At 38.4% G+C, this 128,889-nt stretch overlaps 6 protein-coding genes, 1 long non-coding RNA gene and 4 pseudogenes across 16 annotated transcripts; 7 read left to right on the forward strand and 4 right to left on the reverse strand.

Annotated features, from left to right (window-relative positions):
• Positions 1-27,092: 27,092 nt before the first annotated feature.
• On the reverse strand, positions 27,093-27,670 carry LOC148916762 (uncharacterized). The gene is made up of 3 exons (XR_016127243.1): positions 27,559-27,670; positions 27,298-27,382; positions 27,093-27,186 (listed from the first exon to the last, which is right to left on the reverse strand). It is a non-coding gene; the product is annotated as an uncharacterized LOC148916762 (long non-coding RNA).
• A 4,601-nt stretch (positions 27,671-32,271) lies between these two features.
• Positions 32,272-34,729, forward strand: LOC148916763 (rust resistance kinase Lr10-like; annotated as a pseudogene). The gene is made up of 3 exons (XR_016127237.1): positions 32,272-33,021; positions 33,303-33,329; positions 33,444-34,729. The product of XR_016127237.1 is annotated as a rust resistance kinase Lr10-like (transcript).
• A 1,678-nt stretch (positions 34,730-36,407) lies between these two features.
• Positions 36,408-38,826, forward strand: LOC148916764 (LEAF RUST 10 DISEASE-RESISTANCE LOCUS RECEPTOR-LIKE PROTEIN KINASE-like 2.1). The gene is made up of 4 exons (XM_089053004.1): positions 36,408-37,257; positions 37,387-37,407; positions 37,502-37,528; positions 37,712-38,826. The coding sequence occupies exons 1-4, from the start codon at positions 36,465-36,467 to the stop codon at positions 38,686-38,688; spliced, it is 1,818 nt and encodes a 605-aa protein (XP_088909130.1). The 5' UTR covers positions 36,408-36,464; the 3' UTR covers positions 38,689-38,826.
• A 14,278-nt stretch (positions 38,827-53,104) lies between these two features.
• Positions 53,105-60,583, forward strand: LOC148916765 (rust resistance kinase Lr10-like; annotated as a pseudogene). Its single transcript, XR_016127238.1, has 4 exons — positions 53,105-53,696; positions 58,762-58,794; positions 58,902-58,928; positions 59,210-60,583. The product of XR_016127238.1 is annotated as a rust resistance kinase Lr10-like (transcript).
• LOC148916766 (rust resistance kinase Lr10-like) lies at positions 60,508-63,275 on the reverse strand. 3 transcript variants are annotated; one of them, XM_089052998.1, is made up of 5 exons: positions 62,955-63,091; positions 62,296-62,482; positions 62,115-62,147; positions 61,970-61,996; positions 60,508-61,811 (listed from the first exon to the last, which is right to left on the reverse strand). In XM_089052998.1, the coding sequence occupies exons 2-5, from the start codon at positions 62,468-62,470 to the stop codon at positions 60,649-60,651; spliced, it is 1,398 nt and encodes a 465-aa protein (XP_088909124.1). In that variant the 5' UTR covers positions 62,471-62,482; positions 62,955-63,091; the 3' UTR covers positions 60,508-60,648. The 3 variants fall into 3 exon arrangements, with proteins under 3 accessions (XP_088909124.1, XP_088909123.1, XP_088909125.1); XM_089052997.1 differs by having other exon boundaries at positions 62,296-63,273; XM_089052999.1 differs by lacking the exons at positions 61,970-61,996; positions 62,115-62,147 and adding an exon at positions 62,038-62,039 and having other exon boundaries at positions 60,508-61,831; positions 62,267-63,275.
• A 2,887-nt stretch (positions 63,276-66,162) lies between these two features.
• Positions 66,163-67,230, reverse strand: LOC148916767 (uncharacterized). The gene is made up of 2 exons (XM_089052280.1): positions 67,105-67,230; positions 66,163-66,843 (listed from the first exon to the last, which is right to left on the reverse strand). Exons 1-2 carry the CDS (start codon positions 67,228-67,230, stop codon positions 66,163-66,165), a joined length of 807 nt encoding a protein of 268 aa, XP_088908406.1.
• A 694-nt stretch (positions 67,231-67,924) lies between these two features.
• On the forward strand, positions 67,925-69,583 carry LOC148916768 (rust resistance kinase Lr10-like; annotated as a pseudogene). The gene is made up of 2 exons (XR_016127240.1): positions 67,925-68,159; positions 68,279-69,583. The product of XR_016127240.1 is annotated as a rust resistance kinase Lr10-like (transcript).
• A 2,771-nt stretch (positions 69,584-72,354) lies between these two features.
• Positions 72,355-74,996, forward strand: LOC148916769 (LEAF RUST 10 DISEASE-RESISTANCE LOCUS RECEPTOR-LIKE PROTEIN KINASE-like 2.4). The gene is made up of 4 exons (XM_089053001.1): positions 72,355-73,196; positions 73,326-73,346; positions 73,439-73,465; positions 73,680-74,996. The coding sequence occupies exons 1-4, from the start codon at positions 72,407-72,409 to the stop codon at positions 74,834-74,836; spliced, it is 1,995 nt and encodes a 664-aa protein (XP_088909127.1). The 5' UTR covers positions 72,355-72,406; the 3' UTR covers positions 74,837-74,996.
• Positions 74,997-85,683: 10,687 nt separating this feature from the next.
• LOC107881966 (nucleoside diphosphate kinase 1-like) lies at positions 85,684-107,802 on the forward strand. 4 transcript variants are annotated; one of them, XM_089052068.1, is made up of 9 exons: positions 85,684-86,086; positions 86,457-86,565; positions 87,080-87,128; positions 105,285-105,472; positions 105,558-105,590; positions 105,999-106,327; positions 106,412-106,590; positions 106,703-106,985; positions 107,480-107,802. In XM_089052068.1, the coding sequence occupies exons 2-6, from the start codon at positions 86,515-86,517 to the stop codon at positions 106,029-106,031; spliced, it is 354 nt and encodes a 117-aa protein (XP_088908194.1). In that variant the 5' UTR covers positions 85,684-86,086; positions 86,457-86,514; the 3' UTR covers positions 106,032-106,327; positions 106,412-106,590; positions 106,703-106,985; positions 107,480-107,802. The 4 variants fall into 4 exon arrangements, with proteins under 4 accessions (XP_088908194.1, XP_088908193.1, XP_088908195.1 ...); XM_089052067.1 differs by having other exon boundaries at positions 86,476-86,565; XM_089052069.1 differs by having other exon boundaries at positions 86,476-86,565; positions 106,446-106,590.
• Positions 107,803-112,641: 4,839 nt separating this feature from the next.
• On the forward strand, positions 112,642-115,480 carry LOC103330751 (rust resistance kinase Lr10-like). Its single transcript, XM_008233354.3, has 4 exons — positions 112,642-113,589; positions 113,712-113,732; positions 113,860-113,886; positions 114,133-115,480. Exons 1-4 carry the CDS (start codon positions 113,289-113,291, stop codon positions 115,290-115,292), a joined length of 1,509 nt encoding a protein of 502 aa, XP_008231576.3. The 5' UTR covers positions 112,642-113,288; the 3' UTR covers positions 115,293-115,480.
• A 356-nt stretch (positions 115,481-115,836) lies between these two features.
• Positions 115,837-121,224, reverse strand: LOC103330752 (uncharacterized; annotated as a pseudogene). Its single transcript, XR_016126901.1, has 6 exons — positions 120,748-121,224; positions 119,266-119,338; positions 119,071-119,164; positions 117,348-117,470; positions 117,195-117,252; positions 115,837-116,853 (listed from the first exon to the last, which is right to left on the reverse strand). The product of XR_016126901.1 is annotated as an uncharacterized LOC103330752 (transcript).
• Between the last annotated feature and the right edge of the window lie 7,665 nt (positions 121,225-128,889).

Here is a 128,889-nt window from a genome sequence, read left to right on the forward strand (position 1 = left end):
ATGAGAGTCACGGACGATGGCACCAGCTCCCCTAGCTCCCGTCTCCATGTCAGTGGCCCCATCCACGTTCAACTTGAAACAATTACCGTAGGAGGCCTCCATTTAATATCACGAACCGGCGAGGATAAACTCCTATGATTGGCAGCAGAATATCGTTTAAATTCAGCATCATAGTCCTTCGCTCGTTGTATTACAACTAAGAAAATAACATAATTAAATTACTTTCTCAGCCAAGAAGCGTATAGACTTTGGGTTGACGCGTGGATATCTTGCTTAATCTAAGCCCACGGTGCAGCAATATGTCTCTTGACTTGTCCCCTCCAAGATACGACAACCCAAGTGAAACGTTGAAAGACTCACACATATTTGCACAAAAGGATGAGTCTACACCACAAAAGTACCTTTCTTTGATAAGAGATTTTGTGAATAAGTATTACTGCTCACACATAATAATTCATGTGTTGAAATGCGGAGAAATTTTGGTATGTTTTGGGTACGTGGTTGGTATACCATCAAATACACATAGGACATTGTAAATATTTTATTTTATTTATCCTGTGTATTGGACAATATTTTCACATGTTTCATATATATTGGATGGTACACCAACCACGTGGCGTACCCGGAACATGCAAGAATTACTACTTTATTAGCTAGACCATTACCGCGTTGTGTTAATCCAAACTTTCTTGAGTGTATTATGAATATATTGATATTGATTGATATTGATACTGATATTGATAATATCAATATTGAAGTGGACATTATTATTGTCCATAAAAAATAGGTAGATTATTATAAAAAAGATAATAGGTAAAAAACTGTCAATATCAATATTGACAGTTTAATATTGATATTGATATATTGATATCAATATTAATAAACTCTTCATCAATATTGATATTGATATCAATATTAAGCTTAGTGAATTTACCTAAGTTTTGTTAAAAAGATCTTTTTAACATCTTTTTTTTCCTTTTGGGTAAAAAATAGGTAAATTAATATTGATATCAACTCAGTTTATTAAGCTTTAGGTAAATCGACTCCATATTAATAATCTACCTCAGATTATTAAAAGATTATTGTAAATGCATGAGTTGGTAAGACCTCTTATTTATAGGCTTACAGTGATAAGAAGACATTAACAACTCTTAAATTACAAGCCCATAATTATGGTATTCAATATTAATAAACTCTTCATCAATATTGATATTGATATTATATTCAATATATTAATATTTATATCAATATTAATAAACTCTTCATCAAAATTGATATTGATATCCATATTAAGCTTAGTGAATTTACCTAAGTTTTGTTAAAAGATCTTTTTAACATCTTTTTTTTTCCTTTTTGGTAAAAAAATAGGTAAACTAATATTGATATCAACTCAGTTTATTAAGCTTTAGGTAAATCGACTCCATATTAATAATCTACCTCAGATTATTAAAAGATTGTTGTAAATGCATGAGTTGGTGGATGACCACCATACCTATTAGCATTCACCCTTTCTAATTTTATGTAACATATACACTAAATACCATAATTATGGGCTTGTAATTTAAGAGTTGTTAATGTCTTATTATCACTGTAAGCTTATAAATAAGAGGTCTTACCAAGATGAGATAGACAAGTTGATTGAACAATTTCTATTGTCTTTCTTTACTCTTCATTTCTCTCTACAAATTCTCTTAGTTATATAACACGTTATCAGCACGAACCTCTAACTATTTGAGGTTTTGTTTTTCTATCTTAGAAATAGAATAGCTTCCTGAAATTACCTGTAGGATGACTAAAAATTCCTAGACAGGGGTGAATAGGCCAATTTAAAATTATAATAACTTCGGTAGTAGGATTGATATGGCTTATCAATCTTGGAACATGCTGAACATAAAATAAAGGAACATACAGAAAATTATTTTACGTGGTAAAACCACACCTTTGGGAAAATCTACGGGACTCCTCACTCCAACATAAATCCACTATAGAACTATGATTACAAGAAGTACTCATACACTTATTCTAGACACATTCTAGATAATGTTTACCGACTTCTTCGTAACTCAACTTCTTTCACGGGATGATCTTCGACACTCCTTATGTGGAACGCAATACTTATCATGATTGCTTCAAGCTCGCAGGAGGAAAACCGCCACCACGGTCTTGGTGCCATCAACCGTATGAGTCACCAAACAATGCAAATGAACGCAATATGAATGATTAAAGTGTTTGATAAATCACCAAGTAAACATGGAATACTTGATGATTTATCTCAAATATATGCACAATAGCTTAGTAGGAATTTTAGATTCTCAGATAAAAAATGGTAGTTATGAACTCATATTGCTAATGTCTAGGAGTATCTTTCAGTTCCTTGAGTGTGACGCAACACAAGCAACAAAGGTTTCAAACGAAAACCTTGAATAACAAGAAATCCGGATTCCACCAGTAAATTGAGAGTAATTCTCTTGGGATAATTTTATTCAAATCTGAGTTACCAAAAAACGTTCACCAAACCTGTCTAAATACATAACTCTCAACCCTTGAGCTGCTAGGGGAGTTATTACATTAAAACTGAAAAGTAGAATTTATTCCGGAAATTAACTACGAAACTTTGAATGCAGTTTTGGAATGCCAAACGACCTCAAGATGCCAAAATCCATCATACTTCATAGCAAAGCGGTGAGTTTGACTTGTGGCATCGTTTCCTTTCCGAAATGGTATTTTGCGTCTTAATCGGAGCTCGGACGACAAATCTGCAAATTCCCGCCACGTCCCTTTTCTAGCTCAACCGCGATAAAATCCGCCATTTGTTCTACATCAGAGTGGCTCCTTTTCTTCTTGGGATGCAACCATAAGTGATCGAATATACTTCTTTTCTTTCTTGAGTGTTTCCCACTTACACAATTTGGAGCCACACACTTGGTAGGCTCCTTTTAGTAGTGCGTGAAGATGATAAAGAAAAAATTGTTATGCATTTTTCTTCTTTTCATAGTTGGGTAGGATAGGAAGGAGACTGTTCATCTTTTTCTTGTTCAGAGAGAAGGATAGGAATAGGTCAGTATAGTGAGAGCAGGTGATCAGGTGATCGAGGATAATGGATACAATTGGTAATTCGTACTTATTAGTAAAGGCACCGCCGCCATGTCATGGGTTTTGAAACCAAATTGCATTCTAAAAGACGTTTGAGAAAAATCATATTTTAAAAGAAGAGTTGATAAATTTTCTTTAATTGAATCATAATTGAAGACAATTATGAGAAAGGAAATTTGCCCAAATTCAATGCAATCAACTACCACTTAATATAGAGAAATTGAGTGGGGAAATAAGTTGTGAACAATGAAATATTATGTATATAATGTGTACATTAATGAGATGAATGAATTGAAAAGGAAAGAGCATAAACTCTGATGTGGAAGTAGGAGAGGCAATTTTGGAACTGCCTTGGGCTTTTTTCTTCTTCAAACCGATAATTAGTAAATTGTCAGAATCTCACACATTTTCTTCTCTGTTTTATGTTTATCATCGGCAAGACAAACACTTTCATAAGAGATTTCTATACCATTTGAAATGGCAAAACTATGAGCTTCATCATCTCGATTTCGCTTGATATCTCTAGTCATTTTACGATTATGCACAGAAATTTAAAAACCCCAAGCAATGAGATTGATAGCTGGAAAGGAGAAAAAACATGCATTTATACAATTTTAAATTATAAGCAAATGCACCGTGATATTGACAAAACCACAGAAATGAGAATTTTCAAATGTCATAATATTTGGCAATCAATAAGCTACAACCACCATGCATGCAATCTTTTGAAAATGGATAAACACTAACCTGTAGTCAAAGAAGCTATCAAGCACTTGAAAAAAACAGCCACACAAAAGCAGGATCACAACAGCTATCTAAAATACAAAGACAAAAAACAAAATTAGGCTAATAAGTATAATTCGGTTTTGCTTGTGAGATAAGACAGCTCATTAATGAATCGCTTCAATACTGATTTTGTGATTGAAGAATATCAAGAACCAACAGAAACTATTTGTTACATTTCTTCTTACACAAACAAATGAAAACATGAAAATATTACGATATTTAATTGAAGACTGGTTTCTTTTCAAATTCCTTGAGAGGAGAATCACATGTTAATTGGTTGAAAAGTAACCAACACCATAAAGAAAACTAAATAAACACATCACAACTCATTTCAAAATCCATATGCATGCAAGATACAGAGACCAATACCAAATGTTCCATAAAAACAAATTGATAAAACCAAACATCGACCAAACCCTATATAATTAGTTAAGCCAATGTGGTCAATTTGTTTCTGGAAATTAGTTCAATGGCCCATAATTGTGACTGCGTAACCAACCATTTGCAGAGGAGCAATTTTAAATAAAATTAAGCAACAATCAAAAGAGCGAAAAATAAAGACATTCTAGATTCTAAAAGTGGCTCTCAACAACTTGGTGATCCCCAATTGGAGCATTAGTGCCACATGTGCTACATCTTGATGGTGTTTTGATATATAGCCAACCTTTTTAAAAAAATCTCATCCTCATTGTTAAAAATTGATGATCTTTTCCCACTTTAAAGTTATTTCCACTATGAATAGAAAACATAAAAAACATTTATTAAGAAAAAGTTCTTTCACTAACTCAGTATTGCAATGGAGATGCTACACTCGTCTATTTAAAAACTATTAGATGCTGCATTTGAAATAAAGAGTATACGATTACTGATTATAATGTCATGCTTTTTAATAATGTGTTCTTTAATTTGAATAACTTTGATGCATAATAATCAAGCACCGTGTAGCTGATTTACATAGGTTCTTACTAAAAAGTTAATGTATATATTCACAGGGGATGCTTTGATATCAAACTTGCATACCAAAAATTCATCATTAAAAAATTAAGAAGAACAGTACATATGCCTAAATGATCAACACAAATGGGAAATTGATGCCATTGACTAAAGCAAAATGGAAAACAATTAATTTCAACCAAGAAATTTGTCTTGCTTAAGAGAACCAAAAGTAGGAACCTAAAACCTCTATCCAAACCAGTAAAATAAGCCAACACTTTGAGAGCACTGCATAGTTTACAACATCTAAGTTTTCTTTTTGGTCATTGGTGGAAATTTCACTATTCATTGTATTTAGCTATTTTTGGTTAATAAATATTTTGATGCCATTTAGTGAAGAATTTAGATGTCAGATGCTAAATGTAGATGCACCAAGTATGAAACCGGTGGAAGATTTTGAGTAATCTTACAACTCAACAACATTTTCCTTGGCACTAATGCATTCAATATCGATCTATTATAATTTAACTCAGGCTTTTTCTGGTTTTTGTAATTCTTTTAGGCATCATATTCAAAAATTACAAATTCCAACCAACACATCGATGGCTGGAAAGGAAAAAATAAACATGGATGAGTTAAATTACAATATTTTTATTACATCTATATCCTAATCAAGCAAAATGGACGCACACCAACAGTATTGTAGCTATAGAAATAAAAAATTTCAAAACAAACATATGAAAACGAATTAAATACAATTTCTATAGCCTAATCAAGCAAACCATATAAGCAATAACATCACAATGATAGAAATAACAATTTTCAAAGACACAATATCCAAACACCAATTAGCCACAGTTGATATGCAAGACTTCTTCAAAAGACGAATAGAAAACTGACCTCTGTTCTAGCAGACAATGGGAAGAGCTACCAAACAGTCTAAAAACATTATAAAGACACTGAAAACGCAAAAACTGAAAATTCAGCTTTCTTCTTCTCATAAGGCATATAACCTTTTTTTATGCTTGAAAATTGTTGAAGTCTATTTTTGTACAGTTATGCCATCTTTCTTTAGGACTTGAAGAAAAAATAAGAAGCACACACTTATCCCAACCAATTGTCAATTGACACCATTAGCTAATTCCTAAGCTCTATTCACAAAACTTAAAACAATTAATTGGAAATTTCAGCCTACAATTAAAGTTATTTCCACTATGAATTGAAAACAAAAAAAAAAACATTTATTAAAAAAGTTCTTTCACTAATCATTGCAATACATAACACAACAATTTCTTTTGTTTCTATATAATATCCTAATCTCCTTTCTTTCCATGGAAAATTGGCATTTTTCAGATAAGGAAAAGCCAGAGAACAATTTCATTAACACACACTCAAAAGCATTATCCTGAATCCAAGCTTTCAATTCTATATCAATATCAAATTCCAAAAAGTCCAACTTCTAAAACAAAATACATAAAAACCAACCCATGAATCAAAACAAAGCATAAAAAATAACCCAAAAAAACAGAGAGAATTGCACCAAGATCCATGATCCATCTATTTATACCGTCACTCTATATATTAGCTTGTTTTCATAGCCTTCAACTCATTTAATGAACATCAAACCACTAAAAGAAAGAAAGTCTCTTGACAAAAAATCTCCCAGCCAACAAATTCTTCATATGGAAGAAATACTTGGGAATGGAAGGTATAGTGTTACCACCCTTCTCTTTCTTTTTTTCTTTCTCACTCACACAAACACATATATTCTAGTGTTCCAAACAACCAATGCTCTAATAATAAGAATGAAACAGGGAGCACTTAAGGTCAGTATGAGTGAGACTATAAGTAAAGAAAGAGTCAAGTCGCTAAGAATGATGCAGACTACCACTCTTCAATTTAAAAGAGTTTTAGCTGCAACAAACAACTTCAATGTAGCGAATAAACGGGAGAGGGAGGATTTGGCCCTATTCATAAGGTGACACTTTCTAAATTGCTTGATAAATACTAATGTACAGTTTATCTAATATAAGCTAACTTGGACAAAGCAAGACATAACAGATCTAGGTTCCTTGAAGGAGGCGCAAAATCTTCATTCCTGTATATTGTAGCATGATTTCTGCTTTCTCAGCCTCTCTAATTCTATAAACCAAAACTTCAATATATAACTTTAATTTTCTCTGTAAGCGTTGATCTAGATTTACATTCCTTTTGTCCGACAACTCAATCGAACATCTCAATCAAAAGTCACCTAAACAATTAAAATCACAAAACCACTCTCTCACTCAGATTGAATCATTGCACGCATGTGATCAACATAAGTCACTGCGCAATCCTAATATCTAGGATATTATGTTCATTGTAATTTTAAAAGGACAAAACATACACATTCAAGCAAGAACTCTACAAAGATGCTCTGCAGTCAATCAGCCATATTTTCGAACTTATGTACCAAGTATTGAGTGGCAAAGTAAACCATATGTTTCCTAGACACCATATGCTTGAGAGTCAATCTAGATAAATGGGTTTTAAAACATGAATTATTTCAAGAAGATAAAAGAAACCTTTCTTTCTAGTTGAACATAGGGAATTTAGGATAGAATTTAAGAACTCATGACATATACAGAAAAGCTTTCTGCATCAAGAACTATATTTTTCATATACGAAACCAAAGTTTAAGCCACATAGCTATGTCTCAGAGCATATGGTGAAAAAATTGACGCGAAAGAACTTAGAGAGTACACAAAGAAGGAAGATGGCACTTTATCAGTATGGTTGCTGGTTAATCATTCCCAATTTCTATTTTGTGACGAAACCTCGACAATCTTCACTTCTTTTTCCTTGTGTTTTATCATTAATTTTTTTCTCCATATTTAGGATACAGACAACCAAGTGCAGATAAAAAAAGGAATTTTTTTTTTTAAAGCACGCTTGGTCTTTGCTTTCCAGTGTGTTATCGCAACCAAAACAGAATTGGGAATGATTTCCATTTCTAAGATTTCTCTCGAGAGAGCAAAGTCATTGAATCGAAAATTGATTAAAAAATAATAATAATAACGATGGAAATACTGAGCTAATCTGTGAGATTCAATCCTTCCGATAGAACCCAATATGTTGTGAAATATAAATACCTCAGCCTCTTATATAGCATTAGGATTACCCAAGAACCTGAAATCAAATTAACCAAATAAATGAACCCAAATTAAAAAATAAATCAAAAATACTAAAGATAGAACATGGCTCACACCTACGCTCTACAAAGGACAAAAAATCCCAGCCAACAATCAAATTCATGAAATGAAGACCAAAAGAGTGTTAAAAGTTGACGGATGCATACCAAGACAAAGGATGCAAAAACTCGCAAGCAAGAAAGATGGAAGACGCCCAGTCAAGGTCAGAAACGATGAGAAATCTCCGACCACAAATCTGAGACGAAGACTAAAAAAGGCTGGATTTGCAGCCCACCTCCCAAACGAAAAATCGACGCCCCACGCATGTCAACAATGAAGGAAAATGTTTCGTATAATCTTGAAAATGTTCTCGTATAATCACAAATCAGAAAATAGTGCCTCAAATAATCAAAGACAAATCGTATTCTAATATAATCACTGGGACGGAAATGACCAAGTGCCTCCATATAAAATGAACGACTGACCCAAATTCCATTTCTAATCCTAAACTCGCAAAATCGACACCTAGGCTCGCGGTCGAATGACCAAAATGCCTGCGAAGCAACACAAACTGCCCTATTCGGCTGCGCTTCAGAATCGTAGTTGCTTACGCACTTTCGAAGATCGCCACACGTATTTTTTCTACCACCGTAATCGGTTCAAAAAATCGTGAAACATACTCTGGTTGACTTGAGTATCCGACTCGCTTACAACCGTCAAACATTATACGATCCTCGAATTACCTAAATCAACATACCAAAATTGTTACGATCCAACTGCAAAAACTAGTGAACCTTAAATCACACTGCGAGATCCGCTCGCGCTCAAACGGTATCCGAATCAAGATCCGCAAATCCTACGCCGTGGAGGACTAGAGATCACTTGAACTGACTGTGGTCCCCACCCTGTTGCCCACGCGCGCCGCCACACGCGCTTCAAGAGCGCGCCCTAAAGCGATAACGCCTCGCCGGAAAATCTCAACATCTCGGTTCAAGACTCCTATCCTAGGTAAAACACCCTATTTGGAACCACTTTTGTTCTTGGACCAACTCCAAAAAGTGGCCGGAAATGGCCGGAACAGTGACTCAAAAACCGGCTGAAACCTAGCTCGTAAATCGAGCTATCTACGCTGGAAATTTCTGAAATCCTACCTAACCAGCAGCTAGAGCACGAAAAATAGCTAGAAAACCATACCTCACTCGTCTGAAACGATGGCCGGAGGAGGGAGAACGAGCTCCACGAAATTCCGTCAAAAACTGTCCAAACCACCCTGTTTCGTGGCGGTTTCCGGCTACCACGACGGCAGATCGAGGCTGAGATGGGCTGGGACTGGAAGAGCAAAGTGTGGTGGTTCTAACGTGACCGGTCTTGCCTGAATCGGTGACCGGAGGTGGGAGAAATCGCCCCGGGAAGCTGGCTGGTCGAGCTGCCGAAACCCAGAAATTTCTGGGTTTATATAAACTGAAGTTTGAAATATTTACGGTTATGCCACTGAACTTCTTTTGATCGTAACTCCTTCGTTACAACTCCGATTTGAGCCCGTTACATGTCTACGAACTCGTTTCGTCGCGCTCTACGCAACGGTACAACTAAAATCCCCAAATTCCTTCCCGGTCAAAAAGTCAACTTTTAAACTAATAAAATATTCTAGGGGTATTTTTGTCTTTTTCTCAAATAAATTAATAATTAAATATTAATTTTAGGTTTGGGTTATTACATAAAAGCAGATGTATCAACCCTTTAGCGCCTCTTTCTTCTGTGTTTTCGCAGCTTGGCATAGCTCTTTTTCTTCTCTCATATCGCAGCTTAAAAATGGGGAACTCTAGGTTGCAAGACATTTTGGCACTGAGCAATCCAGTTGGCAACCCATCTATAGTCACAACCCAGATGTCCTAAACTTTTGAACCCTCGTTTGACCGTAGCGAAGCCGGCGGAACGCACCGCCTCCATTGTTGACCTCTAGATCAAGCGATCATATGCTCCACTGAGAAGCTTAAGTGGCTACTCCTACGCAAGGAACGGAGGTGAGTTTAGATATTGGTTTGGTAGTGTATGTGTATTATAAAATCGTGCATCCCCTTTTCACCACAGAAGGGCAGAAGAGCTTAAATTTTCAGTTTCAAGGCGTTATGATATGTTGAAATTCATAGTTTGTGTTATTATCTGCAGTGGGATGTATGTGGTAAACTTGAATTTTGGTTAAAATTGACGGAATGCTTGTATAATGTAGTGCAATGTGTTTGATAATGGGCAAAATAACAGCACACAGAAAAATCATATGTTAACTTTGTCTGGCCTAAAAGTAGGTTTGTTAGGGTAGTTTTAGGCTGAATGTAGATGCTAATGTGGGGAATTTATTGGCATTCTGGGTTTGTTTAGGGTTTAGGTGTATAGTTTGTGTGTTTTGGTATCCAATTTGGTAATTGAGCTTATACCACATAATATGTTCTGTATCACAACCTGAGCCTTTTGTTGAAGTTGTTTACATTTGTTGAAAACCCTTAGAGGTTAGAGGGTTCATATTGCTGCCATGGTATGTTTATGTGAGTTTGTGAATAACTTGGAACCCACAGCTATGTACAAAATCAGAGAAAAGACAGAAATGAATAAAAGTGCCTTGTTGAAGCAGCTAGAATTTGAGTTTGGAAGATTTATAAAATGATACGTGTAGTGGTATGTTTTTATTTGTTTGAATGTATCTTTTTTAGTTTTATTCATTGTTGTAGTAATTATCTATGTTATTTGCAAAATGGATATGTTGGAATATTGGTATGCTACAATGGAAGGGTTAAGAAGGATAACATTGAGAGTTACGAAGGTGGGGAGGCTAAAGGCATAATAGTGTCACGGAATGTAACGCTTTCCGACCTTGTTCAAATGCGTGATTTATAAGATCATGGATGCAGATCCCAATAAATATATTGTCACACTGAAATATTCAGTTCTGTATCCTCATCTGTCTGTAAGCATATAAGGGTTGAAGACAATGATGATGTTCAATATTTTGTAAAGTACAACACAAATGTTATGGCCTCTAAAGTAACCCCTTTAGTAGCAAGCTTGAAAAATATTGAAGGTCATGGTATTGAAGGGTGCAATGGCATTGAAGCGTTGAGAGTAGCAATGCTCTCTGCGACTTTGTTGTGGAACAAAGAAATGTAGTATTGGGACAATGAAATGGCCGGTGGGAATGATTTTAATTGGAGTGATTGGGTTGAAGAAGTGAATTTTGAAAGTGGTGAAAACATAGTTGCTGATTTCAATGAACCTAGCAACGAAGAGGAACCGCAGTCTGCTCGATTCTGCATCCTCATGAGGACAGCAATGTCGAACCGCCCATCTGTGCAGTGTAGACAGTGCAATCCGAACCTCCCGACAATCAAGTTCGACTGAAATGCATACAAGTCGGGGTGATTTGAAGCATGGTCAGAGTTTGGAATATATTCAGTATGGTGGAGGCGTTTCGTGCATAAATTGGGAAGCAAATTTGAAGGTTGGCCGAGTTTATCCAAATAAGATTGCCTTTTAAAACCATCAGTTTAGCAGCTATTAGAGGCCACTTCGATTGAGAACTGTCCAATCTGGGAAGCATTGCGGTTGTGTGTTCACTGTTGCGTGACTTCCTTGCCCTTGGAAAGTTCGGGCATATAAAGTTGGAGTACATGAGTTTAAGGTTGTTAAATACGATCCACTTCATGAATGTGATATAACGTATATAAGTAGTCATCATCCTCAAGCTTGTTGACTGAATCTTGCTGGCATCTGACTGTTAAGTGGAGATTTGAGTGGATTCACAAAGGCATTTATCTGACAAGAATGATATCAAGAAAGATGTGAAACAAAATTTGGTAGTGTGAGCATAAGCTACTCTACAGCGTGGAGAAGCCGAGAGTTAGCTTTCAAAAGAATTAGAGGGTCTGCAGAAGAGTCGTATTCCCTTCTCCCTTCCTATTGTTATGAATTGGAGCGTACAAACCCGGGAACTTTGACATACATTGAGACTGATGCAGTCACGGTGATCACTTCTTATATTTTTTTATGGCAATTGGTGCATGCATACGAGGATTTAAGTCGTCAATGCGGCCCGTGATTGCTGTTGATGCTACTCATTTGAAGTGCAAGTATAGAGTGTTTTGTTTGTTGCGACCGCATTTGATGGAAATCGGAACATATATCCTGTTGCCTTTGGGATTGGAGATTTGGAGACGGATGCAGCTTGGGAGTGGTTTTTGAGAAAACTACATTGTGCAATTGGTGATTGCTCGAATCTCGTTGTCATATCAGATCGCAATGTTAGCATACTGAGAATGGGTTGCGTAGAGTTTTTCCTGGGGCAAGCCATGGTATTTGCTTTTATCACTTGAAAGGCAATATCAAAGCCTCATTTAAGAGTTGAAGCAGGCGGGATCCGATATTGGGGTATTTTGTAAGGGCAGCTAAGTCTTATCGTCTAAGCGGAGTTCAATCGTCACTTTTCCGGATAAACAATGACCGAGTGCGAACTTATTTACTACGTGCAGGCGTCAGTGGTCTCGCCCATTGTGATGGACGGCACTTATATAATGTGATGACAACGAATATTGTGGAGTCTATTAATTCGATTCTTGGTTTGCAAGGATGCTTCCGGTGCTACACTTGATTGACGAAATTACAAATCTACTTGTGCATTGGTTTAGGCAACGTCGAGAGTTAGCAATGAAATCTCATTCTACGCCAGCCCTGATTTAGGAAATTAAGTTAAGGAAGAGGTTAGACGCTGCGTCAAGGATGAATGTGGTCAAAATCAATGACGTCGAGTATAATGTTCTGGATGGTGATTTGAACGGTCTGGTGCACTTGCAAAACCGTAGTTGTACATGCAGGAAGTTTGACTTGGAGCAACTCCCGTGCAAGCACGCTATTGCGGTATGTCGGCACTTGAAATTGAACCCCTACTCCTTTGCCTCTTCTTATTATACACGAGCTACATGGGCAGCTGCATATGCAGAATCTATTTATCCTGTACCACCTGAAGGCACATGGGTTATTCCCCAAAATTTGAAGCAGGTCAAAATCCTCCCTCCTCTTTGTAAGGTTATGCCGGGCCGTCCAAAACGCAAAGAATAGCTTTGAGAGGAAAGGAGTCCCGTCAAAAAAAATGCTCAAGGTGTGGTGTGAAGGGCCACTACCGAAGTACATGCAAACAATCTGTCCCTCTCACCAACAAGCAGCGCGTTGTGTAGATGTTACACTTGTTTAGTTTCTACCTCTGTTTTGGTCTACAATCGTGAAGTTGATGAATAGCTTCGGTGATGCTGCAGGGATGGAAGTCTGTCCACTCATGTGAAGCATATGGAACATGGTAACAAGTCAGCTACCTTGCAATGACAGCCTATTATTAGTAGAAATTGGTGAACATAAGTGCCATCACCACGTGAAACCAGCTGTAAATTAACAATGTTCCACTGGCCAATGTGTGTTTCAGATTAGCATTTCTGTTCGTTTGTTATGTACCTTTCATCTGAAATTTAATTGAATTTGATTTGGTGTTCTCTATTGTGATTGTAGTCAAATTCTCATAAATTGCTTTCCTTTCCTAGACAACGCCATGTATTCCTCGTCAGATATTCACACTATCGTCATGCTGCTGTCCTTTTGTTGCGTCCAAAATGAAAGGGCCTAGAAGGCTAACTACAATTGCATCTCGTACATAAAACTCCTTCAAATGCAAAGCTTATGCAATTACATAAAACTCATCGCCATACGCAGGCAGAATATATTGAGATTTTTTGGGAAAGTATACATGCAACTACACATGGTCAACAGATCGCGATATTATCTATAATATCGCGATCTATTGTGATGTGAACTTTAAATACAAAAGCATTATTCACTTGAAGTCACACACACAGAGGATGAAACCCTTCCCCCCCTCTAGGTTCTGAGCTACTTAACCACAACGCCACTCATCGCTTTTTGATTACTGACTATGGACTCTGGTATTTATAAGTGTTCGAACCTGTTTTGCAAAATGACAATTATTTACTTAGTGTTCTATATTGTTGCTCAATTATTTCATTACTTGATGTCATTCATTACAAACCCTTTTTAATCCATTTCATGTTATTGCTTCTGTAATTCGAAGGTTCATTATTGTTTGGGCCAAAAATTGACACTGACCAGTGAAAATTAGGCCCGAATAAAGCCGCAAAAAATCAAAGAAAGATGGAAGCCCAAAACTGTAAGAGACAGCACCAAAAGGCTCATCAGAGCAAACAAGGCAATAGGAAGAGGGAGTCCAGAAATATGGACAACCAAAAAATCAATCAAAAACAAAAACTCAAAATGATCACTTGATCTCAAAAAACCTTCAAAACACTGAAGCGACCAAAGCTCATTGAGCCACAACGACAACACAAACACAACAACAAAAAAATCATCACCCAATCAAAGAAAGATCCTACACAAGAAAACCGTCAAAGGACAAGTTCAAAATCAACCAACAAGCCCACTTGAATTTCAAGTGAAACCAGCTCTAGATCAGAATCTCCAAAATCCAGATTTAAGAAGCAAGTCATTCAAAACGAGATTTCTCTCGTTACAATTTGGTTCAGCAAAAAACCAAAACAGGCAGGGTTTGAGTCTCCTCCAAATATGGAAAACCTCAACAAAATTCACAGTGCAATCTCTAGCGCACTGATGTCCTCAAGCAACACATTACGCTGCGCAGCATCAGAGAAACCTGAACGCCACTCGACTTCACAAAGCTTAAGGTACATTGAAGCTCTGCGCGAATCAACCTTTGGTATCGATTTATAGTTGAAGCTTAGTAGTCAAGGTTGTCAGCGTTCGATTAAGCGTCTCAGTCAACCCGGACATTTCAGTCCGACCTGTAAGTAACCTTCCATCTCGTGTATGGGTTCCAGATTATATCTTCATCTTTCTAGCATGAGTATTTATTGTTATAGTTTTGTAAAAGCGGTTCCTCTAAAAACTTTTAAATTTCATCAAACATTACGGCCAACAACCTCTTTATCTTGAGATAAATTGTTCAAGTCCTCACGATCAGAGGCAAGAAAAAGAACTTACTTGGGAGATATTCCTCACCCAAATTCACAATGTCGTTTGTTTAAGAAATCAGTAACTTGGGGTGCAAGTTATCCATTCACTAAATCTGCTAGAATTTTATTACTAGCAATGTTATTGCCGCTTTCGCACACCAAAGAAAGCTGACTTGTTGGCCAGTCTATGGTTCTCAATGCGGTGGGAACTTTGCCCTTCCATCATAGGAGTAAACCAAGAACGGGCAAACAATTATGGGAAATGACCCTCACTACCACCCCTTTGTTAATATTAACTAAAAATACCACCCATTCCCAATTTTTGTAAAACTATCACCTATAAATATAACATTATTGGCCACTTATTGCTGATTTATCACAAGTTCATAACTTTGGGTCTCTCTCAGCTCTGTCTCTCTCTCTCTCTCTCTCGCTCTCTCTCTCTCTGTGGCACAGCTCTGTTTCTCTTTGCTATAGGTCTATCCTGCTCTCTCTCTCTTGGCTCTCTCTCTCCTTTAGCACAACTCTACTGTCTTTGTCTTTGCTCTCTTTCTCATACCGCAGCTCTTTCTCTCTCTAGCTTCGTTATGTCTCTTTCTCCCCATATTCGGTCTTGCTCTCTGTTTGGAATCGCGAACCCTCCTTTAGGTATGTCTTCGAATAGCTAGTTTACCAGCTGTAGTAAGGCAAGATAGTGGATTGCCGACCTCGAAAAGGTAGGGTTGATGGTTATTTTCTTTTAATATCAGTGGGATTATGTGAAATGGGTTACATTTTGATTGTTTGGGTCTGTGTGAAATTGGTTTTGGCTTTAATTGCTTTGGGTTAGGTTTTGTTGAATATCCATGCTCATTCATCTGGGTTTGTACCAATTGCACTTAGATTGGTGTGGATATGTGAATCTTGAAACTTGGGATTTTCCATTTGATGTAGTAGATCTGTATAGTGTGATTCTGATGTGTTACACCAGTGTTCCTCTTATTTTCTGTCGTATTCTTTGTTCTATTGCTGTTATATTGCTTTGTTATATTGTATGGTTATTGTGGTTATATTGCTGTTATATTGTATGGTTATTGTGGTTATATTGCTGTTATATTGCATGGTTATTGTGGTTATATTGTGTTAATGAACTGTTGTTTTGTCATGGTCGGACATGGAGACAATTGTTATTCTCGTGTGCTACAATGGAAAATGGGTCACCTCGAAGAAGATGTGCAAATACGAAGGGGGTGACTCAAAAGGCTTAATAGTTCCACGGAGCATCAAGGCATGCATTATATATATAGAGTTCATTTTGAAGGTCCGTAATGTAGGTCATATATCTTTTAAGGGATGTATAATTCATCCTTTTTCCAGGTTGTAATTACTTTTATTTTTTGTATTTTTGTATTTTTTTGGACCAAATAATTTTAAATACATTACATTGACTACGTACTGTAATATGATCATATTGTAACCCTATCACTACTCTATTGCACTCTTATTGACATAATATTGCCATTATACGCATGTTTATTGTATAGTTATTGCTGCTATATCGCCACTCAAGCTGGACACCGATAATTGTATCGCACAAAAACAAAAAGAGGCATCATCATTCCATAAAATCCTATTTCCAAACTTACATAATACAACAACATTCGACCAAAAAAAAACATAATACAACAACAGGCCACCCCATCGTTACATAATACAAAAAGAGGCGACCTCATAGTTCCATTTCCTGCATTGACAAATTGAAGTTGCATACTCTTCAACTGCGGCGACCACGACCCATGAAATTCATGACCCCGCCACTGTCCATGTTGTCCAGATTTCTGCGGATCACTATTTTTGCAAACTTACGAAATAAATGTTCGAATCCGCTTTCCACTTCTTGTTGCTTCAACTTAGCCATTTCTTCTGATTCCTTGAATACCATAATTCTCGGTTTGTATATGTATTTTCAGATTAGGAAGAGATGTATTTTCAGATTTTAGCTAGAGAGAGTGAAGAGAAATGAGGAAGGCATTGTTCTATTGAATTCTTACAATCTGCAAATTACATAGTGTGTCAGAGAGAAAATGTGATTCTCTTCTAACAATTACAAGTGTCACCTATTAGGTGCTTACGTGTCATACCAAATCTAACCTAGAGAATCCACCTAGACTATGATCTAATGGTTCTCATTACATCATTTAAAATAAACGATGTAATGAAAATAGAAAATGACTTACTAAGAAATCAGGTGAGCAGTTATATTTCAATGTAAATCGATGTGACGAGTTATATGTCAGCAAATCAGGAGGATTATATTTCCAACATAAATAAAGGAGCAGGATTATATTTCAACAGAAATAAGCGAGCAGGATTATATTTCAGTAAATCAAAGCGAGTTATATTTCAGCGAATGTATCAGGCGAGCGATTATATGTCAATGCGAAATCAGGCGAGCAGTGATTATATTTCAGCGAAATAAGGCGAAACGAGATTATATTTCAGCAATCAGGCATCGAGTTATATTTCCAGAAATCAGGCGGAACTCGATTATATTTCAGCGAAATCAGGCGAGCGAGTTTATATGTCAACACTAAGAGCATTCAACACAAATCGGGAAAAAGATTATTTCCTAATATCAATATCCCCACTTACATAAAGGGTGAAAATGTAAACTTGTTTTTCGACAACTTATTTCTATAATGAGGTAATTAGTGTTAACTTAGGGTTGTTGATAGAAAAACACAGGGCTCATCATCAATATTAATGATATAATATTCAGCAAAAGCAGAATAATATTACTAATTAAATAAAAGCTCAGTGCATTCGCGTGCGGATTGAGAATGAGGAGGATGTGAAAAAGTCGGAACCGAAACCAAGAATTTGGGTTTGAGGCTGAAAGAGCAGAGAAAGAAGAGAAAGACGTCCATTGAAAACATGAAAAGAGCCAGGATCAGAGATTGTTGAAGGGAGAGCATTTAACGAAGCAACCCTCTCTTTCACCTTCAAGAACCCCCTCAACAAACCCTAACATTGACTGCAAAGAGAGAAAGAGAGAGTGCCATTATATTTTCCCACTTCCTTCTTTTATATTTTCTCTTCACAAAGCTTCCTACAAAATGCCATTAAACTACTTGTCTCTCACTCTGTTTTTCATGTGTCCTTCAAATTACTGGTCATTCACTCCAATTTCTGTCTCACAAGGATTTAAGTCTTTACCTTCCATGATCATTGACAATTAACTAAATATCTACAGACACATCTCCAAACACCAGATAATCATGACAGCTTAAGCTACAATAGGAATGTGCGATGTGACCTAATTGAACAATTCAACAAGAAGACAGCAGGAAACAATTTATTGACTTCAACGTATAATGTCATGGAACATCCTATCAATTAGTGGCAACCACAATCATGACTCCAATATGCCCTCCTTTCAAATGTAAGGAAATTAATGACATTGGCACCATCCCTTCATTTTTTCGTGAACAAAATCAGAGGTTTGTATGTATTGTATGTGTTATCAATATGAAAGATAAATGAATAAATAAACCAACAAAACTGTAAAAAATGTTTCTTACACATGTACAATTAAAAAATTAAAGTTCACCTCATAAGCGAGTTGTCTAACTATCCATAGACAAAAAGACAAGCAAAAGCAAGAGTTAGCTTATAGCAAAATCCATGGCCCCATTTCTCTAAACCACACTGCTGGTGGCATGTTCCCCATCTTCACTCATTTCCGCTTTGTTTTAAGCATACAATGATCAAGCACAAAACAGCAAAATTTTAAAGAACTCATATTACACCACATATGGTTCCTTGCCCTTTGTTTAGACATTGAATATTCATCCCCAAGCTGAAATTCCAAATAATCACAAGAGAATATGAAAAACATAGAGAACTTATCCATATCAATATGCAAGCCCTTAAGTTGTAGCGAGTTGAAGCAAAACCAATTTTAGTGAAACCCTAAACCCTATACCCATTTGAGAAAACCCACTAAACCAATTTCAGAGAAACCCGAAACCTAAACCAATTTCAAACAACCCCGTCAACCAATTTCAAACAAACCCATAAACCTAAGCGTAAAAGAATTCCGATGAAACCTGTTTGCTGTGAATGATGGCGTTGTTCTTCGATGCATGATTTGTTGGGACGGGAAGGCAGAAGTGAGAGTGGACGGCTGCGCGAGAGATGAGAGAGTTAGAGTGAGAGGCGAGAGTTGTGAGCGAGTGACGAGTGAAGATGAAGAGATTGAGCGACGGAGAGCGATGGGCGGGAAGTCAATTTCAGAAAATGTGTTAGGAGAGCAATAAGAGTACAATAATTTTATATTTATAGTTGATAGTTATAAAAAAATTGGGAAGGGATGGCATTTTTAGTTAAAATTATTAAAGGGGTGGCACTGAGGGTCATTTCCCAAATTACTATCCCTTCAAATTGTTTGCTTGTTTACTTAAATGAACACCCTCCTTTTTTATATTTCGTATTTAATTCTTCCTTTCATAACTGTATTTTTGTTCCACGTAAAAATTTGCATGTATGTATACTGTCCATGGTTTGTATGGAATCGATATCTTTCCGATCTTTCCATGGATATTTTAGGTAGCCAGAACCACCAAACTTTCCTCAACCCGCCATCGTTACGACCTTTGCTACAGTACCTCTTTACCATTACGCAATTGGAAAAGCTATATGCTATGATGCCAATCAATAAAGCATCAATACAATCACAATATACCTACCCTACGATCACAATATGACTACAGTAGCAATACAACAACAATAAAACAACAATATAACTACTCTACGATTCCAATATGAGACCATAATATACCAATACACAAACAATATAAGTACTTGACGCTTCCAATATGAGGGCAATAAGCATACAATAAGCACACATACAGGTACACAACACTTTACGTTTATACAAACTTACTAATTTGCCACTCAACCGTGAGAATAAGAGCACGGCGTAAACAAGGCACCACATTCATACAAAAGTCATTTCGTGTCCACAAAATGCTTTGAACCCGTACTTACCCTGACCCAGCTACACAGATCCTACCAAAATCCAAACGGTTACAGGTCCATCATTAGATCCATGTCCTTGTTCTTCTTCCTCGCTGCGTGCACAAGGCTATGATCAGCCATTCCTTGGCCACACTTTTCATTTGCGGACACCAGGCAACATCTATTTGGCTCCAATTATAGTCTGGTGAGATGACGGAAGCATAATCTCGGAACATCTCGAACCCATTGTTAAAAGATTCAACCATTTCATGGTTAAATTCTTCAGATTCGGTGAATTTTTGCACATCTTTCTTTGTTTCTTCCAATTTGACCTTCAACCACTCTAACTTTGCCCTCCGACTTTTGGCTTTCATTGTTTGCTTCACTTCTCTAGCATATGCATTGTTCAGCTTGTTCGTCAAGTTTCCCATCACCTGGCCATGAATATCACATTTCGTTTCCCACCAATCCGTAGCCGCACACAAATATTGGAGGTCCTGCTTCACTTCACAATTTTGTCTAGTGGATCATTGTTGTCAGCCTCACTTCGATGACGTGGGATCGTTATTTGGAGTCAGTGGAGATGGGAAAGGACATGCCATGGCGAGTCTCCTTGCCATGCTCGTTCGGAGGATTACGTCTGACATCTTCAACTATGGATGGGGAAATTGCACACATGCACCGTGCAAAACAGTTAACATTAGGTAAATAACTAGGCAGTTTTTTTTCTTCGTAACCAACAATAGGGTGAGCTTTAGTATAGCTTTGCGCTCTGCTATATATGGAGTACTATGTTTGATATGGAATTCAATGAGTACGTTAAACCCTCTTATATAAAGGAAGTTGTGTGTTTTATATTTATTTCAAATTGGTCATTACAGCTTCAGTCTGCACCCTGTCCTCTTTGTAATTAATGAGAGCATTGTAAGATGCCCATTACAGACCTTACCAAATACGAATAAAGGTATGTCAACGGTGGAATAATCACCCGTACAAATATACACACCTAAACAACTGTGAATACACAATAAACACAACCTTACTAAAAAACTGTATACTATCTGAATATTCAAGGTCTTCACATAGTAATACTACAAATGACGACCAAGTTCCCTAATTATCCAAATAACGAAATATACATAAATGTTTATAAATTAGTCAGTATTCCCTACAAATGACGATACTATATGTTGACCATATGAGAAAATTAAAGAACATGAAAGCAGTCATATACAGTCCCGACCCACATTTCAAGGGGAAGTTAACGTCAAGTGGGCGGAATACACATGAACTTATTTGCAAGTATCAAAATTCACAATTCGGATTTTACCGATATATTTAAAAATGGAACTCATCTACATCCGTTATTTGGAAGATAGCAACAAATAAATTCGAAACACATATACTTTCATGGTCCGTTTTTGTAAACATCTGCATTTGTACTTTGTGAATTGACCGTACTTATGAATTTGGGACATTTTGTACTTTTGGGACATTTGTACCTCATACAGGAGGGAAATTGGTCAAATAGGACATTTCAAGGAATAATTTGCAAATACAACAACGGTCCCATACAACAAACACCAACCAATAACCTAATTACACAAACCCCAAGTGTAACGTGTTGGCCAACAATTGGAGCCAACCACTCCCGCCAAAAATTGGCGCCAACAACTCCCGCCAATATCTCCCTTGATTCTTGTTGTCATTTCTCCTGCTCATTATTACCTCCCACTATTTAATTGTAACAGCTGCATCCACCCAACATTTCCATCACATTTACTCGTCAAAACCCGCCCTGCTTGCGCAACAATTTCAACAATATCACAATGACTTCCAGTTTGGGCAAACTAATGCCTACACCAACCATGATAAATACCCAACACCGATGGACCCGAAACCCACACCAAGCCCAACCCTTGCCATTCTGAAGGAGGGGACAATGACACACTGCCAAATCACCTTGAAGACAGAGGTCAGGGCTGCAGCAATGTCGAACCAATACCATGTTCTGGAAAAATCTCCATGCTGACATAGTGTTAAAAATTAAAGAGGGCCAAGCTAGGTGGGGTATCATAAAAAACTGCACAATTCGGGCGCGTTATGAAGCCCGGATGCATCTCCTACATATAAAGGCTGTCAGAGCTAAAATTGAAAATGCCCCTGCTGCAGTTCTTGTATTCAAGGAATCTGAAATGGTTGAGCTGAAGCAAAAACAACTGCAATCTAGTTTCGAACTATTTAGGAAGTTTGCAAAAATTGTGGATGCAGAAGGAAAGTGGGACATCACTGTGGGAGGGGTCATGAATTTAATGGGTCGCGGTCGCGCATGTGAAGGGTATGCAACTCAAAATGTATCCACAGACGGAAGGTATGACTTGTAATATGACCATGTCAACGGTTTAGGACAAACTTTGTACAGTGGAATGGAAGTATGACTTGGCCTCTTTTTTAATTATGTGCGGCTGAGGTGCCCTGTTTATGTATTTATTTTGTATTAGGTAAGTTTGAGGGGGCCTCTTTTTTTCATATGTATAATGTAATCTTCAGGTGCCATCTTTGTTAACATTGTATTTAGTAAGTTTGTGGTCATCTTTTGTGTTGTTTTGTTTGTTTAATATGTTGTTTTCTATAAGTTCACGGTGGGATGTTATTTTATTTTGTATTCTGCCACTTTGAGGAGGCCTTCGTATTCACTTGTTCTGTTGCCTTCTTTATATTAAGTATGCTGGAAGTTTTAAAACAGCAGTTGATGTCATGTGGATGCATTCATTTCATATCCAAATTATAACGTAATTACCTTCCACATAGTTCAACTTTGTACACTTGTCAAATGACATTGCAAAACCAATACTGAAGACAGTATAAAACAAACAATTTTGAATAGCAGTACCAACCGAAAATAATGCACAGGTTACATTGCAATGCCAATATACGTGCAATAAAGAGCATTAGAAAACCAATAAAGAGCATTACAAACTCAATAAAGAGGCAATAGCAACCAAATAAGTTGCACAATAACACCAATACGTCAGTAAAAAACCAATATACATACGAAGAATTAACATGTACTCTATTTCCAAGTGTATACCATACCGTATGTGGATTCCAAAATAAGGGTTCGAATAACATTCCAATTCGATTAGGCCCTCAGTCAGGGCCGTCCCGACTTTGTGAGGGCCTGTGCGAAACTTAAATTGGGGCCTCACATAATTTAATACGAAAATACTATAAATACAATTTGCCATAACTTAATGTCATAAACAATTTTTTTATAACTACAAGTCACCATCAATAAACATGTAATGACAATCAAAAATCAAATTCATAAAAATTTAAATGTTTCCATTTGATAAAGTTAAATAGTGGTATGTTTGATAAAAAAATAAGCTCCTTGTGCCCCTATAAGATCCCTTTCTACCTCCTCTGAAACAAGTGAGATAGAAACAGTAGTAAACAATTCCAGTCAGAACCCTACCAGTCCTCTGATTCCCAGTCTAGTTCAGCTGGAGTCCAATTTTGTTGGCAAGATAACTGTTGTAATTCAAAATCACTTAGAGTCCTTACTAAGCAAGAAGAGCAAGAAGAGTTATTCATAGAATTAATAAGTAACGTATCAAATCCTGAGCTCAAATCGGAGTACCTAAAGAAACCAAGAAAACGCATTAGCCAAGAAAGTCCTACTCCATCAACTATCCCTAATGAAATAAGTCTAAATACAACAGTAGAAAAGGCTAGGAAGAGAAAAGAAGTCACCCTTCAACACCTACAATCTGAGATAAAAATAGTCAACAGGGAAATCATTGAGTTCAAGCAAATGAGTCATACAGTTGAAACTAAGAATTATGAAATAAAACAGAATTTCATAACTCGTCTAGCAAAGGATGAGTCTGCGTCTAATAGTCAATATGAAAGTCCAACCAATTTTGAAGATGACGCATGAAATTAATGAGAGCAAGCCCTTCAAATTAGTAAAACAAGTGAAGTTTAGAAAGTGGTATTGTACAGTGAAAAGAGTTGTCCACATTTATACGTTTCACAGAGTCGCACTTTTTGATTCAGGAGGCGACCTTAACTGTATTGACGAAGGCCTATTCCCGACAAAGTATTATAAGAAATCCACAGTCTTTAAGTACTGCGTCGGGAAAAGCCTTACAGTTGAATTATGAGATTCCAAAAGCTAAACTTGAAAATAAAATCTGTTTTAATACTGCCTTTGTTTTAGTAAAAAACATCACCGATGAAGTAATATTAGGATTACCCTTTATAGGTTTAGTATATCCGCTCTAGGTTGAACATGATGGTGTTAGTTCTATTTATGTAGGAGAAAGACTCAAATTTGATTTTTTGAACTAAGCTTGAGTTACCTAACTGCAGAATCCTTGGCAATAATATTGTTGCAAAAACAGTTAGTATAATTCAAAACAAAGCTCGATAGTTGAAATCTCTTCCAGATTAAGTTAAGTTTAAAATAAAATAAATTCGAACATTTGAAGAACAAATTGTTTGGGGGTGGTGGAAACCTAATCCGGGCACGGGATATTGGATTGGCACGAGAAGAATTGCGGCTGGGCTAGTGCATATGGGTTGTTCGTGGGGCACGGGCAGAATTGGAAGTTCGTAGGGGCGGCATTGGAAGTTCGAGACGGCGGAATTGGGCGTTAAGTGGCGGGCAGAATGGAAGTTCGTAGCGGGCAGGGTGGAAGTTCGTGGCGGGTAGAATTGGAAGTTCGTGGCCAGGCGGTGGAATTTCGTGGCAGGCGGGTGGAAGTTCGTGGCCGGCGACTGGAAGATTGCGGCGGGTGTGATGGCTGCGGCGGGTGTGATGAATATCGGCCGGGTGTGATGAATAGGCAGCTGGGCACGATTTGGTGCGACCGGAGAAGAAAAATAGGTGAATTTGGGTGAGGAATATCTCCCAAGTAAGTTCTTTTCTTGCCTCAGACTGGTGAGGACTTTAACAATTTATCTCAGTATAAAGAGGTTGTTCTGAGAATGGTTGATGGAATTTAAACTGTTTTTAGGCGAACTGCCTTTTACAAAACTATAACAATAAATACTCATGCTAGAGAGATGAAGATACAGTTGGAACTCCATTTCTGTCGAGATGGAAGGTTACATTACAGGCTGGTCTCTTCGATTTTAGGCTTCCATCTTTCTTTGATTTTTTGGCTTTATTCAGGGCCTAATTTTCACTGGTGTGTCAATTTTAGCCCAAACAGTTGTTTGAAACCAATGTTAGATTTCTTGGTTTTAACATAAGCCACTCCCAAATTCATCAAATTGTGAGTCATCCAATTTGCTGACAAATTCCCTGATCAAATCATTGATCAAATGTCCTGATCAAATCGTATAATGCTTTGTAAATGCCCCAGTGAGGGTTAGGGATATTGTTTCGACTAACTACCCCAAACATTTCTGTCCAGATTGGATGAAAATAATTAATATACGAAAGTAAGTATTACACCGAACCACACAAAACAAAACGGCTACAATGTGGGTGGGGGAAAAGAAATTGATATGGCTGCAACTTCGGCCAAATGAAGGATATTTTGTTATATGCCTGTACAAAACATGTCAAGTACTGAAGGTCAATAACCGCATTGTCAGAAAGGAAACGTGAGTACAGCCCTTCTACTATGGAATACAAGTACTGGCGAATTACGTTACACAAATTAACACCCTGCAACATAGTACAAAATCAGCGCCCTTTGTGGCCATCTGTACACAAAGTCAAAAATGGTGCCATGTAAGGCAAAACATCGCATTCATTTTGGATTGACAAAGCAGCGAAACAGCCTGCAACTTCACGTGACATGCATGTACAGAATCTGTGCTTTGTCAATATGGGTATGAACCTGAAAGGACCACCTGCATAAGAAGGCCAAATGTGCCGAGAGTTAGCATTCATAGAAAGGGAAACTTGAACGTCTTAATAATTGGAGCAATTTTAAGAAGTAATTCTATTGAGATTTCATAAACAACATGATACAAGTTTTGGATGATACACAGTCAGAGTTCAGAACATATGCCATACTTAAATCAGATGCCAGTTGCAAAACATGTACATTACCATCTACGGTGTTGAAATCCCCAATACCCTAAACTTTGATTAACAATAGTCGCCATTCGCATTCATAAAACTTGGAAAATATGCCAACATACTGTAAGTTGTGAAATGAAGACTGAAAGCACAACTCTGTCGTACGACATAATTCAAAGTAGGTAAATAACTAGGCAATTCTGAGGCAGTCCTTAACAGTGAATTCATATGAGTCAGATATGGACTTTACCTCATACATAGGCCTCTCCACGAGAGCCCCGATTGCAAGCTTCAATCGGTAGTAGCCAAACTTGGCTGGGTCAATGGTATTAAAAGAAATGCCAGCACTGAGATACTCAATAAATTTGTGGTCATAATGCCACATGAGTCTGTCCACCCGAGAAGTTAGAAGTGCACATACGACAACATGCACAAAGTGCTTTAAATGAACACACTTACCCATCACTTTGCTTTGAGGAACATCGGAAATTCTGCAAATTGTGAATGGGTTAAACGTTGGCATGTCAATCCCCTTTTTCTTCACCGCTTCAACCTCCGATTTCTCATAAAACCTCATGTCATACAACACCTTTGCAAGCGTCTGGGTAATAGGCTCCATATGTCGGACAAGCATTGTGTTGGAGGTAAAAACGATATCTGAGTCGTAGAGCGGTGGCGATATGTCGACAAAGTCAATTTCTACACCACCCAATGGGACTGTCGAACATTATACGGGAGATAGACCTTGCGGACTTTCGTCCATGCTTGTGCATACCCATGTTGCCATGAACCCCAGACAAAGTGGTGTATATTTCTGAGGTAGTTAGGGGAGGGTCAACATCATTGAAGCAATTTGTTTCCTCGTAACTCGTTTCGCACTTGGCGGTGTAAATGGCTGTAAAAATTGCTGCAAACAAGTGTGAAAGACACGTTACATGAACATGATCCAATGCAGCAAACACAGCCAACAACATTACTCCTACCAATGTAACAAATTGAATGACACATAATATGAATACAATAATACCTGCAGACAAAACTCGGCAGTTGTCCACTCCATTCCAAATACTTGAGGATGAGAGAGTTGTCTTTTGCGTATTAGAAACATGGCCATGTCAAGGTGCTGACATTTCACAACACAACAACGACCTCAATATTAAAAAAATAATGGCCACATACTCAAACTGATCAATTCAGAAATTTTTCGACATAAAGCACGATTCAAAAGTATTACCCTCGAGCTCATCCATGCAGTTTCATCTACAAGTTTGTAAAAAAAATCTGCCCCAACTACAAATGGTTCGAGCTCCAGCTCCGCACTACAAAAAAATAAACTTGCAAAGGTAAATTCAACCATAAAAAAAACTAATGGACACCTTGCATAATATGACAATGACACACACACGAACAATTAGCTACGTAGATATTGTTATTGTACATGACTGCATACATCAAAAAACATGTATATTGGTTTTGCCAAGTTACAATTCCTAACCTGATGTCACTTTTCCAAGCCTTGCAAACTTGTATCATAGCCTTCACATCGTCCATGGCCACGGGTTGTGTTGGATCAAAACGGGCCTCAGGTGTCTGTGCATGAAAACCAGAGTCGGCCTCTTTTTCTGGAGGATCGGTGAATGGACTCAACAATGTTTTCGCGGGCCGCAGTCTGCATCCTTTGCCTTCCGCATCTGGTTTCGAACCGTGGCATTAGCCTCCTTGTCCCCTTCATCACCAACCAGATTTACACTAGTTTCCATGGGAGGCCTCGCCTTCCGTCCCACCCCCTGAATTTCTTTCTTATTCCAATCCTCTAACAAAGTTAACATTGTTTTACAAATAACTCTGTACCCTTCCCTATCTTCCGGACTAGGAATGAGGGGTTCTTCAAGACTAGGAACCTTCACATCTTCCGAAGTAGGAACCTTGTGAGGTTGTTGGTGCACTTGTTTGTTACAAACTGAAGTGTCAATTTCAGCCGACTTCCATCATTGGAAGCCTTCCACAATATCAGCGAGGACTTGGCTTCCCTTTAGCCTTGTATATGCATGGCTACAAAGCTTCCACTCCATCAGCAGGACTTCGCTTCCCTTTCCCTTCCACTCCACCATAGGCTGTTGCTTCCATTTCAGCCCATTCTGTATGCATGGTGGGAAGGCTTCCACTCCATCACCTGCAACTTGTGCGTCCATTTTAGGCCCTGCTGTTGTCGGAGTAGTAAGTTCATTCAAGGGTGACATTTCATTCTGCCCTCCTTCATTCATCTGAGCAGTCCACACTTCCTCATGCCCTTGTCCACCATATAATTTTTTTAACTCCTCCATCTCCAATTTAAAATAATGTTCCACTGAAGCAATTGTTAGGGTCAAATCCCCAATAGCCTTTTTATTTCTGTCACACTCCTTCTCATGCTTCAAACAGTTCTTGTCTACAATAGCTTCCAAGTCACGAACTCTGTTCCTAAGGCCCCGATTTGAACTACGTAGCTTTGCTAACTCATCCTTAGTGCTTTCTAATTGATGCTTCAACCTGCCAAAGTCATTAAAAGACCCTTTGCCCTGCATAAAGTTATAATGCAACAGTTAGAAATCTTACAAAAGCTAAGAAAACTATTTCCACTTCTTTCGTATCGTATTCTCTACATGTTCACAACATTGGAAAAAGGTCATGCTCACCTTAGAAGAGGAGGGAAGGGTAGTTGTTTCCTCAACATCCGCCTCTTTTTCTTCACTAGAAGTGCTGGTTTTGTCTTCGCCCTCATCCCCAAACAATTGAACAATTTCTTCATTGTTCTCATCATCACCCCAACTCCAGTAAGGTTGTTGCTTCTCAATATCAGTCGGCCGGAGAAGTTGCACATCAACCTCGATTTCAAACACATCTAATCAATCAGTGAACTTTTTACTTGTTCCTAATCATAACCTGAGTAATACAAACTGAACTAACCTCAAAGTTTTCATAAACTTGACTCATAACCTCCCGAAAACGGGCCACCGTGTTGCTCCTCCAATGTAATATTCGAGGGATGTGCCTATTGTCTTCATGGACCGTGAAATGCAATGCTTCCAATGCTGGGAAGACTTCAAAAGCCCAAATCTGTTGACAACAATCAAACATCAAAATCTGTACATGTATTTAAATGAACTAAAACATTGTTGGATATGTGTTCACCTGAAGAGCGAAGCCAAACCCCCTTATGATGTACTCTCTGGCTCTACTGCATTCCATTCTTGTCTGCGCTCTCTTCTTCCCACGTTTGTTGGGCTTTTTTCTGTTTTGGGGCACCTTCACTCGTTGGTAATCAGGAGAAACTGCCCTCAAAAGTGAAGCATTTGTCATCGCATATGACACGGCACCCCATGGATACTTGTCAAACTCTTCTAAGTCTTCGGCCAACTTCAAATAGCGCATGTCAATAAGCACATGCTTTTCAGTACCCAATAGCACAAAAATGGCAAAATAGACCATTCCAAGCTTTAACGCATCGTCATCATCTGTGCACTCAATGAAGGCAGTGTGTAGGTCCAAAAGGGTGGGAGGTTTATTGCTACTTGAAGTATTTAGCTTCAAGGCGAGTTTTCATTTGTCGCCTTGGAATGAAAGGGAGCTTTCCGAACCTTAGGCCCGTGATGAGGCAAAAGTGTTGGGCTGTGAATTGTATCAACTTATTACCCACAATGAATTTTATCCGTTCACCTGTGTAACTGTCTTAGGATCAGCTTTCCTCATCAACAGCCCGTGGACAACTTGTGAATTCCACTTCAGGTCCTCTATCAGTAATAGATGACCAAAACAACTCCCCTCGAACCTCTGTAACTGCTGCGTATTGAACTTCGCCTTTATTGTTGTAATGGCGGTCCTTGCGTGTGAAAGGGCAAATGGCTTTCCTTCGTACTTCTCATCCTCAGGAATCATAAGCTTTGCTTTACAAGCCATTCTAGAGTTCCTTGCACAACAACATCATACATATGGATCATTGGTTACCCATATTTCATACGTACATTACTCAAACTAATACTTTCAAGTCATTTAATATATGTATATACATATGACAAAACCAGAATTGTTTTGAAGCCTCTTTTCTACTCTCCAACTCTCTCCACACTCTGCTGTTATCTACATTCCCTTCTACAAAATCTATATTCAATTCCATCCAAAAACCAAATACCACCCAAGTGTGAAAACAAGTTCATGAACCACGGATCCACTTCATACAGGGTTTTGGCGAAATGGCTACAACAATTACTCCAAATGCATCAATGCGTACTAAAATCTACTCATTACCATAGTCATATACATGTCTACTCATGGAACATCAGTATTGGCAGTTATGGACTCTGTGTACAAACTAGACACGTCAAAATGTTACTGCAGCTGCAACTGCTAAACATAGCTGGATGAACATGAAATTTCTAAACAGATACTAAAGCCCAAGAAAATACCATTTTCAGACATATATGACAAGCTGCAAGCAAGGACTAAGAACAAAATTTAGCAGGTTTTATAGCACAGGGAAAAGAAACATCCCACGCCAACTTACATTAGTATTTCAAATTCACATAATTAACCATTAAGACTGGAAGGGTGCAAAACTATGCTACTAGGTGCTGAAACAGCAATGATACCAACAAATTTACTCATGCATTATTACTCAACAGCTAATTTAGGGCCTACTGAGGTAAACCTGTGTTATAATGGAATAGCCATTGCCACCAGAATAAATTCCCACACTAATTATGCATCATCAAATGGAAGTGAAAACACGCATCACAAACGAACCAATCCCAGATGACAAATACCAACTTAAGGCACTTCATCGTCCACAGAGCAAAATCAATACACCAATACAAGTTTCATCCAAGCATGAAATAATTCACAGTTAAAATACATTATTATTGCAATCTCTGTAATTACTAAACTTCACAACATCAGTCACAGGTTACTGAAATTATCCTTCTCAAATGAAAACCATACAAATGCACAAACTAGTCAATAACAAATACATAACCAACCTTAAATCACTCGTTTTGTGCACAGAACCGAATTGGAAATCCGAGCAACACCTACAAAAAATCACGATTTTTGTCTCACGAGTTGAGCGGGAGGAGGAAGTATGTGAACTAAGTGCGGGCAACCGAAACCGAGTTTAGGGTTTTTTGAGGCCCTGAAGGAAGCAGAGGAGAAGAGAAAGACTTCGATTCAAGACATGAAAAGAGAGGGAACTGAGAAATCGTTTAAGGGAGTGTTAGGTCGCCAATCCATGGCCAATAACTCCCCAATAGATATGTTTTTATATGGAGGGCACTTCGGTCATTTCACGTCCCCAAGTGATTATATTAGAATACAATTTGTAGCCTGATTATTTGAGCACACTATTTCTGATTTGTGATTATACCAGCTTATTTCCCAACAATGAATGCAAATCTTCCATAGCTGCCCCCAACCAGCTGGTTCGAAATGGACTGAAAATGGGCGCCTTCTACTGAGGCGAAAGGGGCAAAAGAGCAGAAGAAGATGTTGATTGAGGCAGTTTCGTCAATTCTTTGTTATGAAGAAAAACAAAACAAAAACAATAGCAAAATGAGGGGCATTTCCGTCATTATACTGTGCTTAGGAACAGTGTTTAGTTGGATTGAGCTTTTGTATATATATAATTTCTATGTGTTTAAACTGTGAGAGCAGGTGATCGAAGATAATGGAAGTGTAACATGCTTCTGAAGGTGCAAGAATAATGAAGGTATCCTAAGTCTGAATCAGATGGAGCTACACCACTGTTAATACATGAGTGTGTACACATGCTTTCGTTGGTCCTAATTAATACCAACCATAGTCACTTGGTGTTGCTGTGTTACAATTCCATTCCCTAGTCTTTGTCTCATTACTCCCCACTCTCTACATGTAATTTGCTGGAATTGTTAAGGCCTTTCTGATATCAATTGACTTTCCCCATGTACTAACTCCGATCTTTTAAGCTATGAAGTTTAGGACATACATGTACTAGATGTGCAGAAAACTTAGTAATAAGTGAACACAGTGACTTAAGAGTGGCCATGTATTGTTAACTTCATTTTCCACAGGGTAGAGTTGATTTGTCAACACGGAAATGAGATTTTATTTGTCTTAACTTGTGGAATAATGTTGCCGGTGGAAAAAGAAAAGTCATTATTAGGAGGATAAGGTTTATATCAATTCTGCGGCTTTCAAAAAGATGTATAAAAAAAACTGATTGGGAGTATGATTAGATGTTCAAGGTGCAGAGAAAAGTTGAGTATTTCCTCAGAGATGAAAATTTCTTTCTTCATCCTGTTGTTCATGGTAGGCTTCAAAGTTAATATTGGAGCGTGCCAAAATGAGTGCTCAGAAGAATTACGCTGTGGAGACTCCGGTCCACCTATCAAATTCCCTTTTCGACTCAAAGACGCTCCTGATCACTGTGGCTACCCCGGATTTGATTTATCCTGCAATGGAAGCAACAATACGGTGCTTGAGCTGCCAATTTCAGTGAAGTTCACCGTCACTCATATCAACTACAAATCTCAGGTAATTCAAGTGGCTGATCCAGATGGTTGTGTTCTCAGGCAGCTACACAAACTTAATCTGTCTGCCTCTGCTTTCCAATTCAAAGGGGGTGGGTACCAATATGACTATACTTTATTCAATTGTTCACCAGCAGATAGAGATTTATATTATCAAATTCCCTGCCTTAGTGGGACTAGCCACCAAATGTTGGCTATAGATTCATCTTTGTCCATCGACGAAGTTCCCATTTCGTCTTGTACCAAACTGTATAACCTTCCACCTGTTCCACTTGATATATTATTCGAGTCAGAACATGTTCTTCGTTTGGAATGGTTCAAACCAGAATGTAAACATTGTGAGAGGAAAGGTGGAAAATGTAAATTGAAGAACAACAATGACACTGAATCAGAAACGGAGTGCTTCAAAGTGGGCAAACAAGGTATAGTCTTTCATCCATATCACTATACTAGTCAGGCATCACCCCTTTGCTCCCCATCAAGAATTTATGCAATTAAATATCTTATGTTGCATTAGCTACCATGAATTAGATAGGAAATGCAAAAAAATAAAGAAAGAAGAACGAAATTTCTGGCATATAGACTGTAATGCATCATATAACATAAAGATAACCAAGAATATGATTTTTCTGCAAAATAAAATACAATAATGATTGAACGATTTTGGGGACATGAGAATCTAATGGCATTAAATCTTTTACAGGTGCCTCAACAAAGCTAGTGGTTATAGGTGAGCCATGCATGCCCTTTGTCCTCTGTTTTCTTTTTTTCTTTTTTCTTTTTTTTCCAAAATCTCTTTTTCTCTATAAAGATAGAGGTTCTTGACGGAATATACAATCTGTAGGTGTGATCCTGGGTTCATTTTTATTTGTGGTGGCACTTGTTTCTCTCCATCGGTTGTACACTTTTGACAGAAAACAAACCATGATTGAAGAATTTTTGGAAAATTACAGAGCTCTCAAGCCCACAAGGTACTCTTATGCTGATATAAAGAGGATCACCAATACGTAGAGACAAGCTGGGACAGGGGACCTTTGGAACAGTGTACAAAGGAAAGCTTTCCAATGAGATCTTTGTTGCTGTAAAGATCCTCAACAATTCCAAAGGAAATGGGGAAGAGTTTATCAATGAAGTGGGAACATTGGGTCGAATCCACTACGTCAACGTGGTTCGATTAGTTGGCTATTGTGCTGATGGATTTAGACGAGCTTTGGTTTATGAATTTGCACCAAACGGTTCACTGCAGAATTTTATAACATCAGCAGACAGCAACAACCATTTCCTTGGTTGGGAGAAGCTGCAATATATTGCTCTCAGCGTAGCCAAAGGAATTGAGTACCTTCACAACGGATGTGACCAACGAATCCTTCATTTTGATATCAAACCTCACAATGTTCTTTTGGATGAAAACTTCAATCCAAAAATCTCTGATTTTGGTCTTTCCAAGTTGTGCGCCAACGATCAAAGTGCAGTTTCCTTGACAACTGCTAGGGGCACCATGGGTTACATCGCACCTGAAGTCTTCTCTAGGAACTTCGGTAACGTGTCCTACAAGTCAGATGTGTACAGTTTTGGAATGTTGTTACTTGAAATGGTTGGAGGCAGGAAAAATGTTCAGGTCACAGACGCGAACAGCAGCCAAGTTTATTTCCCTGAATGGATCTATAATCTTCTAGATCAAGGAGAAGACATCCGCATCCACGTTGAGCAAGAGACTGATGCTAAAATCGCAAAGAAACTCGCAATTGTGGGGCTATGGTGCATCCAGTGGTACCCGGTAGATCGTCCTTCCATGAAAGCTGTAGTTCAAATGTTGGAAGGAGAAGACAATGTAAGAATGCCTCCTAATCCTTTCTCATCGACTGCTTCAGCAAGAGACAGTGTTACAATGCCTGCAAAACGCCCCCGCCAAGAGTTACCTGTAATATCCGAATTAGATTGACGAAGTTAGAATGATTAGTCAGAAGTGCAATTGTTTTTGTAACTTGTGATTAATATCAAATAAACTAGGCGTCGGGGAATGAACTGATGAGAAAGTAGTGTTAGATAATGAAAAGTAGTGTAGTCTGTACTGCCTAATTGTTCTTCTTCGTTGGTCATCTATTTTTATTTTTCTTTTATTTTGTCAAATTTTTTACTGAATTGTACAGATTTTGATGACTGAAATCAGGTTTGGCCCACAGGGTGTGCAGGTTGGGCAATGAGGAGTTAAAGTGAGGAGGTTATTTGAGGAGACCGATCCGACCGTCAAAACATTTAAAATATTTAAGTCACATGATTTCTTTACATTTGTTGATGGTGAGATTTGACCTCCTCAAATAACCTCCTCACTTTAAGCCCTCATTATAGCCTTTCCGGTGCAGGTTAAGGCGATGGCACAAGGCCCCAAAAAAATGGGGCCTCTTACACACTTCCAGTCCAATAAGTATATTAACCAAAAAAGCCTTTTTATGTGTGAAACTTAGGGGTGGTTGCGGTTCGGTAACCACAAATTTTTATTCAAACCGCAAACCGACCGACTATTTGCGGTTTGGTGATTTTGAAACCGCAAACCGACCGCGTTTTGCGGTTTAAAACCGCGAGTTCTCAAGCATTCACAAAAATATAAATTCACAACCTAAATAAATAAATACACAACCTCAATTTCTCAAACATATATAAATTCACAATCTCATCAACTTCTCAAGCATTCACAACCTAAGAAAATTAAAGTTACAATTCCAAGCATTCCAATTAAAGTTAAACTTCTCAAGCATTCCAATTCCAAATCCTTTAAAGTTATAAACCAAAAGGAAAATGTAAAACAAAATGAATTAAAGTTACAACAAAAAAGAAAAATTCAATTCAAAGTTAATTAAAGTTACAAACTAAAAGGAAAATGCAATGCACCAATGTTACAAACTAAAGTTACAAACTCAAGTGTTGGTGGTGAGTGGATTTGAAGAACCCCGTTGTGTTGTTTGAGCACCAATGTTATTTACAAATAAAACAACATAGTGTAGTACATTTTATTATAAGAAGAAGCATAAATAACATTAGTATAAATAAACTAATTACTTACAAGTTATCATATGTTCCATTTCCTTGTAAAATTCAACTTCATTATCCGTGTGGCTATACTTTGCGGTTTGCGGTAACCGCAAGTTTTGAAAATCAAATACAGCAGCAACCGCAAAATGCGGTTCGGTTTACCGCGATTATGCGGTTTCATTCTGGTAAATTGTCGGTTGGTTTTTGCGGTTTTTCGGTTTAAAATGTCACCCCTAGTGAAACTAATGTTTTTTGGGCTTTAGTTTGAATCTTTTTTGAATCTTTTTCTTTATCTTTCATACAATGGGCCTTTTTAAAATAAAAAAATAAAAAAAAATACTTAAATTAACCTATTTACCACCTAAGTTTGAATATTTTTATTATAATTTTTGTTCAATATGAGGTAAGTGTTAAACAAAACAAGCCACATTTTTCATTTTTGCCCAAGACCTCTAAAATCAATGGGCCAACCCTGACTGAAAAGCTGTGCATGAAAAATGGAGATTTTAGATATAAGTTTCGAATTTTTCAGATTTTCTTTGAGTGAAAGTTTTTGATAGTTGTAATTGATGGTAGAAAATCGGGAGATTAGGTTTTATTTTTTGAGAAACGTATATTTGCATGCAAATGGGTCAATGTCCTTTAATTCTGTCCCCACATCTGAAAGGCTGTATCCAAACGAAATTGAACCACTACTTCTGCAGTATTCTACAAGTTAGAAAATCAATTCTGCCAACTGGCACGCAATGCTCCTGTGGCAGCTTTTCACAGTATTACTATTATATAAAGTCCACATATCACAAGCAATACTCAACGTTTGGAAGCTCTCTCTCCCATGGCTGCAGGAAGAGTAGCTTCTCCATCACAATTATTCATAGCCCTCCTCTTAGTTCTTAGCTTATGCTGTTTGAGTTGCAATGCTAAGGATGATTATCGTCAACAGTGTGAACCTTCATGGTGCGGCAAACATAACATAAGCGACCCTTTCCGACTAAAACAAGATCCAGAGAAGTGCGGTGACTCAAGGTATGAGCTGTCTTGTGAGAAGAACAACCTTACAGTATTATACTTGTATTCTGGAAAATACTATGTGCAGGCAATCAATTATAATAACTACACCATCCGAGTTGTGGATGCCAATCTTCACAAGGGTAACTGCTCTTCAGTTCCCTATTATTCATTGTCAGCGTCTAACTTCAGTTACGAGGATCCGTATCAGGCTCGTCAATTGAGAGGTAAAAGTTGGGACAAAAGTTCTTTAGAACTGTCAAAGCCTATAATATTTCTGACCTGTGAAACCCCGGTGAATTCGCCTCTCTATGTGGATACTGCTCCTTGTATTGGTGCTGTGAGTAGTTCCAATTCCAATGGGCATTCATATGTTAGTGTTGGACGATTAAATGCGTCAGACTTGATTGAGTTTTGTCGCATAGAGCTTATGTTAATGACATCGTCGCAGCTTACAAAGAACAATTCCTACATAGACATCCACAATGAGATGATCTATGGCTTTGAACTTACATGGATGCGGTGGCGTTACCGTAGAGGTCAAAGCTGGTTTACATGCTACGTCGACAGTGATACCAACAAAGTTAATTGCTCTCATGAATGCTATGCTTTATACTGTGGTAAGTATGTCAAAGATTTCTTCATTTGTTTTCTTCTGGTAACATAACTGTAGGCACATGTTCTGTTTTTTAACATGTCAAGATTCTAAAGTTCAAACTTGATGAAAACTTTTGACTTTGATGATGCAGGCTTCATCGGATATCTATACGGTGAGGACTCTCAATCCTATATTGTTTTCAATTTCTTCCAGTCTAAGCTGCATTTGTTATTATTAATAATTATTATTCGCTCTGTTTCTTGCAGAATTCAGTTACTTCCTTGCGTTGCTTGGTGAGTTTCATCTCAATTTATTTTTTCATCTCAATTATTATCCTCAGCAAATAAAAATTACTCTTTCCAGGAAAGAAAATTCATGCAGTGTTAAACAATTGGTCTCTAGTATTCAATTACATATACATTCTGGTTGTAGCAGCAACACTTATTTCCATGATTCATTTCGACACTTCCTTACAGGACTACCACTTGGAGCTAGGGCTATACTTGGGGCTCCGTGTCTGATTGCGCTTTTAATTTATAAATTCAAGAGGCGGCACTTATCAATGTATGGAAATATTGAAGAATTCTTACAAAGTCACAACAACCTCATGCCAATAAGGTACTCCTACTCAAATATCAGGAAAATGACCAAGGGATTTAAGGACAAATTGGGTGAAGGAGGTTATGGTTCTGTATACAAAGGGAAGCTCCGAAGCGGCCGCCTTGTAGCAATTAAGATGCTGGGTAAGTCCAAAACAAATGGGCAAGATTTTATCAATGAAGTTGCTACAATTGGAAGGATTCATCATGTAAATGTGGTGCAACTAATTGGCTATTGTGTTGAGGGATCGAAGCGTGCTCTTGTATACGAGTTCATGTCAAATGGGTCTCTAGATAAACACATATTTTCTAAAGAAGGACCATCAACCTTAAAGTACAAGAAAGCATTTGAAATTTCACTTGGAGTTGCTCGTGGTATTGACTATCTTCATCAAGGATGTGAGATGCAAATTTTTCATTTTGATATCAAGCCTCACAATATTCTTCTTAATGAGACTTTTGTTCCAAAGGTTTCTGACTTTGGGCTTGCAAGATTATGTCCATTAGATGAGAGCAGTTTAACTTTGACTGCAGCAAGAGGAACCATCGGATACATAGCTCCAGAGTTGTTTTACAAAAATATAGGAGGAGTGTCAAACAAAGCTGACATCTACAGTTTCGGAATGCTGTTGATGGAAATAGCAGGAAAAAGAAAGAATCTAAATGCAGTTGCAGCTCATTCAAGCCAAATATACTTTCCTTCATGGGTTTATGACCAATTCAGTGAAGGAAAGGACATAGAGATAGAAGATGCCACTGAGGAGGAAATGAAAATAACAAAGAAGATGCTTATAGTGGCATTATGGTGTATACAAATGAAAATAACAAAGGAAATGAATATATTTCTGTCATGATTTGTAAACTTGTTTTCAACAGTTTTTGGTCCTTCCTCCTTTAAATTGAAGTGTAACGTGTCCCACTCTTCAGTATGCACTTGCTGTTGATGGAATTTTTATTTTCTGAACGTTTTAATGGATTGTAAACTTCATTTACTACAGGGTAGAGTTGATTTGTCAACTTCATTCATTCAAGGTATTGCCTTTCATGCGTATCACTAAACTAGTCAAGCTTCACCTACCAACAACCAAACATTACATACAGATAATCAACATTCTGAGAAATTTCTGCAAAACAAATATACAATGATTTAATGATTTTGTGGACATGAGAAACTGATGGCATTCAAGTTTCCAGCTTCGACGAAATCCCATTGCTTGATGACCATTGACCGCGGTGTCCTCACGTCTTAGTCATGTACTGTTACTGTTGGGGAAATTACAATTAAGAAAATAACATAATTACATTACTTTCTCAGCCAAGAAGCATATAGACTTTGGGTTGACGCCTGGATATCTTGCTCAATTTAAGGAGATCTAATCCCACAGTGCAGCAATATATCTCAACAACCCGAGTGAAACGTTGAAAGACTCACACGTATTCGCACAAAAGGATGAGTCTACACCACAAAAGTACCTTTCTTTGATAAGATATTTTGTGAATAAGTATTACTGCTCACACATAATAATTCATGTGTTGAAATGCGGAGAAATTTTGGTATGTTTTGGGTACGTCACGTGGTTGGTATCTGTCCAATCACATGGACGTGTGTAAATATTTTATTTTTTATCCTATGTGTATTGGACAATATTTTCACATGTTTTGACAGGACCGCCCAATTTCCCGGAACCGAGGCGAACCTGCGGAGACCAGCGTCACACCACGCCGGGTTCACTCCTTAAAACTATGTCCTCTTTTACAGAGGATTTATGGCACTAGACTTTCTGCCAAAATTTAGTGATCTCATAAATTGAACATTCCCCAAAATTTCCACCTGCATAAAACACATCTTATAACCCAACCAGCAGCACGCACAATATAATCTCATGCAATTTACATAAATGGCCTCTGGCCTTCAAATGATTTTAGCAGAACTACTCACACTGTTTTCAAAATAACTTAATGCATCACACATGCACAAATCCAATTCGAAATCCATCCCTACACACCTTCCCTCACTCAGTCACCGGACAAGCCTCAATTCAACCAAGTTTAGGGACCAACCACGAGGTCCGCATCATACTCGATAAAACCACCTAAGTGGTGTCTAGGTCGTGGCTGCATCTAGGCGCTATCCCAGGCTGCCTACGTACCCTACTAAGGGATCAAGCCACACGTAGCTCTTTCCTATCAATCCTGGCTCCTGATATCAATTAAACCATCACATCCATCTAAATTCATACATTCTCGGGTTTATCCATCACAACACACCCAACATAATCACATAGCTCCCACTCATACGTCGGGACGCACCCGGCCACGTCACGGGTGCATCAACACGCCGGCTAATCCAAAGACGCGCGTGCGACCTCACTGGGCCTGGCTACATTCTCACCAGCCCTCATACCATCATATCTCCCACTCATACGTCCGGGCGCACCCGGCCACGTCACGGGTCTGTCAACACGCCGGCTAATCCAAAGACGCGTGCGACCTCACACTGGGCCTGGCTACATTCTCACCAGCCATCATACCATCATATCTCCCACTCATACGTCGGGACGTACCGGCCATGTACGGGGTCCGTCAACACGCCGGCTAATCCAAAGACGCGCGTGCGACCTCACATTGGGCCTCACAGTCTCACCAGCCATCATACCATCATATCTCCCACTCATACGTCCGGGCCGCGCCACGTCACGGGTCTGGCAACACGCCGGCTAATCCAAAGGCGCGTGCGACCTCACCGGGCTGGCTACATTCTCACGGCACCACTGCCTCGCTACATTCTCACCAGCCATCACATTGTCACTAGGGCCTCAACATAATCACAATATGGGGGGTACGTGGGGTAGTGCGTATAGCACTGTAAACTAACATTCAATCACTTTATATATCATTATACCTCCACACAATTAATTAAATATATATCATACAATAACATCAACCAATAAAACATTCCATAAACTCCCACATTTAAATTCACCATATCCATTTAACTCAACAACGCTCAAGACCTGTCACTAAGGTCATTCTAACCCTCAAGGAAAGGTAAGACTATCTCGGGAGTCTCACGGTCAACCTAGGGTCAAACGGGCCTGCGGGGCCCACAACCTCCAAATTCCGATCCGAAAGTTCCTATAGGTTCTACAAGCTCTAGGACACATGTCCTGCAAGTTTGGTCCAGATCGGACGGTCGGATCGCTCACGATCGCACAATCGGACGATTACTAAAACCCTAACCCGGGTTGGCATTTCGGAGTATCCGGGACTCCGTTTACGATCCGTCGAATCCTACACGATCCTGGTAATACCTAGATCAACATATTATAACTTCAGGACCATCCAACGGTCCAAACCTAGCGAACCGGAAAATACGCAATATGCGATATCCGTTCGGGACTCTAACGGTATCCAAAATGAGATCCGAGCATGCCTACGCGCTCATGACAACCTGAGGATCCCATTGGGACAAAAATGCCCCTCAGCTACAGCTGCCCACGCGCCGCGCAACAGCAGCGCGTGGGTGTCCAAAGCGATACCCATCACCGGAAAACTTCCAAATCGTGAGCCCAGACTCCTACCCTAGGTAATACACCTAATTTGGAGTCACTTTTGTTCTTGGGCTTACCCCAAAATTGATCGGAAGTGGCCGGAATCGCGATCGCAAACCGGCCGAATTTCAATCCGTAGATCGAGCTACTTAGCCTCAAAATTTATGAAATCCTACCCATCCATCAGCTAGATCATGAGGAAAGGATAGATTTCCATACCTTGATCGCCAAAAATGGCGGCCGGACGACGGAGAATGAAGCCGGCGAATTTTCTGTCAAAGGAGCTTTTCTCCTCGTTTTCCGGCGAAACCACGACGGTGGTGACGGACTGGCGGGGTAGGAAGAGGGGCGCCCGGCTCATTTTGGTACCGGCCAAATCAACTTTGGTGGCCGGATGAGCGAACGGCCGCCAAAGCGTTGCGGTGTGGTGACGATCGCGAACCGTGAGGAGAGAGAGAGCGGCGGGAGAGAGAGTGTGAGTGTGAGAGACGGGGCAATTCCGTCTTTTAACCAAAATTCCATTTTCCGAATATTTACGATTAAGCCACCGAGCTTCTTTTGATCATATCTCTCTCGTTACAACTCCGATTCGAGCCCACTACGTGTCTATGAACTCATCTCGCCGTGCTCTACATAGCGGTACATTCGAAATTCCCAAATTCCTTTCAGGTAAGAAAATGACTAAAATACCCCTATCCCACGGGTAATTTCTCAATTCCACTTAAATAACTTAAAACATGGGATAAATTTGGGGTCGGGGTGTTACATACTACCCCCCTTATAAAAATTTCGTCCCCGAAATTTCATACCGACACTCCAAAGGTGTGGGTACTGGGCCCGCATCTACTACTCGGGTTCCCATGCTTCATCCTCCACAACCAGGTTGACAGCCAAGCCATTAGCTCTATCCAAACAAGCAGAGGAAGAGAGTCTCTTTCTTCCACTAGGAATATCCTTTAATAGCTGCTGTAATGCTTAATCTTCCTCTGAAAGCTAAATGCTTCCATTTGTGATTTGATTCTCTTCCAGCTCTCCCATGAAGAGAATCCAATCTCTTTGACTTGTTGATATCTTCCTTCTTTCTTTAGAATCGATAAGCAATATTGCCAACACGATTCTTTGAGAGGGATGTCAGAAAGGATCATTTTTACCGAATTGTAATCATCATCTTCCTCTCTCTACCATGACCCATTTCTGATTCCGATGAAAGATTTCTGCTCAAACGTGCTCACTGCACACAATCGAGAATTAGCAACATGTTCAGGCAATGGAGGATCTCTAGAAGTAGATTGATCAACTCCATGTCCTCCTGCCCATAAGAACTCTACAAACTTCATCCAACACTACTACTTCTCAATTTAATTTGTCACGACCCTCCTTGGTCGGACTCACAACTCCACCATTCCCATGTAACTTGTCCATCAACTACCTCTGACAATTTCGTCTCATCTCAGCGGATTCAATACTTTCGGCTCTTCCGTTTCCTCCCATAGGATATTGAGATACCACAATTTGGATAGACACGTTTCTAGGAACGTGACACCCTTAAGTGTACTCATCAATACCCTAAATCCATCCATGTCAAAGAGTCCTCCACGTCAAAATGATGACGTCCCGTGACGGAACCCATCATGATCCCACAACTTAAGGATGCACACAAGGTCACGGGGTCCACAAGAAATTGAAACCAAAGGCTCGATACCAAGCTAACAGGACCCGAATTTCCGGGCAGATTTAACTCTGCGGAGACCAGTCACACCCACTGGTTCACTCCTTAAAACTATGTCCTCTTTTACAGAGAGGATTTATGGCACTAGACTTTACAAAATTTGCAGAGTCTCCCGCAAATTGAACATTCCCAAAATTTCCACCATAAAACACATCTTATAACCCAACCAAGAGACGCACAATATAATCTCATGCAATTTACATAAATGGCCTCTGGCCTTCAAATGATTTTAGCAGAACTACTCACACTGTTTTCAAAATAACTTAATGCATCACACATGCACAAATCCAATTCGAAATCCATCCCTACACACCTTCCCTCACTCAGTCACCGGACAAGCCTCAATTCAACCAAGTTTAGGGACCAACCACGAGGTCCGCATCATACTCGATAAAACCACCTAAGTGGTGTCTAGGTCGTGGCTGCACCTAGGCGCTATCCCAGGCTGCCTACGTACCCTACTAAGGGATCAAGCCACACGTAGCTCTTTCCTATCAATCCGGCTCCTGATATCAATTAAACCATCACATCCATCTAAATTCATACATTCTCGGGTTTATCCATCACAACACACCCAACATAATCACATAGCTCCCACTCATACGTCGGGCCTTGCACCCGCCACGTCACGGGTCTGTCAACACGCCGGCTAATCCAAAGACGTGCGACCTCTGCGGGCAGCTACATTCTCACCAGCCTCATACCATCATATCTCCTCATACGTCCGGGACGCACCCGCCACGCACGGTCCGCCAACACGCCGGCTAATCCAAAGACGCGTGCGACCTCACACCGGGCTACATTCTCACGCCATCATACCATCATATCTCCCACTCATCGTCGGACGCACCGGCCACGTCACGGGTCACAACACGCCGGCTAATCCAAAGACGCGCGGCGACCTCACACCGGGCCTCGCTACATTCTCACCAGCCCTCATACCATCATATCTCCTCATACGCCGACGCACCCGCCACGCACGGGTCTGTCAACACGCGGCTAATCCAAAGACGCGTGCGACCTACACCGGGCAGGCTACATTCTCACCACCATCATACCATCATATCTCCCACTCATACGTCGGGGCGTACCCGCCACGTGCTCGGTCAACACGCCGGCTAATCCAAAGACGCGCGTCGACCTCACACTGGGCTGGCTACATTCTCACCACCATCATACCATCATATCTCCCACTCATACGTCGGGACGCACCGCCACGTCACGGGTCCGCATCAACACGCCGCTAATCCAAAGGCGCGGCGACCTCACACTGGGCACTCGCTACATTCTCACCGACCATCATACCATCATATCGCCCACTCATACGTCCGACGCACCCGCCACGTCACGGGTCCGCATCAACACGCCGCTAATCCAAAGACGCGTGCGACCTCACACCGGGCCAGCTACATTCTCACCACCCTCATACCATCATATCTCCTCATACGTCCGACGCACCGCCACGTCACGGGTCCGCAACACGCCGGCTAATCCAAAGACGCGCGGCGACCTCACACCGGGCCCGCTACATTCTCACCGACCATCATACCATCATATCTCCCACTCATACGTCGGACGCACCCGCCACGCACGGAGTCTGTCAACACGCCGCTAATCCAAAGACGCGTGCGACCTCACCGGGCCCGCTACATTCTCACCACCCTCATACCATCATATCTCCTCATCGTCGGGACGCACCCGCCACGTGACGGTCTGCAACACGCCGGCTAATCCAAAGACGCGCGGCGACCTACACCGGGCCGGCTACATTCTCACCACCATCATACCATCATATCTCCCACTCATACGCCAGACGCACCGCCACGCACTAGGTCCGCTCAACACGCGGCTAATCCAAAGGCGCGTGCGACCTCACTGGGCCTGGCTACATTCTCACCACCATCATACCATCATATCTCCCACTCATACGTCGGACGCACTGCCACGTCACGGGTCCGTCAACACGCCGGCTAATCCAAAGGCGCGTGCGACCTCACCGGGCCTCGCTACATTCTCACCACCATCATACCATCATATCTCCCACTCATACGTCGGGACGCACCCGCCACGTCTGGGGTCCGCAACACGCCGGCTAATCCAAAGACGCGTGCGACCTCACACTGGGCTGGCTACATTCTCACCAGCCATCATACCATCATATCTCCCACTCATACGTCGGGACGCACCGGCCATGTACGGGTCTCAACACGCCGCTAATCCAAAGACGCGTGCGACCTCACACCGGCTGCTACATTCTCACCACCATCATACCATCATATCTCCCACTCATACGCGGACGCCCGCCACGACGGGTCTGTCAACACGCGGCTAATCCAAAGGCAGCGTGCGACCTCACCTTTGGGCTGCTACATTCTCACCACCTGGCTACATTCTCACCACCATCACATTGTCACTAGGGCCTCAACATAATCACAATATGGGGGTACGTGGGGTAGTGCGTATAGCACTGTAAACTAACATTCAATCACTTTATATATCATTATACCTCCACACAATTAATTAAATATATATCATACAATAACATCAACCAATAAAACATTCCATAAACTCCCACATTTAAATTCACCATATCCATTTAACTCAACAACGCTCAAGACCTGTCACTAAGGTCATTCTAACCCTCAAGGAAAGGTAAGACTATCTCGGAGTCTCACGGTCAACCTAGGGTCAAGCGGGCTGCTGGGCCCACAACCTCCAAATTCGATCCGAAAGTTCCTATAGGTTCTACAAGCTCTAGGACACATGTCCTGCAAGTTTGGTCCAGATCGGACGGTCGGATCGCTCACGATCGCACAATCGGACGGTTACTAAAACCCTAACCCGGGGTTGGCATTTCCGAGTATCAGGGACTCCGATTTACGATCCGTCGAATCCTACGATCCTGGTAATACCTAGATCAACATATTATAACCGGACCATCCAGCGGTCCAAACCTAGCGAACCCGAAAAATACGCGATATGCGATATCATTCGGGACTCTAATATCCAAAATGAGATCCGAGCACGCCTCGCGCTCATGACAACTGAGGATCCCATTGGGACAAAAATGCCCCTCACTACGGTGCCCACGCGCCGCCACACGCGCCGGCGGTGGGTGTCAAAGCGATACCCATCGCGAAACTTCCAAATTGTGAGCCCAGGACTCCTACCCTAGGTAATACACCTAATTTGGAGTCACTTTTGTTCTTGGCTTACCCCAAAAATTGACGGAAGTGGCGGAATCGCGATCGCATAAACCGGCCGAATTTCAATCCGTAGATCGAGCTACTTACCTCAAAATTTATGAAATCCTACCCATCCATCAGCTAGATCATGAGAAAGGATAGATTTCCATACCTTGATCGCCAAAAATGGCGGCGGATGACGGAGAACGCAAGCCGGCGAATTTTCTGTCAAAACCGAGCTTTTCTCCTCGTTTTCCGCGAAACCACGGCGGTGGCGACGGACTGGCCGGGTAGGAAGAGGACGGCGGTCATTTTAGTACGGCCGTCAACTTTGGTGGCCGGATGAGCGAGCGGCCGGCCAAAACGTCGCCGGTGTGGTGACGGTCGCGAACCAGAGGAGAGAGAGAGCGACGCGGGAGAGAGAGTGTGAGTGTGAGAGGCGGGGGCAATTCCGTCTTTTAACCAAAATTCCATTTTCCGAATATTTACGATTATGCCACTGAGCTTCTTTTGATCATATCTCTCTCGTTACAACTCCGATTCGAGCCCACTACGTGTCTATGAACTCATCTCGCCGTGCTCTACGCAACGGTACATTCGGAATTCCCAAATTCCTTTCAGGTAAGAAAATGACTAAAATACCCCTATCCCACGGGTAATTTCTCAATTCCAATTAAATAACTTAAAACATGGGATAAATTTGGGGTCGGGGTGTTACATGTTTCATATATATTGGATGGTACACCAACCACGTGGCGTACCCGGAACATGCCAGAATTACTACTTTATTAGCTAGACCATTACCGCGTTGTGTTAATCCAAACTTTCTTGAGTGTATTATGAATATATTGATATTGATTGATATTGATACTGATATTGATAATATCAATATTGAAGTGGACATTATTATTGTCCATAAAAAATAGGTAGATTATTATAAAAAAGATAATAGGTAAAAAACTGTCAATATCAATATTGACAGTTTAATATTGATATTGATATCTTCATCAATATTGATATTGATATCAATATTAAGCTTAGTGAATTTACCAGAGTTTTGTTAAAAAGATCTTTTTAACATCTTTTTTTTCCTTTTGGGTAAAAAATAGGCAAATTAATATTGATATCAACTCAGTTTATTAAGCTTTAGGTAAATCGACTCCATATTAATAATCTACCTCATATTATTAAAAGATTGTTGTAAATGCATGAGTTGGTAAGACCTCTTATTTATAGGCTTACAGTGATAAGAAGACATTAACAACTCTTAAATTACAAGCCCATAATTATGGTATTCAATATTAATAAACTCTTCATCAATATTGATATTGATATTATATTCAATATATTAATATTTATATCAATATTAATAAACTCTTCATCAATATTGATATTGATATCCATATTAAGCTTAGTGAATTTACCTAAGTTTTGTTAAAAAGATCTTTTTAACATCTTTTTTTTTCCTTTTTGGTAAAAAAATAGGTAAACTAATATTGATATCAACTCAGTTTATTAAGCTTTAGGTAAATCGACTCCATATTAATAATCTACCTCAGATTATTAAAAGATTGTTGTAAATGCATGAGTTGGTGGATGACTACCATACCTATTAGCATTCACCCTTTCTAATTTTATGTAACATATACACTAAATACCATAATTATGGGCTTGTAATTTAAGAGTTGTTAATGTCTTATTATCACTGTAAACCTATAAATAAAGGTCTTACCAAGATGAGATAGACAAGTTGATTGAACAATTTCTATTGTCTTTCTTTACTCTTCATTTCTCTCTACAAATTCTCTTAGTTATATAACACGTTATCAGCACGAACCTCTAACTATTTGAGGTTTTGTTTTTCTATCTTAGAAATAGAATAGCTTCCTGAAATTACCTGTAGGATGACTAAAAATTCCTAGACAGGGGTGAATAGGCCAATTTAAAATTATAATAACTCCGGTAGCAGGATTGATATAGCTTATCAATCTTGGAACATGCTGAACATAAAATAAAGGAACACACAGAAAATTATTTTACGTGGTAAAACCCCACCTCTGGGAAAATCTACGGGACTCCTCAGTCCAACATAAATCCACTATAGAACTATGATTACAAGAAGTACTCATACACTTATTCTAGACACATTCTAGATAATGTTTACCGACTTCTTCGTAACTCAACTTCTTTCATGGGATGATCTTCGACACTCCTTATGTGGAACGCAATACTGATCATGATTGCTTCAAGCTCGCAAGAGGAAAACCGCCACCACGGTCTTGGTGCCATCAACCGTATGAGTCACTAAACAATGCAAATGAACGCAATATGAATGATTAAAGTGTTTGATAAATCACCAAGTAAACATGGAATACTTGATGATTTATCTCAAATATATGCACAATAGCTTAGTAGGAATTTTAGATGCTCAGATAAAAAATGGTAGTTATGAACTCATATTGCTAATGTCTAGGAGTATCTTTCAGTTCCTTGAGTGTGACGCAGCACAAGCAACAAAGGTTTCAAACGAAAACCTTGAGTAACAAGAAATCCGGATTCCACCAGAAATTGAGAGTAATTCTCTTGGGATAATTTTATTCAAATCTGAGTTACCAAAAAACGTTCACCAAACCTGTCTAAATACACAACTCTCAACCCTTGAGCTGCTAGGGGAGTTATTACATTAAAACTGAAAAGTAGAATTTATTCCGGAAATTAACTACGAAACTTTGAATGCAGTTTTGGAATGCCAAACGACCTCAAGATGCCAAAATCCATCATACGTCGCAGAACAGCTGTGAGTTTGACTTGTGGCATCGTTCCCTTTCCGAAATGGTATTTTGCGTCCTAATCGGAGCTCGGACGACAAATCTGTAAATTCCCGCCACGTCCCTTTTCTAGCTCAACCGCGATAAAATCCGCCATTTGTTCTACATCAGAGTGGCTCCTTTTCTTCTTGGGATGCAACCATAAGTGATCGAATATACTTCTTTTCTTTCTTGAGTGTTTCCCACTTACACAATTTGGAGCCACACACTTGGTAGGCTCCTTTTAGTAGTGCGTGAAGATGATAAAGAACAAAAATTGTTATGCATTTTTCTTCTTTTCATAGTTGGGAAGGATAGGAAGGAGACTGTTCATCTTTTTCTTGTTCAGAGAGAAGGATAGGAATAGGTCAGTATAGTGAGAGCAGGTGATCAGGTGATCGAAGATAATGGATACGATTGGTAATTCGTACTTATTTCTATGTGTTTAAACTGTGAGAGCAGGTGATCGAAGATAATGGAAGTGTAACATGCTTCTGAAGGTGCAAGAATAATGAAGGTATCCTAAGTCTGAATCAGATGAAGCTACACCACTGTTAATATATGAGTGTGTATCATATGCCAATCTTCCACAAATTGGGGTGTACACATGCTTTCGTTGTAGTAGTTATCTTGTGTCCTAATTAATACCAACCATAGTCACTTGGTGTTGCTGTGTTACAATTCCATTCCCTAGTCTTTGTCTCATTACTCCCCACTCTCTCTACATGTAATTTGCTGGAATTGTTAAGGCCTTTCTGATATCAATTGACTTTCCCCATGTACTAACTCCGATCTTTTAAGCTTTGAAGTTTAGGACATACATGTACTAGATGTGCAGAAAACTTAGTAATAAGTGAACACAGTGACTTAAGAGTGGCCATTATTTTGTTATAATTCCAGTTCTTAGTCTTGTTTTTTTTTAATAATCCTCAACACTTCCACAAGTAGTGAGACTGAGAATGAGTGTAACTGTCATTTTTTTTACCAAAACTCAAGAATCTGTTTGAAACGTCATCATTTTCATTCTGTTTACTAGCAATCCTACACATGCACAAATATTACCGGAGAAATAAGAGAAGAAAGATGAAAAAGTAGTGAGAGGAAACATTGGTGAATTTATTTTATTTCTATTTTTTGAAAAACTAATTTATAATTACTGTGGTACCCTTAATATATTAGCCTTTTCATTATTTGTGATTGTAAATAGGGACACAATTGGAACATTACTAGTATGGGTCAATTTCATTTAGTAACATTAATTGATTTGATTTGGTATTTGTTACAACACCAAAGCAACCCCAGTTACATTGTTTCCGGTGGAAGCGCTAGAGGTAAAAGGGATTAGAAGGCGTGGTTAAATTCCCCTTTCTTTCAAGGCTTGAAGGACAGCTTTCATGGAAAGACGATCTACTGGGCACCACCAGATGCCCCAAACCGTAACGACAAGAAGTTTCTTAGCAATTTGATCACCATTTCCTTGATCACGAGTGCATTTGTCTTCCCCCTGTTCCTTGATCCATTTTGTGAGGTCAAACATGGATGGTATTCTCCTCTGTGACCTGAACGTTTTTCCTGCCTCCAACCATTTCAAGTAACAGCATTCCAAAACTGTGAATATCTAACTTGTACGATACGTTACCCAAGTTCATGGAGAACAAATTAGGTGGAATGTAAACAATGGTCCCACCCTGGCAGACTAGCAGTTGTCATGGAAACTGCAGTTTGATCCTCAAATCAGAATTTTTTTAAATTTTAATTTGTAGAAGTTGTCTTTCAACAAAACATTATGAGGTTTGATATAAAAAATGAAGGCTTCGTTGGTCACATCCTTGCCTCAATTACTTTGGCTATGATGAGAGTAATATGCTGCAGCTTCTCCCAGCCAAGGAGATTGTTCTTGATGTCTGCTAATGATCATTTACAAAAGCCAACCAGGTCGGTGAACTAAAGCTCTCCTAAATCCATCAGCGCAACCAGATCGGTGCATTGGTTCGTCACAATGTTCCCATTTTATTAATAAACTCTTTTCCAGTTCCTTTGCAATTGTTGAGGATCTTTGTTGCAACAAGAATCGAATTGGAAAGGTTTCCTTTGAACACTGTCCCAAAGGTACCTTGTCCCAACTTGTGTTCTTATTGGTCATAAGAGTACCTTGTGGGCTTGAGAGCTCTGTTATTTTCCAAACATTTGTTCAATTATGGCTCGAGTTTCTGTTCTGTCAGAAGTATATACATGACAGAGTGCAACAAATGCAGGCACAGGTGAAAATAGACCAAGGACTAGAGTTGCTTAAATTTTGCCCCAACTCCCCTGTAACACCAAGTTATTTTTTTTTATTTTTTTTTGTTTTTTGTTTTTTTTTTTTGAGGTACCTGCAAAAGATCTGAACACCAGCACTTTTTCATGTCCACAGTAAATCATTATGTAGTGCTGGGAGAAAGTTCTCATATTTTTGGCTATCTATTCATTTTCCTTTCTTCTTCTTTTCCTTTTCTCGAAAATTCAAAATTTATTATTGCTGAAGTTCAGCTATTGCAGAGAACGTGGTGATGCTTAAATAGTTTGGTACATGATTATTTGAAAACTGTGACAGAAAGTATGTAAAATTGCATGTGGATGAAATACCAAACCTTGTTGTTTGCTCACATAGAAACACTCACCCGTTTCCGATTCAGTTTGATTTTTTTTTCCTTCAACCTACAATTTTAACCTCTCTTTTTATGTCAGTCTTGACCAATCGAAATGAAGAATGCATTCTGGGTTTAATATATCATGTCAAACAGCTGTACTGTCGTATATTTTTGTACAAGGTGCAATGGGAAAACAGTCAGTGGAATGATATGAAGCTTAAGGAAACATTTAATGGTTTGTCCCACTAAGGCAAGGGATTGAATCATGTGGATATCTTCCTGCTAGAAGACACAGGAAGATAAATTAAGTTTCCAAAGATGTCTTCAGAGACAACCATCTACATCATATACTTGAATTACCTCAGATTGTTGATTTTACTGACAAAGAACTTTACTGATCACTGGCAGCTCAAGCACTGCTTGTTCCTTCCATTGCAGGATAAATCAAATCCAGGTAATTCAACAATCTGAGGTAATTCAAGTATATGATGCACCTTCCTTGAGTAGAAAAGGCAATTGGATGAGTGGTCCACAACTTAATTCTGTGCACTCATTTATGCACCTTCCTTGAGCTATTTCTGTCACTTCATATCTCATGTAAGAAAAGGTATGGTCTTGGCTGGCTTTCCACGGAAGAATTTTTGCCACCTTTCCGAAGTACCATTATAAAAACTGAGCCTGCAGTCTCGCCTGCTTCACGTTTCCAAAAGAATTTGACCCAACTGCAGGTGGTACTGCTCTTCCTATAGTAGTTTCCCTTATAATTATTAATATGAACTTATGAAGTTGATGATAATGCTTTTCTGACAAACAAAAAAAGTTTATTCTTGGTCATAATTCTGCTTGTGTAAAACAGAGGCGCACACTTGTTTAATTCCAAGAGTGGCCATAATGTTCTCATGCACATGATGTTGAATCAACTTTACAATGTTGCTTTTCTCTCAAGCCACTGTACTTGTCTGGTAGCCTTTCCGTCTAATTTCAGTCTCTATTGTTCAATGAACTTAACAATGCTGATTTCTTGACCACAATACGCAAAACACACACACGCACACATCCCTTTATAGGTCTGAGGAACCTATACTTGTTTTGAACTCTCTCTCTCTCTTCATTGCTGCAGGAAGAGTACCCTTTCCAGCGCAATTGACAGTTGTTCTAATTCTTGGCCTATACAGTGGAACCTGCTGCGATGCTAAATCTAATCATCATTGTGAACCTTCATCCTGCGGCAACATCTGCAACATAACTTACCCTTTCCGACTAAAAGATGATCCCAAGAGCTGCGGTGACCCAAGGTATAGCCTGTCTTGTGAAAACAACCGTACTGTACTGTACTTATATTCGGGAAAATACTATGTACAGTCAATCAATTACGATAACTACACAATTCGAGTTGTGGATGTTGGTCTTCACAAAGGTAACTGCTCTTCACTCCCTTGTCATTTGATAGCAAAGTATAGCTTTGATAAACAGGATCCATATAGCTTCTATCAACTTAAAGGTAAAATGAAATCAGGGTTCCCTTTTCCCAACCTTAAATTAGAGCACATTGAACTGTCACAGCCTATTATTTTCATGACCTGTAAAACCCCAGTGAGTTCCCCAGATCTTTATGTGGATACTGCTCCTTGCGTTGATGCTAGGAGTAGTTCCAATTCTTCTTTGTCCCATCCCAGTTGGAATTCTTTTGTTAAGGTTGGTCATTTTAATGTCTCGGGATTGAGGGATTCATGCCGCATAGAGCTTATGGTACTTGCGGCACTGTTCTCCCATCCAAAGGACTCGAACATTTCCTACATTGACATCCACAATGAGCTAGTCTATGGGTTTGAACTTTCTTGGTTGCGGACCTATGAGAGAGGTCAAAGATGGGGTTGCCACATCCACAGGGATACCCAAAAAGTTCATTGTGTTTATGAATGCGGTCGTATTGGTTTGGACAGTACAGTCTCCCAGTGTGGTAAGGACATTTATCAGATCAAAGATGTTAGTTTATAAGTGCAGCTGCTGAGATAGTTTATTATTTCCATTTGAAAATGTAGCCGTTGGATAACAGTCCAACTGTGCAGTCAGGATGTAACTGTGCATGCCAGGTGTCTCTATCTCATAGGGTAGTGAATGAATGGCTGATTTGTAAATGATGTAATAGGAATGTTCCGATTCCTAACGGTTTTTGTCAGAAGCAATTTACGTATGATTTGCGTGGGAGCTGAGCTAGTATTCTGCTAGCTCTTCTTCTTCCCTAAGCTCTCTCTCTCTCATTTTCTTCAGATCACATTTTCTCATCTAAGAGTTAAAATACAAGATAATAGTCTCTGTATTCTAACATGGCCTCAGAGCCAGGTTGGATTGTTTAGCTGGGCGTTTTGAATCTGTGAAGAAAGGAAGCTGCGTTTGAAGTGTGTGTGAAGGTCTGCGTCTACCATGGCTGGATCTGGATCTGGAGGCGAGGTGAGAGCGCCAATTTTCAATGGAAATAATTATGAGTTTTGGAGCATAAAGATGAGAACCATCTTCAGGTCTCATGGATTATGGGATCTGGTTGAAAAGGGTTTAGAGTGGTCAGATTCGAAAGGAGTGATGAATCAGTGAAAAGAAGAAGGAAAAGGAAGAATCAAAGGGAGCTGGTGAATCTGTGAGCGAAGATGAAAAGAGATGTTTCAAGTGGTTCAAACAGAGAAGCTGATGAAAGATGCAAAGGCATTGGGGCTGATTCAAGGGGCAGTATCTGATGAGATTTTTCCCCGGATCTCTCATGAAGAAACTTCTAAAGGAGCTTGGGATCTCTTGATGCAGGAATTTCGAGGTGACAAACAGGTAAGAAATGTGAAATTACAGAGTCTGCGTAGGGAGTTTGAGTACACTAGAATGAGAGATGATGAATCCTTGTCTGTCTATATTACCAAACTATTTGATGTGATTAATCAAATGCGTAGCTATGGAGAAATACTGCCTAAAGAAAGAGTAGTACAGAAATTGTTGATTAGCCTACCATCTGCTTATGATTCTATCTGCTCAGTTATTGAACACTCAAGAGACTTGAATGAGATTGAGGTGCAGGAGGTTGTAGCCTCACTAAAGAGTTTGAGTTGAGATTAGATAGACACTCTGAAAACAAAACAGAGAAGGCATTTGCTAGCCTTAGTGTGGATGCTAAATCGGTTAAAACTGGAGATCAGAACAATAAGCAACATAAGAATTGGAAGTCCAAAGGCAAGAAATGGGATAACAAGACAAGTGAAGGCACTAAAACTCCCTGCAAGCACTGTGGTAAGTTACACTTTGGTGAGTGTCGATTCAAGGGCAAACCAAAGTGTTATAACTGTGATAAACTTGGACACATTGCAAAGGATTGCTATAGCAAGAAAACACCACAGCAGGTTAACTATGCTACTCAAGTGGAAGCTGCACCAACTATGTTCTATGCTGGAAGTGCAATTGGTGCTGGTATAACAAGGGATGAAGAAATCTGGTATTTGGACAGTGGGTGTAGTAATCACATGACAGGAAAAGAGGACTTGCTTGGTGGATATTGTGAAAGGTGACTGCAAAGGTTGAAATGGGAACTGGACAGCTTGTAGATGTAACTGGAAAGGGCACTCTTGTGGTTGAAACCAAAGTAGGCAAGAGATATATCAAAGAAATAATGCTGGTACCTGGACTGAAAGAGAACTTACTCAGTGTGGGTCAGATGATAGAGCATGGCTGCTATTTGGTATTTGGAGATCACAAGGTGGAAATCTACAATGACAGCTCTTATTCAAATCTGGTTGCAAAGGTACAAATGAGAGGTAATAGAAGCTTTCCTTGAAACTGCAGGCTGAAATGCACTTAGCTTATAGAGCAAGTGTAGATCATTCCACTGAACTTTGGCATAGAAGATTTGGACATCTCAATATGAGTAGTCTGAAATTGTTGAAAGAAGAAGATATGGTAGTAGGACTACCAGAAATTAAAGGGATTAAAGAGGTGTGTGAGGGGTGTGTTCTAGGCAAGCAGTGTAGAGAAGCATTTCCAAAAGAGGCTACCACTAGAGCACTAACTCCACTAGAACTCATTCACAGTGACATCTGTGGTCCTATGCAGACAGTTACCAAAGCTGGAAATCGGTTCTTTCTCACTTTCATAGACGATTGCACAAGGATGTGTTGGGTTTATTTCTTAAGACACAAGTCTGAAGCTCTAACTGTGTTTAAGAAATTCAAGGCCACTGTGGAATTGCAAAGTGGTTATAAACTGAAAAAGTTGAGAAGTGATAGAGGGGGAGAATACACTTCAGTGGAGTTTGACAGTTTCTGTGAAGATGTAGGAATTGAAAGACAGCTTACAACCCCATACACACCATAGCAAAATGGTGTGGCAGAGAGAAAAAATAGAACTATAGTAGAAATGGCCAAGTGTTTGATGTTGGAGAAGAAAATTCCATTTGATTTTTGGGCTGAGGCAGTCAACATATCTGTATATATTTTGAATAGGTGTCCAACTAAAGCTTTGAGCAAAAAGACACCATTCGAAGCCTATAGTGGAAGGAAGCCAGGGATTAAGCATCTAAAGGTATTTGGCTCACTATGTTATGCTCATGTACCAAAACAACAAAGACAGAAATTAGATCTTGCAAGCAAGAGGTGTATCTTCTTGGGGTATGGCAGCTGTGAGAAAGGTTACAGGCTGTACAACATTGAAACTGAGAAGGTGATTGTTTCAAGAGATGTAATATTTAATGAAAATGTGTGTTGGGATTGGAATGCAAAGAAGGAAACTAGTGTGAACATTCAGCTCACTGGAATCCGAGAAGAAGCACAAGGAGAAGAAGGGAGTTCTTGTGAACTTGAAGAACAATTGGAAGTGAATGAGGTGCCTAGTTTAAACACTGAAAACAGTGATCAAGAAATGGTCATAGGTCTGCAGGATGTTGATCATACTCCTCTCAAATACAAGAGCATTGCAGAAATTTATGAAAAATGCAATATGTGCATTATAGAACCAGAAAGTTTTGAAGAGGCAGCAAAGGATGACTCTTGGAAGAAAGCAATGGAAGATGAAATCACCATGATTGAAAAGAACAATACATGGGAGCTTGTAGCTAGACCATTTGATAAACCAATCATTGGAGTCAAATGGGTCTATAAGACTAAACTAAACCTAGATGGATCTGTGCAGAAGAATAAGGCTCGGCTGGTTGCAAAGGGATATTCTCAAAAGCCTGGAATAGACTTCAATGAGACCTTTGCACCAGTGGCTCGACTTGACACTGTGAGAGCTTTGGTAGCATTGGCTGCACAGAAAAATTGGAAGCTTTTCCAGTTAGATGTGAAATCTGCCTTTCTCAATGGAGTACTAAGTGAAGAGGTGTATGTGGATCAACCATCTGGTTTTGTGATTCAAGGAAGTGAAGATAAGGTGTATAGGCTTAAGAAGGCTTTGTATGGCTTGAAGCAAGCTCCAAGAGCTTGGTATGAAGAGATAAATTCCTATTTTACTAGAGCTGGTTTTCATAGGAGCTTAAGTGAAGCTACCTTATACACTAAAAGGTCTTCAAGTGGTATTCTCATTGTGTCACTCTATGTAGATGACATTATCTATACAGGAAGCTCAAAGGAGATGATGCTTGAATTTAAGGATGAGATGATGAGACAATATGAAATGACAGACCTTGGATTGCTTCATCATTTTCTCGGCCTTGGGGTTTTACAAACAGACACTTGCATTTTCTTGCATCAGAAGAAATATGCAAAGACTTTGCTAGACAAGTTTGGACTCAAGGACTGCAAATCGGTTGCAACACCATTGGCAGTGAATGAAAAGTTGTCTAAAGTGGATGGGAGTGACCTAGCAGATGAGACTTTGTATAGACAAATGGTAGGAAGCTTGCTCTACCTAACTGCAACAAGACCAGACATTATGTTTGCATCTAGTCTTTTGGCCAGATTTATGCACAATCCTACCAAGAAGCACATGGGAACAGCGAAAAGGGTGCTAAGATATATACAAGGTACTATAAGCTATGGCATTGCTTATGAGAAAGGAAAAGGAGCTGTGTTAATTGGCTATTGTGACAGCGATTGGAGTGGTAGTGAAGATGATATGCGAAGCACATCAGGCTATGCATTTAATTTGGGGTCAGGAGTGTTTTCTTGGGCCTCAATTAAGCAGAGCAGTGTGGCTCTCTCCACTGCAGAGGCAGAATACATGAGCGCAGCAGAGGCAACCACTCAAGCTGTTTGGCTCAGATTTGTGCTATCAGATTTTGGTGAAGAGCAGGTAGAACCAACTCAGTTGTTGTGTGACAACACTTCGGCTATTGCTATATCAAAGAATCCTGTTCATCACCACAAAACTAGACACATCAATCGCAGGTTTCATTTCATTCGAGATGCTCTTCACAATGGTGAGATTGATTTGCTTTATTGCAAAACTGAAGAACAGGTTGCTGATATATTCACCAAGCCTCTAGCAAGGGATCGGTATGAGTATCTAAGGAAGGCTTTAGGTGTTATCTCAGCACAACACTTAGAAGGGAGTGTTAGTTTATAAGTGCAGCTGCTGAGATAGTTTATTATTTCCATTTGAAAATGTAGCCATTGGATAACAGTCCAACTGTGCAGTCAGGATGTAACTGTGCATGCCAGGTGTCTCTATCTCATAGGGTAGTGAATGAATGGCTGATTTGTAAATGATGTAATAGGAATGTTCCGATTCCTAACGGTTTTTGTCAGAAGCAATATACGTATGATTTGCGTGGGAGCTGAGCTAGTATTCTGCTAGCTCTTCTTCTTCCCTAAGCTCTCTCTCTCTCATTTTCTTCAGATCACATTTTCTCATCTAAGAGTTAAAATACAAGATAATAGTCTCTGTATTCTAACAAAAGATGGCATACAATTCCCTTTCTTATGTAGCATACATGTGTACACACACACATTGTCATTAGCAGTATTTCCCCACTCCACAATTTTCTTTCAGTTTCCAAAATTGTTAAGATTCTAGAGTTCACAAGTATATATAATCTGTTGCGTTGGATGGTGCAGGCATTACGAATATGATTTATGGCTATCTGTTATGTGAGGACTCTCAATCTTAACATTTTCATTTCATTTCTTTGGTGATTCGTTCCAAATGATTTTGATCAACTGTCAGTCTTAACCATCTCTCTCTCTCTCATTTGCAGTTTTTCTTATCATCATTCAAACCATTGGTGAGAACCTTATCCTTCTTCCTTTTTACCTACATACCTTGATGAACATAGTTTTCATGCAACAGAGTAGCAAAATGACTCATTTCCAGAGATAAATTTCATACAGGGTCCAATGACTAATTGATGTTTATTACTCTTAATTCTAGCCAAAGGGCCGATAGATGTATAAGAAGAATTAATCATTTAAGTTATGTTTAATAAGTATTCAGTAACAGTTACAGTTATAACTCATGCGTCATTACAGCAAACAAATTAATAATCGTTTTTTGTTTTATTTACAGTAATGTTATTTGTAGCAAGAGCTATACTCGGGGCTCCTTGTGTGATTGTTCTTTTAATCTATAAATGGAGAAGGCAGCACTTATCAATGTATGGTCGTATTGAAGAATTCTTGCAAAGTCACAACAACCTCGCGCCAATACGGTACTCCTACTCAGATATCAAGAAAATGACAAAAGGGTTTAAGGACAAATTAGGTGAAGGAGGTTATGGCTCTCTGTATACAGAGGACAGCTTCGTAGCGGCAGCCATGTAGCTGTTAAGATTTTGAGTAAGTCTTAAGGCTAATGGGCAAGATTTCATCAATGAAGTTGCTTCCACTGGAAGGATTCATCATGTAAATGTGGTGAAACTAATTGGTTTTTGCGCCGAGGGGTTAAAACGTTCTCTGGTGTACGATTTCATGTCAAATGGGTCTCTTGATAAACACATCTTCCCTAAAGAAGGGCTCATCTCCTTAAGTTGTAAGAAAACATTTGAAATTGCAGTTGGAGTAGGCCGTGGCATTGACTATCTACATAAAGGATGTGACATGCAAATTTTGCATTTTGATATCAAGCCTCAAAAAATTCTACTTGATGAGAACTTCATTCCAAAGATTTCTGACTTTGGACTTGCAAGATTATGTCCGTTAGATGAGACTAGTTTAACTTTGACTGCAGCAAGAGGAACTATCGGATACATAGCTCCAGAATTGTTTTACAAAAATATTGGAGGAGTGTCGAACAAAGCTGACATCTATAGTTTTGGAATGCTGTTGATGGAAATAGCAGGCAAAAGAAAGAATTTGAATGCAGTTGTAGCCCATTCGAGCCAAGTTTACTTCCCCATCATGGGTTTATGACCAATTCAATAAGGGAAAGGACATAAAAATTGAAGATGCATCAGAGGAGGGGGAGAAGATAATTCAGAAGATGTTTATAGTCGCTCTATGGTGTATACAAATGAAACCTAGTGATCGCCCTAATTCAATGAACGAAGTAGTCGAAATGCTTGAAGGAGAAATTGAATGCCTACAAATGCCTCCACATCCATTTCTATATCCACAAGAGAAGCCTGTGGGGGAAGATGAAGACACTTCAGAAACAACTTGGTCAACACTATCACACAATGACTTTAAAGACTCAATCAGTTTAATCCACAATGCAGCTGGGGTCATGTAAAACAACGTTTTTTCTTTGTTTTATGTATGAACAATCTAAAAAATTACAAAATTTGTCAAGAATGGTTTTTGAAAAAGTATTGTCAGGCGAATAAGAAAAGTATGCTTTCCCTTGGGTTTGATAGTTTTCTGACAGGATAATCTCTCAAGCACCGACTGTATGTTGTTTATTTCTAAATAAGAAAGAACCATTATTGCTCCTGCAGAGTTGAAATGTTCGCCAACAAACCTTTTCTTGTACATAGCTGTACATAGTATAAATACACAGACTAACATGGGCTACATTATTTCATTAACATTTTGAATTAAGCTTGCTGACTCTTCAGCATCATTGTTGGATTGTGTTGATGACCATGTTGTCTCTGAATTGTCTTCATCATCCACCAATGGTTTATCTTGTGGATATAGGAAAGGCTTTGGAGGCATTTGAAGGGATTCAATCTCTCCTTCAAGCATCTCTACTACTTTGCTCATCGAATTAGGACGCTCGCTAGGCTTCATTTGTATACACCATAATGCAACTATAAGCATCTTCTTTGTTATTTTCATTTCTTCCTCAGTGGCATCTTCTATTTCTATGTCCTTTCCTCCACTGAATTGATCATAAACCCATGAAGGAAAGTATATTTGGCTTGAATGAGCTGCAACTGCATTCAGGTTCTTTCTTTTGCCTGCTATTTCCATCAATAGCATTCCGAAACTATAGATGTCAGCTTTGTTTGATACGCCTCCTATGTTTTTGTAAAACAATTCTGGAGCTATGTATCCAATGGTTCCTCTTGCTGCAGTCAAAGTTATACTGCTCTCATCTAATGGACATAATCTTGCAAGCCCAAAGTCAGAAATCTTTGGAACAAAATTCTCATTAAGAAGAATGTTGTGAGGCTTGATATCAAAATGAAAAATTTGCATCTCACATCCTTGATGAAGATAGTCAATACCACGAGCAACTCCAAGTGAAATTTCAAATGATTTCTTGTAATTTAAGGATGAGGGTTCTTCTTTTGAAAATATGTGTTTATCAAGAGACCCATTTGACATGAACTCGTATACAAGAGCACGCTTTGATCCCTCAACACAATAGCCAATTAGTTGCACCACATTTACATGATGAATCCTTCCAATTGTAGCAACTTCATTGATAAAATCCTGCCCATTACCTTTGGACTTACCCAGCATTTTAACTGCTACAAGACGGCCGCTTCGAAGCTTTCCTCTATAGACAGAGCCATAACCTCCTTCACCCAATTTGTGCTTCAATCCTTTGGTCATATTCTTGACATTCGAGTAGGAGTACCTTATTGGCATGAGGTTGTTTTGACTTTGTAAGAATTCTTCTATAGGGCCATACATTGACAAGTGCCGCCTTTTCAACTTATAGATAAGAAGCACAATCACACATGGAATCCCAACTGCAGTTCTTGCTGCAAGCAGCAATATTACTGCAAAACAAAAACAAAAACTATGAAATTTTTTTGGCTACTGTCTCCACCATTTTTAATTAAAACTTGTTTCTATAATCACTTTGTCTCTACACCTAAAGATAACTTACTTGACATGAGACTACATAATAAAAAAGAAAAAGATACATAATACTCACCAATTTCTAGAATGTAAAAGAAAATAACTGCAAGAAACATAGAACAAAAAAATATTGAGTTAAGACACAGCTATTAAATTATTTTTGGACAAGATCACTGAAGAAATGAAAAGAAATGAAATGATAGCAAGTTCTCATTACGTACTACGTAGAAAGCCAAGAATTTTGTCCACGATTCCTGCATTATCCAACAGAACAATAAAATACACTGAATTTTAGAAGCTTGATATGTTTCAAAATAAAGCGGTGTAGAAATCTATTAATGACAATGTGTGTGCTGGTGTGTGTTTGCTGGACATGAGGTAAGTTATCTTTGACATCCATACCGCAACTGCGTTGTGTTGTCAAACCAAAACCGCAATCATAAGCACAATTGGGTTTGTTGGTATCATTGTCGACGTAGCAGGTACTCCCTTTTTGACCTCTATCATAGCTCTGCAACCATGAAAGTTCAAACCCATAGACCAGTTCATTGTGGATGTCTATGTAGGAAAGGTTCATGTCCTTTGTACCCTGCCAGGATGTCCTAACCATAAGCTCAACGCGGCACAACTCCCTCAAATCTGAGGCATTAACATGACCAACTATAACAAAAGAATGCCCTTGGGAACCGGGCAGAGCAGAAGTGGGACTACTAATAGCATCAGTACAAGGAGCAGTCTCCACATACAGAGGTGAGTTCACCGGGGTTTTACAGGTAATGAAAATTATAGGCTTCGACAGTTCAATTTGATGTGAACTTGGAAAAGAGAAGCTCCACGTAATTTCACGCTTATGAAGTTGCCTAACCTTAAAGCTATACGGATCCTGGCGATGGTGGTTATAGCCCGTCAGAGAATCCCGAGGGATTGAGGAGCAGTTACCCTCATCAACATTGGCATCCACAACTCGGATGGTGTAGTTATTATAATTGATTGACTGGACATGGTATTTCCCCGAATACAAGTATAACACTGTTATATTATTCTCACAAGACAGTTCATACCTTTTGTCACCACACTTCTCTGGATCATGTTTCAGTCGAAAAGGGTAGCTTATGTTATGGATTTCGCCACACGAAGAAGGTTCACACCTATGATGATCATCATTCTTGGCACTGAAAGTTCCACAGTACAAGCCAAGAACTGTTACAAGGACTATGAGCCTTGATGGAACTGATACTCTTCCTGCAGCCATTGCAAGATGAGATTAGGAGAAAAAGAGAGTGGGAGGTTTCCAGCACAACTGCAGCTTCCTATGTTACAGACAAGGATACTTTGATTATATTACAGCACTTTGATTATTTTATACTAGCATACTTTGATATTATGATATTTTGGATTCACCGACTTAGCCAAGTGGGTTTGCTCATTCTCCATTATTCTAGATTTTTCTATATTATTCAAGACACAAGTGTGCATTAATTTTAACAGATATAAAGAAATTTTGTGGGCAGGAATTTATTTGTCAACATGGAATTTTTTTAATGTATTGTTACCTTCATTTTCCACAGGGTAGAGTTGATTTGTCAACAAATGAGATTTTATTTGTCTTAACTTGTGGAATAATGTTGCCAGTGGAAAAAAGAGTCATTAGGAGGATAAGGTTTAGACCGATTCTGCTACTTCCAAAAAGATGTACAAAAAAACTGGTCGGTGGAAGTCAACAGTCAAGACCACATGATACCTTATTTTAGATAACATGTTGGGAGTATGATTAGATGTTCAAGGTGCAGAGAAAAGTTGAGTATTTCCTCAGAGATGACAATTTCTTTCTTCATCCTGTTCATGGTAGGCTTCAAAGTTAATATTGGAGCATGCCAAAATGAGTGCTCAGAATTACGCTGTGGAGACTTCGGTCCACCTATCAAATTCCCTTTTCGACTCAAAGACAAGCAGCCTGTGATGTAGAACAGCCCGTAGGTTTAGAGTAAACACTTGAGCAATAGAACAGAGAAGAAATAAGGGATCGAAGAGAAGAATTAGAGATCGAAGAGACGAAGGGAAGGGGAAGGAATCAGAGAGTTCAAAGTAAGGCAATTTATCATTAATCAATTCTCCCTTAAAAGATTACAAACAACTCTATTTATAGAGGCAAAACCCTTTTTAGTCTAGGAAAAGGGAAAGTAAACTTTAAGAAATAGGAAAGCAAATTAACTAATAAGAGATCCTTTAACAAGAAGGAATCTTTAAGAAGAAGGAATCTTTAAGAATTAGGAAAACAAATTAACTAATAAGAGATCCTTTAACAAGAAGGAATCTTAAGAATTAGGAAAACTAAAAATAGGAAAACTAATCCAAGTAGAATTAGGAAAACTAATAATATGCAATCTGCATCATTCTCCCCCACCAAAAAGAACTCGACACCGGCGAGTATACCAAGATGAAGGATGACGACGATGTTTGTAAATATGGATGATGGGAGGACGGGAGGCAGCCAAATCAAGATCATGAAGAGCATCCGATAACTGTGCAGAAGAGTGGAATCCAATCAAGAAATTCAGCTTCTATAATCCAAGTATCCTCAGTAGCAGGCCTTCCAACCCAATGAACCAGAAAACAGGTAGAATCTCTAGGAGACGAGGCCACAACTTCATGATTTGAGACGTCCTCAATCTGATCTGTAGGGGTAGAACTAGGAGAAGGACTACGCGGCACCGGAGGAGGAATGAAATCGGTAATATTATTTACGGTGCGGCCATCAACACACCTTTGCCAGGAACCATCCTTTTTGGGGGTAAGGAGAACTAGAACAACACAAGGGTTTAAACTATGACGAATAAAGCAATTATCCAGCAACACCTGAATTTGTCGATTCAATTCCGCTTACGTGGACGGATTCATACGATAATAGGGAAGATTAGGAATTTGCGAACCAGGAATAAGGTCAATGGCATGTCTGAATCTCTCTCGCCGGAGGTAGTGCATCCGTAAGTCATCGGTATGATATTAGAGAATTTAGGAGGAACTGATGTATGGGTTCGCAAGTGGTGTGGGTTGCTGTCGATTTCGGTTTAAGCAATAGAGCAAAGGACACACCAGTGTCTTGCAGTTCGTGTGCAAAGTTTACAGATGATAAACTACTCAATCGATGCTCCGAAGCCTTCTCTTTAAGTAATAGAGTTGGTTGAACATCCTTAGTTGGTTTGATGGCCGGATTGGAAGGCGTTAGCGTTATGTTCTTTCCCTCATGTTGAAAAGTATATGTGTTCTCTCTACTACAACTTTCACACAGCGGTCGTAAAGCCATGGTCGGCCTAGTAGCACATGTGCAATGGGAGTCTGCTTTGAAATCGTCCGCTGCACTTCGAGTATATGCTTCAACAGAATCACACAAGGGTAGATTGATACAATAGAAACCTCTGGTAAAATGCCCACCCGTAATCCAGCAGATAAAGTACATATAGATTCCTTTTCGGGAGCGATTCATCCTTCCCGAACGCAGCATACAACTCTCCGTTGTACTGCGCTCTCCAAGTGTGCTTGTTCCTCCCTTCTTCCTTACCATGGCAAGTCTTTGTGAAATAACTCCGATGAGAAAAAAAAAGAAGGCGTTAAGAGACCCTCCTGGCCCAACCCTAGACACTCTCATGGGCAGGATATCACAATAAAGTCGCTCGTGACAGGGACCCAATTGAAGAGGAACAAGACATCTTTCAGTAACAGGTAACATGGTGTTATCTACCCAGCCAACATGAAAAGGATGGGGATGTGGCTCGGCCTGAAGGTGAAGGCGGTTGACAGCAGCTTTAGAGATAACATTTAGTGTACTTCCCCCATCAATAACTAGTTGGCATCTATTAGTACCGCAAAGGACATAGGTTTGAAAAATACTTGTGCGTTTCCATGAATCAGGAGGTGGAGGCGTAAATGCTGAATAAATACAACGCATGACACTCACTTGGTGAAACGCCTCCTCACAGCAATTATCAAGTTCTGGATCATAAATAGGTTCCAGGGGCTCCACATACACATCCACACAAGAGTCCTCATTGAGGGAGCCAATGGTTAAAGTTCAGTGCGGACAACGGGAGGCAATGTGACCCTTAGCATGGCAACGATAGCATTCGATGTGAGCAGCCGAGGATGGGGCTGGTCCTTTTTCTGTTGTGGGTATCGTAGGAGCAGGTGGATCGCAACGCCATATGTGGAGCTAGGAGTACTACGATTTGGAGTAGGAGCGGAAGAGAGCCCGGAATTCTTGGTATATCTACGTTATGGGCCCAAAAAGGTTTCAGCTTCCAGTGCATGGCAATATGCATCTTCCAAAATATGTGGACGGAATCGACGGACTTCACGCTTGATATCGTCACGAAGACCATGGATAAAGCGAGACATAGTGATGTCGGGTTCTTCACGAATCCCTGCACGTATCTTGTGTTCAATAAAACGAGCGTGGAATTCAGTAACAGTCAAACTTCCTTGTGAAAGGGTCCATAATTGATCATATAATTGATGGCGATAAAAGGTGGGAAGATATTGTTCGCGAAGCTTTAATTTCATCTCGTCCCATAGAGTCACAGGCGGCTGTCCAAATTGATATAGTTGCTCCTCCACCGAATTCCAATATTGTCTAGCGGCTCCCTGTAGTGTCATCTTACCAATGCGAAGTTTATGAGCGTCCGTCAAGTTGTACCAGGCGAAATAATCTTCCATGGCTTGAACCCAATCAAGAAACATCGTAGGATCCCCACGACCATCAAAAGTAGGAGCGGTTGGCTTGATGTGGCGGATGACATCGTTGTCAAAACGGCGAGGGGGATGAGTGCCTTGATCATGTGGAACTGTAGAAGGGCTCGTTGTGTGTTGGGTATAATGGGGCGGTGGAAGGGACCCAAAAGAAAAAGGGGCCTCCAATTGAGTCTTGGGCTCATCAAGCGAGGGCCCAAGGTGGAGCTATGCGGCATGCCGTATGGCACGGACTTGAGTTTTTGATCCACCGGTGGATTGGGCAAAAGGCCACTTGTCGGTGGTGGCGTAGATGAACTCGAGAGCACCACGGAGGTAGAAGGTTCAGCATGTCCAGCCCGAAAGTGATTGATAAGCAACTGAACGGAGTCTTGGACTTTGGTGATGGCAAGGTCCGTTTGCGCACGATGTGTGTGAGCCTGTACCAATTTGTCTTTGAGGTCCGTGACGATGTGTGTGAGCCTGTACCAACTCGTCTTTGAAGTCAACGCTGAGTTTGGAGAGTTGGGTTTCCATGCCAACGATATCGTCAGAAACTTTGTCTCGGAACGCATGAAACTGTTCAGCAAGGCTGGCCACGGTTTGGGGTGCCATGGTAGAGAGCAAACGCAAACGAAAGTGAGGGAAGGCTCTGATTACCAATTGATGTAGAACAGCCCGTAGGTTTAGAGTAAACACTTGAGCAATAGAACAGAGAAGAAATAAGGGATCGAAGAGAAGAATTAGAGATCGAAGAGACGAAGGGAAGGGGAAGGAATCAGAGAGTTCAAAGTAAGGCAATTTATCATTAATCAATTCTCCCTTAAAAGATTACAAACAACTCTATTTATAGAGGCAAAACCCTTTTTAGTCTAGGAAAAGGGAAAGTAAACTTTAAGAAATAGGAAAGCAAATTAACTAATAAGAGATCCTTTAACAAGAAGGAATCTTTAAGAATTAGGAAAACAAATTAACTAATAAGAGATCCTTTAACAAGAAGGAATCTTAAGAATTAGGAAAACTAAAAATAGGAAAACTAATCCAAGTAGAATTAGGAAAACTAATAATATGCAATTTGCATCAGCCTGATCACTGTGGCTACCCCGGATTTGATTTATCCTGCAATGGAAGCAACAATACGGTGCTTGAGCTGCCAATTTCAGTGAAGTTCACCGTCACTCATATCAACTAGAAATCTCAGGTAATTCAAGTGGTTGATCCAGATGGTTGCGTTCCCAGGCAGCTTCATAAACTTAATCTGTCTGCCTCTGCCTCTGCCTCTGCCTTCCAGATGGTTGCATATGAATTTATGCAATTAAATATCATATGTTGCATTAGCTACCAAGAATTAGATAGGAAATGCCAAAAAAGAAAAAAAGAACAAAATTTCTGGCATATAGACTGTAATGCATCATATAACATAAAGATAACCAAGAATATGCATTTTCTGCAAATATATATAATGATTGAATGATTTTGGGGACATGAGAATCTAATGGCATTAAAATCTTTTACAGGTGCCTCAACAAAGCTAGTGGTTATAGGTAAGCCATGCATGCCCTTTGTCCTTTTCTTTTCTTTTCTTTGTTTTTTTTTTCTTTATTTCCTAAATCCCTTTTTCTGTATAAAGATAGAGGTTCTTGACCGAATATACAATCTGTAGGTGTGATCGTGGGTTCATTTTTATTTGTGGTGGCACTCGTTTCTCTCCATCGGTTGTACACTTTTGACAGAAAACAAACCATGATTGAAGAATTTTTGGAAAATTACAGAGCTCTCAAGCCCACAAGGTACTCTTATGCTGATATAAAGAGGATCTCCAATACGTTTAGAGACAAGCTGGGACAGGGGACCTTTGGAACAGTGTACAAAGGAAAGCTTTCCAATGAGATCTTTGTAGCTGTAAAGATCCTCAACAATTCCAAAGGAAATGGGGAAGAGTTTATCAATGAAGTGGGAACATTGGGTCGAATCCACTACGTCAACGTGGTTCGATTGGTTGGCTATTGTGCTGATGGATTTAGACGAGCTTTGGTTTATGAATTTGCACCAAACGGTTCACTGCAGAATTTTATAACATCAGCAGACAGCAACAACCATTTCCTTGGTTGGGAGAAGCTGCAATATATTGCTCTCAGCGTAGCCAAAGGAATTGAGTACCTTCACAACGGATGTGACCAACGAATCCTTCATTTTGATATCAAACCTCACAATGTTCTTTTGGATGAAAACTTCAATCCAAAAATCTCTGATTTTGGTCTTTCCAAGTTGTGCGCCAACGATCAAAGTGCAGTTTCCTTGACAACTGCTAGGGGCACCATGGGTTACATCGCACCTGAAGTCTTCTCTAGGAACTTCGGTAACGTGTCCTACAAGTCAGATGTGTACAGTTTTGGAATGTTGTTACTTGAAATGGTTGGAGGCAGGAAAAATGTTCAGGTCACAGACGTGAACAGCAGCCAAGTTTATTTCCCCGAATGGATCTATAATCTTCTAGATCAAGGAGAAGACATCCGCATCTACACGTTGAGCAAGAGACTGATGCTAAAATCGCAAAGAAACTCGCAATTGTGGGGCTATGGTGCATCCAGTGGTACCCGGTAGATCGTCCTTCCATGAAAGCTGTAGTTCAAATGTTGGAAGGAGAAGACAATGTAAAAATGCCCCCTAATCCTTTCTCATCGACTGCTTCAACAAGAGACAGGGTTACAATACCTGCAAAACGCCCCCACCAAGAGTTACCTGTAATATCCGAATTAGATTGACGAAGTTAAAATGATTAGTCAGAAGTGCAATTGTTTTTGTAACTTGTGACTAATATCAAATAAACTAGAGCGTCGGGGAATAAACTGATGAGAAAGTAGTGTTAGATAATGAAAAGCATATGGAATTCCCCAAAGATGTATTGGTTGCCATTGAATAATTCGCCTACGAAAAGCAACACAAAAGAAACCTGATTTCCTAGAAACTGTCTTGCATACTTTTATGTATACTCTTATTCAAGTTTCCACCTTCAAGCACAAAAATCTTTTAAATTATAGATATTTAGTTTAGCCCATAAATATGCAACAACAAAAATTACCAAGAGGGTCCGAGCATTAATGACTAGCAAGTCGTTAGTTGCCAATTCAACACCATTTTGTTCAGCGTCTGCTGACCTTATTCTCTCAACTCAACCCACCCCATTCCCGCCATTCCATTTTGTTTGCTGGATTAGATAATGATAATCAAATCATGGATTTCTAAGTAAAGCTTTTTTTTTTTTTTTGTGTGTGGGTTAGGGTTTAGGGTTTAGGAACCCTAATGATAATCAAATCATGAATTTGTTATGTTTACACAACATGTAGGTTCTGAGCATGAGCAGGTTGGGCGGTGCAGCTGCTGTTTCTCCTCTTGTTCCTGATATGTCCTCTGAGGTAAATTAAAATGAAGAAACCCTTTTTATCATAGCAAGGAATGGACCCAAAGAAAAACCCATGTACATTACACATAATGCTTTCCACATAAAGAAAAAAGGGAATGGAAAATTTTCTTGTGGAAAATCTGTTTAGGTGGTGGTGTTGATGATGAAAAAGAAGAACCAATCCACCATTCACATTTCCCTGATTTCACCTACCCAAAGGAAGGAAAGTACCCAGTACTCAGCCGGCCAACTGAAAAACTCAAAGCCCCAACTTTCCATCAGAGAGAGAGAGAGAGAGAGAGAGAGAGAGAGAGAGAGAGAGAGAGAGAGAGAGAGAGAGAGAGAGAGCTCTTTCTTTCTCTTTTGGCTTTGTATTGTATCCTTTCCCTTACACACTAAAGGGGGTGTATTCAATTGAGATTTTAATAGATTATACTTACATGATTTTAATTTAATAGATTTCAACCTGATTTGTAATTACATGATTTTTCTTATGATTTTAATAGATTGTAATTACAAGATTTTACTTATGATTTTAATTCATGTAGGACTTGCTTGTATTCTCCAAAGTAGATTTCACCGAAGTGTGGATTGGTTCGGGTTAGCCATCTTTCATCCATTAGTTAAACGATGCCAAGCCTTTAAAGAAGGAGAAAGTTGAAGTTACACCAATCTTAGCTCAAGTTATCATTACTATCTGTCATGTATGGCTATCTTCAAATCATCCTGTTCTAGAGCTAAAACCATAGCAGTCCCAAACTTCAAACATAACTATCATTAAACTAGAACCATACATCTATTAAGTTTTGGATAGAGAACTTGGTATGGAATTGAGAATTGACATAGGAAACAAGCCACAAGAAAGAAAAATCTTGAATTAATTGAATTTATAAATTTTACAACAGATAAGTTAATTAAATCAATTCAAATAAGAAATTGGACAGCTGAAAACAAGTCAAAATGGTCCAGCTATGACATGATACTAGTATAGAACACTTGTCACTCAAATTAATTCCACAAATTGACTAAAGAAAGACAAATAAATCAAAGGAAATAAATGAGTTGAAAATCTATTGAGAAAAAGCATGCATATTGCACAATATGAACAACTATTGAAAGCAACGTATCTGAAATTATTGTTTAGATGTCTGAAGGTAAGCCATATGAGTCTCCTTTTTTAATGGGCAAAGAGATTATCCATAAGATGAAAGCGAACAAACAGTATAGACATGAAGCCAAAAGAAAGGCGGGAAGCACCTCATGCAACCAAACAGCCAGGAGAAAAAGAAAACAAGATAGACTAGAGAAAGCAAAGAAAACAAAGACAGCTATCTGAATCTATCCACTAAATACAGAAGGATCAAATCTAGTTAAACCAAGCTCTTGTAAAGACATGAGTACCTTGTTTATCTTCATTTGTTCATCTTCTCCAAAAACAAAAAACGTGAGAATCATGCATAGGATAGGAGGGTGGGATTTTTTTTATGGGGTTTGATATTTATATCACCCACTCAAAAGTCTCATACAATATACTATTTAACAAAATACCTCAAAATTGGTAAGTTTTTTAATACCACCGTACTTTTTCTTATCTTTTGAAAGTCCTAATTGAATACCACAAGACTTGGATTGATTATTTAAAAATCTTATTTGAATACCACCAGATTTTTATTGATTACTTAAAAATCCTAATTGGATACCATTGGACTTTTAAGCTTCAAAACAATCTATTAAAATCTCAATTGAATACACTGCTAAAAAAACCCCAAAAATAATAGTTTAACTTTATGTGTGAAACTAATGCCTTTTGGGTTTTATTTAGACCTTTTTTTACTTTTTTTTTCTTTATCTTTCATACAGTGGGCCCTTTTAAAAAAAAAAACATAAACTAACCTATTTACCACCTAAGTTTGAATATTTTTATTATAATTTTTGTTAAATATGAGGTAAGTGTTAAACAAAAAAAGCCACATTTTTCATTTTTGCCCAAGACCTCCAAAATTAATGGGCCAACCCTGACTTAAAAGATGTGTATGACAAATGGAGATTTTAGATATAAGTTTCGAGTTTTTCAGATTTTCTTTGAGTGAAAGTTTTTGATAGTTGTAATTGATGGTAGAAAATAGGGAGATTAGGTTTTATTTTTTGAGAAACGTATAAGTTTTATCTTTTGCATGCAAATGGGTCAATGGCCTTTAATTCTGTCTACACATCCGAAAGGATATATCCAAATGAAATTGAACCACTACTTCTGCAGTATTCTACAAGTTAGAAAATCAATTCTGCCAACTGGCACGCAATGCTCCTGTGGCAGCTTTTCACAGTATTACTATTATATAAAGTCCACATATCACAAGCAATACTCAACGTTTGGAAGCTCTCTCTCCCATGGCTGCAGGAAGAGTAGCTTCTCCATCACAATTATTCATAGCCCTCCTCTTAGTTCTTAGCTTATGCTGTTTGAGTTGCAATGCTAAGGATGATTATCGTCAACAGTGTGAACCTTCATGGTGCGGCAAACATAACATAAGCGACCCTTTCCGACTAAAACAAGATCCAGAGAAGTGCGGTGACTCAAGGTATGAGCTGTCTTGTGAGAAGAACAACCTTACAGTATTATACTTGTATTCTGGAAAATACTATGTGCAGGCAATCAATTATAATAACTACACCATCCGAGTTGTGGATGCCAATCTTCACAAGGGTAACTGCTCTTCAGTTCCCTATTATTCATTGTCAGCGTCTAACTTCAGTTACGAGGATCCGTATCAGGCTCGTCAATTGAGAGGTAAAAGTTGGGACAAAAGTTCTTTAGAACTGTCAAAGCCTATAATATTTCTGACCTGTGAAACCCCGGTGAATTCGCCTCTCTATGTGGATACTGCTCCTTGTATTGGTGCTGTGAGTAGTTCCAATTCCAATGGGCATTCATATGTTAGTGTTGGACGATTAAATGCGTCAGACTTGATTGAGTTTTGTCGCATAGAGCTTATGTTAATGACATCGTCGCAGCTTACAAAGAACAATTCCTACATAGACATCCACAATGAGATGATCTATGGCTTTGAACTTACATGGATACAGAGTTACCGTAGAGGTCAAAGCTGGTTTAGTTGCTACGTCGACAGTGATACCAACAAAGTTAATTGCTCTCATGAATGCTATGATTTATACTGTGGTAAGTATGTCAAAGATTTCTTCATTTGTTTTCTTCTGGTAACATAACTGTAGGCACATGTTCTGTTTTTTAACATGTCAAGATTCTAAAGTTCAAACTTGATGAAAACTTTTGACTTTGATGATGCAGGCTTCATCGAATATCTACTCTGTGAGAACTCTCAATCCTATATTGTTTTCAATTTCTTCCGGTCTAAGCTGCATTTGTTATTATTATTAATTAATTCGCTCTGTTTCTTGCAGATTTTTGTTTCCTCCTTCAGTACCCAGGTGAGTTTCAGCTCAATTTATTTTTTCATCTCAATTATTATCCTCAGCAAAAAGTATGATTATATTGTTTCAAGTGAGAAAATAAAAATTACTCTTTCCAGGAAAGAAAATTCATGCAGTGTTAAACAATTGGTCTCTAGTATTCGATTACATATACATTCTGGTTGTAGCAGCAACACTTATTTCCATGATTCATTTCGACACTTCCTTACAGGACTAGCACTTGGAGCTAGGGCTATACTTGGGGCTCCGTGTCTGATTGCGCTTTTAATTTATAAATTCAAGAGGCGGCACTTATCAATGTATGGAAATATTGAAGAATTCTTACAAAGTCACAACAACCTCATGCCAATAAGGTACTCCTACTCAAATATCAGGAAAATGACCAAGGGATTTAAGGACAAATTGGGTGAAGGAGGTTATGGTTCTGTATACAAAGGGAAGCTCCGAAGCGGCCGCCTTGTAGCAATTAAGATGCTGGGTAAGTCCAAAACAAATGGGCAAGATTTTATCAATGAAGTTGCTACAATTGGAAGGATTCATCATGTAAATGTGGTGCAACTAATTGGCTATTGTGTTGAGGGATCGAAGCGTGCTCTTGTATACGAGTTCATGTCAAATGGGTCTCTAGATAAACACATATTTTCTAAAGAAGGACCATCAACCTTAAATTACAAGAAATCATTTGAAATTTCACTTGGAGTTGCTCGTGGTATTGACTATCTTCATCGAGGATGTGAGATGCAAATTTTTCATTTTGATATCAAGCCTCACAACATTCTTCTTAATGAGACTTTTGTTCCAAAGGTTTCTGACTTTGGCCTCGCAAGATTATGTCCATTAGATGAGAGCAGTTTAACTTTGACTGCAGCGAGAGGAACCATCGGATACATAGCTCCAGAGTTGTTTTACAAAAATATAGGAGGAGTGTCAAACAAAGCTGACATCTACAGTTTCGGAATGCTGTTGATGGAAATAGCAGGAAAAAGAAAGAATCTGAATGCAATTGCAGCTCATTCAAGCCAAATATACTTTCCTTCATGGGTTTATGACCAATTCAATGAAGGAAAGGACATAGAGATAGAAGATGCCACTGAGGAGGAAATGAAAATAACAAAGAAGATGCTTATAGTGGCATTATGGTGTATACAAATGAAGCCTAGCGAGCGTCCTACTTCGATGAGCAAAGTCGTACAGATGCTTGAAGGAGAAACTGAAGCCCTTCAAATGCCCCCAAAGCCTTTCCTGTATCCACAAGACAAACCAGTGGTGGATGATGAAGACAATCCAGAAACAACATGGCCATCGTCAACACAATCTAATGACGACTCTAAAGACTCAATAAGCTTAATTCAAAATGCTGACAATTAGCCTGTGTATATGTATAGTATGCCCGAGGAAAGGCTTCATGGCCAACATTTCAACTCTGCAGGGGCAGTAATGGTTGTTTCGTTTTTGATAGAACGAATCCTTCTTGTAATATATTTCTGTCACGATTTGTAAACTTGTTTTCAACAGTTTTTGGTCCTTCCTCCTTTAAATTGAAGTGTAACGTGTCCCACTCTTCAGTATGCACTTGCTGTTGGTGGAATTTTTATTTTCTGAACGTTTTAATGGATTGTAAACTTCATTTACTACAGGGTAGAGTTGATTTGTCAACTCTAAACTAGTCAAGGTATTGCCTTTCATGCGTATCACTAAACTAGTCAAGCTTCACCTACCAACAACCAAACATTACATATAGATAATCAACATTATGAGAAATTTCTGCAAAACAAATATAATGATTTAATGATTTTGTGGACATGAGAAACTGATGGCATTCAAGTTTCCAGCTTCAACGAAATCCCATTGCTTGATGACCATTGACCGCGGTGTCTCACGTCTTAGTCATGTACTGTTACGTCTTAGTCAACAAACAAAGAAAGTAAAAAGAGGAAGAGATTGGTCAAAGTCTAAGAGAATCTTTGAATAAATATTTTAGTAAACAAACTGACAGTTCACTTGAAATGTAGCAGAAGATTTACCACCAAATGAAAAGGGTTTAGGGTTTAGGGTTGACCAAAAAAAAAAATTGAAAAGGACAGCAGAAAATGAGAATGACACAAATGAATGTGAGAAGGTAAATGATTTGAACATTTATGATCGTAAAGTTTGGGATAATCTTGAAATTGTGTGATCACATATGCCACACGCTCCTCTTCTTGGGCTTCAGGGCACTACGTGTAGAATACCCCTAAGGATTTATTAACTCGAACTGAAAAGGCTACGAAACCAGCTAACCACCCTGCCCCACACCAAAACTCTAACGTTTGACACGAGAATCACTCACGCTGATTAGACAGGGTGGCCTGGTTACTAGGCAAAGCCTCAGGTGACACAATTATTACTTGATAACACATACGAACGTTATTTTATATAGAACAAAAACTAAAACACACGTAGACAAAAAATAATTATTTCAATCTCACTCCCCACAAACCATGTTGGTGTGATGTGCAAATTTCAAAATATAATTCATGAATTAATGTCTAAGCAACAATAAATAGAAAAGACTACTGTGGGATTAATCTTCACCATGTCCACTTGTTCTAATGTTTAAAATAATCTATGGATATTAACTTAAAAACGAAAGTGCAGGACGAAGTAAAGACCCATTTTCCCAGATTTCTTTCAACCACAGAGGTTCTGGGTTTTTCACCGATATGGATTTTTTTTACATCCAAATAATTTTGAAGTTACTCATCCATGAATTTGCATCCAAGTAATTTCGGGGTTTTTCACCTACAAATTTGTGGTGCCTAACATATAAAAGAAAATAGAGATGACAGTATACCTATAACAATTTTTTCTCCTCTTGCACCGCTCTAATTTCTCCAGTTCTTTTTAATCCATCGCCACTTCCTCTTTTCCTTTTCTTTCTGTTATAATTTGTATCGAGGTTACTTCGGTCGCAATCTAGCCATTTATCATATATTAGAGCCAAATTTGAATTGGTTTAGGCTATGCTTACCAAACCCTTCAAAAATAGATAGCTTAGGAAACGATTGGTTTAAAGTCACCTTCTGAAATGAGAAGGACTTAATATATGTTTTGGGAGCATCGCCCTTTAGTCTTATTACTTTTTAATGTTTGGTATATTAACGCTTGTTGCTCTTGGTTAAGTTCTCTCTGCATTCATGAGCTTTGCATATGGGTAAATATCTGTTGAACTTTGTTTTCCTTTGTAATCATTATTGTCGTCTTTGTTCTTTGTGTAATTTTTTTTCTTTATTTGTTTGTGCAGTCTTTGTGAGTATTATTTCATTAATTTTTATGTTGAGTTGAATTCTTTTGTATTGTAGTTATACGTTCTTTTAAATATTTATGTTTTCCCTCATTCAAGGATAGTATTTAATAACCTGGTTATTGGAGGTTCGAACGGTGGAGCGATAATTTGTATTGGGGTTACTTCGGTCGAATGAGCCGTTTATCATATATGCCAGCAAAATGAGTTTACTGCATATTAGATCAACATAGCTACATCTTTATTGAGTCCATATGTATTGACGGTTTTTGGGAGTTCAACTTATTTTGATTCAATGCATGAGGTGGTATACATTGCCCCTTTTGATAGTACACTTTTGGATTGGTTTAAGGATTTGAATAGGTCAGTTACCAACAAACACGGACTTCTATCTGTGGTCAACCTCTCTGTGGGAAGCCCTTAATCAATCCTTCTAATATGCTCCATAGCTATGACAGCATCATATTGCAATTTGTTATTTATGAATGGTTACACTTATATATTGGCGATTTCATAAATAACATATTGCAATATGATGCTGTCATAGCTGTGGAGCATATTAGAAGGATTGATTAAGGACTTCCACGATTGACACAGATAGAAGTCCGTATTTGTTGGTAACTAGCTATTCAAATCCTTAAACCAATCCAAAAGTGTACCATCAAAAGGGGCAGTGTATACCACCTCATGCATTGAATCAAAATAAGGAGAACTCCCAAAAACCGTCAATACATATGGACTCGATAAAGATGCAGTTATGTTGATCTTATATGTAGTAAACTCAATTTGCTGGCATATATGATAAACGGCTCCGTTGCGAGTAACAATACAAATTATCCTCCACCGTTCAGAACCTCCAATAACTAGGTTATTAAATACCATCCTGAATGAGGGAAAACATAAAAAACATAAATATTTAAAAAAACGTATAACTATAATACAAAAGAATTCAACTCAACATAAAAATTAATGGAATAATACTCAAAAAGACTGTACAAACAAATAAAGAAAAAAAAAATTACACAAAGAACAAATACGACAATAATGATTACAAAGGAAAACAAAGTTCAACAGATATTTACCCACAAAGCTCATGAATGCAGAGAGAGAACTTAACCAAGAACAACAAACTTTAAGCGTTAATATACCAAATATAAGAAAAGTAATAAGACTAAAGGGCGATGATCCCAAACATATATTAAGTCATTCTCATCAGAGAAAGTGACTTTAAACCAGTTGTTTCCTAAGCTATCTATTTTGAAGGGTTTGGTAAGCATAGCCTAAACCACTTCAAATTTGGCTCTAATGTTAGTAGCTAATGAAAGGGGCTCTCCAAAGATTGTACCCGCTAGACAAAACTTTGCAAATTGCTCAACTGCTGGATATAGCAAATATAGTCAGCAATGTTTGTCACTAAAAAATGCATGGGCTCTCAATTTAAAAACAAAAAAAAAATATTCTTGAATGAACCAAAAAAGGAAAGAAAAAAGACTAGTGCATTTTCTTGTTGAATTATAACCTTTTTATTGTATGATATAAATGAGAAAGGAACCAAAAAATCATAACCATGATAATTAAGGTGTTAGATGCTACAGTAAGATTCACACAAATCCAAAAATAACTCATATGTAGGGTTCTTCATAATTAAGGTGTAACCCCATTATGTAATCTTTATACATGACTTCAAGGAAAAATGAAGCATAAAGGATCAATAGTGTACCAAAACGAGTAAGAGTAAACAACTAACAGTAAGAATCTAACAAATAAAACCAAAGGCCAGAACAATATACAAGGTAAGTTAACAATCCACAATTTTGGGGAAAAAAATAAATATTTGCAAAGTTGTTGGTGTATAATAAAATTAAAACAAAATGAAACTGAAACACAAACTTAAAAAAACTAGAATTCATTTTGAATTTTCCTAAAGTAATGTCAAATTTAACAAATTCAACCTCCACCCCATTAACGGAACAATGTATAATATGCTAATCCAAGCATTCAATGTGCAACCCATCAATTTATCTTTTGGTACAACATTTAAACTAAATAAGATTTAATAGTATTTTCTTATCAATCAAGTGCATAAATTTAACAATCTAGGACTTTTTCATCATTTTCTCTCCACCACGCCTAAACTAGGAGATGAATAAATCCATTATCAACAGTAGAAAACTGAGTTCCAATGAAACGAAAGAAGGATTATTAAAGCTTAAAAATGAAAACTCATACACATTTCTATGCAAAACCCTAAAACTTACCTCAGAATGGGGTGGTAACCAAGCCTCTTCTCTGCCAAGGGGAGATGGTCGAGAATTTTGAGGTGTTGTGGACTCTACTTAAGGAGGTGATATGTTTATGTACTTCGGTTTTAAAGCGGCTAACAAATCCAAGACCTCTGAACAACATCTAGTTTAATATTTATAACTGGATCAGGAAAGTACGGCCCTAAAAACTTAACTCGCTTTGTATCCTAGGCGTTGATAAGAATAATAATAATAATCCAACGGCTCACAACGAAATGAGAACTGTCTTCTTCTTTTTCTTTTTCTTTTTTCCCAAAACCAGCTCATTAATTTATTAGGCCTGAGACCCGCCCAAATTCCTCGAAACTGAACAAATCGTCTTGTTACCGATATCAACCCGATGCCAGCCCGCTGAATCCACAACCTCCGTTTTACTGCAGACGAAAGTTCCTACGGGTTCCACAAGGTTTAGAATACACATCCCGCAAGGTGGTCAATCGGACGGTCGGATCGCTACAATCTGATGGTTATCATAAAACACAAACTTTAAGTTATTAAATCGGAACATCCGGTCTCTGATTCACAATCCGCGAATTCCTACACGATTCTAGGAGTGCCTAGATCAACATATATAAATTTCGAGACGATCCAACGGTTCCACCCTATCAAACCCGGATAACACACAATATGCGAAATCCGTTCGATAGTCAAACGACATCCAAATTGAAATCCGAGCACACCTATGCCCTCGTGAGAACCAGGAGATTACGTCGGGACACAATGCCCTTTTCCTACAGTGCCCACGCGCTGGCAGCCGCACCGGCAGCGTGTCCAGCAATAACGCTTCGCCGGAAAATCTCAATACTACGGCTCAAGACTCCTACCCTAGGTGTAACACCCTATTTGGAGTCACTTTTGTTCTTGGGCCTACCCCAAAAAGTGACCAGAAGTGGCCGAAATCGGAGGCCGAAACCGGCCAAAACTTCCATAGCTTGAAAACGTTTCAAAACTCAAAAATTAATCCTAAATACCACAACCAGCAACTAGAGCATGTTGAAAGGATAGAAAAGCATACCAAGTTCGAAAGAAATGGTGGCCGGAGGCATCCGAACGAGGTCCGTGAATTTTGGGTTAAAACCGGTCGGTTTTTGGTATTTTCCGGGGAGTACAGGTGGTTCCAGCGGCTGAGGTTGGTCGGGATGGAAAGAGGGCGGTGGCCCGGTTCTTTTGGGACCGGTGCCACCCAAAACGGTGGCCGGATGCGACGGTGGTGGCCCAAAAAGCCACCGGAAGAATAGTAACAGCATGGGGGGCTGTGCGAACCAGCACAGAGAGAGAGAGAGAGAGAGTTTTCTGCCTTTATAAAAACCTCATTTCGAAATAATTACGATTGTGCCACTGAGTTTCTTTTAATCCTAACTTCTTCGTCGGTACAGTTTGCAACTCCAAATCGAGCCTACTGCGTGTTACTCGACTCATCTCAAGTACCCTACGTAAAAATACCACTCACTGCCCCAAACTCTTTCTGGATTAAAAAGTGACCAAAATACCCCAAACCCAATGGTAAATTTGTAAATTCAAATTTAATTAAATTAAATAATTTAAGTAAGGAATTTAATTGGAGTCGGGGTGTTACAAGGCCAACCCAAACTTTTTTCGATAGGACGATTCAGATGGGTGAACTCAAAATTAAGCATACTTTTTAAGTTTTGGTTCTAATTTGTAATCCAACCTGTACATATCGGTTTTATGATTTTTTGAACTCAAGACTTGTTCATTTTTAGGCTAATCTATCTAATCCAACCCACTGTGATCGGATTGAACAATTCAGTCAGGTTGACCCAAAATTATGTCCACCCTTAATAGCAATATAATATCAATGCTCTCGTGCTTGGTTTGATTATATTTAAGGCTTTTTATCACAAAAGGTCACTGAGGTTTGCGAAACTATCAGATTTAATCATTTATGATTTTTTGTGTCATCGTAGTCCTTAAGGTTACATCGTGTGCTCACAAATAGTCATTCTTGTTAAGTTCTGTCTAAAAATATGTTAAATTGATGACGTGACACATATGTGGGTCTCACATGTCTAATGATATGACGCCACATGAATTAAAAACAATTGAAACTTATAAAAAATTTTGAAAAAAAAACTTAAAAGAAAAGAAAATATATTAAAAACCAAAAAACAAAATCACCATCATCTTCTCCATCGCACTAAAAGCCAACCCCACCAGTCTCCCTTCCCCTTTTTCTCCTCGCTCCCACCCACATCTCCTCTCTCTCCCTCTCAGACCTCCAACAGCCGCACCCTATCCTCACACCACTGACCCACCTTCCTCATTTTCTCTCCCTCTTTGTCTCTCTTCACTACTCTCTTTATTTGACAACAACTAACCTAAACTCCACCCTCCCCCGCTCCAACCAAACCCAGACAACCACCAAACCCTGTTTTTTATATATATTTTTAAAATGAAATAGTTCACCATGTTGAATCGGTATCAAACTTTATATTTTAGGTTCAAAACAAAAGGCTGAAACCTTTAGGAGAAATATACACAGAGAAAGAAGGATAGAAAACAGAGGATTTTGAATGTTCAGTATATTTCACTATAAAAAACACAGAGGAATTACATGACTATATTCGTCTTCTCAATCAAAATTCAGATCCTATTTTTTAGGGAGCAAGGACTCATCTCCAGCCATACAGACCATAGGAGGCTACGATCTTTCCACTTGGAGAAAGATCGGATGACACAGTACAATCTAAATGGGATAAGAATAACAGTTGTGTAGGTTTCTAAAACCAAAAATAAAACTAGCTGTTACACATTTAAACTAACGGCTATTTCTAAAAAAGGCAAATTCTTCATCTCTTCAATTTCTTCATTCTCTTCACTTCCAATCTGCAGGATTGTCATCTGCAGGTTGATTTTAGCTAAGTATGCAGGTTAATTCTCAACACCTCTCCCAAAGCCCATCGGCTTAACTCCAAGCTTCAGTCTCAATTGATTAAACCTATCTTTCGACAAAGCCTTTGTAAAAATGTCTGCAAGTTGTTCTTCACTTCTGCAGAATTTCAACTCGATCACACCTTCTTGCAGAGCTTCTCTTATAAAATGATACCTTCGATTTATATGTCTAGTTCTCTGATGAAAAACTGGGTTCTTAGCCATAGATATAGCTGACATATTATCACAGAATAAAGGTGTTGCCTCAGTTTGCATTTCCCCAAAATCATCAAGAACAAACCTCAACCAAATAGACTTTGATGTTGCCTGAGATGCTTGAGACATACTCAGCTTCAGCAGTTGATAGTGCCACTGTGTTTTGTTTCACAGATGCCCAAGAAAATGCTTCATTGCCAAAGCTAAATGCATAACCAAAGGTGCTTCTGCTATCATCTTCACTTCCTACCTAATCTGCATCACAGAATCCAATGAGAATTGCAGACTTGTCCTTCACATACTCAATGCCATAGTTAAGAGTCCCTTGCACATATCTTAGTACCCTTCGTGCAACCCCCAGATGCTTCTTGGTAGGGCTATTCATAAACCTTGATAGGAAACTTGCAGCATACATTAGATCTGGTCTAGTTGCTGTTAAGTAAAATGAACTTCCCACTATTTCCCTATAAAGCCCTTCATCAGCCAATTCACTACCATCCACTTTCTTAAGCTTTTCACCAGTGGGCAAAGGAATTGATGCTGGTTTGCAGTCTTCAAGTCCAAATTTCACAAGCAAAGTGATTTGGCATACTTGCTTTGATGGATGAATACTCCTTGATCCGTTTGTAATATCCCCATGCCCAAAAAAAGGTGTAGAAGTCCAAGATCTGACATTTCATATCTCTGCATCATCTCTCTTTTGAACTCAGTAAGCATTTTCTCACTACTTCCAGTGTAGTAGACAATGTCATCAATGTATATTGAGACAATTATCAACCCTCATTCATTATCAGATCTTGTATACAACGTGGCTTCACCTGTGCTTCTTTTGAACTTGCATAGAATGAGATATGCATCAATCTCACTGTGCCAGGCTCTAGGAGCCTATTTAAGTCCATATAAGGCCTTTATTAACTTGTAAACCTTGTGACTTGCATTCTTTAACACAAAACCTTCAGGCTGTTCAACATACACTTCTTCATCAAGCACACCATTTAGGAATGCTGACTTAACATCCAACTGAAATAACTTCCACCCCATTTGTGCTACAAGAGCAATGAGAGTTTGAATTGTGTCTAACCTTGCCACTGGTGCAAAGGTTTCATTGTAGTCAATCCCAAGTTTCTGTGCATACCATTTTGCTACAAGCCTGGCTTTGTGTTTTTGAACAGTTCCATCTATAACAGATTTATCAACTGACCTCTCAACAAGTTCCCAAGTATTGTTCTTTTCAATCATTTCCAACTCTGCATTCATAGCTTCTTGCCAAGCTATATCACTTGCGGCTTCTTGATAATTCTCTGGTTCTATAATACACATGTGACATCTTGCATATATATCTTCCAGAGTTCTCAACTTCACTGGAGTGGAGCTAGGTGTAGAGATTTGACTGTTATTTCCACTATTATTCTCATATGACTCATCGACAATAGTGTTTGAGTGAGAGCTTCCACCATTATCAAACTGGGTTGCATCAATTTGTTCTTCACCAACTTCAACTTCTGTTCCATTCCCTTCAAGATTGAAAGGTATTAAGATAGACTGTACTTGATTTCTTTCCCAATTCCATGACTTGTTTTCACTAAAAATTACACTCCTTGAGAGTACAATTTTCTTATATTGCAGATCATACACTCTATATCCCTTTTCACAGCTTCCATATCCCATGAAAACTCCCTTTCTGGTTCTGTCATCGAATTTATGCCTCAAGGGTGATGGGACATGAGTATAGCAAATACAACCAAATACTTTCAGATGCTTAATTCCATGCTTCCTACATGTGAAAGCTTCAAAAGGTGTTTTGTTCAACACAGATGTTGTAAAGCATCTATTTTGAAGGTACACAGCTTGTGCTTCTGCTCGCCTAAAAAATCACAGGAATTCCCTTCTCACCATCATAGACCTTGCCATCTCACCAATTGTTCTATTTCTTCTCAACAACTCCATTTTTGAGGAGAGTAGGCAATGGTCAATTGCCTCTCCATTCCCATGCTTGCACAGTAATCCTGAAATTCATGTAAGCTATATTCACCACCTTTATCACTCCTTAGCTTCTTCAAACTGAATCCACTTTGCAGTTCAACAAAGACTTTGAATTTCTTGAACACATTGAAGGTATCAGACTATTTCCGAGGAAGTATACCCAACACATTCTTGAAAAATCATCTATGAATGTGATGAAATATCTATTTCCTCCAATGGACTCATTTTGCATTGGTCCACACAAGTCTGTGTGTACCAATTCAAGTGGATAGTTTGCCCTCCATGCTTTTTCTTTGTCAAATGGCTCTCTATGTTGTTTCCCTGAAACACACCTTCACACTCATCTTCCATTTCTATCAAAACAGGTAATCCAAGTACCATTTCCTTCTGCTACAGCTTCTTCATGCTAACAAAGTTCAAGTGTCCTAGCCTTCTGTGCCAGATCCAAGAATCTTTAATCACTGATGCTTTTCTTGCTGCAAGTGTTATAGATTTTAGTGAAAGAGGAAAACATCGATTTCCTCCCATGACCACTTTTGCTACAACATTGTTGAGGCTACTATCATCAAAGATAATTGCCATGTTACCCCCAAATAGAACATAGTAACCATGCTCCATCATCTGGTCTACACTTAATAAATTCTCATCCAAACCCGGAACAAGCAACACTTCATTTATATATCTTTTCGCACGCTGAGTTTCAACCACTAGAGTGCCTTTTCCAGTTGCTTGTAGAAGATCTCCAGTGCCCATTTTAACTTTACAAGTCACAGGTTCTCTCAATGTTTATCAACATAGACTCTTGAGATGTCATGTGATTGCTGCAGGCACTGTCCACAAACCATACACTTCTATCTTTTATACTTGCAGAGTGACAACAATAGAACATAGTTCATGTGGTTACTTCTTCCTTTGCACAATTGGCTACTTGTTTGTGACTATGACTATCATAGTCCTTTGTAGTATGACCAAACCAATTGCATTTTCCACACCTAGCTTTTCCTTTGTATCTGCACACACCAAAATGATACCTCTGACACACTTGACAATGTGGTTTCACACCACCTTGACTACTACTTCCTTGCTTGTTTTGTGAATTGAATCTATTGTTCCAATTTCCTCCGGCACTATTATTCCACCTTGAGCCATTGTTGTTGTTCAAGTTTCCACTTTGAGACCAATTTGATTCCTTTTTGTCTTGTCCCTGCCACTTTTGATTTGGCCTACTCTGTGAACCTTTATAGGTACCAGTGACTTGGTTATTTCCAACCTTGAGGCTACTAAAAGCTCTCTCAGTTCCTGTCAATTTATCTCTTTCATCATGCAGGTCCTCCCTTTTTATCAGACCTTGACAGATGCAATGACCTCTTCAACTCTAATAACATCAAGATCTCGAGTTTCTTCAATGATAGACACAATGGACTTATATCTCTACTTAGACTCATCTACATAACCACAGATGCCTAAAGGGATTAGTTTTTATTTTATTTTTAAAAGGGACATTTTTTGGTAACATCCCTCCGATGCCTAAAGTCGAGTCAACCCTAATCCAAAATTTTCACGCTCTCCCTTGCAAACTCTCTACCCAAAACTTCATCTCCCTCTCAAACTCTCGCCCCAATTACTTCCAGCTCCCTCTCAATTTTTAACTCCCTCTCAAACTATCACCTTAAAACTTCATCTCCTGAAAGTCTCTCTTTCTTCTCCCTCCTCCATCACTGCCCCATTCTTGCTAAAATTATCAGATGCTCAACCATTACGATTCACAGTGAGAATCATTCTTCCATTTCAACGATTCTCAAGCCAGCTCACACAATTTCTCAAGCCCAGACTCTTAGACGGAAGTTTAAGTCGACGATTGTGTGGTTTTGTCTATCAGTGAAGCATTTCCCTTTCCCCCAAAAGTTAGGGTTTTGATCACACCCCACACCTCCTCTTCTGGTAAGCTTTTCTTCTCTCTTCACAACTAAAATTTAGGTTAAACATTCTTTCTCTCAATACTGGGAAAATCTTCAAAGTTTTTGGAGTTGCAGAGCCGTAACTTTTAGAAATTGTTGTTGTTACATTTTCCTAAGCAAACATCTGCTACTAATATGTCTTTTTGGATTAGAAAGTCAATTGTCTAGAGATCTACAAAGCTGTTAACTTGGGATTAAATGATGCAGCAGTTTTAATAATCAGCACCAGATCAATTTTTTAAATATTTTTTTATAGCTTTTTGTTTTAATATTCCATAGCAATTAGTGTTAGGGAATGCTTTTAGTGGACTGTGTATATAAACCCTCGTTCCCTCACTCTTTCAATCTCATAGCATATCCCCACACTCTCAGAACTAGTACTTCTGCCGTCTTTAATCTTCAACGGAAAACATGGAGCAAACTTTCATCATGATCAAGCCTGATGGGGTTCAAAGGGGCCTGGTAATTTCTTCAAACTCTTCATCTATTGTATTCTTTTGGTACTTCAATTTTATAGCTTTATTTTGGTCTGTTAGTTTTAAAAACTGGGCAAAATCTTGTGTGTGTTTGAGTGGGTTTGCCTAAGTTCTTGTTTTTGTTTATGAATTTCATAGCAAGTATTACTGGTATGGTGTTTGGTTGGTGGGAAAACCTAGGAATTGAAGGGTTTGGTTTTCTTTTGGGTGGACTGGGGAGCAAGCAAATTTTAACAATTCTGAGCTGGGATTTTAGGTTTTTATTTACATGCATCAAGTTTTAATATTTGTAGTATGTAGTGGTTGGATTTTACATGCATAATCTTGCGTTTTAATTATCTGTGGATGTGTGAAGTGGGTGAACAAAAGCCGTCCTTTTTAACTTCGGCCATAGTTTTTTTCTTACACACAATCCAATAAACTATTTTAATCCAATTCGTGTGTATTGTTTAATTATGTGAAAGTCTTCAAATTTTCTGGGAGGTTCATGTTTGCTGCAGGTTGGTGACATCATTAGCAGGTTTGAGAAGAAGGACTTCTATTTGAAAGGTAATTTCCAACCAACGATGTTTGATCTTGTATGATTATGTGCACTTTGATAATTTGTGACAATCCTATTTAACAAGCCTTTCCTGTTTTATAATGATTATCAACTTGACTTACAGACAAAAACTTTCGGACATCAAATTTGATGTGTGGCTTACAGTTTTGCGTGTTAATTATACTACAATAAGTTTTTTGGGATGCTTAGCTAAATTTGGATGTGTAACTTATCAGGAATTTCTTCTCAATCAGTTTTTTTTTCTGGTATCTGTTCAGGTTTGAAGTTCATCAATATGGATCAGTCCTTTTGATGAGAAATATTATGAGGACTGTCAAACAAAGTAGGGCAAATATTCAGTTATGCTAAGATACGCTCATCTTATTATTCTTCTCCAATATAGGTATTTATACAAGTACAAAGATGTGTTAACCCTAAATAAAATAGGAAATATATCTAAATTACAATAGGAAGTAAATCTCTATTACAATAGGACTAAATAATAATTGGTAAGTAACCAAAATTCTAATGAAATAAGGAACCAAAATCCTAACTAAGTACGGACTTGCCAACACTCCCCCTCAAGTTGGGCAAAGATATTTTGCACGTCCAACTTGACAAGCGAGTCACAAAACACCATACTTAAGAAGCATCAATTGTAGAAAAGGTTTTTTTCAACCACGAGTGAAACAGGTGACAAACTAAAGCAAAGTTTGCAGCGGAAACACAAGAGCAAACCCAAAAATAGGCACAACAGTAGATAAGGCGTAATACGTAAAACCCCGTGGAGCATGACAAGAAATAGGCAGTAACACAAACCCCGTGAGCACGGGCAGAGGTAAGGCAGAACACAAAAGCCCTATGAGCACAACAAAGATAAGGCGTAACACGTAAAACCCCGTGTGAGCACGCAAGAGATAAGGCAGAACACAAAAACTCTATGAGCACGACAAAGGACACAACGAAACCCTAAAATATGGAAAGGCACGTCAAGGTAAAATCAAACCCTTAAAAAAAATAAGATAAGGCAAGATAAGGCAAATAAAGGCCAAGCAAAGGCAAGGTGGCAAGGCATGGTAAAGAAAGCCCAGATAGGGCAACAAAACCCTAAAGACAAGGTAAGGTACGACAAAGGCAAAGGCAACCAAACCCTGAAAAATAGGATAAGGCAAGGTAAGGCAAAGCATGGCATGGCAAAGAAAGTTAAGAGCGAAGGCAAGGTCAACGGTCATGATCGCAAAAAACACACCAGCAAAGGCACCAACACAATAGAAGCAACAACAACAATGTCCTTAACAAGAGACAACAAAACTAACAACAAGCAAGAGCAACACAAGGCACTCGCACTAGTAAGAGCAATATAAGGCATCGCACCAGCAAGACAAGGCAGTAAACAATTGTGGTAGCAATAACAATAGAGACAATCTCAATTACTCCCTACAAACAATCAGGTAGAAGAATAACAGAGACAACTTCTTCTTCACTTTCCTCTCCCCTTAAGAAAAGGGGTTGATGAAGCACATATGAGCGTGGTACTTGAGAAACAGGCACGGACAATCAGCCATGATAGATAGGTAGGTGAATTGCAATGGAATAGATGAGCAGTAGTGTTAATCCCCCTCAAATCCGACGATGTATGAGAGTCGAAATTTGGGGAAAGTAACACCCAAATAAATAGAGAGTAAGAAAACACAGATGTTATTGGGCAAGAAGTGAAACACATTATCAAATGGGAAAAATATCGGCAGTAGTAGCTCAGGACAGAGAGAGACAAAGGCCAACTAAGAGAAGGCTCGAGCGTGACGAGGCTCGTAGAGGTTTGAGATGGCTGGGTGAACGGTGACGGCTCAGTGGAGGAGAGATCAGCCATCAATGGCCAAGGGCGTGTTGCCCATATGGTGTACATTTAAAAGAGAGGCTCTGGCCGTGAGCGCAAGAGACTGAAACTAACATGGGCTCAATCTAATTTTAACAGAAAGCAAGCTCATAGAGAGATGAAAAGTAAGAGAAAAAGGTAGCAACAGGCATAGGTGGAGAAAAAGAAAGGTAATGACTCAACATAAACACGGTAAGGATAGAGACAAGGATAAAATTGCAAAAGGTGCAGCCATGGCCAAGACAGAAGAAATATATGTTGATTATTAAGGAAAGGAGAAACGGGGATTTACAGCAAGGTGAAGACCCATGATGGGTTAGGAATGAGGAACACCAACGACTCTCAATTTGTCAGAGGATCTCAAGGATTAGCAACGACTCTCAAGGAGACCGCAAACACAGGTCATAAGAAAACTTAGGCTCTTATACCATGTCAAACAAAGTATGGCAAATATTCAGTTATGCTAAGATACGCTCATCTTATTATTCTTATCCAATATAGGTATTTATCCAAGTACAAAGATGTGTTAACCCCAAATAAGATAGGAAATATATCTAAATTACAATATGAAGTAAATCTCTATTACAATAGGACTAAATAATAAGGGAAATTCTATATGAACCCCACAAATTGCTCTTTACACCCCATAATTTTTTACACCCCACTAAATTTTAATAAAATTTCAAATTACTCATTAAACCCCCTTTTTTTTCTTCCTAAATTGCCCTCATGAACCCCATTCCCTAACCACCCACCGAAAACCCCCTTCCCTTTCAGACAAACCCCATCTGAAATCAAACCCCACCCCATCTGATATCAAGCCACACCCCATCGAAAATTCTCTCCTCTTGCAGACACACCCCATCGAACACCCCATCAGATTTACAACAACCTCCATCGCAAAACCATCGAAAAACCCATCCCTTTGTCATCGCCTCCATCATAGAATCATCGAAGAACCCATCCTTTTGCCATCGCAGAGCCATCTTTGCTCACCACCGAACCCCATTGCACAACCCAGCAAACCCGAACCCATCTCTGTTGCCATCACACCCATCTCCATCTCTGCAAACCCGAAAGCCATTGAAGGTCAATTTTTCACAAATCCTTATTCAAGGTTTGATTTCAAATTTGATTTCTATATTTACATTTTTAAGTGTTGATTAAGCCTACGTTTGATTTCACTTTTGAAAAGCCAAAGTCTGATTTTGATTTTGATTTTGATTTTGATTTCAACGTTGTGGGTAGTTCGAACTCGGTTTTACGACAATTCTAGTTTCGTGGATTACCACCGAATGGTTACATTGCTTCAGTGGTAGTCCACCGAATTTGAACCTGAGTTGTACGAAAATTTATTTTACTTTGGTGGCTTACCACCAAATTGTTACCTTTTTCGTGGTAGTCCACTAACTGCTTTCTATTTTTCAAGGAGTCCCACTGAATTTCTTTCGACGGTAATCTGTGGATATAGAACCATAGCTATAGCAATGGGATTTGGTCATAATGAATGGCGTAGGGTACGCAAGGATTTATTGTAGCAACTACATGATATGTCTTCTATTTTTAAGAAGTGTATTCGGGAACATAAACGGTACAACGAGATTGAGCAAGCGTTAAATTATTTTGGTGATGGATTTGCACCATTCTTTTGTTGGATGACCATGCCTGATATGGGGCATATTATTGCCACATGTTATAATGTGGTTTTAATCCTTCTAAGCATGCGTCAATGCCTTACATTTCTTCCTTTCTCACAACTGCCGAAACCAAGCTACGTGAGATTGCCATTGGTTTTGTTGACGATGATCACTACGTCCAGGTATGAATTTATTTGTTTACGCATTGGTTAATTTTATATGCTATGTGTATATGAATGAATTCTTGTTTTGTAGGTTCATTTGTCTCCAGATAATCCTATTCCACCAGTTTCTAGAATGTGGTATGAACAAAGTGACACATGCAATGTAACACATTTGTACTCGAGGTACCAAGCGCGTGTGCACTCCACAAACCACCTCCAACTTCCAATCATCCCCATCACCAATATTGACACCTTTTAACAAGAATGGGCATCCACATTTCTTGGTACTAGTGTCCCTAGCACATTTTTTCATATCACTATTTGCATCCGACCTTATATCAGTTGTCTCACTAGACTTGCAACACTTATAGTTACCGTTCCTCTCACAAGCAAGTATTGCACGAGGTCTCCTCTTGCCCTCACCTCCATAATCAGACATTTTAATTACAATGACAATATTATTCAATTTTCCTTGTTCACGAGCCCATCGAAGTAATGCATCTCTACCACTGAATATCTACACATAAAACTCATATTATTTAAACATAAAATTTGAAACATTAATGTAACACCCCGACTCCAAATTATTCCCTACATTAATTTAATTAAGTGAATTTACGGAATTGCCCTTAAGGTGAGGGTAATTTGGTCATTTTCTTATCCGGAAGGATTTTTGGGCCACGAGTGGTTTGGTTGCGTAGGTGGTTCTGAGATGAGTCCGTAAACGTGCATGGTAGGCTTGAATTGGGGTTGTAACGAAGATTTGGCGAGCAAATGTAATTCGGTGGCAAAATAGTATTTATTTCAAAGAGGGTTAGAGTGAAAATCAGATTTTTCACTCTTACCCTCTCTCTCTCTCTCTCTCTCTCTCTCTCTATCCCGCGGCAACCCCTCCCCTACCGCTTGTGCAGCCACCGATTTCGGGCACCACAGCCAAGGCACCGACTAACCTGACCGCCTGCCTCGCTGGCCACTCCTCACCGGGCCTCACATGAGCCACCCGCCACCACGGAATCCGTCAAAAAGGAGTCGGTTTTCATAGATTTTCAAACCTTTCGTTCTTTTTCATTTCTCAACCAAATTGGACGTGTAAGGTATGGATTCTCATCCATTTTGAGTTCTAGCTGCCTATGAGTTAGGTATGGAACGATTTGGAAGTTTTGGAGGTTAATTTCGAAACCTAGGTTTGGCCGATTTTCATTATGAAATTTCGGCCACTTGCCTTCCGATTTGGGCTTGGCCGTAGTTGAAAAAGATGCTCCACTCGTCGAGAAGAAGCTAGGGTAGGAAGGGTGAGCGTTGGTGTGGAGATTTTCCGCCCAAAATTACTCGACACCCACGCCGCCGGGCGCGGTGGCGGCGCTGCGGCAAGGGTGATGGAGGTGCTAAATGTCCTGATGAGATCCTTAGGATGTCACGAGCGCGTAAGATTTCGCAGATCTCGATTCCGAGGTCGTTTGACTATCGAATGATTTTCGCGCATATTGTATGTTATCCGGGTTCGATATATTCCGACCGCTGGATCATTTCCAAATTGAAGTATGTTGCTCTAGACCTTCCTAGGATCGTGTAGGAATTCGCGGATTGTGAATCGGAGCCCCGGATGTTCCGATTCAATAACTTAAAGTTTACATTTTACGTTAACTGCTCGATCATGCGATCGTAAGCGATCTAACCGTCCGCTTTCGACCAAACTTGCAGCACGTGTATCCTAGACCTTGTAAAACCTTTAGGAACTCCCGATTGTAAAACGGTGGTCGGGTCCCGTGGGCCCGCTGACCCGATTTGGGAAGTTTGATCGCCCGTGACCCGGTTCTCCGGTCGCTCCATCGCTCGAATGGGGTAGTAGGACTTGAGAACGCCTTTGTCGCACTCCACCAAACCCGTGAACTAGGTTTTTAATTCAAAATTTGCTTTGAAGCACTTGATGTTAATCGCGCGTTCGCTCAAATAGGTATCTCACCACGCATACGCAGCAAAAAGGGACCTTCTCGTGGTCAAGCAACGGGGACTACTTGTGAGTGGACTTTGTTTTTAACTAATATTTGGATATATTATTTATTAAATTATGGAAATTGATATTTTTATGAAGTATTGTTATGTATGGTACCTGGGGTACTTGGGTTGTTAAAATGAGTTTGTGGGAAGGTTTGAGTTTTGAAATATCTGTTTGGAGTGTTTTAAGCACCACCCTATGTACCTCCCCAGATTTGGAACTTGGTTACTGATACTTAAGATATTTGGAATTGTCGGAACCCGAGACATCCTTGATGGGATGTTACTGAGACTCGGATTTGGGGTAGTCTCGCGCTGTAGGACCGGTTTTCAGCGCATAAGCTTTGAGTGTCTCGACTGCACGCGCTCGATCGAGAGTTAGTCCCCAATTGACGGCTCGCTCTCAGTCACATGTTGAATTAAGGAATGGCTCTGCCATGTGTATTAGTCAAACAATCCTCCTGGTTGAATTTTTTCCCTGCACAACTAAATGTTGGTTATGTTTATATATACATTTTATTATTATATTATATATTATTATTATGTATATATGTATATATGATTATTCATTCGTTTGTCTTTCGTAAGGATACTTTTGCCGGACGCACAGTGGGTACGCTTTTAGAGTTTAATCTTTTGGGATTTTTAAGTTTTGAATGGTAGGTTTGTGCAGTGTTGTTCACGGATTTCGGACTTGGTATCCGGTATTATTTTAGTATATGTCTATATACTTGCTTATGATGATTTTAAGATGCATTTGGATTTCTTGCATGATTTACCAACGGTGGGGTTATATTACATTGATTTATTTGAACTTAACTTTATTTTTTGTCCACTCACAATTTTTTCTGTTTTGCCCCCACCAAGAGTGACTAAGGTCCATAATGAGCCGGACGGAAGCCCAAACCTTGCGCCTTTGTAGACTCCTTCATCTTTCTTTTCTAGTGGAACTTTGTTTATGATGTATTTGAATTTCTTAGATATGCTCTGAATCGCCCAACTTAGGGTTTGAATTGTGAGGCCGGAAGCCTTTGTTGTAAATTGTTTAACTGATTTTAAAGCATGCCGCTGGTTGGGTTTATTAACTGTAAATTTTGAGCAGGTTGAAATTTGGTAAATGTTCAATTTACAGGGGAGACTTTGTCAAATTTTTGGTAGAAAGTCTCGGTCTTTAGCAAGTGGGCCTGACATCGGGGTGATGTCGGTAATTAGGAAGAAGGTACCCAGCTTCCGAGGAAATTAGGGCGGTCTCACATTAATGCCACGTTAATGATACTAAAAAGGATTTCAGACAAATAATTACCGAATAAGTTGTGAATTGATCACTATAGTCCATTACACATTCTGTTACCACATTGTTGCCTTCAGTAGGGGCGTCATCTTGTTTTTGTTCCTTCAATGGGAGTAAGATCAAAATAGCTTGGATTAAATTTGTGGTCGGCAATAAGTTACTTAAAAAATAAATAAATTTCAGTTGGATGTTACTAAAACGCAGGTAAAAGTTTGGTAGTAAACCACGAACTACAATCCATCTTACGGTGGATCTCCACCGAATATTGTTGTCGATCGTCAAACCCAACCGAAAACGGTGCAACGCTTCGGTGGCATCCCATCGAATTTACTCGCTGCTTGGTACCGATGTGCTGAACGTAACTCAATGATCGCTATGAAATACTAAATTTGCAAAACGCCAAAAAATAAACTCGTACCTCATTCGAAGCCTCTCTAACTTCAATCTCACCCTTCATGAATAAATACAAGATATTTTTTCACCAATATAAACGTATAAATCTAGGGTTTAGGGTTTAGGAACATGATAGTTTGAGAAAAAAGTCAAACTAGGGTTGCAGGAACATATGTGGGGTGTATTGAGCAATTTTAATTTTAATTTTAAATTTTTTTGGTCCTTAACGGTAATTGTGTACAAGGGTAAAATAGGTTATTCATATTTAAAACTAGTATGGGGTGTAAAGAGCAAATAATGGGGTGCCAATAAAATCACCCAAATAATAATTGGTAAGTAACCAAAATTCTAATGAAATAAGGAACCAAAATCCTAACTAAGTATGGACTCGCCAACAAGGACTTGTCTGCAAAGCCCTTTTCAGTGGATTGGTTAATTATATTATTTCTGATCTTGTTGTTGCTAAGGGTAAGAATGTTATCCTAAGAACAACTCCACCCATTTGCCCTTAGCGATGGCAAGGGGGGAGCTAGGGAAGCCACTATTCACGTGAATAGTGGTTGCCCTTGCAAATAGTATTTTGTGTTTCCACCCATTGTCATGCCTAAGGGCAATTACTATTCATTTTTTTGTTTTATTCACAAATTTTTTTACCTCAATAATTAATTTGGATAATATTTTCGGATAAGATTTCCAGGTTTCTACGTGTCAAGACTATTCATAATTGGATAAAATTTCCGGATCAAATTTCGGATGAAATTCAAAATTCAGATAAATTTGGGTTAAAATTTCGGATGAATTTCAAATTTCATAAGATTTTCATCCAATCAAATCAGAGGCTCAGCTCATACCTCTCACACCACATCTTTCTATATTTTCATTTCTTAGAGTTTAGAATTCATACTCCATTCATTCTCAATGGAAGAATATAGGGGATGCTTGGAGAGGCAAGAGCGAGAAAGAAATGAGAGAAACCGTAGAACCGATGAAATCAATGAGTTGCAAAGACAAGTCGATGAACAAGTTCTCATAGCAGCGGCTTTGCAAGAGGAAGAGAACCAAGGTCGCCGTCATGGTTCACAAGTCGGCCGTCGCCGGAATGCGGACAGACATAGGCATTTTCTGGTAAGAATCTTTGGAAGATTATTTTATCCCAACTGCTTTGTACTCTGATGTTATTTTCGAAGGCGATTTAGAATGCAACCCCATTTGTTCAATAAAGTCATGCATGATATTTGCAATTATGATGCATACTTTGTTCAAAAGTGTGATGCTGCTGGGGTTTTGGGGTGTCTTCCGGAGCAAAAGCTTACAGCTGTTATATGAATGTTGGCGTATGGAGCATCTGCTGATTAGGTGGATGAGATTGCCTGAATGGGGAAGTCCACTACATTGGAGGCTTTGGTAAGATTTTGTGATGCAGTTGAAAATCAGTACATTAGGGACTACCTCGTAGACCTACTCCCAGGGACCTCCAACGGCTTCTACAAAAAGCCAAAGCTTGAGGATTTCCAGGAATGATTAGTAGCATCGACTGCATGCACTGGCAATGGAAGAATTGCCCAACTGCCTTGCAAGGTGATTACGAAAATAGAAAAGGCCAAAAAAGTATCATCCTAAAAGCCAGCCGACACACGGGTTTGGCATGCCTTCTTCGGAGTTACCGGATCCCAAAATGACCTCAACGTGTTGGGTCAATCTCCGGTCTTCAACAATGTTTTGAGAGGCCAAGGCCCCAATATCACCTATCAAGTCAACAATACAGTCTACCAGACGGGGTATTATCTAGCTGACGACATCTACCCAAGATGGACCATATTTGTCAAATCCATTCCGAATCCCCGATCCTAGATGCAAAAATTATTTGCTACCTATCAAGAAAGATACAGGAAAGATGTCGAAAGGTGTTTTGGCATCCTTCAAGCTCGGTGGTTGATTATTCGAGGTGCGGCCGTATGTTTGATGAGGAGATCCTCATAAGCATTATGATGACTTGCATCATCCTCCATAATATGATTGTGGAGGATGAGTACAATTATGATGTTGTAGAGGTCTACGAACCGAATCCAATGAACACGGCCATGACCCGGATTTATGAAAGGCCCATGGGGCCAAATGGAGAACCGTTTGAGCCGGAACCGTTGGTGAGGGACGGTCGTTTCATGACCCGGATGATAGATCGATATACAGAGATGCAATCTTCGTATATTCATGAAGGGCATCAACTTGACTTGATGGAGCATCTATGAGCGGTGAAAGGCAATGAAGATGAATGATGGAGCATAGATGCTTTGGTTATGTTTTATTTAGTTATGGTTTGGTTGTGTTGTTTTTTATTTATTATGGTTTGGTTGTGGTTTTTTATTATTATTGTGCCTTGTTTGTAGTTTTTATTATTATTTTAATTATGTTTTGTTTGATGTATGGAATATGTTGAATAAAAAGGTCTTTTATTGAATGCTTTGTTTATCAAATAAAGAAATCCAACACAAGTCATTAAGAATTACTACTACTAAAATAAAATACATGAAGTACAACAACTTTAATAGAAAACATGAAAAATAAAAATACATAAAAGGTATGCCAACTAATTTAATGATTTTGATCATTTAACCAATCCGTGTTGCTAGGGCCATCATCCCGGAAAAGTCTTCTTCTCATAACATCCCTTCGTTCTAGCTTCCAATATTGTTTTGTTTCAGGGGACATATGGCTTGTATCTATCGCCATGGTTTCCCGATCCGTCTTCTCCATATCTTTTGCTCAAATACTCCTTTTATCGCGGCACACTCACCTTGAATTGCCACCTCCATATCTTGGCGTTCTGCTCCATTTCAATTTTATGGCATTCTGCCTTTGCAATTTCTCCAAAACTTTGAATTATTATTGCTTGAATTACCCGCTTTCTTTGCCTTCTCAGCCTTTCGGCAAATGGGCCTCGGCTCCTTTTCAATGGGTGAGTCTTCACTCATAGGGGAATCGAGAGGTGAATCCGATGTCGTTGAATCACGGAGTGGCGTCTCGTTTAACACAACGGCGGGACCCGTGGGAATAATTATGAAGCGTTTACAATATTTTACCACCTCCCAACATTCATGATGGTTGAAACTTTTTTTGCCACCCCGGTTGCACCAAACCACATCTGTGCTTGAATCATCTATTTAACAAAAAAATGGAAATGCAAGAAATATTTAAAATATATTGGATATGCAAGTAACAAAAATAATAATGGAAATGCAATTAACCTTACAAATAAATTGGAAGTGCAAGAAATATGAAGAAACAATTGGAAATGCAAGAAATATTAACAACATATTGAAAATGCAAGAAATATTAAGAAACAATTGGACATGCAAGAAATATTAACAACATATTGAAAATGCAAGAAATATTAAAAAAAATATTTACAATGCAAGAAATATTAACAAAATATTGAAAATGCAATAAATATTAACAACATATATATATTAGGACATTAAACTTAATAAAACAAAAATTACAAAATACTTACCTCGTTAGTACGATTTTCCCCGCTTCTATAGTTGTTCATTGCTTTTGCCAAGGCATCTCTCCATTTTTCCAACTCTTTATTGAGAATTTTCCACCTACTCGACAATGCCATTTCCATACGAGTCAACCCCGGAATTTTTTTGCAAAATTCGGCATGAATTTTTTTCCACATATGGAAAAATTTCATCCCATTGCCTGTCACGGGACAATGACAAACTTGGAGCCAAGCCTCACACAAAGAAACATCTTCCATGGTGCTCCACGCCCCTTCGGTTTCGATAGAAGAAGCCATAAAAATAAGAAATAAAAATACAAGGTGAAAGAGAGGAAAATGTTGAGTGAAGAGTGAATAAAATGTTGAGTAATAGTAGAAGTAGAATAAAATGTATGAGAATTGGTGTTGAAAGTGAAGCGTATTGATAGGTATTTATAGGAAAAAATTCAGAATTTTTTAGTATTTTTTTATAAAAAATTCGATTTTTTTTCATAATTTTATTGTCGAAAACGCCATCCGTTGGATAAGGATTGAGAAGCAAATCGAGCGGGGCGTGACACGTGGCTTCCAACCGTTGAGCCTGTGTCGCTACGAGGTCACAACCTCGACTTGGACCTCGGGCCGGACCAATTGTGGGACCCACCCACCCCGGCTCGGCTCACCTTGAAACGAATTTTTTTTCCCCACTTTGGCTCACTCTTCTGTCGAGTTGCTCTAAGAGCAACTCCACCCATTTGCCCTTAGCCATGGCAAGAGGGGAGTCAGGGGCAGCCACTATTTACGTGAATAGTAGTTGCCCTTGCAAATAGTATTTTCCGTTTCCACCCGTTGCCATGAAAAAGGGCAATTACTATTCATTTTTTTATTTTTTTCACAACTTTTTTTACCAAAATAATTAATTTGGATAATATTTTCGGATAAGATTTTCGGGTTCCTACATGTCAATACTATTCATATCTCATAATCGGATAAAATTTTCAATTTCAAATTTCAGATAAATTAAATATAAAAAAAAAGGCTGGTATTTATAGAAAAAAAATTCATTAATTTTGGGTATTTTTTAAAAAAATTTCCGAATTTTTCCAAGATATTATTGCAAAAAAATTGGCTGCCTTTGGATTGAGGAAAATCATATTGAGAGCCAGACGACGCCATGTGGCAAATGTAAACAAAAATCAAATCGCTGGGGTATCAGAGCATGACGTTAGCACCATCGCTTTGGACCTGGCCGAAGCCGCCGGGCCAGCCCGAGTTGATGGGTCCCACACCTCCCTGGCCTGGGCTGACCGGAACAACTTTTTTTCCCCAGCCTTGGGCTAGGTCCACCGCTGGACTTGCTCTAACTGGTTGAAAGATTATTGGTGCCACCAACCCAGCAGAATCTGCCCCTGGAACCATCCGTGGTGATTATGCAATTGAGATTGGCAGGTAACCTGATTTAACATGTTTTCCTGTCTCTTTTGCATTTATAACTTTTTTAATTATTATGTTTTAATTTTTTGGTCTGAAAGATGAGTATATAGGTACTGTTGATGGCCATATAGGTAATGTGACCCCAAATTGTTCTCTTGAGAAAATGCTCAGCAGTAACAGCTTATTATGTTAATGGGAAAGCTGTTTCAAATAGATTGTTTGAACCTTTGATTGTTGCTAAAATTGTTGATGGTTCCAATTAGGCAGAAACACAATAGTCCAATCTGTCCAGGAGTTTTATGGTTTGATTGCATCTCCTGTGTTATTCTCATACATTTCAATTTCTAGTGAATTTCTTCTGAGATAGTATTTTGACTGATTTATTCACTGAGGTTTCTGTTTGCTTCTAGAATACAAACTAATCATAAAAAACATGCACTGAGAATGTGAATATATTTGATGCGATGAAATTTGATAAAGTGGTAAACTTCTTTTGTTTTATGCTTGTTATGTTTTGATGGGTTTCCCTCCTTAGTGGAGGAGAGAAAAAGAAGGAAATAAATATTAAAATAAAATGAAAGAAAGAACGGAAAAATTTGAAGAAAATGAATGGAAGAGAAAATGAGAAGAATTCTCTTTCATGCACGGCCACCAATTAGTTAGGAACGTTTGCCTATAAAAGCAATTGCATTCTTTCAGTTATAGGCATCCCTTAGAAAACCAAAACATAGAGAGTTTTGAGAGATAAGAAAACCTCACTTGTGTGAGAGAGAAAATCCTCTTGAGAGAAAACCCAAGAGAGAGTTTAGCCACCGGTGTTTGGTGAGATTATTATTGTATTCCCACTATTTTTTCTTAGTGGAAGATAGAGTGTTAATTTTGCCCATTTTATTTACACAAGGCTGGGAGAAGTCAGATCCTGGGAGTGCCATATTTATTTATTGGCTCTTTGATTTTTGGCCATCTTTCCCAACAAGTGGTATCAGAGCTTCGGCTATAAAAAAAAATTATATTCTTGTGTAATTTAAGATGGAGGAGTCATCGTCATCATCATCAGCAACAATGTTAAAATTGACTGCATCCAATTACTCCATTTGGAAGCCAAGAATGGAGGACATCCTTTACTCAAGGATTTGTATGAGCCCCTTCAATTGCTGGGACAAAAACCAAAAGGGAAGTCAGACGATGCATGGAGCATTCTGAATAGAAAGCTGTCGCACAAATCCGACAATGGGTGGATCAGAAGTGTGTTCCACCATGTGGCACAAGAGACGGATGCATACAAATTATGGACAAAATTGTCGTCCATGTACGAGCGAAAGACTGCTCAAAATAAGGCATCGGTTATCCGACGGTTGGTAAACCTTAAGTACAGAGATGGTCGAAGTGTTACCGAGCATCTCAATGACTTCCAAGGTTTGATCAACCTGTTGACGAATATGAGGATGGTGCTTGATGATGAGTTACAAGCACTAGTGTTACTCAGCTCTTTGCCTGATAGCTGGGATATACTAGTAGTATCCTTAAGCAATTCAGCTCCTCAAGGTGTTCTTACATTGGACATAGTTAAAGATAGCATGTTCAATGAAGAAGCAAGGAGGAAAGAACAAAGTGTTGTAGCCGAGTCAGAAGCCCTCGTCTCAGAGTATCGTGGAAGAACTAACAATAGAAAATTCCACAGGCGAGACAAGTCAAAGGGTAGGTCAAAAGATGGCTCGAGAGGAAGGTCCAAGACAAGAAAGGACCTAGAATGTTACCATTGTGGCGGGATATGCCACATGAAGAGAGAGTGCAGGTTGTTTAAACAAGAGCAAGATAGCGGTAACGAAAAGAGTGATGCCAGGCACACGACCGCAACTACCTCTGGTGGAAATGAGGTAATTATTCTATGTGGTAATGGCTTCGTTAATTTTTCCTCTCAAGATACATGCTAGATAGTGGATTCTGATGCATCATTTCATGTCACCTCAAGGAGGGACTTCTTTACATCTTACACAAATGGAGATTTTGGTAATGTGCGGATGGGAAATGACAAATTGTCCAAGATCGTGGGAAGAGGAGATATTTTCCTTGAAACCAACACAAGTTGTCACTTGGTCCTCAAGGATGTGAGACATGTTCCAGACATGCGTCTCAATCTAATCTCCACTGGATTACTTGACGATGAAGGATACACCAATTTCTTGCTGAAGGGAAATGGAAACTCAGCAAGAATTATCTTGTCCTAGCACGAGGGAAGAAGGAAAACACCCTATACATGACACATGCAAAAGTCAATAACGGGTACGTAAATGCTCTCGCAGAAGACTCGATCGAGCTATGGCATAAACGGCTCGGTCACATGAGCGAGAAAGGGCTACAAATTCTTGCCAAAAGAGAGGCACTGACTGGGATGAAGAAATGCATGCCTCTAAAATCATGCACGCATTGCTTGGCTGGAAAGCAGCATAGAGCTTCGTTTCAACATGGTCATGCACAAATAAAACCCAATGTATTGGATGTTGTGTACTCTGATGTTTGTAGTCCTATGACCACTAGTACTCTTGGTGGTGTAAGATATTTTGTGACCTTCATTGACGATCATTCCAGGAAGGTATGGGCTTACGCACTTAGAACAAAAGATCAAGTGTATGAAGTTTTCAAACAGTTTCATGCTAGCGTTGAACGAGAGACTAGTAGGAGCTTGAAATGTATTCTCACCGATAACGGAGGAGAATATATGGGGGCGTTTAGAAACCACTGTAGAAGTAATGGAATCAGGCATGAACGATCTATTCCGAAGACTCCTCAGCATAATGGCATAGCTGATATAATGAACAGAACAATTGTTGAAAGAATAAGAACAATGTTATCTCATGCCAAGCTACCCAAAAGCTTTTGGCGTGAAGCCCTGATGACTGCAGTTGATCTAATCAACCTTTCTCCTTCAAAGCACCTTTGAATGGTGATGTCCCGAACAAGTTCTGGTCAGGAAAAGATGTTTCCTACAATCATTTGAAAGTTTTTGGTTGTAGAGCTTTTGTTCATATTCCTAAAGACAAGAGATCCAAGCTCGACGCGAAGTTGAAAAAATGTATCTTCGTGGGATATGGGAATGAAGAATTCGGTTATAGGTTATGGGATCTTGTAGCTAGAAAGATTATTAGAAGTAGAGATGTTGTCTTCTTTGAAGATCAGAACATTGAAGATATTCGAAGAGGTGATAAACCTGATAGTCCTAGAGAATATCCAGCTAACTTGGATCCAGTTCCTACTCCATTTGAGCACAATGACGAGCGAGATGAATCCAATGATACTGATGATCTAGCTAGTGATCCTATTATAAATGAACCAATTGATGATGACATGAGTGATGATCATACAACTGATGGTATAGTAGATGATGTAGCTGATGAGGGGCTAGAAGCACAAGCCCATGAAGAGCCAGTGGCCGAATTCCAACCAAGAAGATCGACCAGGGTACGGAGACCTCTGAGTAGGTATTCTCCAGATGATTACATTCTCTTAACAAACGGGGGAGAACTAGAATGCTATGAAGAAGCATTGACTCATGATCAACAAGATGAGTGGTTGAAAGCTATGCATGAAGAGATGCAATCTCTGCATGAGAACCACACATATGATCTGGTGAACCTACCAAAAGATAGAAGAGCACTCAAGAACAAATGGGTGTATCGACTGAAGACGGAAGAAAATAATTCTAAGCCTAGGTTTAAGGCAAGGCTAGTTGTGAAATGTTTCAATCAGAAGAAAGGAATTGACTTTGAAGAGATTTTCTCACCTGTAGTGAAGATGTCATCCATACGGGTTGTACTCGGTTTGGGTGCAAGCCTGAATCTTGAGATTGAACAACTAGATGTGAAGACAGCTTTTCTTCACGGAGATCTTGAAGAAGAAATCTACATGGAGCAGCCAGAAGGATTTAAAGTCAAAGGAAAAGAAGATTTGGTATGTCGGCTGAAGAAGAGCTTATATGGACTCAAGCAGGCGCCTCGACAATGGTACAAGAAGTTTGATTCCTTCATGATTGAACACAGATATCGGAGGACTACTTCAGACCATTGTGTATTTGTGAAAAGATTTGATGATGGTGAATTCATCATACTTCTTCTCTATGTCGATGACATGTTGATCGTAGGACAAAACAGTGACAAGATTAGCAAGCTGAAGAAAGAGTTGAGCAAGTCTTTTGCTATGAAAGACTTAGGACCCGAAAAATGAATCCTCGGTATGAGTATATCCTGTGATAGAAAAAATCGGAAGTTGAGGTTATCACAAGAAAGTTATATCGAGAAGGTACTAAAGCGGTTTAACATGGATAAAGCAAAATCAGTTTCTACTCCATTTCCTAGTCACTTCAAGCTTAGTTCAAAGCAGAGTCCAACATGTGAGAAAGAAAAAGAAAACATGGCTATGGTGCCATATTCCTCAGCTGTTGGTAGTCTGATGTATGCAATGATTTGCACGAGGCCAGACATAACGCACGCAGTTGACATTGTAAGCACAGAGCATTGGAATGCAGTGAAATGGATTCTCAAATATCTCTGGGGTACCTCCAAAATGAGTTTATGCTTTGGAGGTGGAAAACCTGAATTGATTGGCTACAGATGCAGACATGGCAGGAGATCTTGATTCCAGAAAATCTACTTCAGATACCTGATTACATTTTCAGGGGAGCAGGTGGCAATCAAAGTTACAGAAATGTGTTGCTCTATCAACTACAGAGGCAGAGTTTATTGCAGCTACTGAAGCATGCAAAGAAATGCTCTGGATGAAGCGATTCCTACAAGAACTAGGACAAGAGCAGCATAAATACATTTTGTATTGTGATAGTCAGAGTGCGATCCACTTGAGCAAGAATCCGAGTTTTCACTCGAGGTCGAAGCACATTGATGTGCGATATCACTGGATACGTGATGTATTGGAGTCTAAGCAATTACAGCTTGAGAAAATCCATACTGATGACAATAGTTCAGATATGATGACCAAGTCCTTACCTAAGGACAAGTACGAATTTTGCGAGGAGCAACTGCTGGAGCCCTCCACCTAAGTCGGGAGGGGGAGATTGATGGGTTTCCCTCGTTAGTGGAGGAGAGAAAAAGAAGGAAATAAATATTAAAATAAAATGAAAGAAAGGACGGGAAAATTTGAAGAAAATGAATGGAAGAGAAAATGAGAAGAATTCTCTTTCATGCACGGCCACCAATTAGTTAGGAACGTTTGCCTATAAAAGCAATTGCATTCTTTCAGTTATAGGCATCCCTTAGAAAACCAAAACATAGAGAGTTTTGAGAGATAAGAAAACCTCACTTGTGTGAGAGAGAAAATCCTCTTGAGAGAAAACCCAAGAGAGAGTTTAGCCACCGGTGTTTGGTGAGATTATTATTGTATTCCCATTATTTTTTCTTAGTGGAAGATAGAGTGTTAATTTTGCCCATTTTATTTACACAAGGCTGGGAGAAGTCAGATCCTGGGAGTGTCATATTTATTTATTGGCTCTTTGATTTTTCGCCATCTTTCCCAACATGTTTTACATTCTAACTACTATATATGTAATTGTATATATATAATTGTAGAAGAAGAGGGAAACTATACAAAGGAAAAAAAGCCTCTGTATATGTCATGAAGATTTTAACTTGAATTACATTTTGCATGCTTGAATAAAGCTGTGTTTGTCTTTTTTTAGCTGTACTGTTCAGTGCTTATCAATAGTTCTAGGGGTCTTTTGTGTCAATTTGTTCCTGCAATATGTATTTTGTCTCTTGAGGATTGCAAATCAGTTAAACATGGGGTGATGTTAACGGTATTATGGTTTACTTTATAGATCCTCTTTAACTGCTAACTGATGTATTTGACTCAACCTTTGATTTCTTGTTGGTTCTGTTTTTAGAGTCATCTGCACATGTCAAGGAAGACAATTTCAATATTGCTAACAAGTCTAAACTGAAAGGGAGTCGTCCAATTCCTGGGGTTGAACATGCTGCTTTTAAAACATCTAAACTGGGCAAACTCAGGAAGGGAGTTCATCAGTCTAATAGTGGGCTGCAAAAAGGAAAACAGAAGTCATTGTCATCTAAGGTAAGGACAGATAACACTTTTCCTACAAATTCCCATAGTTTTGCTTTACTTGTGTTACCCCATATGGTCTGTCTGGCTATGGCAGGAATTGATGACCATGTACAATGAAAAGATTGAGGTATGGGGTCCTTTAACCCCAACTTTTTCACAGTGTTTTCACTTTACAGATGACTCTGTGGTGGTTTTAAAAAAGTTTGGATGTTTTAAATTATAAGTCTAGAAGGTGGTCCCTTTTTTTCTTTTTCCTTTTTGCTTTTTTTGCTACGAAGAAATAAGGCTTAGCGTACTTACCTTCAGAGGGTAATGGCACATTCTTTTGATCTTTTAAAAAATGTTTTTTGTACAGAGCAGATGGTGAAACATTATTTATATGTTGCTATTTTGGAAGTTCAGCAGTCTTTAGATCGAAATTATTCAAAAGTTTCATGTCATTTCTTATAGTATTCACAAATCACAATTGGTTTTCTTTATCATTTTCATGTGCCTACAGTCACTTTTGACTTTTGGTATTTATAATTGGTTTCAGGCCACAGTTGAGGTGGAAGAAGTCCGCAAGTAAAGGTAAATGATCTTCACATTATACGACGCACACAAAGCAAGGGAAATTGGTGAAGAAGACTCTACGGAATGCATCTGCTACTACTGATCGTAAAAGGGAAGAAAACAATTCAGGTTTATCAACTGTACAAGTTCCATCTGCAAACCCGGCCAACTTACCTACAAAAAACAGGGGTAAATGGGAGATGGACATGCAGAAATCATAAATACAGAAGGATACAAAGTCTCCTGAGAGTATTTTAGATGACCAACTTGATAAACTGGTTCCTTCATTTCGTAACAGAGAACTAAATTAAGGTAAACGTGTCATCATTTATATTGCCATCTGAATTGTTTGAATATTTGATTATGTTTTATATATATGTACATCTACATTTACAGGAAAAGCTTTCTAATTTCTTATCTCGGTATCAAGTGCGGAGATGGTGTGCTTTTGAATGGTTTTACAGTGCAATTGATTACCCATGGTTTGCTAAAAGGGAGTTTGTGGAATACTTGGATCATGTTGGATTGGGTCATGTTCCAAGATTAACTCGTGTTGAATGGGGTGTAATAAGGACGTAGATGTCCCTGATCTGCTTCTTTCACTGGAACTTTTTGTTTGGCCAGTTTTGACTTGCCTTTCAGATTGATAATCTCTGCAAATTTTGTTGTTGGTACTTGTTGATGCAGCTCCCTTGGCAGACCACAGAGATTTTCTGAACAGTTCTTGAAGGAAGAAAAAGAGAAGCTTAATCAGTACCGGGAATCTGTTAGAACGCATTATGCTGAACTTAATGCTGGTACAAGGGACGGACTTCTGACTGACTCAGCTCGGCCTTTATCAATTGGACAGCATGTCATTGCTTTTCATCCCTGGGCAAGAGAGATCCACAATGGAATTGTACTAACCGTCGACCGTAGTAGGTGTTCTGTGCAGTTTGACCAGCTTGAACTAGGGGTTGAATATATCATGGTAATTAGTTTCCTTCACTGAATTTTAAGACATAATTACGTATTTTTGTTAAGGAGAATATTTCATTTTGTTGAAACCTTCATGGGAGGAACTTTCTTTGGTGGCCAATAGAATGCTGGTTTCAAATATCGTTGGATAAGCCTTTAAAGCAGTTACAGAAAGAAAGAAAAAATCTACATATTGTATATATATGCAGGTAGAATATCTGTCAGTTGGCCTAGATTTGAATTATAAATCTGTTCGAGTTCACCCTCTTCATTAAGATGGACTTTTCTGGTACTAGTCCAATTTAGTTGATTACAATTTTTAGAAAGGTCAACTCATTTGAATGTAACTTCTTAGGAAATCAGTTATTGTTATTGTGCGTATGCAATATGGTCGTTATTATTTTGAAATTAATTCTGTGTTTGCTTTTCCATTACTTCTTAAGACTTTGTCTCTATTCCTTTCGTTCTGCAAAGAGACTATTTTTACTTGTTTGTATATTGACACAGGTGTGATGGAGATATCATTGTTCAAAGCACTTGTTAATGACATAGAGCTAGACGAAAGGACACGTACACCCAAATGGAATTGGATGAGGTGCGAGAAGAATTGGCAACTCATGTCCTATAATGGCCTTTTGATTGAACTAAACATTCCTCCTTCATTTTTCATGTCTTTCTAGCTAGTATTTTACGTAAATGTAGGCAAGTATGGATAATTTGTGGTGTCAGGTTGGAAAAATTGTGATTTGGATGTTATAAGTATGGATCTTTCAAGTATTTTGCTTATATATAGAGACAAGTATGGATATATTTAAATTACTATTTATTTATGTTTTTTATGAGCAATGGCAACACAACGTGATTTGGAAATGATGCCTTTTTTTATTATTCTAGGATAGTAACCAAGTAAAGTGTGAAGTGGAACATGCAAAATGCCTACACTTTCCTTACATAAGTGATGCCTATTGTTTATAACAACTTCAATTTTGCAAAAATAACTGAAGTTAAAATATTAAAACAACCACCATACATCTATGATCACTGATGCCTAAAATTAGAAGTAGCATCAGCATTTACATAACAACCAGGGCAATTGGAGGCTTTTCATGTTCGCAAAATAGAAAAAGCGATGACGTATAACATAATTCGCAACAGCACTATTTGTTTCTACGATGTTGTAATTGATAATACGCATCAGTATAGGTGATATCACTGATGCTGTAATATCTCTTTAGCCTCTTCCCTTTTAAAGCCATTGATGTTGTTTTAGGTTTAGACATCAGAAGTCAACGTTTTTTTTGGCACATGGAAATCATTTACGCATTGAATACCACGGTATTTATAGGTAATAGGCAACGAATTTTATCCGTTGCTAAAGGCCTTTTTTGGCATAGTGTTTTGCAGTCTTTTCATTTCTGATGCTAGGGAAGAGCTCATCAGTTAATGCTCCTTGAATAAGACTCAGTGCCTTGGCATTTTTGATTTTGTCTTCTCTGGAGATGGTGGGTGCTTCCAATGGAACTTGCTCAGCCTCACTTCCTTCACCTCCAGAGCCTTCTTCCTCCTCGAGAATCGGCTGAGGTTGTACTCCGACCTCTACTACATCCCATAGATCATGTGCTATGAGGATAGTCTCCATTTTGACAGCCCAAAAATCGTAGTTTGCACCATCAAACTGTGGAGTTCATAAATCTCCACCTGAAGAACCTGATCCCACCATTTTCTAAGTGAGTATTAGTGAACCAACCAATAAATAGAACCACCTTTATCCCTTTTGGGAATTTTTTCAGGAAAGCCCTCTCTCACAGCTTACGCCCCTCTCTGAATCAGACCCAGAGCTCTGATACCATGTTGAATCGGTATCAAACTTTGCATTTTAGGTTGAAAAACAAAAGGCTAAAACCTTTAGGAGAAATATACACAGAGAAAGAAGTATAGAAAACAGAGGATTTTGAATGTTCAGTATATTTCACTATTGAAAACACAGAGGAATTACATGACTATATTCCTTTTCTCAGTCAAAATTCAGATCCTATTTTTTAGATAGCAAGGACTCATCTCCAGCCATAGGAGACTACGATCTTTCCACTTGGAGAAAGATCGGATGACACAGTACAATCTAAATGGGATAAGAATAATAGCTGTGTAGGTTTCTAAAAACAGAAATAAAACTAGCTGTTACACATTTAGGCCTAGTTTGGGATTGCTGTCACTTTTGAAAAAAGTTGCTTCTGCTGTGCTTTGAAAATAATAACTATCATGTTCAGTATATTACTATCATGAGTAGGAGCTACATCTTCAATCTCTGTAGTATCCTCAAAGTGATCTTGGGAAGCCGCTCTTTGTCTCCTCGTTGAGGTCATGGGACGCTGTCTATTAGGTCGAGATGATGAAGGCTCAATAGTACCTCTGCGAGTCCTCTTCATATCTAAAAACAAACAATATTAAGTACACACTCAATAACGTATTCGGTAGATAATCACTAAAAAACATAAACAAATTCGGTGGACTATCACTGAAAAATGAACACATATTCGGTGGAGTACCATTGAAAAACCGAAATACATTCGGTGGGAATCTCCTAGAAAAATAGAAACAAATTTGGTGGACTAACACCGAAACAAGGTAACGATTTCGGTGGTAACCCCCACCGAAAGTAAAATTGATTTTAGTATAGATTAGGTTCAAATTTGGTGGACTACCACTGAAGCAATGTAACCATTTCGGTGGTAATCCACCGAAACTAAAATCCAGTTTCGTAAAACCAGGTTCGAACCATACACCCACAATGTTGAAATCAAAAATTAAAATCAGACTTTGGCTTTTCAAAAGTGAAATCAAACGTAGGCTTAATCAACACTTAGAAACGTAAATATAAAAATCAAAATTGAAATCAAACCTTGGCTCTTCGAAGGATTTGTGAAAACTTGACAGATTGGTGATGGAGGCTTGAGATGGCTGAGGAGATGGTGGTTTGCAACGGGGTGAGGCGTTTGGGGTTGGTTGTGGGGTGTGATGGCTCTGTTTCAGAGATGGGTTCGGGTTTGCAGAGATGGGTTGTGCGATGGCTCTGTTTCAAAGGGGATGGGGTGTGCGATGGAGCTTGTTGTAAATCTAATGGGGTGTGCGATGGGGTATGTCTGCAAGAATAGGGAATTTTCGATGGGGTAGGGCTTGATATCAAATTGTCTGAAAGGGAAGGGGGTTTTCGATGGGTGGTGTATGATATGGGATGGTGTTTACACAGTGAGTTAGGGAATGAGATTCATGAGGGCAATTTAGGAAGGAAAAAAAAGGGTATAATGAGTAATTTGAAATTTTATTAAAATTTAGTGGGGTGTAAAAAATTATGGGGTTTAAATAGCAAATAATGGGGTTCATATAGAATTTCCCTAACTGTTATTCACAATTAATCAAAGTAGGTGGTGTTGGTTTCTCCCAAAGTGGGATTTCATACAATAAATCTCTCAACCGATTTCCATTTCACTAGCTGAAGTCAAATCAATGAGTTCAGCCTCCATACTGTTAACTATGGTTAGTATTGTTCACTATGGTTAGTTTGTTAACTATGATTAGCAAGTCAGTAAGTTTGTTACAAGTCTGGTACTTAGCACGTGTATTTCAGTTAAGCCTCTCTTATATAAGAGTGGGCTATGATTTGTAAAAGCAAGTTCTTTTGTAATCAAAATACAGAAATTCTCAAGTCTTCCTCATTTCTCTTCAAACATCTGAAATTCTTCTTCTCTTTTCTTTCTATTAACATGGTATCAGAGTGTTAATAGAAAGAAAAGAGAAGAAGAATTTCAGATGTTTCAGAGAAGAGAAATGAGGAAGACTTGAGAATTTCTGTATTTTGATTACAAAAGAACTTGCTTTTACAAATCATAGCCCACTCTTATATAAGAGAGGCTTAACTGAAATACACGTGCTAAGTACCAGACTTGTAACAAACTTACTGACTTGCTAATCATAGTTAACAAACTAACCATAGTGAACAATACTAACCATAGTTAACATTTTCCCTACTTAGGTAACTCTCTTAACCTAAGATGAGCACAATGCTGTGAGAAGACAGGACCATGTAGACCCTTTGTAAACACATCAGCAAGTTGTTCATCTGTTGAAACATACTGAACCAGCAAATCCTTCTTCTGCACTCTCTCCCTTACAAAATGGAAATCAATGTCCAAGTGTTTAATTCTGGAGTGGTATACTGGATTTGAACTCAGAGCCAAAGCAGACAGATTATCACAATATGCAATCGAGGATCTGCGCAGATACACTTTAAATCTTTTAAAACTCGAATCCAAGCCAAATCAGCAGTAGTATTGGCTAGAGCTCAGTACTCTGCCTCTGTAGAACTTCTTGAAACAGAGCCTTGTTTCTTTGACTGCCAAGATATAGGATTGCTGCCTAAAAATATCACAAAGCCTGTTGTAGACCTTCGAGTGTTGATGTCACCTGCCCAGTCAGATCACTATATGCAGACAGATGCATATCACCAGCTGTAAAACTCAGGCCATATTCTAGAGTACCTTGTACATATCTGAGAATCCTTTTCACCAAATGCCAATGAAGATCAGTAGGTTGATTCATGTATTGACACACAGAGTTGACAGAGTAAGCAAGATCTGGTCTGGTGAAAGTCAAATATTGGAGAGCCCCTACAATGCTCCTAAACAATGTTGGATCAGTTAACCCTTCACCAGAATCTTTTAACACCTGTGTATGTGGTTTACATGGGGTTGAGCAGGATCGACACGATTGCATTCCAGCTTTGTGGAGCAGCTCTTTAGCATATTTGGACTGATTAACAAAGATATCACCATTGGAGGCATAAGATACTTGTAAGCCGAGAAAGAATTTAAGCTTACCCAAGTCCTTCATTTCAAATACAGAACTTAACTCATCAATCACAAGCTGAACCATCTTCTCATTAGAACCTGTGAGAATAATATCATCAACGTAGAGTAAGAGAATCACAACCTCTGAGTTTGAATGTCTGACAAAAAGACTAGGATCAGACTGAGAAGCTTGAAAACCTATAGCTGGTAAATATCCGGTGAATTTGGCATTCCAAGCCCTTGGAGCTTGCTTCAAACCATACAATGATTTCTTAAGCTTACATACAAAATCAGGATAACGTGGATCTGCAAACCCTTGTGGTTGTTTCATAAACACTTCTTCTTCCAATTCGCCATGTAAAAAGGCGTTTTTAACATCAAGTTGTCTTAACTGCCATTTATTCATTGCAGCTAGACTTAGTATTAACCTGACAGTGGTGTGACGCACTACAGGACTGAAAGTTTCACTAAAATCCAAGCCTTGCTCTTGACTGAATCCCTGAGCTACCAACCGAGCTTTATGCCTAGCTATAGAACCATCAGAATTCCTCTTTATCTTGTAAATCCACTTACTACCAACAATGTTTTTATTTCCAGGATTAGGAACCAAACTCCAAGTACCTTGCATATGCAAGGCATCAATCTCTTCTTGCATGGCTTGTTTCCATTGTGGAGCAAACGAGGCAACCTTATAGCTTGCAGGTTCCTCTAAATCAATACTTAGCAATAACTGTTTATTTCTTTGACTTCCAACAACAGCACAATCACCTAATGTAAGAATCTCTTCTGATGTTTTTCTCTTTGACTGCTTCAACAAGAAACAGCGTTAGAATGCTTGAAATTGAAGAGCAGGAGGGTCAGCAGCGCCCTTTAATTGATATATAGGCTATCCAAATGAAATTGACCCACCATCTCTCTCTCTCTCTCTCTCTCTCTCTCTCTCTCTCTCTCCCCATGGCTACAGGAAGAGTAGCTTCTCCAACACAATTCTTCATAGTCCTTCTCCTAGTTCCTGGCTTATGCTGTGTAGGTTGCAATGCCAGGGATGATCATCATAAACATTGTGAACCTTCGGTGTGTGGCGAAATACGTAACATAAGCTACCCTTTCCGACTAAAACATGATCCAGAGAAGTGCGGTGACTCAAGGTATGAGTTGTCTTGTGAGAACAATCTAACAGTATTATACTTGTATGCTGGAAAATATTATGTACAGGCAATCAATTATAGTAACTACACAATCCGAGTTGTGGATGCCAATCTTCATAAGGATAACTGCTCTTCAATTCCCCATTATTCCTTGTCCATGTATAACTTCAGTGATGGGGATCCGTATCTGGTTTCTCAATTGAGAGGTACATGGAGGGACCTTTTTCATGACAATTTTGAACTGTCAAAGCCTATAATATTTTTGACCTGTGAAACCTGGTGAATTCAACTCTCTATGTGGATACTGCTCCTTGCATTGGTTCTATGAGTAGTTCCAATTCCAATAGGCATTCATATGTTAGTGTTGGACGAATAAAAGCTTCAGATTTTAGGGAGTTTTGTCGCATAGAGCTTATGTTTATGACATCATCACTGCGTACAAACGACATGAACATTTCCTACATAGACATCCACAATGAGATGATCTATGGCTTTGAACTTACATGGGTGCAGAAGAGCTACAGCATTAGGGACCTAAGCCAGTTTACTTGCTACATCGACAGTGATACCAACAAAGTTAATTGCGTTTCTGATTGCTACTGGGGAAACTCGAAATCCAATTGTGGTAAGTATATCAAAGATCTCTTCATTTGTTTTCTGGTGCCATAACTGTAGGCATATTCTGTTTTGAACATGTCAAGATTCTAAAGTTCAAAGTTGATGAAAACTGTGACTTCGGTGATGCAGGCATCATGAAATATCTAATAGGTGAGGACTCTCAATCTTGTATTGCTTTCAATTTCTTCAGTGGTCCTTTCAAAAACGATTCAATCAACTCCCAGTCTAAGCTGTATTTGCTATTATAACTATTAGTTTTCTGTTCTGTTTCTTGCAGTTTTGTCTTCGATCCTTATTTACATTGGTGAGTTTCATCTCAATTTCTTTTGTTCTTTCTTTTGCATACCTAGAAGCATGATTATCCACAGCTAAAAGAATGATTATACTGTTTCATGTGAGAGAATAAAACTTACTCTTTCCAGGAAAGAAAATTCACTCTGTGAAACAGTTGGTCTCTAGTAGCATCTATAGAGCCCAATTTCAATTCCATACATTGTGGTTGTAGCACCAAAAAGTATTTCCATGATTCATTCAGACACTTCCTTTACAGCATCCGCACTTGGAATAAGAGCTATACTTGGGGCTCTGTGTCTCATTGTGCTTTTAATCTACAAATTCAAGAGGAGGCACTTATCAATGTATGGACTCATTGAAGAATTCTTACAAAGTCACAACAACCTCATGCCAATAAGGTACTCCTACTCGGATATCAGGAAAATGACCAAAGGTTTTAAGGAAAAATTGGGTGAAGGAGGTTATGGTTCTGTATACAAAGGGAAGCTCCGAAGCGGTCGCCTTGTAGCAATTAAGATGCTGGGTAAGTCCAACACAAATGGGCAAGATTTTATCAATGAAGTTGCTACCATTGGAAGGATTCATCATGTACATGTGGTGCAACTAATTGGCTATTGTGTTGAGGGATCAAAGCGGGCTCTTGTGTACGAGTTCATGACAAATGGATCTCTTGATAAACACATCTTTCGTAAAGAAGGACCCTCATCCTTAAATTACAAGAAATCATTTGAAATTTCACTTGGAGTTGCTCGCGGTATTGACTATCTTCATCAAGGATGTGAGATGCAAATTTTTCATTTTGACATCAAGCCTCACAACATTCTTCTTAACGAGGATTTTGTTCCAAAGATTTCTGACTTTGGGCTTGCAAGATTATGTCCATTAGATGAGAGCAGTTTAACTTTGACAGCAGCAAGAGGAACCATTGGATACATAGCCCCAGAATTGTTTTACAAAAATATAGGGGGTGTGTCAAGCAAAGCTGACATCTATAGTTTCGGAATGTTGTTGATGGAAATAGCAGGCAAAAGAAAGAATCTGAATGCAGTTGCAGCTCATTCAAGTCAAATATACTTTCCTTCATGGGTTTATGACCAATTCAATGAAGGAAAGGACATAGACATGGAAGATGCCACTGAGGAGGAAATGAAAATAACAAAGAAGATGCTTATAGTGGCGTTGTGGTGTATACAAATGAAGCCTAGCGAGCGTCCTAATTCGATGGGCAAAGTAGTTGAGATGCTTGAAGGAGAAATCGAATCCCTTCAAATGTCTCCAAAGCCTTTCCTCTATCCACAAGACAAACCAGTGGTGAATGATGAAGAGAATTCAGAGACAACATCGTCATCAACACAATCGAACAATGATGCTACAGAGTCAAAAAGCTTAATTCAAATTGCTGACGAAATAATGTAGCCCAAGTTATGTACAAGGGAAGGCATGCTGTCTAACATTTCAACCGTGTAAGGGCAATAATGGTTGTTTCCTTTTTGTGAGGACGAATATCCTTCTTGTAATATTTTCTTTCATGATTTGTTTAGTTGTCAACAGTTTTTGGTTCTTCCTCCTTTAAATTGAAGTGTAATCTGCGGTATGGTGTGGTACTCCTTTATGCCGTTCGTTTTTGACAAAGTTTTGGCTAGAGAGAAGATATTAGTTTCTGATTATTTCTTACACTACCAGTTTTTTTTCCTCTCAAGTATAAAACCAAACAAAAAATGGTTTTAAGGAACTTTGCAGTTGGTTTTTGTCCCATTTGAGAAGGAACCTGTTAGAAACTTCATATGAATTTACCAAGCAATGCTTGAGGCTGCAGAAGTTTTGAGCAAGGAGAATTCCCACTCAATCAGCCACCATTGCAGCCGTTGTCCCATCACCATCCACTTTCATTGAAATTAAGCAAATCATTAGCAACTCACATGCAAACCCATTGTAGGACTCTTTTGGGAGCTAGAGCAAGGGAGCAAAGAGATAGAAATCCAATTTACTGGTCAGAAGATTAATTGAAGACCTAACAGAACTATTACCTTCCACAAGATAACGAGCAACACAGCTACTTATCCTAGAATCTATAACAAAGCATAATAAATTAAAAAGGCCAACCACTCATAGGGCAATCCACCGCTATCCAAGGGTGCCATATTCTTCATACACTTCTAAGAGTCAAACTGCAGAGGCTATCGTCTCTGCCATTGTTAGGAAAAGCTACCTTCTGGAAATGGATGTTAGCAAATGCTATGATACTAACATTTCACAGGAAACGAAATTCCAACTTCATTGGGACAAGTGCATAGGCCAGGCCATGTCATCTCCAATTGGGTCACTATTCCAGCTTTTGTATACTTTTATTTAGTTTTCCTTCAACAGCTTCCAATTGATCTTGATCCCACTAACCTACTTTGGGATGATAAGCCATCAAGAGGAATTTAGCCCTCTTCGTCATAGTCTTCCTCATCCTCATCTATCCTTCCGCTCAAATGTGCAAGTTGAAGAGGGTCAATGGCCATTTTATCCACATCAGAGAGAGACCACCCAGGATATTCTTCATGTTTAATCTCAGAAGTAGGTCCAGCTGACGAGGTCGGGGCTGCTGTTGCTGCAGCTTGGGATGCTGTTGCTGCAGCTTGGGCAGATGTCGATGAAGCTTGGGCAGCTGTCGCTGCTTGGGCGGCTGTCACTGCAGCTTTTGTGTCCTCATTCTCAATTACATCAGCATTCAGATCAAAATTTCGAACTGCAGGATCAGCCTCATCAGGGATAACAGCATTTTCCTTCATTTCTTCCTTTGACTCGAAGCGTCATCCACCACCATTCCGGGGTTTGGATTAGGTTTGGTGGTGTGCTGAAGAGATGTGCAAGGTTCAGATTCAGTCTCATGGTGTAGGGTCTCTCTTTCACTGGCCCGCCCACGTCCACGGCCTCGTCCTCGACCCCGACCTCTTCCTCTGCCGCTACTGCTGCCATGGTTAACCTCAAGCTGCAGAGAAGTAAAAAAAAAGATTTTGACATCAGTGGAACTCTTTGCATTTTGCATTTAGTTATCAGCTAATTCAGCCCAAATACAAACAAAACCAACCGAGAGTCCATATGCAAACTTGTTTACATATATTCAAAAAATATTTCAGACCAACAACTCGGCATCCTAAAAAAGCCAAAAGAAATGTCACTCCGGTTGAGGGTCTTTCAGCAATGAAGTAGAACGAAGAACACAAAAATCAGAGATCTCAATAACTGAGAGTAGACATAACGAGCATGGCAGTTGTTTTTATGTTAAGAACAAAAAGATAACGGTTTATTGTAGGGTGCCATTAGAGTTACCATCTTGCTCCTCTTCAACTCTTCATCACTGTCAATGCATTCATCACCTGGTGGTTTCCTGACAGAATAAATACATCAGTGAATAGATTCAAATAACTGTACAACGTGGATTTATGATAATACGAAATAACAAGAATAGACCATCTAATATACCTTCGTTTTGAAATGGCTCGATCCTCGCCAGCTGCATCAGAATGACCATGACCATAGTCAGGAACCCTGCTGACGATGTCCCTCAGAAAATCAAACACATTATAGCTCTGTACACAATGCTTTCTGCAATCAAGGTAGAGAAATTAGATTTAATAAATTTAATACAAACGAGAAAGATATGTCCTTGTCTGTAGACAGTCGATATTCCAGAAAGATGTGTTCTCACAAAAAGTGAAAAAGAAGAATGATAACAATGAACCAAGAAACTATTAAGTTTTCTCTGTATAAAGACATAATTTAGCACACAGTTGATGTTCTAGAAGTTCACACACATAGCACAAGGCAACTAATAAGTAGGAGCTTCAACATGGCCAGTCCATATCCTTTTATATTTTTTCTCCTTCAAGACCAAAAAGGCTCCGTATGAAATACAACTTCAAAACATTACTTGGTCAATCCACTTTTGCTTACTCATCCAGGCATACTACTTTTGTATTACTATTCACAAATTGGACCAATTAGAATTTGACTCATGTAACAGGGACCCCATGACATTTTATATTCGACTTCGGGACAAACAATTTTTTTGGAAAAAAGTAATGCAGTAACCAACAGATTTGAATGAATATGTTAACTAGAAAGTCTAGTATACTTCCTGTGCTTCAGTCTGTCAAAGAATAATTACTTATCCCAAATAAATTACTTGTATGTGGAAGTTACATTTAAGTCTTGATTCATCTGATAGTATAAGTTTAACATAAATTTGGATGATCAACACCACAAACTAGAGAAAACAGCTCAGCTGGTCAGCATAGACTTATGGCATGTTACTGTCCAACATAATAGGTCCTGGATGCTAATGGGTAGCATGCTAGCTTAGTTGTTAGAGGTTCAAGCCACAGTCATTGGAAGGATATTTGAAAAGGATACAATTCATTCTCTCATAATTTTCATTTAGTTGTGGGGAACAATAAGTGCGTATAATCTATTGCTGATTGATGAACTTTCTTCTTTATTATATTTCATTTTAAAAATACCATAAAAGATGTAACTGACTCTTCCAGAATTACAGAACTTTCTTGTGTAAATCCTGTTCTAATTGGTTGACTGATGAACCATCCAAAATGATTTGGAAAGATAAACTGCCTTGCATTTGCTTAAATAATTGTTTAAGGATTAATAATTGTTCTAATATTCAACACAGGAAACTTAATGTTTGCACATCGCCTTCTTGGCATATTATGAGCAAGGAAACAGTTAAGAATATTGAACATCAATTCCTCTATCATCCAGTTGCACTGATGACATAAGCAAACACAAGGTTAGTTAAGCTTGGTCAATCCCGCTTCTTGTGTTTCTCTACTAATTGAGAATTTTTATGCTTAGAAATAAGTTTTGCAACCTATATTTAGGATATTTCTAGTGAGATAGGGAATGCACTTTTAAACTTCATTTTGGGTATTCTAAAAAATTTTAAAATAAGACCATTTCCCTTTATTTATGCAAATTGGGAAGCAGTTGTTTCTGGATACTTTTGTGCTTTTGCACATGTAAATGTTGTATTAGCTCTAAGCCCATTATCTGGCCAATATACTTAATTACTGTACATTTCATAGACTACTCATTCACCATTGTTGCACTTACTTAAACACAAAGTTGTTCTGTTATTTATCCCTTAAAATAAATAAATGAATGAATGCACAAAATTCAATCTTTCACTTACAGATGCACTGCATTCATGGTTTTAGCTCCTCTTTGGAGGGTTATCTCATAGGTACGATCACAAAGGTCTTGCAAAAATAACTCCAATGCTTTAGCTGCATAATATGCAACAAGAGAAGTATAAGCAACAAAAATAAAAATAAAAGAACCTACCATACTACTATCTTACTAGCGTAAGAAAGTCAGAAGTACTCACAAACTAAAACAGGCACCGCTAATGCTATCTTCCCAACATCCTCATCAGCTTGCATAATCTTTTTAATACGAGCCTGCCAAATTAAAATTTTGTATCAGAATAGGCTATACTAAACGTCTCAGTGGTTAGAAGGGATGAGATACATGTAAAACTTTAAAACTCAGCTACAGTTAAACAACTAAACATCATTTCTTCTAATCAGAAGCACAAGGCAAATATATCTTTGCTTAGTGCTTGAATGGCACAAGGGAGTAACATACTTAAGGACAAGACAAGGAATTCTCTAGAAATCAGTGCATTCATACACAGCCTCTCTTGGGGTAAAGGACAAGTGCTATCAACGAAATCCACTTGGAATCAAAATAGGAAACTCCCACACTTGATGCAAATATGATAACCATAAGACAACCCAGGGGAAAAAAAAGAATATTTTCTACACAACAAACTCAACAAATATGATATAACCATACGCAGAAAGATTTTGTTTTTGAAGATACAAAGTAATTTTGTGATCATAAGGATTATCTATAGGGGAGAGAGGCAGCGTTTGACAACAAAAGAAAATCGTATCCAAATAAGAGAAACTATAAAATACCAAAACAACACACAACAGCACTCCATAAACTACCAAATTGTATGTCGCACATTGTAAATTTCAATCACGAAGTTTATCAATGCATAACTCAAATTTTCAAGAAAAAAGTGTTTCTTGAATTCCTTCTTTCCTATTTTTCTTTTTGAAAGTTTCAAAAAATAAGGTCCACAACTCTCACACACCTAGGTCAACACCTCACAGAGCTATTCTCTGAAATCCAGTGTAGCATATGGATCACTAAGTAGCTGAGGAAGCGCAAACTCAACTTTTTTTCCTTTTTCTTTCAACACAAGTGAGATAAAACTCTCAAATGATTTTACAATCTTAAAAAATAATCCAAGTACTCATGTGAAAATAATATTTAAGATAACCAGATCAGATTTTACCCTAGGGGCTTTACAAGTCATTCACTTATCACTCATCTTGACCAAAATACAAAACCACAACACCATATGAGCAAAGAAGCATGTGTATCCCCATAAAATTCCCATCATTTAAGTACCAACTTATTTACTTTAACACGAGGCAAAATCATCGATAAAGAATAAAATCCCTAAACCAAACCAAATCACCCAAAACAAAACAAAAATCCCAATTCTACCTAAAATCACAATCACAGCAAATAAAAAGAAAATACAGTCTAAAGAAATCCAACCCAGATCAAATATCTCAGAAATCCCCAAAAGATTGAAACTTTAACCTAATAATTCTAATCAACGAAACATGCTTTCTTCCTCTAGCTAAGAAAACGCACGATAAGCAAAAAGAAACAGCTAAAAAGGTTTCTCCTTTTCCCCATTTTCCTAGCAACCAAACAAATTAAAACTCAATCGAAAGAAAACCCCTAAAAAAAAGAGCGAAAAGAGTGAGACAAAGAAGGGACTTACAGCAGGAAAACGGGTATCGAGCTTCTTCCTCATGGCGTCAGATTTGAAACATTAATTAAATCGAAAGGCAAAGACAACAAAGAAACCCGAAAGAGAATCGAATTTTCAGAGCCACAGAATGATTGCTTTCATCATTGTCGTATAAAATCCACCAGACCCATCTCAGATCCGAAACGTTTCTTCTTCTTTTTTTCTTACTTCGAAAAAAAAACGAAAATTAAGAAAGATATATAATAATAAAAATAATTAGCAAACGAATAAAACTGGTTTTTGGGTTCCAACAGAATATCCGTCCGTACGAGTTCGATGAAATAAAAACAAAAGCAAAAGAAGATATGATATATGAAGATCTGATGGACCGACTGTGAAATTGGGTTTTTAGGTAGAAGACCAGCTAATCGAAGCCAAGACATTGCAGCACCGCTTCACAAAATTTAATTCAAAGTCCTCAGTTTTTTCACATGTCACGTTTTCATTGGCCCGTTTATTCAAAGTGCGAGACATTACACTTGCCATACCGAAATCCCAATCTTAACCGTTGGATGGTTGGGATGGCGCCACATATGTCACATATCCTTGCGCAAGCCTCTTCTCTTTTGGAAATTTAGCTTTTCAAGTTTTCATGGATGGAGGATTGTGGAGGCTTCTACTGTGCATCATGTCTAAGGCATTATTAAAAAGTCATCAAAACTAGGGAAATAGTCTAAAATGCATCTCATAATTTTAAAGAACAAATTTTTTTACTACCACCTAGGACTTATTGATAATTGAATTAGTTAATTAATTTTTTTAAAGTAAATTGTGTCTAAAGGTGTCAAAGATTTGTTTTGTGCGGGTCTTTGTTGTCATAAATGAGTTGGCCAAAAGAAGAATTGGAATTACCTACTATAATGAAAAAAAGGGAAAAGTTGGGTTGGGGGGTTCTTCGCCATTGATGTAGATCCAATATGTAAAGATGGAGTTTATATATATATATATATATATATGTACATGACATAGAGTCAATTTCAAAAAGCCTGTTAGGCACGTGGGAGATATTTTGTTTTCTTTCATAAGTTTTGATTATTTAAAACTTGGACGACTTCCCTACATCATTTTTGGTTGGTGTGGAGGGGGGGACCCTATTTCGCTTACAAGGTTTATTGATTGCAGCTTCCTTGTCCTGGAAGACTAGTTCCGTTGAGCTCGACAAACCTTATGAGGTGAATGTGAAGTGTTACCTTGCATTGCATTTTCATCTTTTAACTTTCTTTTCATGTTTCACGCTGATGCTTTAGTATTTCTAGTTTTGCATAATTAGCAAATCATTTCATCTAATCTTATTTAGGCATGTGGGAATTTATAGATGTACCCAGGTTTTGCGCTTGTATTAGGAAGTTAGATTCTTGTGGTTCCTCTTCAGGTGAATTTAAATTGTTGTGCCTTGTTTTAGTAAGAAAGTTGGAGAAGCGTCAGACTGATAAAGCTTTGGTGGTGGTTGTTTGTTGGCTATCTTAACTTAAGAAAGTTGTATGCCAAGACTAACAGATTCCCAGTGCAAGAAATGATTACCTTATCACATAAATTGCAAAGGAGACTCTAGAGTAGAATTCACACGAGAAACTGTTATACATAATATGTTTAAAAAGCGGGAAATAGTTTAAAAGGCAATTGGTTGTGGACAATTATTTTCAAACAATCTGATAGCTACCCGATATTAAGATGAGCAGATAAATGACTCGGAAAGTATAAGCCAACAAACAACCACCACCAAATTGCTCTTCAATATGCAACAAATAAAGGTTGTTCTTCAACCCTAATTGAAGCGCAACAATTATAAACCACAAGAAAACTTCCTAATACAAGCGCAAAACCTCCACATCTATAAATTCCCACATGATGTTGGACTAAACAATAAATGATTATCTCTGTATGCCTAGACTACAAGCATCAGTATGAAAAGAAAGTTAACAAGATGCAAGGTAACACTTCACATTCAACCTCATAAGGTTTGTCGGCTCAAACGAAAGCCATGCAAGTAACGAAATAGGGTTCTCTGTCCATTTAGCATGAAAATGAAAGAAAACAAAATGAATCTGAACAGGCTAATACCATTGACAAGGTTACTCTATATCATGTACATATATATATATATATATATATATAAACTCCATCTTTACATAATGGAACTATTGGATCGACCCTGCATTTCTCTCCTTTTTTCCTCTTATATATTTTTGTTTTGCCTTCTAATTAATTCAATTCTTCTTTTGTAAAAATTCATAATACCTATTGAGGGTTCCAAGTTATTTAAATTTTCATCAAAGTCACAATCTTCTAACAAAAAAAATCTACCTCTGCAAAAAGACCCATAAACCCAAACCCAATTTCTGTAAACACTAAAACCCTAAACCAATTTCTTACAAATCCATACACCATAAACCAAATTCACAAAAACCCCAAATTTCAAAGTTTATGAACAACAAGAATCATACCATGAAGATTAGAAAGCAGAGCAATAAAAATTTTATATTTATAGGTGGTAGTTGTAAAAAAATTAGAAAGGGGTGGTATTTTTAGTTAAAATTATGAAATGGGTGGCATTTTAGGCTATTTCCCTCAAAACTAAGAACATCTCATTAAAGAACAAACTTAGGGATAATTGAATTAGTTAATTAATTTTTTTAAAGTAAATTGTGTTTAAAGGTGTCTCGTGTCTATTGGCCAAATGAAGGGGTTGGGTTGGGCTTGCCCATTTATTAAAATTAATAAGTCTCGTGGCCTTAGCTCATATAGGACTGGGCTCATGTGGACAAAATGTATGGCCCACGCCAAGCTCAACTCAATTTTTATTTCTGATAATTTCATTTCAATCTTTTTCAGACCCAAACAGGCCCTTGTTTTCAGACTGGCTCTATCTTAACCCAAGAAAACGAGAAACTCAAATTGTAAAAGCGGGAAAATAAATTGTTATTTGAAAATAAATCTTGAAGTTTGTTCAAGTATGATAACAAGTTGAAACGAAAGCCAAAGATTTCTCCATTTAGCTGCTTTTAAAGATTTACCTCTAAGCTTATGTTGTTTCAACAAGAATCATACCATGAAGATGGCAGAGCAATAAAAGATAAACGCAAAAGTTGTTAACTGGTTATCTGAACAATAAATTGGTTATTTGAAAAAATCTTGAAGTTTGTTCAAGTGTTTCCAAGATGTTGCGTCTGATTTTGGAGAGAGTCCCTTCTGCTGCTGTAAAGCCTCTATATTTATAGGCAAGAATCCCTAATAATGAAATGTGGAGGAGGATATTTGGATGTTGTCCAAAGTCAGCTATTGATATGCCCTCGTGAGCCGATCCGTAGGTAGGAGGAAAGGATATCTTGGATAAAACTACTGGTCTCAAGGGATGCTCATTTGATTTGTGTCCTTTCGCATCTCATTTGATTTGAAATCCAGTAGGGAAACGGTTCTTTTTGGTTCTCGTGTCCATTATCCAGCCTCTTGCGAGAGAGACAGCGTCAAGTCATTATTAATGGCAATAATCCATTTCTCGACCTTCACGTGGGTCAATGGGTAACGGTTACCTATTTTCTTAACTTTAGTATGGACCAAAGTTAGGAGTTTTTCGTAATATGAGCTTTTAAGAAGGTTTTGCACATTACTGGCCCAACTCCAAAAAAGCCCTTTTTGTTGTTTTTAAAAGAAAGAGGTTGGGCTAGGGTCTAACATAATCTTATTTAAGAAATAAAACCATATTTGGCCCATTTTCCAAATATGGTACAGACACTAACAAGATACATCATTTGTTGCAAAAGAAACCAGTGAAATAGAAAAAACTAGATTGTTTGAGTTTAAAAAATTGAAAACCAAAATTATTATTTAATTTATAAAGAACACATGTAATTTTAAAATGTATTATTAGAGAAAAGAAATATACTTAAATTTAAAATATAATATAATAATGTTATCTAAACCAAATATAATTGAATAAATGGGCTTTAAACAAGTTAGCTCAGTTTGTTAGGCCTTTTTAATCAGGTCAGACTCATGTCATACTGGGTGTTTTTTAATCAAGCCAGACTAGTGTTGTGCCACAGCTTTTTTAAATCAGGCAATACTTATGTCATGCTCGAGTTAGTCCAGTCTATTTGATACCTCTACTCCAATTCTAGGCTTTCTCTCCTCTTTGGCTTGACAATATGACAGCGATGGGCCTTCCATGGATCACTCTCTCCCTTTCAATTCTAATCTCATGACAGAAAGATCAAGAATAGCTCATTCACTCCCAAACTTATGCAGCATGAACGCATAGTGCAACTCTTTCTTAATCAGAAAAATACCTCATAAGAAATATTATTTTATATTTGAAAAAAAAGAAAAACTTATAGAAATTCAAATGTGGGGAGGTACATGGCAGCTTCAATATGGACGCCCTAGATGCATTCTCAACTATCAATTCAAAGGCCTAGATCAAATCAAAAGTCTTTGATTTTATCAACAGTTCAAATCTGATCTAGAATAAGATGAATGGTTCAAATGAAGCAAGCTCACGGAATAATATTATAGAACCTCGTCAAAGACTTCATCAAATGATTGATATTATACCAGCCAATCATGCGATGACACATGACGGTGTGATGTGTTCCAACCAATCAGAAAATGTGACGTGTCAATTCTATTTTAATTTTCCTATTTTTCAACTTCGAAATTTCACCAAAAATACCTCCAAGTTCTGAAAAATACCGCAACACATATCAACATCTACTATTTTTCCCATAAATTCAAACCACAAAATTTCAGAATATTAGTACTTAATTTTTCTTTATAATAATTGAACGGTTTATTTGAGGTAAGTGGAATTTTTCACAATGAAATATTGCTATTATATTTTAGGATAAATTAATTTCGAAGAATTTGAAGTTAGAATTTTGGTGTTTTGACTTCATCAAAAAATAGTGGACGTCGAATACAAGCAAGTGGTATTTTTCGGAACTAGGAGTTATTTTTGGTGAAATTTCGAAATTGGAAAATAGAAAAATTAAAATAGAATTGACACGTGGCATTTTCTGATTGGTTGGAACACACTGCCACGTGTCATCATATGCAAGGGTGGAACCAGAAATTTTTGACGGAGGGGCTAGCTAAAATTGTTAGCTCCAAATATAATGATTTTTTTTTTCTACTTACAATTTCTATTTTTTTTTTCTAAAAATAAAAGTATACAATGAGGGCATATTTGATATACCGTATTAGACTCTGGATATGAGTAAATAATTCATGTCAGTTGTTTGGTGTCAACTTATATTATTTAATTACTTGACTATATTAAACGGATTGGGCTTTTAATACTATCCTTACCTGACTAACTAATACAACTCAGACACACCAGTTTAGATAATACACGCTTAATTATAAGGCTAAGGAAAAAGAAAGCACGCTTTGTACGCTCTTTTCATCGTCTTCTCCTTAGGGTTTTTCTTTGCTATCTTCTCTTCTCCATATATTCATCTCTCCCTCTCTCTCATAGTCTCTCCAATATGCTTCTTCTTTCTTCTTTTGTCTTCATCTTCTCTTTCTTTATATATTAAATTTTTGTGAAAAGGTTATGTGTTTTTCTTCAAAATCCATATTGAGTTTTTCTTCAATATCCATGTCATTGCACTGGTTTGTTTGTTTGTTTGTTTTTTTTTTTGTTTTGGGTCAGAAACTGGGATTTCAATTAAGGGAAAAGGCAGAGACGCCATTCCGAAAAAAAAATATAGCTATAGAGAAGTCCAAACATAATGGGACAACAAAAAGCAAACTAAAACATTAGATCAAAGGTTTGGGAGGAGAGAGAGGTAGGACGCAGCCAAACAGCAACAAATGTGTTAGTTCAAGTAATCTTGTCTTATAGATCTTGGCAAAATAATAATAATAATAATAATAAAGGTCATATGAATCTTTCCAAACAATAAAAAAAAAAAAAAAGTTTGACGGAGCACCAAACACAGTATAACTTAGTCACTATTTATTCAACACCACCAAACATCTTATAATTTTATGATAAACAGTCCTCTCTGCGAACAAAGTAATACTATCCGACAAAAATTAGTCAGTATAGTCCAATGTACCAAACAAGTCCTAAATTATATAAACAACGCTAGTTCGTAACTCCATTGACTAATTTCCAATGACTATATGTTCAACAAAATAATATTTCCCTACTAATACGTTGTAGTTTTTTCCTTCTTCCTTTCTCGTTATTTAAAATTTTAATTTTTTGCAATGACAAACACAAAATGGACAATGGACCTCCCCACATTTTAATCTTGGTCGTCCATCTTGAAGCTACAATGGACCTCCCCACATTTTGTTGAAAACTCATTTTTGATATGAGCCTTTGAATTAATATGATTCAAATTAATCCGAGCCGTTAGGGAATTCTATAAATACCTTCTATTTTTCTTCACACCAAAACTTTCAAACCATTACTCCTTCTCCTCCACCAAAATCAATTCTATTACACTACGAGTTCACATTATGGGGCACTATTCATTACTAAGTTACTACATCACAACCGGGGTACACCTTATCTTATTCGTATTTCACTTATTCTGCCAACTTACCTAATTGGCTAATTTTCTCAGTTAGCCTTATAGCATTACTCTGTTCTCATCTATTCATTATGGGAAGTTACTATTCACATATTGGGACAATTTAAATCGAGCATAATAACGTTTTAGATACAGGAATATGGAATTTATTGAAAATGAAAAACGAGATAAGGAATAGATATGAAGGAACTTGGAGGTATTTTTGGTGAAATTTCAAATTTACAAAATCACTCCTCACATGACACCGCCACGTTTCAATGCGTGATTGGCGAGATTAAGTCTTTGACTAGGTTCTACAGTGCTATTTCATGAGCTCGCTTCACTCAACTATTGATCTTATTCGTTTTTGATATTTACTTTAATTACGTATTCCTATTTCTAAAGCCTTTGCATTCTGAGCCGTTATTCTGCCCAATTTAAATTGTCACTATTACTTAAATTAAACCGTTCCCTATTCATTATTATATTCACATTGGGTTTCATCTCACTCCTCCAACCGAGGTAATCTCTATACCTTATCTCGTTTTTTATTTACTTTAATTACGTATTCCTATTTCTAAAGCATTATTCTGCCCAATTTAAATTGTCACACTTAAATTAATTTTATTTTCTGAATGATTAATTTTCTCAGATATTTCTAAAAATTGGATCCTAATGCCATTACACTGCCCGTTTGAATTCTAATCAAACTTAAGAATCTTATGGCCATATATTATCCCGATTTCCTTGGACTATAATATCCGGTTGGAGGAGTGATGAATAGTGAAACATGATGTGAATAGTGCCCATGAAGAGTAACTTCCCGAAATGAATAGGGAACAACACCTACTAGCTTAGGGAAGTGAAGAGTGAAATCAAATGAATAGTGTATGTGAATAGTAACTCGGATGAAAAGTGACCTGAAGAAGGTTGGAATAGTAATTTTGTTGGAGGAGACGAAGTAATGGTTTGAAGGTTTTGGTTGAAGAAAAATGGAGAAGGGAGGTATTTATAAAATTCCCTGACATCTCGGATGGATTTGAATATTTAATTCAAAGGCTTAGATCAAAAGACGAATTTTGAACCAAATGTGGAGAGGCCTGTGGCAGCTTCAAGATGGATGGCCCAGAAGCATTCCCAACTACCATGGACCTCGACGTATTTGGTTCCAAACTCATCTTTTGATATGAGCCTTTGAATTAAAATATTTACAAATTTATAAATAAACCCAATCCTATACATGTATTTATAAAAAAACTTAAATATTATTTAAACATAGAAACACACCCAAAATCAACAATCAACAATTGTATATTTTTTGAGTGTGTTTATAAATGAGTTTTGAGTGTGTGTAATGATGGGTTTTGGGTGTGTTTATAAAGTGTTTTGAGTGTTGAGTTTTTTTATAATTTCAGCCCCCATTTTGGGTGTTTTAGTGAAACTCCCGTTACTATTCATGAGAGACTATTCACATTGAATTTCACTATTCCTTTTTTATTTTGTCTAAAAGTTGGGTTTCACTATCTCTATTTTCTTATCTTGATTTTCATTCGCTTTAATTTCGTATTCCTGTTTCTCAAGGGAGAAGGAA

This window comes from Prunus mume, linkage group LG5, assembly GCF_029339155.1.
Source record: "Prunus mume cultivar Tortuosa linkage group LG5, ASM2933915v1, whole genome shotgun sequence".
Taxonomy (NCBI): domain Eukaryota; kingdom Viridiplantae; phylum Streptophyta; class Magnoliopsida; order Rosales; family Rosaceae; genus Prunus; species Prunus mume.

Coding starts and splice junctions, on each gene's coding strand:
- LOC148916764 (XM_089053004.1), top strand. CDS start 36,465: ATGGCTGCAGGAAGAGTAGCTTCTCCATCACAATTATTCATAGCCCTC. Junction 37,258..37,386: donor ATGCTATGCTTTATACTGTG/GTAAGTATGTCA, acceptor TTGATGATGCAG/GCTTCATCGGATATCTATAC. Junction 37,529..37,711: donor TTACTTCCTTGCGTTGCTTG/GTGAGTTTCATC, acceptor ACTTCCTTACAG/GACTACCACTTGGAGCTAGG.
- LOC148916766 (XM_089052997.1), bottom strand. CDS start 63,145: ATGGCTGCAGGAAGAGTATCAGTTCCATCAAGGCTCATAGTCCTTGTA. Junction 62,148..62,295: donor GACAACACAACGCAGTTGCG/GTATGGATGTCA, acceptor TGGATAATGCAG/GAATCGTGGACAAAATTCTT. Junction 61,997..62,114: donor AATTCTTGGCTTTCTACGTA/GTACGTAATGAG, acceptor TGTTTCTTGCAG/TTATTTTCTTTTACATTCTA.
- LOC148916767 (XM_089052280.1), bottom strand. CDS start 67,230: ATGGCACCCCAAACCGTGGCCAGCCTTGCTGAACAGTTTCATGCGTTC. Junction 66,844..67,104: donor TTGACTTCAAAGACGAGTTG/GTACAGGCTCAC, acceptor CATGCCGCATAG/CTCCACCTTGGGCCCTCGCT.
- LOC148916769 (XM_089053001.1), top strand. CDS start 72,407: ATGGCTGCAGGAAGAGTAGCTTCTCCATCACAATTATTCATAGCCCTC. Junction 73,197..73,325: donor ATGCTATGATTTATACTGTG/GTAAGTATGTCA, acceptor TTGATGATGCAG/GCTTCATCGAATATCTACTC. Junction 73,466..73,679: donor TTTCCTCCTTCAGTACCCAG/GTGAGTTTCAGC, acceptor ACTTCCTTACAG/GACTAGCACTTGGAGCTAGG.
- LOC107881966 (XM_089052068.1), top strand. CDS start 86,515: ATGGAGCAAACTTTCATCATGATCAAGCCTGATGGGGTTCAAAGGGGC. Junction 86,566..87,079: donor ATGGGGTTCAAAGGGGCCTG/GTAATTTCTTCA, acceptor TGTTTGCTGCAG/GTTGGTGACATCATTAGCAG. Junction 87,129..105,284: donor GAAGGACTTCTATTTGAAAG/GTAATTTCCAAC, acceptor TTCTGTTTTTAG/AGTCATCTGCACATGTCAAG.
- LOC103330751 (XM_008233354.3), top strand. CDS start 113,289: ATGAGTAGTTCCAATTCCAATAGGCATTCATATGTTAGTGTTGGACGA. Junction 113,590..113,711: donor AAACTCGAAATCCAATTGTG/GTAAGTATATCA, acceptor TCGGTGATGCAG/GCATCATGAAATATCTAATA. Junction 113,733..113,859: donor CATCATGAAATATCTAATAG/GTGAGGACTCTC, acceptor TGTTTCTTGCAG/TTTTGTCTTCGATCCTTATT.